This window comes from Sorex fumeus, unplaced genomic scaffold, assembly GCF_029834395.1.
Source record: "Sorex fumeus unplaced genomic scaffold, SorFum_2.1 ptg000051l, whole genome shotgun sequence".
Lineage (NCBI taxonomy): Eukaryota > Metazoa > Chordata > Mammalia > Eulipotyphla > Soricidae > Sorex > Sorex fumeus.
The window spans coordinates 29,189,104-29,309,400 of NW_026606108.1; the positions used below are offsets into that span (position 1 = coordinate 29,189,104).

Here is a 120,297-nt window from a genome sequence, read left to right on the forward strand (position 1 = left end):
CAGTAACATTGTGAGACTTGTTACTGTGTTTGCTATATTGAATACATCCTGGGTAGCTTGCCAGGCTTTGCTGTGCGGGCGAGATATTCTCGGTAGCTTGCCGGGCTCTCCGAGAGGGGCAACGACGTATTAAATAATTCTGATGCTCTGATGCAGGAGTGCTTGCCAGGACAATGGCCAATTGGACCTAATCCTGGTGCCAGGTTCATTTGACCCAAATAAGAAAGAATTAAAGCACAAGTCAGTGAAATAAAGGATAGAAAATAATTTTGAAGGAATACTAAATAGTACAACTGTAAGAGTTAGAGTGAAGTCTAGTCCAGAGAGAGTCGCACTGTCTCTATATGTTTTCAATTCATCTGGACATAGAATAGGAAATTGGAAGTTAAGTATTCATGATTTTTCAGTAAAAAAGGAACCTGGGGTGAAGATTTTCTGGATTCAAGATACCACTCAGTTTTGACCATATTTGGTCATTTCCAGAAATTGTCAGAGCAATTGTAAGCTGTCATGGCATAGGTAGGTATGGTTTTATGATGGAAATGAATTTTAGTATATGTGCTGCCAAAGCGAGCACTGCAAATGAATTTTATAGTTGGAAGTTTTTCGTTTTTCACCTAGATTGATCCCTGAGTCCTGAATTCTCTTGTTTCCGAGTATTACCCTAGTCTTGGTCCTCATCATTCTCATTTCTTAGGTGTTTAACATCTGTAGCATATTTTAATTCTTTTTACAAAACATTATGTGATTAATACACAGAATTGGTATTATTTCAAAGAAGTGGTAAAATCTGTAATGGAACATTATTTTACCAACATTTAAATTTTTTTATTTTAAATTTTTTTATTTTACCAAACTTTAAAATTTTAATTAAAATTTACATTTTAAATTTCTACCACAATTTATTTTTATTTTAAATTTAATTTTTGTATTGAGGATTTGTGATTTATAATACTATTATTGATGGTTTCTCACACACGTAATTCCAACATCACACTCATCACCAGTATATTCACCTCCCTTTCCCAAGTACCCCAAGCCCATCCCTTTCAATGTCCCTCCCCTGCAAAACAAATCCCAATTATGTGAATCAGTTCTCCCTTTGTGTTTCCTTTGGCCCTTTGTTGCTACCTTACTGTATATCTTTAGGTCCCGCATATGAATGAGATCATTTTGTATTCCTTTCTTTCTGACTGACTTCCCTCAACATGATAGCCCCTAGTACCATCCATGTTCCTGCAAATTGCATGATTTTATTTTACTTGGGGTTGCATAGTATTGCATTGTGTATATATACCACAAGTTCCTGGTCCCCTTCATTTATAGGTGGGCATTTGGGTTGCTTCCATATTTGAATATCGTACATTGTACTAGTTGTGTAAATAAACATACATGGGACACACTTATTGAATTAATGTCTTTGTATTTGAGCAATATATGCCAAGAAGTGGGATCACTAGGTTGTGTGGGAGTTCTACTCTTATTTTTTTAAGATATTGCCATATTGCTTACCACAGAAACTGAAATAGTTAAAATTTCTACCAACAGTGGATGAGGGTTCCTTTCTCATGAACACTAGCTGTTTCCAGACTTTTTGATATTTGTCACTCTCACTGATGTGAAATGATATCTCAGTGTTTTGATATGCACATCCCATCAAAAATTTTCATATGCCTGTTGCTATTCATATATCTTCTTTGGGGAAGTGTCTGCTCATCTCTTTGTCATACTTGTAAATGAAGTAATTGAATTTTTTATTGAGTTTTATTAGTACCTTATATATCTTGGATATCAGCCTTTTATCTGTGTACAGATGTTTTCTCCTATTCAGTAGGATGTATTTTTTTTATTATAATGAGGTTTTCTCCTTGAAGCAGGAGATTTTTTATTTGATGTAGTCCTATTTGTTTATTTTTGCTCTTGTTGGCTTTGACACTGTGGTCATCTCATTGAAGACTTTTCTGCGATCAGTTTACTGGAGAGTTCTGGCTATGTTTCCTCCAGTGTATTTTATGGAATTGGGTCTAATTGCAGGATCTTTAATGTACTTTTGAAAAAGGTGTGAGAAAAGATTCAAATTTCTTTTTTATTTTTGCATATGACTAGCCAGTTTTCCCAGCACCATTTGTTGAAGATTGTCTTTGCTCCATTTCACATTAAAAATTAGCTCTTTTTTTAAAAAAAAAAATAGCTCTTTTGTCATAAATTAGCTGTCCATAAATTTAAGGGCTTAACTCAGCACTCTCAATTTTGTTCACAAAATTGGTCTGAAGATTTATCTTTATTCCAATACCATGCAGTTTTGTTTATTTTATTTATTTATTTATTTATTTGCTTTTTGAGTCACACCGGCATTGCACAGGGGTTGCTCTTGGCTCATGCACTCAGGAATTACTCCTGACAGTGCTCGGGGAACCATATGGGATGCTGGGAATCAAACCTGGGTCTGCTGCATACAAGGCAAACGCCCTACCCGCTGTGCTATCGCTCCAGCCCCAGTTTTGTTTGTTATATTTTTGTAGAATAGTTCAAAGTTGGGAAATTCAGTGCCTTCCATCTTCTTTTATTTCCCTTAGAATAGTTTCAGCTATTTGATTAGTTTTATGGTTTTATATGAGTTTTAGTAGAGTTTGTTCCATGCCTTTGAAAAGTTACTGGAATTTTAATGGTAATTCCAGTTTAGGTAGAACAATCATTTTGACAATGACAATTCTTATGATTCATAAATAGGGAATATCTTTTCATTTCCTGATGTTTTCTGTTTCTCTTAGCAGTGATGTATAGTTTTCACTGTGTAAGTCTTTCATCTCTCTTGTCAAGTTGGTTCCTAGTATTTGATATTTTGGGGCACTATTTTAAAAGGAGACAGTCTTTTTTAATCCCTTTTACTTCTAATTCATTATTTATGTACAGGAATGACACAGATATGTTTTATGAATTAATTTTGTATACTGCTACCTTATTTATTGGTCTATTAAACTCTATAATTTTTTTTGTGTGTGTGTAGTCTTTAGGGCTGGAGCAATAGCACAGCGGGAAGGGCATTTGCCTTGCACACGGCCGACCCAAGTTCGATTCCTCTGTCCCTCTCAGAGAGCCCAACAAGCTACCAAGAGTATCTTGCCTGCACGGCAACACCAGGCAAGCTACCTGTGATTTATTCGATATGCCAAACACAGTAATAAGTCTCACAATTTTACTGGGCTCACTCGAGCAAATCAATGAACAATGGGAGGACAGTGACAGTGACAGTCTTTAGGGCTTTCTATGTATAGTATCATTTCATTTGCAAATAGTATAGTTTGACTTCTTTGTTTCCAGTTTAGACCCTTTTGGATTTTTTTGTCTGATTATCTATTTCTGAAGGCTTTTTTTTTAAAGTCATGAGTGGGTATTTTATCTTGTTGAAAGAGGAGACTCACGTTTTATATAGCTTTATAAGCCATGTCACCTATACATCCCACTTAACATTGGCCATTTTCCTATCTTAATTGGAGGCTAGGCTAAGGCTAAGGCTGTAAATGCAGAGTCTGAGACTTAATGTAGAAATTAAGGTGCTTGTCTTGCATCCTACCAACTCCTGTTCAAATTCCCAGTACCACATGTAGTCTTCTGAGCAATGCCAGGTCTCATGCCTGAACACAGAATCAGTAATAGCCCTGAGCACCACTGTGTAGCCCAAATTCCCTCATACTCCACCCTTCCAAAAATTATGGGGATGTGCTTTTAGTACTCATATTTGTTTATGTACAAATTAGCCTCTTAATTTGTTTAGAATCTCCCTGAAAGCAGGAATAATGGCACACTTGAATTACCTGTGTTATTCAAATATCAGCGTTCTGCAATAAAACAATCTCTATCATTAACACTGGGCTTAAATTAAAGTAAATATTTAAATAATTCTATTCTCTAGAAAGCCTATAATATTACTGACATGGGGAATTACCTGTGTGCTATGTATAAATATGAAAGTTGTTTATGACAATTCTTTTTTGTTGTTGTTAAAAAATGGAGGTTCCATTTGTATTGTCACTGAATGTTTACTTAGTGAAGACTGTGTTCTTGTTGGAACATGAATCCACAGTGGACCAAAAGAGTGTGTGAGTTTAAGAATCTATCCATCAAATTGTAATAAGGCAGGAGTACAACTGATATGAACATCTGAAATCAGAAGTACATGCAGCATGCTGTAGGACTCCAAGTAAGCAAAATTGGTGTCAGAATAGAAGTTAAAACAAAGATTTCATGGAATAGATGATAAGTTAATTAGGCAGTGTGGCAGAAACTATTAGTGGTGTACCAGATGTCCCTGATCCCTGCTTTGTTTCTTAGTCCAGAATCCAGAATTTTAATTGAATATGTTGATGTATGGAAAGTCTTTATTTTCTTGACTCATGACTTCTGGCATATAACTCAGATACAGTGGATGGAGGATAGAATCATCACATGTGACTTGAGGATAGAAACCTCGTCTTAAGCTGGTAGCTTCAAATGATAACAGTTGTGGTTTCTGATAAAAAAAAAATAGGATAGACTTCCTACCTCCAGATTTCTTTTATGTAAGAACAAAAGAAAGTGCTAATTTATGTAAGCCCATATTACTCAGTCCTATTCTAGTGTATACAGCTGAAAATGATTCTAAAACTAAACCCTTCAAGAGTTGGTGTGAAGGAAGACAGAAGTTTCGTGAACAAAGGAAATAGCACTTTGCTAAAGAATAGTATCATTTTATCCTTATTCTCATTGTAAATGTTTGTATAATACCTTTAATAATATTCCTTGTGGTCTACTTTCCTTTCAGTAATAATTCAAAATCATGAGAGGAAGTTGGGCTCATTATTACAGGTGTGGACTCTTGAATCAGACTAAATAGTTGCATCCTAACTTGGCAGCTCATGAACCATGTGCCTTTAAACAATTTAACGAGTTCCATTTCCTCGTTTTCAAAAAATAACAGTGAAAAATATCCATTCCATCAAGCTGTTGTGAAGATTAATTAGTAAAGCTTATAACAGCAGATGTTGGGAAAAGCAAGGACATCACATTCAAGAATAATTTGTTGTTGAGTGTCACTTGTATGCTTACACTATGAAGAAATGATAAAGCTATTTCTATATAACTTTACCATCTGTTCACTTATTTGGAGAAAGAGATACTTTCTCTAGTGTCTACAGGTTTCATTACAACATTCTACTAGATATAAAGGAAGATGTTACCAAATTATTAAAAAGTTTTGTTAGGTCTTTAGAAACAGAACATATTTCTATTGAAATAATATAAGTGTAGCCTACCTAACTTATGATTTGTCTAAATAGAGTTGTAATAGCATTATAGATTCCATTATGATACTTAAAGCTTTCTTTGGGGAAATCTATTATGAGATCTAGCTCGTGGTAATAACAGGAGCCATGTACCATTGTCTTTGCCCTTTATAACACTCTTAAATCACTGAGAGTGTTGACTGAGACCCAGACAGAGTTTCAGCCATCTGGGGCTTAGGTAAAGGACAGTAAGGAGAGCACAAGAAGTTTTCAGAAGTCCTTATTTCTTCATTGCCTCATAGGACCCTGTGGAAGGCCTGTTTAGTCCCAGTTTTTCAGTTCTGTTCCTTGTCCTATTCTACTGACCACAGATATCTCTTTTCTTAAGTTGCTGCTATGAAAATCTGGGTTTATTCTCCAATCCCTGGATCAAAGTATACTGTTCTTTGCACTTGTTTTTAAAATGTTGTTATCCATGATCCACAGTTTTAAAAAAGCATTTTGCATTGTAAATAAGAATATTTACCTAATTGAAGCCAAAGTTTTATTAAATAAAACTCATGATGCTATATGAAATGCACATTTCTTATTCATTCTAATCTATTAAAAAAATTAGGGCAGGGGAGTTGTTCTGGGATATAGCACTTGCCTTGCATATGTTTGATTTCCAGCACTGCAAAATAATTTTTTAAAAAGTTCTCCCATTGTTTAAAGCACTTGAGTGTTTATAAACAATAATAAAAGTTAAAAAAATAAAATTGACAAGATTAAAATTCACAAAATTTCAATTCATTTGTTAAAAATTTTATTTTATTTTTTGGTTTGGGGGCCACACCCAGTGGTGCTCAGGGCTTACTCCTGGCTCTGGAATCAGGGATCATTCCTGTCATATCTGAGGGATCAAACTCTTGTCAGCTGCGTGCAGAGCAGGCATCCAATTCTCTGCACTTTCTCAGACTCTTAGCTCGTTTTTTAAGATGTCACTCTCCTAGATATTTGATTTACTTGGCTGTCTAATTATTAAAGTTTCTTTCTATGCTCCAAAAATTCTTTACCCCATTATACCTGGGGAGCAAGTCCCATGCCTTTCTATGTAATGTCCACTGTCTTAACACCCCTCTCACTCATCCCTGGAAGTGAGGGATGCATTCAACTGTTCGGGCTCTTATTCTGCAGCAAAAATTCCCCTGGCAGCAGCTGCTATACTGCAGCAGTGCTGAGTGATCTGTGAGGCACATGCTCTCAGCAAGAAGAATTGGAGGTAGTGTGTCTCCTCACGGTGTTTCTGGCCTTTATTTGTAGTTTCTGTAGCCAGCATCCTTTTATTCTTACCTGTCTAATTTTTCAGTTTTTCTGGAAATTCCCTTTCTGTTAGAAGGTGCAAAGTATAAGTTGTTTTGTCTTGTTTGTAATCAGTTGCAACCTAAGTTTCCCTAAGGTTTAATTAGACAATAGAGGTATTAGCTTTGCTTCATTCTTATTTAAAAAAAAAAAGATTACTTTGACAATTCCTTGTAAAAATGCATTGAAAGTCCTATGAAAAGAAAAATAGGAGGTGGGGGTGAGGATTCTGAGTTAAAGTTACACTGGGAGATTAAAATAAAAGCAAGTCATTATGGCTACCCTCAAGATAGTGTTTTACACGCAAAAGTCAATTCTGAGTATACATGAGTAGAGAACCATATAAAAAGCTAAAATATGTTCACTATTCATGAGAAGTTATCTGAATTTAAATAATGTTACTAATTATTATTTTGGTCAGCAGATTGTGAGATTCACTTTAGTTCTTCTAGGCAATGTGTAGATAGCCCTGTAAATACTCTTGGTTGATTTACCTGATAGTGTCTCAATTTCGATTGAATTTCAAGTCAACTGAATTAGAACAAAGAATACCCAAGCACCAAGTCACAGATTGTCAGAAAAAAACATCAAATTCATACTATTATTGCTTTCTTCTCTGGAGCATAATGTTTTGATATTTAACCTTCCCTTTTACATAGAAGATTTCCTATTAAATTTTGGAATAAAAATTCAATGTTGATATATTGACAATTTTAAATTATCCCCAAAATTTCACAAGCCTACAATTTGGATTAGGATGAATGTACATATGTAAATATGGCAGTTTACTGCTTGCATCCAAGCTCAGTGAAGATAAATATGTAATTGTAGAAAATACGCACTTGTGAAAAAATCTACTGACACAAAGACAAAATGAATGAAAAGGCCAATGAAAAAACATGCAGCAAATAATTTCATGTAAAACCTTAACAAAAAAGTGAGCATGTAGATAAAATTAATATAACTATTGTTCTAATATCAAATTTCATATGTAAATCTTTTGAAAGATGTTTAATGGCATTGATTTCAAGAATTTTCCTTCTTTCCTTTATTTGTTTTGCTTCTTTTGGGGAAACACCTGGCATTGCCCAAAGTCCACTCTAAGCCAAGGCTTGATGCTTAGGTATTGCTCTGTGGCATACTCAGGAACCTTGTGGAGCCAAGGAGTGAATCCACATCTTCTGCACACAAAGCCTGTACTCATGTCCAATAAATGATCTCTCTACCTGATTGAGTTTTCATTTTTATCATATAGCCTTATTAGTATTTATTTCCTTTGAACTCTTCTTCATTTCATGATGATTATGATATGCACTTCTAGGGCATGGGTAATCTTCCTCTAAATTTTTATACAATAGGGATTTAATAGTATGAATAAAAGATATGACCAGAATTTGAGTCTATCCAGTTCCAGATTTCATCCTCTCACTGTAATTGTAAGATGGAAAGGGAAAGAATCTTGGGGGCATCTTCTACTTTCTTCAATAGATTGCTAATGTGTTGAACAATAATTCCTGCTCATGAACTATTTAATGCTAAAACTAACTCCTCAAAACTGTTTAATAGAGGCTGAAGCAATAGTCCAGTGGGTAGGGTGTTTGCCTTGCACACAGTCAACCCGGGTCCAATTCCCAACTTCCCATATGCTCCCCTGAATACCACCAGGAGTAATTCCTGAGTGCAGAGCCAGGAGAAACCCCTGTGCATCACCGGGTATGACCCAAAAAGAAAAAAAAACCAATAAACTTATATTAGACATATTCACATTATCAAGCATAAGAAAGGCAAATACTTGACATTTTTAGAATAAGACCAAAATGGTTTTATCTTTCACCCAAGTGATTAAAAAAATTGAAAGGATTATCACAGTAACAACAATGTGAAGATTTTAAGATATGATTGTTTAATCATAAATTCCTGAATGCTACTGTGTTTAGGCATGATATTCTCAAATTTTAAGCATATGTAGTGAGAGAGAATAATACTGAAAGAAATTCTGTTTCCACAAGACTCAGAAATTATTTCAGGAGATTATTCCTTGTGTGACTGTGGGTGATCAGCGTCTTTGGGTCTGCTTGTCCTCATCTGTGAGTCCAGAGCCAAGCAGTATCACCTTTATTACTGAAATGACTAAATAGCTGGTAGGGGATACTTTTAAAGATGGGTCCATTTTACTACCCTGCATTGCATTAGTGTGTCTCAGCGTCTCACTGTGGCAGTCTTCAGTGTTGGTGGCTAAAATAAAATAGAGAAACTAAGTAAATTTGCTACATCATTCAAAGCCCAGGTGAAAGACAGACCTTGACTTTTCTTGGTCAGAAATTAAAAATGGGCTTCCTGTTCAAAGCCCAAACTAAGGAATTTACACGATTGTATTCTTTCTAGAGGCTTTAGGAGGAAATCTGTTCCCTTGTTTTTATCTTGTCTAAAATCATTCAATTCCTTGGGTCATGGTTATTTCCTCCATAATTAAAATTTATGACATGCAGTGGCCAGATTTGCTCTGATTTTGACGCTGGTATTGCTCTGTCATTTACAAAAGAGATTGATGTGATGACATTGGGCTCACCTGTTTATTCTAAGATAAGCTCCCCATCTTAAGATCCTCACATTAATCACATCTGCAAAGTCCTTTTGTGGTTTGTTGTACACAGGTATTTCCAGTTTTTGTTGGAATTGTAAAAGTAATTTTTTCATTTTCTTAATGCTTCTATTGAGTATTTTCTAGGTCTTCAGGACTGATTTTGTTGTTTTTCTAAAGTACAGAGTCCATTTTTGTTTCATTTTGGAGTGACATCTAGTCTCCTCAGGGCTTACACCTGGCTCTGTGCTCAGGTATCACGCAGGACCAGGGGATTATACTTGGTGCTGGGGATTCAACCCAGGTTGGCTGCAAGCACGGCAAGTTCCCAACCCACTATACACTCACTTGTCTCAGAGTTAGTTCCTGTATGGCAAACTTGTACCTTGTAATTATTACTGAATTCACTTTAGCAATTTACATAAATATTTTTGTATTGTCCATTCAAGTGACTACAAAGATCACCACTTCATTAGTGAATGTATATTTAGTCCTTTCCCAATTTCGATGTCTTTGGTTTTTAACTTTAACTTTTACCTGTTGTGCAGGCAGAACCTTCCAGATAATGTTGGCTACAGTGGTGAGAGAATCTCCATGTAGCCTCTTTCTACTTCATTTCTTCTTTTTCTCCTCTTTTTTATCCTTCCTCTTCTCCTCGACCTCTTTTTGCTCCCCCTTCTTTCTTCTTCTATTCTCCCCACTTCCCTTCTCTTTGCTGCTCACATGTTTGAGTTGCTCTGTAGGTCCAAGTGTTGACCCACCCAGTGGGGCTAGTAACAGACCTTACTGCCATGCAACAGGAAATCACTGGAAGTATTGGGGATCTCAGACACCAGAGCTGCCAGGATCGTGCAGAGCACATGTGTGCACACTGGAATTTGAATTGGTGGTTGCATATTTGCAGAGCAGGTGTTCTGATCACTCAACTGCCCCTCTAGGCTCCTTTACCATTTTCTGATGTTAAGAAGATAAAGTTCAGCCTTTCACCAGTCAGTATGATGTTAACTGTAGATTTTTTTTACTGATACCCTGCAACAAGTTGAGAAAGTTCTTGTTTATCTAGTATGTCATAAATTCAGGAAGAATTGTTTGATGTTTTCAAAGGGTTTTCCCTGCATCTATTGAGATAATCATATGGCAATTTTTCTTGACTATTTTTTGATGTGAAAATCAACCTTACTTTTCTGTAATAAATCTTAGTTGGTATATATTTATTATTATTTTTATTTTTTTGGATTGAATTTATTAATATTTTTGAAGAAAACTTGAACTTTTTTTCACTCTACATATAAGCAATATTAGTTTTTATTCATATGCCCTAGTATTGTCTTTGTTTGGCATGGGTGATAGGGAAATTCCTGCTTCATAGAATGAATTAGAAGTATTATTTCCTCTTCAATTTTCTGCAAGAAAAGAACTGGTTTATTTTTCCTTAACAAGGTCTTCAGATGGAACTTGTGATTTCTTTTTGAAAAGTTATAATGACATATTCAGTGTCTTTTGTAGGTATAGACTTATTTCAATGATCTGGGGTTGTTGGGGGAGTATGTTTTGAGGACACCTCCCAAGTAGTATTCAGGGATCCCAGAGGGTGCATTCCAGGTATATGCAGTCAACTAGGCTGAGCAGTTAAGAGCCAGGGCCTTAGGATGTGGTGCTGCTCAGGCCTTGCAGTACCAAAGACCACCAGGGCCACACCCAGCAAAAGCTCGGGATATATTGTGGTGCCAGAGACTGGATGAGCCCCTGACCCCTGTGCTAGTTTCTGGTCTCTTGGTGATCATTTTTTATCTTTTCAGTTTTTAGACCACACACGACAGTGCTCTGGGGTTGTTTTCAGTGCAGTTTGGGAAACCGGATGGTGGTCTCCTGCCCCAACCTAAACCTGCTGCTTGGAAAGTATGCACTCTAGCTTGTTGAACTTTCTCAAATCCTTTTCTGTATGTTTGGGGTTTTGTTGTTGTTGTTGGTGGTGGTGGTGGTTTTTTTTTTTTTACAACTCAGCTATAGTAGTTTTTTCGGGGAGGTACTTTTTTTTTTTAATTTGTCATGGAGCGATAGCACAGCGGTAGGGCGTTTGCCTTGCATGCAGCCAACATGGTGACCCGAGTTTGATTCCTCCGCCCCTCTTGGAGAGCCCGGCAAGCTACCGAGAGTATCTCGCCCGCACGGCAGAGTCTGGCAAGCTCCCCGTGACGTATTCGATATGCCAAACACAGTAACAACAAAGTCTCCAATGGAGACGTTACTGGGCCCGCTCAAGCAAATCGATGATCAACGGGAGGGCCTTTACCTTTTTACCTTTACCTAATTTGTCATGTCATCTAATTTTGAAAAAAAAAAAATGTTGGTCTAAAGTTGTTTCTATGATTTCATTGTGAGGTAGGCATAATAATGGTCTTTAAAAGTGTTCAGGCAGCAATCTGCAAACCCTAAAGTAAGTAACTGCTGTTCTTTAAAAGATGTTATTTTGACCTGTAGAGATAATTTAGCTGGCAGGGAGCTTACTTTGCATACAGGCAACCAGGCTTCAATCCCTGGCACCCCATATGGTCCCCCAGACCTCTGGGAGGAATGATTCCTGAACACAGAGCCAGGAGTAAGCCCTGAGCACCACCAGGTGTGGTCCAAAAACAAAACAAATAATGAAACACATTCTTTTGTTGTGTTTCAGAGTTTCAGTTACACCCAGCTGTGCTCAGGAACTATTCCCAGCACTAGCCCTTTAAGCTATTCCCCCAGGCCTTAAAAGACATTCTTAAGATAAAGCTTTTTTTTTTTAATTAACAAAGATTCCAACCCAATATTTGCAAAATCCATGTCAGATCATTTTATGAAATATATAAAAAGAATTTTCTCACTCAGAGAGATGCTCAACAGGCTGCAATATGCTTTGCATGCTGGAGGCCTTGGTTTGATCCTTGGTACTGTGGCCAGTACTTAGTCCCCTCAGCACTGCCAGAAGAGACCCCTCAGGAGCACAAAGCTGGGAGTCACTCCAGAGCACTGCCAGGGTGACCGAAATCATTTTCTTTTCAAGACTCAGCAGGAAAACTAAATTGTAATACAAAAGTAGGCAAATGATTTAAATAGACACTTCACCAAGAAAGCTCTATGATGATAAAGATGCACTTAAAAAGTAGCTTATGTCATTACTTGGTAGAAGACTGGAACATAAAACTGCAATGACATTCCACTTACTGTTATTAGAACATCTTAACATCTTAAATGAAAAGGTTTTATCTTATATATTGGTAAGACCGTGTAGCAGCAGAAATGCCCAGTCACTGTTAATGAGGATTTAAAAAAATTGTCCAAGCAGTTTGGGAAACATTTTCGCAATTTCTTTGAATGTTAAACAGATTCTTACCCCGTGATCTAGCTGTTTATTCAAAGAAATTAAAAGCAAATGTCCACACAAATATGTGTACAGCAGTGTCCTTAGTAACCTTATTTGTGATGGCCTAAAGTTGGACAATGACCCAAATGTTCATTGTAAGGTAAATGGAAAACAAATTGTGGCATATCCATTCAGTGCAATGCTACATAGCTCTATAAAGAAATAAACTATACACCCAACAGTTTGGTTAATGTAAAAGTAATTATGCTGAGTTAAATAAGGCAGATTAAACAAAGAAAAGTATGTTATATGATTCTTTTACATGAAATTCTTAAAACGGCAAGCTTATCAGTAATGGTAGAAAGCCCTTTCAGAATTACCTATGGTCACGGTTCTCACGTTGTTCATCGATTTGCTCGAGTGGGCACCAGTAACATTTCCATCGTGAGACTTGTTGTTACTGTGTTTGGCATATTGAATACATCATGGGTAGCTTGCCAGGCTTTGCCGTGCGGGCAAGATACTCTTGGTAGTTTGCCGGGCTCTCCGAGAGGGGCGGAAGAATCGCACAGCCAACAGAATTACTATATTGCTGTGAATTAAAACAAACAGATTAAAACGAACACACTGTTATGATTATCTCAGAAATATGTTTCTGTATATGTGTGCATATTTTTTTTTTCTTATCCACCAAAGAACATGATTTATTTTTCCTCAAAACCTTCTGCAGTCCAGGTGTGCACAGAAGTCAAACAGTAAATGTGAGTATGCCCACAAACAAGCTACTAGCTTTGCTGAGCATACTTGAGAAGCTGATGAGGGGTGGGGGGAGGAGAGGGGGGGAGGGAGAGAGAGAGAGACTGGGGAGGTGTGAGGTGCTGGAAGGGAAACCGGGAACACTGGTGGTGGGAAATGTACACTGGTGGAGGGATGAGTTTTCTGAACATTGCATGGCTGAAACCTAATCATGAACAGCTTTGTAAATACTTGTCTCACAGTGATTCAATAATAAAATCTTAAAGAGAGAGAGAGAGAGAGAGAGAGAGAGAGAGAAGCTGATGAAACAAGTGGGATAGTAAATGGGTGGATTAGTCCTACCTAGAGCTTTAAATAAATCTTTAGGCATAAAATATAAGTATTGGGGAGTGGACGAACAGCTTTGAGTTTACAGCATATGGCTTGCATGTCACCAAGCACCACATGATTCCCCATACATCACTAAGTACAGCCCCAAAGGCCCCCAAGCACCAGTGGGTATGGCCCTTGAGACCCCCAAACACTGGTGAGATGTCTGAGATAATCCCTGTACAGCTATCCCTGCAGAGCAGCCCCCCACGCTCAGATCTTTATATTGAACTAGCCTGGCTGACCAAGAAAACCCAGGAGAGGTTCCAGGCTTCAGCTGATCATCAATTGGGAGGAACCAACTGAAAAAGTCGAACCAAGGTAAAAAGTAAAATCTGAAGATATAACAATTCCTTCTAAAATTCATGAACCAATCATGTAACACTTATATGCAGCTTCAAATACTTAAGAGACTGTCACTGTCACTGTCACTGTCCTCCCGTTCATCAGTTTTCTTGAGTGGGCCCAGTAACGTCTCCATCGTGAGACTTTGTTGTTACTGTGTTTGGCATATTGAATACGTCACGGGGAACTTGCCAGGCTTTGCCGTGCGGGCAAAATACTCTCAGTAGCTTGCCAGGCTCTCGAGAGATTTTTATAGTAAAAAGAAAAACCTCATTAAGTTTTATCTGTTCCTTCCTCATTCTAATTCTGTAATCTTTATTTATCTGTAGGTTTACTAGAGCGCTTTTCCCATTTTGGTATATGGAAATACGCAAAGTATCCTACCTAGGAAGAAACAATCTGGGCTATTCAGAGTTTCCATGTTGTTAAATGAGGTCCCTATCTCCTCCTGCATCTCTTGCCCTGAGGTCTAGATCAGTGATGACTGTCCTTTGCTTCCCCTGGTCGTGTTGCTGCCAAGTTAATTGGGTTTATGCACAATTCAGTATTTATCTCGAAACCCCTGAAGATATAAGACAAGTCTGAGGCATTGGTTGCAACAGAGAGAGTTGCTAAGGAAACATTAAAATATTAAAGAAATTTTTGATAGTTGTCACAAAGAAGTGGCTCAATAAGCACATAACTTGAACGCAGAAGGCAGGTCTCCATCCCCAATACTTCAGGGTCCCCCAAGCACTATTGGGAACAATTCCTCGTTGCAGAGCCAGGAGCAGCCCCTGAACACTGCCAAGTAGGGCCCCAAAACTGAAAGAAAAAAATCTTCAGTAGTCAACAAATTATTTGGTGAATTAAATTTTGATGAATATGTCACTCATCAATTCAGTGTTTTGCACATTGGTAAGTTAAGGATCAACCAAGCATGACTGTCAACAGGAGGTAAACCAGATGCAGAGGTGGAAAGATTGCAATATGTCAGCCTGTCCATGTCAGAGCCTGTGATATTTCTCTCATGGAGGGAAGGGGTGTTTCAAGAATTAAAGTTTTACTCCTCAGTTGGCCAGGAGGTGCTGTCTGCTAAAGGAGGTCAGACTGGGTCCCTAAGGGGTTCTGCCAATTAAATTGAGCCTATGGTCATTTAAGTACAGGATTATCATCCATTATATCCCAGTCCTTTTGCATGGAGATTGTGAAGAAACACATGCAACTAAGTAGGATCATGATGGCTGATGACATGGTTGAAGCTAGTTTTCAAGTCTTAGGACAAAGAAAAATAAATTCAGACAGAAGTTTTCTTGAGTTATTAGCTTGGGCCCTGAGCACTGACCTAGAACTTTTTTGTTAAATGAAAAGTAAAATGTAATCAAAGTAAAATGATTATAAAAACTATGATTTATGTCTACTGAGGCTTTCTAATATGAATGAACCTGAAAAGTGTAGAATTTGGGGGTATGGTGCCGCCAGCAGGTGAATCTGTACCTGTGAGGCAAGTGCATCAGCAGCCTGATGGCACCTTCAGACTTCCAGATACCCCAAAATTGCTGCTGTGCCTTTGGCCAAACCCCAAAAACTTGGAGCAAAGTTTACCAAGAAAGTAAATGGCCAAAAGTTAGGTATGTGGGAGACACACACAGACCTCCGACTCAGCTATATACTTGGAGGCATGGCCTCTCTGGTTCCTGATCAAACTGCTTAATGGCCATGATACCAGAGACTCAGAAACAAATCTCGAAACCCAATGGCTTTTGGCAGAAATGCGTCCAGTCCCTGCAGTAGGTTACTGGTGCTGGGCCACCCCAGGTGGGAAAAGGTTTTACGCCTTGGCCTGTTCCCCCTGGTGGCCCAGTGCCCGACATCCTCCAGAGGCCACTGGACAGTCAGGTTTGGACCCGCAGTGATGAGACACTCCGACCTCATGGGATGGGGGTGGAGCCAGCCATTTCCTCTGCGTCCCAACAAGACCCCGAGTTGCCGCCCACGAACAGCCTCTCTGGCTCCTGATCAAGCTTCTTAACAGCCATGATCCAAGAGACTCAGGAACAAAACTCAGAACCCAGCAGGTTTGGGCAGAAATCCCTCCAGACTTAAACTGTTGAAATTTCGGAATTTCAAAATCACGCGGCCACTACTGCAGCTGCGTGACATCATATATTATTCATAACCAGCAATAGAAAACAAATTGTCTACTGTTGCCTTTTCAGCAGATCTGAGTGTTGGGGTAAAATCCCAAATTTTAATAATGGTGGGTCTGGTGTCAAAATATAGAATGTAATCAAAGTAGAGAGAGAGTAATGTGGAAATCATATGCCTCACAGGTAGGGGGAGTGCATGGGATGGGGGTATACTGGGGGTTTTTTGGGTGGAGAATGGGCACTGGTGAAGGTACAGGTGTTTTATTGTATGTCCGAGACTTAAACCCGAAAGCTTTGTAAGTCCTCTCACAGTGATTCAATAAATAAAATTACAAAAAATGAAAAAAAAAGTAATCGGAGTTCATGCCCAATTCAATCAGCTAATCAGTGGCTGAATAAATAGTAGTACTCCTACATTAAAAAATGTAGAATTTGTTGGTTATGGTCAGAGTATGTTAATTTGGGCTTTTTTCAAAGAAATGAGTGAAACAGATATAGATATATAAATTATACATTATACAAATCTATATTATGTATATATGTATTATATAAATGTGTATTTAGATATGTGTTTATATATACACACATGTAAAATACAATTCTCCTCCAGTACTATATCACTGGAAGAGATTTGTACTAGCTTCTACATTTGCTATTTGTGTGGGAGCTGATACCAAAAAGCTGTCTATAAGTACCTGGAGTTACTGAAAAGGGTCCACCAAGAAAAGATTTGAATCAGATTCTTTAATCTTATATCTCATGATCTTGGAAGTCAGAGGACAGAAAGACCTGAATATGAGGGTCTGGTGATAATTCATATTAGGGAGGAAAATCTTGAAAAATATGAATTTGAATATCAACATGCAGGTTCACTGAGATCAGTCACCAGGGTATTTAGAAATCAGGGGCAGGTACAGAAAGTGCTTTGTTCCATGAACTGAGATGAAGATATTTTGTGGATATCATTATCCCATGTGGGTGTCACCAGATAGCACTGAAGCCCAGTTTGTGCTTTCTGTTGTTGGTCGTCTACCAGGATTCTTCCAGGGCACAATGCCAGACAGAAACTTGTCAGATGAAAGGCTACTTAACATTCCTCCTAGAGTCAAGGATAGATTGAGTTGCAGGAGGCCCTCTTGTGTCTAAGCTTAGCCCATTATGTGCCACATGATAGCATCTCAGTCTGTTGAGCTTCTACCCTCCTACCAGTGAGTCCTCAAGCCTTCTACTACAAGTCATGGTACTTACACTATGATTGTAAAGGATATAAGTCACTTTGCATATTATTTGTCTCAGTGTACTGCAGCAGAACCATAGATTCTGTTGTGGACTGCTGGAAATTCAGAACTATGCTAAGAAGCAGATCTTTCCATTTGTTTAGGTGTACCTTTCATTGAGGGCTGGAGTGATAGCACAGCGGTAGGGCGTTCGCCTTACAAGCAGCCAACATGGCCGACCCGAGTTCGATTCCTCCGCCCCTCTCGGAGAGCCCGGCAAGCTACCGAGAGTATTCGATATGCCAGACACAGTAACAACAAAGTCTCCAATGGAGACGTTACTGGGCCCGCTCGAGCAAATCAACGATCAACGGGAGGGCCTTTACCTTTACCTTTTACCTTTCATTGAGAAAAGAATTTATTCTCAAATTTTCGGCTCAATTCTTGGAGTTTTCACATTGGGAAATGTCCAGATTAGACCTTTTGAAGTTTCTCTAGGTTTCAAAAGTAATTTTTTAAAAAGTCTACCATTTTTTTTTCTTGTTGGCAGATGTCAGAAAATCCTTGTCTGTAAATTTAGGTTTCTATTTGCTACTATATTATGCAGCTCATGGATACGATTACTTAAACACAAGCCAAAGTGTGTGTGTATCTCCTCTAACAAATCAGAACAAACATTTTATAATTATTTAGAAAACAACATCTCTTTGAAGTGTGTGGTCCAAATTTTGAGGCCACATTGCTGCCATGTTTCTCTCTGAAAAGATCTGTCAATTTAGTTTAGCTTTTGTTTTGACTTTTTAAAAAAGTTTACTATAGAATATAGTAAATGTGATACTGCACAAATCATAACAACATGTGGAGTGATATAGCTTCATATAAAATAAAGGAAAAATTAACATTCAAATAGGCATAAAACACTTCAAAAGTGGTGTTGGAACACCAGAATCAAAATATTTACTCTATATAACATGAATGAATTTTTACATATTTGTGGTAATTTCATGAAAACAGTCTTACTAGAAATTTCTTTTGAAATTCCCTATTACTTCTTGCATTGATGGTGGGTATGACATTGATACTACTGGTGTGGAAGGGAAATTGACACTATCCAGAAAAATCATGGATATGTTTAGTCTTAGACCCAATGATCCCATTTATAAGAAGCTTAAAATTATACTTGCTACAGTGTGCCAGCTGTTCAGAAAATATAGTTTTTCTCAGTGTACTGAGATTACCAGGATTCAGTAGGTGATGCAAAGCACATCAATTATACACAGAACACTACATTTTACCAATCTTTATGAGCCTTCAAGTTCACATCTACATGTTGTGTTTGTCTTTATCTAATACAACTTAAAGTTCACTTTATCTTTGAAGTATACTAGCCAAAAATACTTTAATTGAATCTCATCAAGAGTTTTTTTCCCAATTACCAGCTAGGCATTACACCCACCAACTGCCCCCGGCACTGTGTTATCCCATCAACGGCCAAGACCTGGGGACTATAAAACCCAAGTCCCAAAAGAGAACAGTGTAGAGTCTCCTGCCCCTGTGTCTGGCTGTCCTCACCGGGGCCCCTTGGAGGGGGGTGGGTTGAGTTTCCCTCCTCACCCTGAGCAGAGCCCTGGCAGCAGAAGACCTCCAGAACCAGCCACAGTCATGCTTGCGACCACTCTCCACATGTTCGGATGAGCATGATCAAGCATGAAGGAACTGGCAGAGGAACCCAGGTGTGCGGGATCCAGGGCTGAGATTTCCAAGCCTGCTCAGATTGGGACTGGGCCTCCTCCACCCAGATCCCCCATCTTCCAGTAGCTAGGCATTACACCCACCAACTGCCCCCAGGGTTGTGTTATCCCATCAACAGCCAAGACCCAGGAACTATAAAACCCAGCTCCAAGGAAGCGTGTGGCCACATTTGCAGCCATGCGACCTCTTATTGTCTAATTCTCACTCTTGGAGAACCTGACAGGCTTCCAAGTGTGTCCTGCCCACACAGCAGAGTCTGGAAAGCTCCTTGTGGCGTATTTGATATGCCAAAACCCAGTAACAATGATGGGTCTCATTCCCCTGACCCTGAAGGAGCCCCCAATGTGGCACCTGCTAAAAATCTCAGGGCTAGGACGAATGGAGATGTTAATGGTGCCTGCTTGAGGAAATAGATGAACAACAGGATGACAGTGATGCAGTGATACAGTGATACCAGCTATGGGAACTATAAAGATATCAAAGGAACATAGTAAAGGATGATATGATAAATCTATGGGCTGCAGAGCAGCAGGTGAAAAGTCTATTAGGCACTGGCCTATTGCCTCAGAAAGACCTTGGAAAAGAGAAAGGGGTTGCGATAAAAAAAAAAAAAACCTATTCTAACTTAGGGCTGGAGAGAGTACAATGTATAGGTCTTTGCCTGGCACACAGCCAACCCAGATTTGATCTCCCTAAGCCCATCAGGAATGATCCCTGAGTCCAAAGCCAGGAATAAACCCTGAGCATCTCTTGGTTTGTCCATACTCACCAAAAAAAAACAAAATAACAAGAACTATTCAGTTGTTTTAAAAAATATTAGGCTTTCATGCTTGAATTGATTATTTACCATCCAACTCCCAAAGACATATTGCAAGGAATTTTATATGGACTAAGTAGTTTGTATGAACTAAGTAGTTGAGGAAACTCTAAGATTAGCTCTAATTTTGCTAGCCATGATCACGATGAAATAGAGAACTATTCTTTTTTCAAAGTCACACCGAGAAGTATTTAGGGTAAAACTGCCATGTTGTCAGGAATAAAAATATTTTATAAAAAGATCATTCAAACAGATTGGTAGAATGTTAACAATCATGAAATCTAGATGCTGTAAATACAATGAGAGTGTTGTTATTATTGTACTATTTGTCATTTTGTAGGCTTGAGACTTTTCATTTGATGAAAAACTAAATAAATAAGTACAACACCAACATTGTTAACAGGACTGGCTGTGGGGAAGAGCTGGAGAGGCTGCCTTAATTCTCTTCATGGAAGCCACGAGTTGAAGGTGAATAATTCCACCTGTAAAACCCACTTCCTCACACTAGGCCACTTGTCTACCCCAGCAGAAATGATTGCTATAATTAAGTTCTTAGGATGAAGAATTTTAATTGTAGTAAGTTTGCAGGATATGTGGAGAAATGAGTCATGTACTCTTAACTGCAGATATGCCTCTTCTCCCTCTCACAGATTTGATCTTAAAAGACTTGTTCTCATGGGAACCCACAGAACAACCTAACAATTCATTAATATTTTGGAACATTGTTCATTTCTAAAATAAATTGCAAAAAAAAAAAGAATCTCTTTGATTTATTTCACTAATGATCAAATGACCTGGCCCCATATAGGTGGCCTTACAAAATAGAAATCAAGCTGCCCTGAGGTTGTAAAATCAGCAATAAAACTTTACGTCAATGTTTATTCCAAATCAAATACTGCGCCAACACTGAGGAAATTAACATAGAAGTTTCTGGGTACAAGAAAACTAGTCTTAAAAACTGACTTGAAATTCATGTGTAAAGTATTGCCTTGGCAAGAACCTGACTGGCACACATTTCTTTCTAGGCATCGTTTGTAGTCTGTGGCAAAAATGATAGTTAAATATTTAATGGGTTTGGGAATTGTTCTCAGGACTATTATTAGAAGATCACTTGTTTGGTGCTATAAAAATTTTACATTTCAGGAAGTGTTTGATGTGTCCAGGACATGTAGTAATGTTCATGCCTCCCAACTCTGTAAGAGCACGCCTCATCTTTAATGTCAAGTTTGTTTCATGAGTCCCAGTGAGGAATAATACTTTGGGCAATGATTGTTCATTGATATAAACAAACAGATTGTAGGAAGAGTAAACTTCCCACTAAAAACAAAGCTATGATCAGAGACTAAAGCAGTAATTAAGAACCCGAGAGCAGGATCCTACTCCTGTACAGAATTAGAAAATGGATGTGTCTTAACATTTCAGCATTCTCACCCTCAACTCTGGGCCATTCTAACACCCAAACATTTCCCACTCCAGCCTGTTTCTCTCCTCAAGCTCTAGCTGCAGTCTATGTACAGAGCTCTTTGCCTCTTTGGGAACAGTTGTAGGTATCAACATAGCATCATTTGGGTTATTTTTTTATGATAGACAAAAATGGTCTTTATTGGCTGCCACACTCGGTGTGAGGGGCGAGGCTGAGGGTGGGGGTGGAACACATAGGACAGCTTCCACTCCTGGGGCCATGCAGCCACTCCCAAAAGTGGGGACCTCTCTGAACTTTCTCTTCTTCCCCCACTCCAAACTTCCCATAATCCAAAATACTATTGCTATAGAATTTCATCCAAAGACTTCTAGAAACATGTACCTTAAATGCATAGTCAGAATTCTATGTTACAGCCCTAAACTCCTATGGGTGTAAGATAGATATCAGGATGCAAATCACAGTACTATTTGCTCACGTTTAATTTGCTCTAAACACAGTTCATCTGCACTAGAACTAGGTATGCATAGGAGCTTGGGAGTGGGTCAGACAGGAAAGTAAAATCAAAATTTAAAAAGGGGTAGAGAAGCACACAGAATATAAAGCAAGATTTTTGCCTCTTGAGTTACAGTTGGTTGAAATATCTATGTTCAAATGGCATTGAAGAAAGAATTGAAATCTTCTTTTCTGATGGGAAACCTAAAAAATTTTGCATTGACCTTGAACAAAAGTAATGTTAACAGAGACGTCTAATTTGTTTGCATATTTATTTCTCCTTATTTCAGCTAAATGATTAATTTTTCTGATTTGCAACTACCTCTTACTGTCTTTGCTCCATTTTTTAAGCAGTTGTATTGATGATTATACCTATTTACATAGCACTCTTCAGCACTATTTGAAGACAGTGCACAATTTCTGGGGAAAAATAGGAGTAGAGGCATAGGTTGTTAGTTATGCTTATGATACTGCTAGCTACCTCAAGATTGCTTGTCTTTGATTCCTTCTTTCAGAGTGAGGTTTCAGACACAAACTTGGTCATGATCAATATCAATTTTGGCAAAATATGCTTTGACAAAATATGTAGTTCTCTAAAGAAATCAAACTCTCACATTTTTGATGCTAAATATATTCTCAAATCACCTGTATCAGTAACTTAAAAATTAGATTTACTCCATGAGATATATTAGCAGGTTTGCATAAGAAAAGCAACACAGTGAGTTTTTCATGGTTAATTCTATTTATTTTGCAAAAACTGTTCTTTATCATTAATATTCCCTTCCTCCTTTTTTGTTGTTGAAATAAATCCTCCTTGTGAAATAACAGTGGAAAAATAGATAGTAATTGAGTGTGTATTCCATGTTTTTAACTTAACAAAATTAGCAGGTGTCAAGCTTCTGTTTCTTTACATTTTTTCCACTAAAAAGAAGGCAGATTCTACTTGCTATGGAAATCCAAAAGTTGAAGACCATTTAGACTGTATTGTAATCTCTGCTTCAAATGCTGTTTTCTACAAGGTGGCTGAATGCTCTGAGTCTAGACCTAGGAAGAGAAAGAACAGAATTTTACAGATACTTTTCAAGCTGTAAACTGATTTTTGAATTTGTAAACTGCTTGTTATTAATACTTTTTTCTTAACTGAAAAGTTGTCCCTGGATTAAAATTTCTGAATTTGCTTCCGATTTTTCATAATCTCCGCTAAAGAATTTTTAGAAGCCTGTTTTGCTTCTGGTCTCTTCACTGTGACTTCAGAGTAATCGTTGGCACATTGATAAACCAAAGTGTGTCTTGGGAGTTATCAACTTGTCCTTTATTAGGAAATCTGAGGTTAGCTAGAACTCAGCTATAGAACAGAAGAGAGAAAGATGAGGAAAGCTTGAGGCTCTGAGGCAATGCTTAATGGGTTCAGTGTGTGCTCCTAGCTCTTCAAACCATTTCAAATGGCAGAGTCCTGAGTCCTGGTGTCTGCAAGAGAAACAAAATGAAATTCAATATTCCTCAGTTTATCTTCAATGTCTAAATTCTATAACATTTTATTGGTGTTCTTTGAAGTTAGTTATTTCTTATCCTCTTTCTCCTTTTGCATTATAATTCTTAGCCGAAGTCCTGATCACTCATTAAATGACCTAACTAGGGGAAAAAACTGTTTACATTTAGAGTAAATAAACATTTACTAGTAAATAAATTTATCTACTTACTATTTATGTATTATTTACTAGTAAATAACTATTTTCTAGTAATTAAAACATTCACTCGCAAATAAATAAACATCTAGTATATAAATATTTACTACTGAGCCACATCCCCAGCCCTAGCATCTTTTTAAAAAAATGTTAGATAGGGACTTAATCTCACATATTTTGGCGTAACTTTGTAAAAACGGGCCTAGGCACTCCAGAGACTGAAATTCAACATAAAATTTCGATGCCAACCCATTTCAATTTTCAAAAATGTTTTTTAAGTTATGCAACGAACCCATTTTTGTGATGTTTTGTGAAGAGTTCGACTGTTTCTTAATCTGTTTGCAAACAACCAATGTTCTGTTCTCTTCTCCCTCCCTCCCTAACCCCACACCCAAAGGGGTGGTTGTTCTTTTTATCTTTTTTTCCCCAATCTGGAATCCTCCTCTGTCCACTCCCTATATTCACTCCCTTTATGTGTTTATGACAGTCATCAATGAACCCACCCCAGCACCTCGTTCCCCGCGCGCCGAGATCCCTACAACTCTCTCCTGGGTACTGTCCCTGCGCATACCAGGGGCCCCGACGTGGCGCACCTGCCAAGCCCCGCCGCTGGGTGGTGGGTCTGCGAGGAGGGTTAGGGCGGCAAGTGCGGATCAGACTGTTCCCGGGCGGCGCGGTCGGGAGCCGGGCTTGGCGCGTAGCCTGGAGGAGGGCGGAGGCGGACTGCACCTCGGCGGGGCTGATGTGAAGGCGATAGCCGGTCGCGGGGACACAGTGAGAGGAGCTTGGGCAGCAGGAGGCTGCTGCCTCGAGTCCGCGTGGAGGCGCCTCGGGAGCCCTGCGCCGAGACCCGTGAGTTCCAGGGGGATCCGGGACGCGGGGCTGGGGTACTGCGGGCGGCGTTCGGGGGCCGGGAGCTCCTCGGCTTTGGGGGATACTAGGAGGAGCCGCAAAGTGGCCCCGAGACCCCGCAAGGGTCGAGATGCGAAACGGCCGCGTTTCTCTACCACCCAACCTTTCCCCAGCTGGCATGCAGCTTGAATTTTGCAGCGGCTGCTGAGACTAGCCCGAGGACCCGCGCAGCTGGCTCCAGACCTACTATGTGCCCCCAAGGGGATCGGTGGGGTGAGGGTGCCTGGGGCCCCGGAGGTGCAGGGACTGACCCCAGCCTGCCGGGAGAGGTCTGGAGCGCGCCGGAGAGACGCCGACGGGGCGCGCCTTCGGGGCTTCCGAGACGCGGCGAGGCTCCTAGATGCCGCGCTCCCTGGGACGCTGAGTGGATTTCGCGTAGGATCCCGTCACTCATCAACCGCCAGGGGTCCCAGCCTATGACCCCGCCAGGTGTCTTAGTCCCAAACCCCCCGGCCGCCTTGGGAGACCTTCTCCGTGCAGACTTTGGATTGTCTTTTACAGGATCACCCTCAGGCTCGGGAAAGGTCGGCACGAACTGCAGGCGCCAGCCCTGGGCACCGAGCCACTCCGCTTCCCCGCCGCCAAGCACCGCGCCTAGGAGACCAGGCTAGGGCCGGGGTCAGAGCGCCTCTGACCCAGCGGCACCCATGTCTCTCTCATGGCTCGCAGGACTTGGCGCTGGAATGGTCTTTCTGCACTTTGTGCAAAAACTCGTCTTCCCTTACTTCTGGGAAGACTTCTGTTACCTGCTGAAGGTGGTTCGCTATGGGATTCGACTGCAAGTGTACAGCTACAAAGGGGAGCTGTTTACCGTCTTGGATAAATTCCTGAGCCACGCCAAGAAGCAACCCCAGAAACCGTTTATCATCTACGAGGGAGACATCTACACCTATCAGGACGTGGACAAAAGAAGTAGCAGGGTGGCTCACGCCTTGCTTAACCATTCCACGCTGAAAAAGGGGGACACGGTGGCCCTACTGATGAGTAATGAACCCGACTTCCTCCATGTGTGGTTCGGCTTGGCGAAGCTGGGCTGCGTGGTGGCCTTCCTCAACTCCAACATTCGCTCCAACTCTCTGCTGCATTGCATACGCTGCTGTGAGCCCAGGGCCGTCGTTGTGGGCGCAGGTAGAGTATAGGGTGTGGTCTGCTTGTGCAGAGGGGCATCTGTCTGTCCTCCCCCAACCCCCCAAACCCCCCCAATCCCCCAACCTCCGCAACTTTTCATTTGAAAACTATTCTGTGTATAAGAAATACTCTGGGTGTTGGATGTTGTATCGTGAGGGTACAAAAACCGTTTTACAGTTCTGCGAATGGTGGTTGACATCGGCCTCCAGTGCTCCTCACTATTATATTCACTTAATCACTCGGCGCAGGGCCGAGTGGCGCATCTCATTGAGTGGACGGGCTGGAGCAAGCCCAGCGACTCCCCGGTTGCCCTGGAGTCGGCCTTTTCCTTCTACTCGGACCTGAGCGAGGGGGAGCAGGAGGCTCGCTTTGCGGCAGGGGTAGCTGAGCAATTTGCCATCGCAGAAGCCAAGCTCCGGGCCTGGTCTTCGGTGGATGGTGAGGACTCCACCGACGAGTCCTACGATTATATTATAGATTAGTAATTATCAAAACTTTGCACAAGTATGGGGGTGGAGTTTTACTATCTTTGTCACCGTTTGGGGGGGCACTTAGGATTTGGGGGCTATTCCAAATTCTGTCACCATTTGGGGGGCACCTAGCAGTGCTTGGGGGCTATTCTAAATTCTATGCTCAGGGATCACTCCTGCCATGTCCCTCAAACCCTGCACGATCTCTCTATCTCTGATGTTGATACCGTTAGTAAATGAATGGAACATAAAGTGCTAGAAATTGCTTGGTCCTAAACTGAGTCCGATCTGACAAAAATATTTGATTGGTAGGAGTATTACTTTGACCTGATTACAGAATGTGTATCTGCAGCTCTGATAGTTAACATTATCAAGACTGACAAGATTGGCAAAGCACATGCTTACTCTGAAGTGCATGCACAGATTTTGTTCTTCATTTGTACACTTTTCTACACTGCCAGCGAGTTAGGATTTGCCTGGTGAGATTGGCTGCAACCTGTGGTCCCCAGAGAAGCTCTGACATGCTCCAGGCCCCTTTCTCTCTCTTGCTTCACATCTTCTATGAGTATCATTTTTCTCTAGTAAGTTCTAGGCTGCTTCATCCTCCTGCTGGAGTGTCTTAGGGTGCGCATGTTGACACTGAATTAAGAAAAAAAATACTTTTAAGTGCCTAATTAACAGAGAACATAAGAAGATGGGTTGTTTAACAAAATGGAATTAAAGTATGAAAATATGATGCTTATTTGGCTTGACCCAAGTGATTTGTGCACATTCATCTTGCATGGGAGTTGAAAGAGAGAGAGTGAGGAGGTGCCACAGCAAATACCTTCATGAAAACAGAAGCATTTTGGATGACTAGATATGTACTAATATCTCATGTGGTGCTTTCAGGTTCACAGGCCATAATGAAACACAAAGTATACAGGAGGATTTCTAAGAACTTTTCACGTTAACATCTATTGTATATTTAAATTATATAATTAATTTAATTTAATTAAAATATAAATTAAGCTAGATAATATTTTATTTATTTATTTATTTATTTTTTGCTTCACACCCGGCGATGCCCAGGGGTTACTCCTGGCTCTTCACTCAGGAATTACTTCTGGCAGCACTCCGGGAACCATATGGGATGCTGGGAATCGAACCCGGGTTGGCTGCGTGCAAGGCAAACGCCCTACCCGCTGTGCTATTGCTCCGGCTCCTAGATAATATTAAAAAAAAAAAAGGTTAGTCATTAAAGACTTTTCACTTTGCTCCTCCAGTTGTCCTTCCAGCTCATGTTGTGTGACCTGGTAACGTAGGAAAATATTTATGCTCAAACACTGATATTCTCTTGTTTAAGCTGCAGGAGCGGAGACAGAAAGCCTCTCATGTTTTTTTGGTTCATTTTTCACTCAGTAATCCTGGCTCACAAGATTGAGATTTGCCTCCTCATTTTAGAAAGAAATTAAATCATGTGCTTTTTTTTTGAAAATGCCTCTCTAGACCATAGCACTGTAGTACCGTAACACTGTCTTCCCATTGTTCATCGATTTGCTCGAGCAGGCACCAGTAATGTCTCACAACAAATTGTGAGACTTGTTGTTACTGTTTTTGGCATATTGAATACGTCACTGGGAGCTTGCCAGGCTTTGCATGCGGGTAAGATACTCAGAAGCTTGCCAGGCTCTCAGAGAGAGGCGGAGGAATTGAACCTGGATTGGCCATGTGCAAGGCAAAGGCCCTACCCGCTGTGCTATTGCTCCAGCCCCTAGACTATAGCAATAGTAGAATAAGTGAATCTCAGAAGTTTGATAACATGGTGAACGCTATTTACCAGATTTGTGCTGGGATCATAGCAATGTGATGTAGCAAGAAAAAAATATTGCTGTTCAGCAAAGGATACACTCTAACATTTCATTATACTCCCCATCTTACTGCTCCATCTGGTTTCAATAGGAGCTTCTAAAGCAAATCTGAAATTGTGCTTATGAATTGATAAAGACAGATTTAGAAGAACAAACTGAGAGCCGCACAGTATCCCTGAAAAGATGTCTGTGAGCACAATGCTGAGGCCAATTGGATGGAGAAGCACCCGGTGGCGGGTCTCCTGAGGTCGTCTTCTTCTAGTGCACAGGGCTGGTTACCTCTCAAAATAGAGTGTTTTAGCTTAGCTGTTGACTGAGTTGTTGCTTAATTAGGTCCAATTAATTTTGCGGCTTTATTTGTGCCAACTTTCGCTGTGCTTGCCAATAACTAATTGCATTGTTCCCTTGTTTTTGTTTTCAACAACTGCAGTCAGGTTTTGTATATAAAAGTCACTTTGGGATGCTGGACTTCAAAACCATTTCATGGCAATCTTAAACCTGACCAATATTTTTTGTTAGTATTCCTCCAAAATATATGGTACATGTGTTTTCAAAAATGCTTGTTATCTTGAGTCTATCAAGTAAATACAATTTCCATTTAATTTTTAGAACTTTAATATCATCAGTCTTAGACTCTCACTTAATGTTTCTGAAGGAGATATATTATTAAATCATTATATCTCCAAGGAGAGTGCATTTGGGTGAAAGACCTAAAGTTAGAAAGAACTACAGAGATAGCACAGAGTAAGACACAAATCTTGCCTGCAGCTGATCCTGGTTTGATCCCTGGAACTATAGTCTCCTGAGCCCTGAGCATTCAACCACTGAACTATTGGTCTGAGAATCATCAGAGGACTTGGGGTGGGCCTGGATCTCCTGAGCACAACTTGGGAATCTCTTCCCCTCAAAAAAAAAAAAAAAAAGCAGGCATAGGCCTTCAGTTAGGCTTAACAGTATCTTCTCTCTGTAACTGAAGATCCTGGTTGTCTTGAGTTTTACTTTATTCAGTTGTTAAGTGGTGATAATACCATCTACTTCACAGTGCATTCTGAGGATTAAATGACCTAACTTTTGTAAAGTGGCTAGCTAAGTGTCTGGTATGTACTAACTAGATCCTTGGTGAATAGAAATAATTGCTTTTATTATAGAGTCATCTGAGACTTTTAATAAGGGGTCTCCTTTGGATTTTGCTGCAGTAGCCTAATTTGGCATGAGCGCTAAAAAAGACTAGTCAATAGTTTGTTTGCAGTGGACATTGCACACTTTTCTCTGGATGATTTACTACTTTATTTTGCAGGCTGTACCTAGAACCTACACCAGAAAGTCCTTCAAAAATTCCCCTGAAAATTTTCAGCACTTAAAAGATGAGTGTTAGATGAAACCTGATCTCCCCCCCACTCCCCAGCGGGTAGTTGTGCCTCTAGCTTAGATGATTATTTATATATACTTTTTTGTTCTTAAACCAAATAGAAAGAGCTTGGGACACTAATTTAATTTTTTAAATTTATTTAATTTTATAAAATTGTTCACAATAATTTATTAATTCAATATTCCAACACCAATCTTACCACAATTATACCACCACCGTTATACCTTACTCTCCACCATTATTTTGAATTTTCCCCATCACCATTCTAGCCTGCCCCAATGACAGACCCTAAATAATTTATTTGTGTTGCTTGTTATGAATAATTCACTAAAAATGATCAAAAAAGGTTTTCTTAGAAGAAAGTGTGTGAAGATTCTTATATCATCCTGGAGCCATTGAGCCCTTGTATAAGTGATTACTAATATGTTGTTACAGGTTGAGCCTTGTTTGCTAATATTTTTTTTCAATTGAGATCGATTGCCTTCTACCTTACATCCTATCCAATGTGTGCTACTCCTGGTAATCAGTGGTATAAAATTTGTGATGTCACATAGCCGCAAATGCGATTGTGTGCTCCAGGAATTCTAAAATTTTAAGTGAGATGGAGTTAAATGGGATACTTATAATTTAGATCACTGTATGCAACTATGGCCTTTGACATATTTAGTAATATTAAAAGTAATGATAATGTTAATCACAACTCATTTGAATTCCTTTCAAAGCCTTTTACCATAAGCACCTTTCACCTCCTAACCTATCCTGATTGAGGGTAGATGCTGTGTGGTTTGTTTTTGTTTTTGTTTTTGTTTTTAATTTTTATTAGTGAAACACCATGAGGTACAGTTGTAGACTTACAAATTTTTGTGCTTGGGTTTCAGTTATACAATGATCGAGTACCCATCCCTCCACCAGTGCCAATTCTCCACCACCACTGATCCCGTATCCCTCCCACCCCCATCCCTCCACCCCACCCTGCCTCTGTGGCAGGGCATTCCCTTTTGTTCTCTCTCTCCTTTTGGGTGGTGTGCTTTGCAAAAGAGGCATTGAGTGGCAATCATGTTCGGTCTATAGTCTACTTTCAGCATGCATCTCCCATCCTGGGAGGATCCTCCCAACACCCTTTATTTGGTGCTCCCTTCTCTATCTGAGCTGCCTTTTACCCCGATGCTGTGTGTTTTTGAGGTCAAGAACCTATAGCCCCTGGGTCGAAAAACTTTATTTTATGTTTACTACTAAATACTCAGAACTTTGCACAGGGGGAAGATTCAATAAATATTTCCAGGATGAATGAGTGAATAGCTAATGAAAAATGAGGAGTTATTAGAATCCAGTAATTCCGAACATTTATATTTTTAAAATATTGTCACTGTCACTGTCCTCCCGTTGTTTTAGTAATATTAAAAGTAATGATAATGTTAATCACAACTCACTTGATTTCCTTTCAAAGCCTTTTACCATAAGCACTTTTCACCTCCTAACCTATCCTGATTGAGGGTAGATGCTGTGTGGTTTGTTTTTGTTTTTATTTTTTTTAATTTTTATTAATGAAATACCATGAGGTACAGTTGTAGATATTGATTTGCTCAAGCAGGCACCAGTAACGTCTCCATTGTGAGACTTGTTACTGTGTTTGGCATATCAAATACGTCACAGGTAGTTTGCCAGGCTTTGCCATGCGATCGAGATACAGATACTCTCAGTAGGTTGCCGGGCTCTCCGAGAGGGATGGAGGAATCGAAACTGGGTCAGCCAGGTCGGCTCCATGCAAGGCAAATGCCCTACCTGCATATTATTCAAAAAAAGTCTATTTTCCTTTCCCTCCCTATTGTTTTGTGATGAACTCAGAGACACTTGATTGTCAGGTTAGCAGTGGTGCACACTTTGTCTAAATATATGCACACATTTTCTGAGGTGTTCCAGAAATGGCACACTTGTTGTGGCACGCAGGATCCCAAACAGCAGTTCCTGGAATCACATTCAGCATGCGGGGTGGTGCCAGGCATACGATCTTGGAAGTACTTTTTGCTTCTGAGCTGTTCCAGATCCCTCAGTAATTTAATTTTTTGTTTGCTTATTATGGCCAATAAATTGTCCCTAAAGTGTTTTCCATTTCTGAGTGGTGACATCAGCAGAATTTCTTTGTTTTGTTATTTTTGTATCTGTGTTGCTAAGTTAAAATCACAATTCTTCAGAAGAACAGTTACTTACATACACTAAGCATTCACTAGGCTTCACACATTCACTTGCAGAAATACATTTTTTACTCTTCTTTTCACATATAAATTGTTATGGCTAATGAATTTTATGTACATAAAACAAATTTTATGTACATAGTTTTGTTTATATGCACACGTGTGTTGTGTGTGTTACACACTCATTCATCTTTTCCTGAATTGTCTTACTTTAGATTCGATGGTATTTCATGTCTTAACATATATGAAAGAGTCTTGTGTTTCTAGTCATGAGAAGTAAACATCCTGTGTCGACTCTGTAAACTCACAACAATGCCACAACCTTGTCCTGTGCATTTTTCATGAACTGCTTCATTCAGATGGGGCCTATGAATGCTTCAGTTAACAATTGTGCCATTGTCGTTCTTCAAATGACTTTCAGCTATCAAGGCAACAGCTTTTTAAAGATCAAGAGAGTTAGATAAAAAATAAAGACCTTCTAAGTCATATAGAAAGTGATGTGTATTCACAAAGATGAGACACAGGGCTTCTGGCAACTGTATTTTCTCCATGTACTGGGATACCATTCTATTACAGCTGTTTTATTTTATTTTATTAACTTTTTATCGAATCATTGTGAGATAGACCCTTATAAATATTACAGCTGTTTTAATTGTTAGGTCATTTCTATATTTTGTAGTAAGTAGAAATAATGGTTGCTTGGATTTTTAATTTTTTTCTCCATTTTAGACCTAATCATATCAAGAATTACCTCAATTCCAAAAGAAAGGAATTGATTTTGGTAGCAGTTTAAGTGGTTGGGTGACTCACTCACCAGAAAAGGTTTCTTCTTCAGTGGTCGTAGAGATTCTGGCCTGAGGTTTCAAATTGTAGGATATGATGAATGTTCACCATAAGGCAATAAATATGGCAGGAACAAGCACAGTATTTATTGGGTGGCTGAGCCGGGGCAGGTGGGCATTGCCCCTCCTCAGAAAAGTGGGGTTTCTGAATGGAAGAAAGACTATCTCAGGATCAGGCAGATGACTAGAATCCTAACACTACCATTCACTGGCATCTAACACAGCTGGTAGTGAATGTCAGGGTGTGGGGGAGGAGGCAGGATGTGAATTAAAGGTAAGGATGAACAGAGTGCTGGAGCAGGGTATCTATATAGACCACAAATGGTTATATATAAGCCCCTGTTACTCATTACTTTTAATATAAGGTGGTAGATACATACCCGCAGAGTAAGATCAGTCTTTGTAGAAGTCTCTCTGGGGTTCACAGTGGTCATGGGATTATATGAAGGAAGATCCACTTGCGTCAGTTCTTGTGGTAACTGGTTTCAACCAACTGTCCTTCCTGCCTAAGAGCAGGGCTGTGCTCTCTGCTTCCAAACACTCAAGGACCAGACCTGGAACTCTGTCACACAGGACCTAGATGGTTCCCTCTAGATGGATTGTGCAGTTTCTGCATGTGGTGTACCTTGCTTCCATCTCTGGCCCCACATGGTCCCTTGAATACCAGGTGTGGCCCCGGAGGTCCTCCATGCACCTCTTGGGTTGTAGGGACAACCCAGCACTGCTGGTCCCAAGCAGCACCACATCCTTGGCCCAATCACTGATGATCCCTTATTGGCTAATTGGCTGAGAATTGCTGGAGGTGACATCTGGGCCCCTTGAGAACAGCTTAACATGCCCCCCCACCCCAAGTAAGTGTGTGTGTGTGTGTGTGTGTGTGTGTGTGTGTGTTTGTAATACTCACCTGAATTCCCATCAGGCTTTAAAAAATTACCTATTTACAAATAAATCCTGCCATATTTTGCAGCCCCATCTTTCCAACCCATCTCCCACCCTCCAGGTTACCTTAATTCTGTTGTCATTTGGGTTTTTAAAATTTAATTTTGTCCATAAAATTTATATCCTGCACATGGATGAGATTATCTAATATTTGTCTGTTACATTTGTTTTGTTTTGTTTTGTTTTGGGGGATTACACTAGCTGTACTGGCCGTACTCAGGGCTTTCTCATGACTCTGCACTCAACGATCACTCCTGGTAGTGCTCAGGGGATCATATGGTGCCAGGGATTGAACTGAGTCAGCTGCATGCAAGGCAGCCACCATACGCACTATATTATTTATCCAGCCCCATTTTGTTTTATTCCTTTTGACTGACCTCTCTTTCCATTGGCCCCTTGATATCATTCCATTTTACTATAAATGGCAATTTTAAATCATTTTTATAGCTGAATAGTATTCTATTGTATAAATATACCCATCTTCTTTTTTCATTGCCAGAGATCAAACCTATTTCTCATATACATGAATACCTGGTTTTATTAAAATATCTGCTAATTTTTTTTTGGTTTTCGCTGGTTCTTCATTCCAGGATCACTTCTGGTGGACTTGGGGGACCACTTGGAGTGCCAAGTATGGAACCCTGGGCATCCATATGCAAGGCATGAGCCTTATCCACTATGCTATCTCTCTGGCCCCTTTTCACTACTTTGTGAGAAATAGTAAGTCAGTGCATTATACCACTGTTTTCATATGTGAGCAATAATTATTAGTTATCAACAGGTAATGTGTTGGAAATAACATAAAATGTAGTTCTATAGTATTATCTTTCACATTTTTCCAAACTATGACATATGCCTGCTCTCCCAAAAATAATGCTGAGAGAGAACAAATGAAGATCCTGAGAAACTTATGTGGGGATACTGAAGGCAGTTAGCAAGATGACTTCAGGAAGAATATGTTTCTCCAATTCAAAGACTTTTACGCCAACACTGTTTCTTGTTCCTTTAGAATTTCTAGGCGTGAGCATTCACAGTTTTGACTGATTGTAAGTTTTATCTTGAAGTAGGGAGGAAATTTTTGAAGACCCTGATAGATAAGGGATGAAGCACATGATTGCGTGCATGATGCATGAACTCCACTCCCTAGCTCTGCATGGCCCCCAGCATGAGGGCCCCCAAGAACTTCCAGTTGTTTTGGGGAGGGTCCTTATGTTGTATATAGGCAGTAAAATTCTGTGGTCTGATTCTGGTGCATGCATGATGGGGCACACAGACGTCACCACAAACTGGCTGTCTGCAGCCCTTCTTCCTTTGTTGTTGCTCACCATTGATGTTATAAATATCCAAAAGGCCCTTGGCAGAAATTATGTTGCTCACCCCTGCTTTAGACCTTTGAAAATCAACTGAGAATCAGACTTCCAAATGAATGCCTCCCCTTGTATTTTTATTAAACAGCAGCCATGGTCTGGTTTGGAAACAGTATAGTGAGACTCCCTCCCCAGATGCACCTTACCCACAGAGGAGTGTGGAAACCAAATCTCTTCTTCTCACAAGGCTTCACCTACCCTCCTTTGTTGGTGTTCTCTTCATTTCAGGCCTCAGCTCTCTATTTAATACAATTGAAATGGTACTTGATCATCAGGATCATAATCCCAACAGCAGTCATAGTTGCAATGCAAAACACCCAAAGAGTTACCATTTGCCATGGATTAGTTCTGTGCCCCGGAATCATCAAGAATAGTTCACAGATACCATTTGTTTGACCCTGCAACTGGAAGAACTGAATGAAGTCATTTTTCAGTTGAGGAAGTAGTGGCTCAGAAAAATGAAAGGACTTGCCTTTAAGTCTCTCACTTAGCAAATCGCAGTTTGTGAATCTAGATCCTTTTGGTTGAAAGATCTGTAAGAAATTAACCTGGAATGTAATATTTTGCTGACATTTGATGTTTATTTTTATTTGGGGGGAGGGGTCATACCGAGCAATGCTCAGGGCTTACACCTGGTTCTGCTCTCAGAGATCACTCCTAGTGGGGTTTAGGGGACAATACAGGATACCAGGGTCAGCCGCTTGCAAGGTAAGCACCTTATTTACCATATGCTGGCTCATGTGGTCTGATGTTTTTAAAAGACACGGGGCTGGAGCCCCAGGAGGCAGGTTGAATCTCATTCTTGGTATTTCCCCGATATGAACTTTTTCTAATCTTTAGTTCCTTCTCATAGACTTCAGCTCCCACTTGTATAATCAGGAGGAACAAATCAAATCTCCTAATTTCCCAAGTGTATCAGAACAGTGCATTTCATGGGGCTGAGGATAGGGACCATTCTTGGTGGCTTTGGGGTCCCTTAGAGTTCTAGAGACTAATCCCTCCCTCCTGCATAGAAAGCATGTGCTCCAGCCCGTTGAGCTCTATCCCCAGACCAGTAATACAGTTATTGACTGATTGTAAGTTTTATCTCAGAGGGGGAATTAACAAGAATTTTTGAAGACCCTGATAAATAACTGAAAGGGATAAAGCACATGACTTATATGCATGATTCCTGAAGTCCAGTCCCCAGCCCTGCATGACCCCAGCATGAAAGCCCCCAAGAACTGCCAGTTGTTTTCTGGGGATCCTCAGCACCTCAGGGCACACCTCTTCAGAATAAGGAACACTAAAATTATGAGGCCTAACTACAGAGCCAATTATCATCAGGAGTGGCTCTCAGGCTCCCAAGAACTGCTGAGAAGACCCCCCTCAGACACAGAGATAAAGTTAAAATGAGGGAATTTTTGAAATAATATTTTTAAAGCAAGGGGTAAGAGAACGAAACAAGACAAAATTGAGAGGTACATATGACACATCCTACTGATGGAAAAGGGAAGAAATTTGTTTTAATTATATTAATCACCAATTTTGAAAATAACGCTAATGATTCACAATATACTACAGGCCTTAAATTTTAGAAAGCATATTTGGGGACCCAGGGCATCTGCCTTTTATGCTCAATTTCCTTAAAATAGAAAATAATATTTATACCACTAGCTATTCCATGAATACTAGTACTAATGCTTTCATGAGAAATGACCTGATATGAATTGTTAGTGTCACTTTCATATTATGAATCACTTTCAGACATTACATAAGCATTAGTTTTCTTAGAAACCATTGCCTAACCTGAACATGCATTTTATGAAAAACTAATTGAGCTGACCTAAAGTAAATTTTATTAATTTTTTTTAGAAATATTTAGAAAGCACATGCTTTCTTAGCATGTGGTAAGGTCTATAATCCCATTTGGATTCTGTGTCAGTATTGCTTTGCTGTATGAAAATTTCATCATTTATTTGAATTTCATAATTTACTTGAATTTCACATTAGGTGTGCTCATGCATACAATTTTAAAGCTCTAGTGTGTACAAGTATATTACAAGCTACAAGGTACTTTTGAAAGTATTCATTTGTTTTATGTAAAATAGAGGTAAAATAAAGCTGTGTGTGCATGCTAGGGAATCAAACCCAGGGACTCTTGTGTAGGAGGCATGTGCTAAGCCACTAAGGACATGTCTGCCCCCTTTGAGCATCTCTGTGGCTGTCTGAATTGCATATTCCCTCTAACTGGGTCTTGGAGCCTGTCCCTGCTGATGGATGAGCAGCTCTCAGCAGTGCTCTCGGCTGCCTTGTCATACTCTCCCCTGCACTCTGAAGCTTATTGCCTCTACCACACATATTTTCTTCCTCCTTATGTTGTTTTTTGTTGTGGTTTTCTTTGGGGGCCACACCTGGAGGTGCTCAGGGCTTACACTTGACTCTGTGTCAGGGATCACTCCTGGCATGATTAGGGAGGTGCCATATGGTGCCAGGGATCAGGCCCAGGTCAACCACATGCAAGGTAAGCAAGCACCCTACCTACTCTACGACCTCTCTTGTCCTGCTTTTAGAGACTTTTCACCTTTAATTTTCCTGAGCCAGAGTAAAAGACATCTCAATCTCCTCACTTCACTTTTAGGTCTGACATCATTTGTAATCTTGATCACACCAGGTCTGGAGAGTCTCCCTTGCATTATAGTAGAACTATGCAGGAACTGAAACAGGTGGCTCTCTGAAATAATGGGCTACCAAGTTCTATTTCAAAGAAAATGTTAAGTGCAGAACCTTGAAACAATGTTTAAAACAGAACATAAAAATAGAGTTGCAAAGGCCAGTGAGATAGTACAATGGCTAAGGCACTTGCCTTGCATTTGATTGACCTGTATTCAGTCATATGTTACTCCATATGATCGGTCCCCTGAGCTCTGCCAGAAATGATCCCCGAGCAGAGAAGAGCCAGGAGTAAGCCCTGAGCACTGCCAGGTATGGCCCAAGTTCCTCTCCTCCAGAGTTTCATTTTAAAATTGGAAACATGGTGACATTTCCAGAATTCCATCTTAATCGGCTCATTTGTATTAATTTAATCAGATAATAGCCAGATTTGCCTTTAAATTGATCCTGTAGGTGCAGAATCCTGACTTAACTGTGATGCTGCTCTCCAATTTAAAAAGGAAATCAACAATGTGTTTACTTTTCATCCTTGTTCCAACGCACACACACAAAAATTATAAAAAAAAAAGGTTTGGAGTTTTGCTTTTGTTTCTCTATTCATAAACTTTATTTTTCAGATCTGCTTGGAACTATAGAGGAAATCCTTCCAGACATCCCAGAAGGAATCAGTGTCTGGGCAATGAAAGATTTGGTCCCGAAAGGAGTAATTTCACTCAAAGAAAAACTGAGCACTGCATCTGACAAGCCCGTACCACGCAGCCACCATGTGACTTCAAGCCTCAAGTCCCCTTGCCTGTACATCTTTACCTCAGGAACCACGGGTATGGTCCATTTTCTCTTAAAACTTAAAAAGAAAATAATGAGGTTGCAAAGCATCTTCTGTCTTGTGTGGTCCTCAAACTGCTAAGAAAGAATGCCTCCAAAAGCACCATTGTTTTTCCTCCAATTTTAGAACTCTCAGGCATGGATGAAAGAGCTAATTGCTTTACCTTTAACTTGTCAAGCTCACGTGTTCACTCAGTTGTTGTCAAAGTTGTTTGAAATATGGTAGTACAAGGGACACTTGAGTGTCAGAAGATTTTGACCTAGCACATTGGAAATAGTGAAACATGTCCAGTCTCTTTGGTCAGATCTTTGCTAGTGATATCTGTCCCTTAGATTCCAAATACATAAAATGAATAGACCAAATATTTATTATTGTTCTTTGGGATTATGAGACTGATGTGGGTAGGGCGCTTGCCTTACATGCAGCTGGCTTGGGCCGACCCCGATTCTATTCCTCCACCCCTCTCAGAGAGCCCAGCAAGCTACCGAGAGTGTAGCGCCCACACGGCAAAGCCTGACAAGCTAACCATGACGTATTCGATATGCCAAAAACAGTAACAAGTCTCACGATGGAGATGTTACTGGTGCCCGCTAGAGCAAATTGATGAACTATGGGAGGACAGTGCTACAGTGACTAATATTGTAAGCCAAGTTACAGTATTGTATTAGTAGATATTTATTACTGTTTTCTTCTTATTTTTTTTTCCTTTCTGCTATGTGAAGCCTGGTGATGCTCTGTTTAAAAGTGGAGAGTAGACTGTATTTTTGACCATGTTAAGAACAAGAGATTGTTCTTAATAAATTGCCTGGAAAAATACTAATATGTCAGCAAATTACCAGCATAAATTCAGTCTAGTCTTGGTCTCTGTCAGAGAGTATATGGTTTTGGAATTGAATTGCTCTGCTTTGAAATCTTCCTGCTAAGGTTCTTAAGCATTTGTCTTTATAGTTGTTTTCTTATGAAAAGTGACACTGGGCTGTAAAACTGCCCTTCTTCTTCCACTCTCCTTTTCACCTTAAAGAAAACGACAGTGGACTGGCCATGACATGCTGTGAAAAGCTTTTGTTGCTCACAATAAAACCAAAGTGTTCTATAAAAATGCACAACATGAGAACAAATCCAGTATCCAGGACCGGCTTTTTCCCTATTTGTTACCTATTTGTGTTAGTGCTGTGTGGCATAGAGATAAACAAATTTAAGAGCTTTAGAAATTTTAGAGAAAAGTATCATATTCATGCCCCTGTTTTTCCATCCCTAGACCAACAACATTCAATATTTTTATATCTGTGTAATCTTCTCCATATCTCTAAATAGAATGGGTTTTCTTAATGCCTAATTGATATTGGACCTGAGGGAAAATTCCCCCAAATTCTCCCTTCCCAGGCTTCTGAAGCAAACAAATCAAGGTCACATAGATTAGTAGGACAGAAAGACCAAATCCAGTGATGCAGCTAAGGAAAATTTACTTGGCTGTAAATTCTAGAGAAAGTGAGTCCGGGTTCTGTAATCTGAGGTAAGGGGTGAGACGGGGCCTGGTGCATCAGTGTGAAAGGAGGGGACCTCAAAGTTTAAGGAGAGGGTGACAATATAACAAAATCCTGCCTTTGTCATAACCTTTTTCAGAGGTTTCTTCTCGGAAAAGCCTCAAAAAAATCTTCTTGGATGAAAAATGAAATTTCTAGACACGACCCCCAATCTGAATCATCTTCATTCTTAAATGCGAGGTGAAATTTATTCTTAAAACTCAGCATGCTGAAAGTAGACTATAGACCAAACATGATTGCCACTCAATGCCTTTTTTTGCAAACCACAACACCCAAAAGGAGAGAGAGAACAAAAGGGAATGCCCTGCCACAGAGGCAGGGTGGGTGGGAGGGATACTGGGATCCATGGTGGTGGGAAATGGGCACGGATGGAGGGATGGGTATTTGATCATTGTATAATTGAAACCCAAGCACAAAATTTGTAAGTCTACAACTGTACTTCATGGTGTCTCACTAATAAAAATTAAACAAAACAAAACAAAACAAAAACACCTCAGAGATCACAGTTGCTGTTACTGCCACACACCAGAATGGTGGCTGGTGCTGAGAGAAGGCTGTCTCATTCCCGGGAGGCTTGTCCTCCATGAAGCTCTTCCTGAAAAGCATCATTGCTTTATATCTGTACACAGGGAGTTCATCTTCTTGTCTTTTTTCAGCTCCAGTTTTTCCTCCTCCTCCTCCTCCTCCTCCTCCTCCTCCTCCTCCTCCTCCTCCTCCTCCTCCTCCTCCTCCTTCTCTCTCTCTCTCTCTCTGTCTCTCTCTCTCTCTTTGTCTCTCTCTCTTCCCCTCTCTCTCTCGCCCTCTCTTCCCCATAATGTTTCATCAGGAATTTCAGCTTGATGGGGATGAACAGCATCACTTAATAAATGCCCTGCCCGGCCGAGCCCTGGTATGATAGAATGATGTTTCTTTCCTTTCATGTAAAACTCTCCCCAGTGTGAAACTGGTCATTGTTTTAATTACTTCGTTTGCTGGTTTGTCTATCCATCTGCAGCTGGGGGGTCATCCTTAACCCCTTGTCAAATGGAAGCCCACTTGTAGATAATTCAATGAGTCTGTTTTCTTGTTTTTTTTCTTTCTCTCGCTCTCTCTCTCTTTTTTTTGTGGGTTGTGTGGTCTTCCTCCCAAATAGTACTCAGGGGCCCGACTGCAATACACTGCTGCAATACACTGTTAACTGAGCCTGAGGGTTTATACCGGGGTCCAGAGATGTGGTGCTGCTCAACTTCTGTTGCATTTCATAGGGTCTGATAACTCATGCCTTCATTTTTATTTGTCTAGAGATGTTTTCAAATTTCATCTTTTGATTTTCTCCTTGCCCCAATCGTTATCCAATACCATGATGTTTATTTTCTAAATATTTGTGTTTTTCCTTTCTTTTGGTTAAATTATAGTTTCATACCATTGTTATCTTGAAAGATGTTTGATATGTTTTATATCCGTTTTCATGACTTTATTGAGAGTTTATTTTTGTCCTGATATATAGTATTCTTGAGAACATTTCATTTGCACTTGAGGAGATTATGTACTCTGTTTTATTGGAGTGCTCTGTAGGTACCTGTCATGTCTGTCCCGTATGATTTGATTCTAAGCCCTTTATTTCCTTCATGACTTTCTGTCTGTCATCAATATAAGTGGAATATAAGTGTCTTATTATTAACATGTTGCTTACAAGTGCTCTCTGTAAGTCTAATAACATATGTTTTAGTATTTTGGTCCTTCTATATTGGATGCATATATATTAGTGTTATATCTTCCTGTTAAACTGATCTCTATCATATAATGTTCATCTTTGTCTCTAGTTGAAATTTTTATCTGTAAATTGTTTTATCTGATAAAAATATAGTGGGTCCTAGTTTTGAAAATTTTTTAATTTGTTTGTGATATCATTTATCTATCTCTTCACTCTGTTTAGCTCAATAGTTTAAGTGAGTTACACAATTGAATTTGATGCAGGAGAGACTGTGGTGGGTTAGACCCCCATCTGGGGGTGCTTAGGAGCTACTCCTGGTTCTTTACTCTGGGGTCACTCCTGGTCATATTCAGGGTCCCACGTAGTGCCAGCAAACAAATAGAAAAAGCATGCACTCTGCTCTTTCAGCTCTCTCTCCAACCCCTGGGTTTTGGTTTCTTATTTTTATCTAGCCCCTCTGTGCCTTTCGGGTTGGTTAGTTCAGTTAATTTTTATTCTGATTATTATTGATCTCTGAGGGCTTGCTCTGACATTTTGTCTTTGGATTTTATTCTTTTAATTGCTTTGGTCAACATTTTGTGACCTTTCTTTGGTTTTATTTAGATAGACAAGAACCTTTTCAACGTTTCTTAGAAGAGAGATCTTGGGGTGGTGAACTCCTTCACTTTTATTTATTTGCTAAGGAAAAGCTGTCATTTATTCCTCTTCTGAACAAGAGCTTTGCCAAAGATTGTATTCCTTGCTGGCTGTTTTCATCTTTGAGTATCGTGAAATGTCAGTTGATTGCTAACTTTGCTAGCTGCGTGATGGAAATAGCACCTGCTTTTTAGAACTGCTGCTTTTCCCCCTAGTCACCTTTAATATTCTTGGGGGGTTTTAATTTGCATATTTTTATTGAAACAACATTGCATTTTAACTTTATATAAGTTTCAGATGTATAAAAAAAATCAATGTACTACATAAAGTTTGCAAGTAGAAGTCTGATTTTGTCCTTTGCTGTGCACTTGACCCCTAAATTCATGACCCTTTTCCCTCTTTGCATCTGAAGTCTTGGTCTTTTTCTTTGTCTTTGTCAAAGAAAAAGTCACTGTCTTTTTCTTTGCCAGCAGGTGCTTTAATAATAATAATAAATTTTCATTTTTATTTATATTGTATTAATAAAGTGTAGCACTGTAGCACTGTCCTCCCATTGTTCATAGATTTGCTCGGAGTGGGCACCAGTAACATCTCCATTGTGAGACTTGTTGTTACTGTTTTTGGCATATCAAATACACCATGGGGAGCTTGCCAGGCTCTGCTGTGTGGGTGGGATACTCTCAGTAGCTTGCCAGGCTCTCAGAGAGGGACAGAGAAATCAAACCTGGGTTGGCCAAGTGCAATAAAATGTAAATAATAAAAATAAAACTTTTTTTATTATTTATCCCACTGCTGTCTGCATTGGGGATGTAGGGATGAACAGGGCAGTGGGTAACCTCTGTGCTCTTGAGGTGAAAGGGAGTGTGGATGACTGTCATTGTCACAAACATGCTATTCTGCCATCCCAGTCCCTCCTAGATTGGCACCTAGAAATGTCTTTCTCTACCCATTTTCCATTGCACAGATGGATGAATTTTTCAGTTTCCCTTCTAATGCAATCTATGGTGGTCCCAGAGGGGAATGAAGTGCTATAGCCTTACCCTCAGGCTGTAGGATTCTGTCATCATTATTCCATTCCTAAATTGTTGGTGATAGTTATCAGTGAGCAAGTAAAACACAAACAATAGCCTAGTAATCATCTTGTTGACATCATTTCTGGGAACTTTGGGATGTCATTAAATAAATCTGTCCACCTGGAGAAAACAGTGATCCCTGATTCTGAGTAAGACTGAAGCCCGGTTGACTATTTAAGCACAAGCTATTCTGTCTACGACAGATCACAGGATATATAATTAAATCAAAGCATGTGTGCTAGAACTGAGATTTTGTATGAGTGAACAGACAGAGAAATTGTCTGAGATATATATTGGAAGAGAGAAAGAGTGGCAAGGGCAAGTCAAATGTCAGGTGGAGTAGCCTGTCAAGGAAGTCGAACAGTAGCAGTTAAACACTCCATGACAAGGGCATCTGGGAAATAGCAACAACAGGGAACTGGCTGGGATCAGTGTATATTCAAAAAAGCATGTAGTAGGCAGTAGGAAACTTTGACTAAAAGAAATTGGGAAATCAGATGTAGGAGTGTGCTTTAATCTTAGACTCTAGTTTTCCATTATAATAATGACAATAATAAGGAGTTACCCTAGTCTGAGAAGGTAAAGGTAAAGGTAAAGGCCCTCCCGTTGATCGTCGATTTGCTCGAGCGGGCCCAGTAACGTCTCCATTGGAGACTTTGTTGTTACTGTGTCTGGCTGAACACATTATTATCTTCAGAATGAAATTTCTAGAATTTTGAGGTCAAGTCCAATCAGATATAGCAACAAGTGTGTGCAGAGCCACTGATGTTCGTAACTCATCCATCCTTTGGTGAAGGACCAGTGGAACTATTCCCATATTTAGGGTAGAGCGAAAGTGCAGTCAGTTCTCTGCCCTCCAGTCTTCATTCTGGTCCCACCATTGGCTTCTCTGCCACCGTGTTCCACTGGCCTCTGAGACATCTCATGGCATTGCTTTGCACCACAGTTTTATCTGAAGTTTGACTCTTTATTGATGAAGTATCTTGCAATGGAGTAATTCTCTGCATCCAGATACCATAAAACTATTAGGACTCTTTGAACTGACAGAGAGAAAAAGACCATAAGATTGTTTAAACTATCAGGTTCACGCAAGATGATAGCCATTGTTGTGAAAACTCATATTCTTTAGTAAGGAAATATAGGTTAAAACGAAACTACTTATATTTATCCATAAACATGGTGATTTTATGTTAATTGTGTATTAACTAGATAAATGATAGATTTATTAAATACCATATCAACATGGAATATATTTAGGCTAAATGTACAAAGTAATAAAAATAATATGCAAAACCTTTTTCTTTTTACTTTTATTGTTGTTTTTGCTTGTAGGGTTTACCCAGTGGTGATCAAGGGTTACTACCAATCAGCTCAGTACTGGGGGTCATTTCTAACAGTGCTCAGACAGCCATGTAGTGCCATGGGGGATGGAACCTCCTGCATACAGAGCATGTATGCCAACCTACTGAGCTGTCTTTCTTGCCTACAAAATTAATAGCACAGCGGGTAGGGCGTTTGCCTTGCAAGCGGCCAACATGGCCGACCCGAGTTCAATTCCTCCGCCCCTCTCGGAGAGCCTGGCAAGCTACCGAGAGTATTCAATATGCCAGACACAGTAACAACAAAGTCTCCAATGGAGACGTTACTGGGCCCGCTCGAGCAAATCGACGATCAACGGGAGGGCCTTTACCTTTTACCTTACCATAAATTTTATAGGAATTGATAGTAAATGGAAGTCTGGAAGAAAAGGAAAATCTGATATTTTATAATAAGCATTTGACAGAATATATGATACATGACAAAATGAATGATATCAGGCTAAAAGGAAGTAATAGCTCTATATATAATTAAATGACTTGTCAAGAATCATGTGGACAAAGAGGAACTCACAAGTTGAGGCTGTATCATTCACAATGTCTTGATTAGGCTTAAACATACTGGGTTAGATAAGATATTTTTATTTTCTGACTTTCTTTGCGTGCATCAAAAGTATTGAGACCCCCACAGTACTTAAATGTAGTTATAGCTATTAATAGGCATTAAAATAGAACTTTTAATAAATACATTTAGCATATTTATATATCACGGTCTTCCCGTCGTTCATCGATTTGGTCGAGCGGGCCCAGTAATGTCTCCATTTTGAGACTTGTTGTTACTGTGTCTGGCATATCGAATATGTCACGGGGAGCTTGCCAGGCTTTGCTGTGTGGGCGAGATACTCTCGGTAGCTTGCCGGGCTCTCCGAGAGGGGCGGAGGAATCGAACTCAGGTCGGCCATGTTGGCTGTGTGCAAGGCAGACGCCCTACCGAAGTAATTCCTTTATATATTTATATAGTCATATTTTTAATTCTATACAACATAATTTTTTCAAAAATACAACTGTCTTCCCATTGTTCATCGATTTGCTAGACTGGGCCCAGTAACATCTCCGTTTTGAGACTTGTTGTTACTGTGTTTGGCATATTGAATACGTCACAGGTAGCTTGCCAGGCTTTGCCGTGTGGGCGAGATACTCTCGGTAGCTTGCCGGGCTCTCCGAGAGGAGCGGAGGAATCGAACCTGGCTTGGCCGGGCAGGCTGCACGAAGACAAATGCCCTACCACTGAAAAATGAAATTCTTTTACAACTCTAATGACTCCTGTAAAAGTATTCAATTTCCTGTAGTAATAATGATACTTTAATCTCTGAAAAACAAGCCTACACTTGTAAAATAGTACAAATTTAAAAACTTAATATTAGCATGAGAGACAGGGACGAATGGAGATGCTACTGGTGCCCACTCGAGCAAATCGATGAATAACGGGATGTCAAGTGATCAAGTGATCAATATTAGCATAAAATGAATGACTTATGATTTAGACAGAATCACATTTAGAATTGGAGCTATTCATTAGGAAAAAATTTTTACTTTAAATATAATTTAGTTGGGATGTGACTCAGTGATGGAGCATTTGACTTGCATGTGTGAGACCCCGGGTTTGAGTCTCAGCAATGAGTTTCCTTGCAAAATAAAGGCTAACAAGTGCTTCATGCCTGTGAGAAAGCTCAAAGGGCTAGAGCACATGTTCTTTACATAAGAACCCCAAGTTTGGGGTTGGAACGATAGCACAGCAGGTAGGACGTTTGCCTTGCACTCAACTGACCCGGTTTCGGTCCCCCAGGCACCACCAGGAGAAATTCCTGAGCACGAAGCCAGGAGTAACCCCTGTGCATTGCCAGGTGTGATGCAAAAAGAAAAAAAAAAAGAGGCCCAAGTTTGGGCCCCAGAAATACCTGATTCCCTCAGCACTGAGTCAGGATTAGCACCTGACCACCACTGGGTGTGACTCATCCAAAAATAAATAAATATAAGCAAAAAAAAAATAGAGAAAATGTAGAATTATGTTTTAGCTTTGTTTAAAATTTACACTTTAAGATTGTGATCATTTTTGGCATTTTTACAGTAAGCATGACTCTTTGAAGCTTATGGTATCTCAAATTCTTTGTAATTTTATCACCTTGACCCTTTTGATCTACCTAATATTTTAGAAACTAATTACAAGAGTAACTTAAATTTCCACACCCTTCTTTTTAGGACTTGCCTTTTAAAATACAGAATTTGAAGTTGCCCTTTGTCTCCTTTTCAAATAGAAATTTGGTGCATTCTATTTCTTGTAACTACTGGAGTTAATGCCAGCATAACCTTGCTTTCTATTATGTATTTTTTTTCTTTTTTTCTAGGTCTACCAAAAGCAGCTGTAATTACTCAGCTGCAGGTTTTAAAAGGCTCTGCTGGACTATGGGCTTTTGGTTGCTCTCCCGATGATATCATTTATATAACTTTGCCTTTGTATCACAGTTCAGGTTCTCTTCTGGGAATTGGTGGATGTATTGAATTAGGTAAGATTTGGTTTTTGTTCGATACATTATGAGGTTTGGGGGTTTTCTGGGAGATGTACATGGGTGGGGGCGGTGGGTCGCCACATTCAGCACCACACTCAGCAGTGCTCATAACTGGTTCTAGCTCTGCAGTCAGGGATCACTCTTGGCTGTGCTCAGGGGACCAAATGTGGTGCCGATTGATGATCAAGCCAGGGCTGGCTGCGTGCAAAGCTAGCACCTTAACCACTCCCTCTCTGGCTCTGTGTGCTAGGTCTTTTAAATGCCTGATGATTGAAACTTATGTTTGAAACTATAGCAGTAGAATTCAGAGTGGTTGTGTATGTTTGCTTAATTAGAATATTTTCTAAGAGAACATAATTTCATGACCTGTTCAGTGTATTTCTGAAGTAGAAAGAGCAGTGCCCTGGGAATTTGGTCCTAGGGTGGGATCTCACTGCTGACTGGGCTTCCCTCTGCATGGTCTCATTCTTCTGTGCCCTTCCCCCATCCCTGCCTCTGCTCTCTAGATGGTGGCAGGAGCCTTTCTGGGGCTGGGTGGAGGGACTGGAAGTGGCCTAGAAAAACCTGGACCGGCTGTGTGTCAGGCCAGCGCCCTGCCTGCCCTACTCTCTGTCTGGCCCTTCGTGAAGTTTCTTGTTGGTGTTCTCTCACTCAATATACCTTACTCTCACCCTCAAGATATATTGAAGCTGCTCCAAAGTTTCGAAAATAAACAATCTGTGTATATTCAAGTCAAAATAAATAAGTATTTCCGATCTTTGTGAGGAAGGAAGGCCCTTTGCAGTGGTCGTGCTCTGAGACTTGTGAGTCTTCTACTTCTTTGACTACTTCTTTCATTCTACATGCTGCAGAGGGGATATGTGCAGTGCAAATACAAAATTTCAGTGTGGATCCTTTCTAAAGCATTGTCGGACTACAAGGTTAATGTTTTCAAATGAATCTGAGAAAAATGGATAGTGATAGATTATAAAAAGACTCAGAAAGTGAGCAGAAGTACTTTAGAGTCCCTTGTGCTTTACATTGATTCTGCCCTGGATTTACCACGCCCCGCCTCCCTGCCCCGAGTGCCTCTGTTGAATTTTTTTTTTCTCACAGGAGCTACTTGTGTGTTAAAGAAGAAGTTTTCAGCAAGCCAATTTTGGAATGATTGCAAGAAGTATAATGTGACCGTGTTTCAGTATATTGGAGAACTCTGCCGCTACCTTTGCAAACAACCTAAGGTAAAAGTTACTGTTACTAGAGAGAAGTTATTTCAGATAGAAAAAGTAATGTTTATGGCTTTTTATTAAGCGTGTGTTCTCTTTTGAAGATATATTTCTCCTTTTCTCTTTGTGGCTTTTCCCACTCTGGAGATGTCTGTGTCCTCTCTTGACACATAATGCTTTCTCTTTCTCTGTCTCTTACAATAGAAATTATTTTGCTTCACTATTAAAAAAATTTTTTAAAGTAATGTTTGTGGGTATCTCACTTTCTGCAGAAATCAGTTTAGCTAACTTAAATAAAATAAAATAAATGTGAAACAAAGCAGAGAAAATATAAAGAACAACCTAAGAAGGTGCTTGGGGACTTTCTCTGGTGAGGGTAGAACAGACCCACACTCCCATCCATTTCAAACTTGAACTGATTAAAATTTCTGTAAACATAAAATGAATCTTATTATTAAGTTTGATGCAAGCTATTTTTACGAAACGAGTCATTCCAAAATCTAGGTAGCAATTTTTTTCTGCTTTTTGGGTCACATCCAGCATTGTTTAGGGGTTACTCCTGGCTCTGCACACAGGAATTATTCCTGCTGGGACTTGAACCAGGGTCATCCACATGCAAGGAAAACTCCCTACCCACTGTACTATCGTTCCAGCCCCTAGATCACTGTCACTATCACTCCCATTCATTGATTTGCTCAAGCGGGCCCAGTAACATTGTGAGACTTGTTACTGTGTTTTGCACTGTAGCAAGGTAGCACTGTCCTCCCATTGTTCATCAATCTGCTCAAGCGGGCCCAGTAACGTCTCCATTGTGAGACTTGTTGTTACTGTGTTTGGCATATTGAATACATCACGGGGAGCTTGCCAGGCTTTGCTGTGCGGGCGAGATACTCTCAGTAGCTTGCCGGGCTCTCTGAGAGGGGTGAAGAAATCGAACCCAACTCAGCTAGCCGGCTTTGCACAAGCTACCTACCGGCTGTGCTATCGCTCCAGCCCTACTGTGTTTTTGGCATATCTAATATATCACAGGTAGCTTGCCAGGCTTTGCCATGCGGACAAGATACTCTCAGTAGCTTGCTGGGCTCTCTGAGAGGGGCGAAAGAATCGAAGGCGGAATCAAGCTCCAGTCAGCCAGGTAGGCCAAATACAAGGCAAGCGCCCTACCCACTGTTTTATTGCTCCAGCCCAGCCCCTAGATAACATTTTTAAGTGTTATAAAAAAGCTTGTCTTTTTTTTTAAGCACTGTGATTCATATGGTTGTTTACAATAGATTTTCAAGCATATAATGTCCCACCTCCATTTCTCTAGTCCTTTTCCCCATTCTTCTGCTGTGTGTCACAGTTTCCCTCCCACCCCACAATCTCACTTCTTGATTGTTACTTTTTTAAGTGTAACTATAGTTCAGGTTCCATTCTTATAATAGTGTTGGATGTCGTTGGATATATACAGATACATCACAGAGGGGACCAAGGCCAGTGCCCCTCATCCCTATGTTAAAGGTAAAGGTAAAGGCCCTCCCGTTGATCGTCGATTTGCTCGAGCGGGCCCAGTAACGTCTCCATTGGAGACTTTGTTGTTACTGTGTCTGGCATATCGGATACTCTCGGTAGCTTGCCGGGCTCTCCGAGAGGGGCGGAGGAATCGAACTCGGGTCGGTCATGTTGGCTGCGTGCAAGGCAAACGCCCTACCGCTGTGCTATCGCTCTAGCCCCTATGTTACTCCCTATGTTACTTCCAACTAAATAACATGACCATTCTTCCCTTTTTCCCTTTAAGGAATTACATTAGAATATCTTTTTGTTTGGTTTTGCTTTAAGTGTGAAAGATAAGTTTTGCTTCCAGTTGCACTCATCTCGCCTTCTAGCCCTGTTTTTTTCACATGCTTTTGAACCAGTCTTTTCCATCTGCAAATAAATAGCAGAAAGAGTTTCGGTGGCTGAAGTTTGTCTATTCCTTTGTTTGCTTTTCTGCACTTCAGAAGTTATTTTCCTTTTCCCGGTCTCACTTATGCTTTAAAAATTGCTAATTTTCTCAACATTCTTGAAGCTCCATAGAAATGTCTCATCCTACACTCAAATCAACACCAACCCTTACAGAATGGTGAGAGTGGCTGCCTTATCCGCTGGGGTAGGAGCAAACCCCCGACCTGCCTTTGGCCTTGGTGAAGCACTCAGAGGTCCTTACTCAGCAGCCCCGCTGGCACCCCACCATCTGAAGGCGGACATGGTGTATTGGGATTCTGCTCTGTGACTTCTGGTTACCATTTGGACACAGAATTCCTTCTGTGCTTACCCGCAGCACGGCTGATCCCACTGTAGGCACTGAAACAAGACTATTCTAATGATTGAAGATTGCACAGGGGAGATCACACATAAAAGGCTGTGAAACTTAATCATTTGATTTGCAATATGCTTTTATTCACTTTTGGTTTGAGTTGCCCAAGGAGGAGAGCCCTCCTGAACTTTCTCCCTGTGGCAGGACTCATCCTCTTGTTCCTTGTTGGGAGAATATCCACAGCCATAAATGCCCACGCTTCATCACTAAGACAGAAAATTCCTTTTATTTCTGTTTTTTTTTAAAAATATAGTGTTTCATTCTGCTTTGGGTAACATGGTTACAATAGTATTAGTCACTCCTTCCTTGCTCCCCACGCCTCCTCTCCACTGCTTGGTGCTGAGCTTTGTCATTCAAGGCCAAAGGTTTGTCATTGTTCAATAATCTTTTTCTTTGAGGAGACTGCTAGTATCCGGCTTGGAGTCTTACCCGAAAAGCCCTGAAAAAACAGTGATAATGCCAAAAGCTTATTGTTTGTCCCCCCTAGTTTGATTGTATTTTTTGGTGATGTAATGATCAGAACTAGGGTACCTTAAGGAATTATTGCCCTCCACTGACATACAAGCCACTTTCAATAAAAGACACCAAAGGTTGTACCCAGGACACTTTTTCATGGCCTTTCTGAATCAGGCTTCCCACCATTTCTGTTGTTCTGGGAGAGCAGTATTAGCTCTGAAAAGCTTATTTTCTCATTTCTGAAGTTCTGCTAGCTGAGATCAAGCTGCAATTAGTGTCTTCAGATATTTTAGCATGTGTAGGGTCACACAGAAGTGAAGTTGGTGGAAGGATGTTGGATAGTTTTGTAATTTTTAAAAGTGTCCTAGATTGGTGTTCAAAGTGATTGGCATGATTTTGAATCTCATCAAGGATGTGGGGTATGCTTATTTGAGACTTACCTGCATTGCGGGGTATGAAAAATAGTGTAGACTTTCACTTGTACTTCCAGGATAACAGGACACTCCTTCCAGCCCCTCAAAAGTCCCTTAAGATGAATAATAGGGAAAATAGGCCAATATTTATATTATTCCCCTTTAAACACGGTGCTTAAAATCCAAATTTTTCTTCTTTCTTTTCAAATAAGTTTTATCTAATTTTGTATGCAATTGTAGCACTGTAGCACTGTCCTCCCGTTGTTCATCGATTTGCTCGAGCATACCCAGTAATGTCTCCCTCCTGTTACTTATTGTTACTGTGTTTGGCATATCGAGTACATCACGGGTAGCTCGCTAGGGTTTGCCGTGCAGGCGAGATACTCTCAGTAGCTTGTCGGGCTCTCCGAGAGGAGCAGAGGAATCAAACCGAGGTCGGTGGCATGCAAGGCAAATGCCCTACCCGCTGTGCTATCTCTCTAGCCCATAAGATATGTGTGAGGCAATACACTTGCCTTGGATTAAATGTGTTTTTCATTAGATATCCATTTTTAGCTTGCTGGGCTTTCTCAGAGGGGTGGAGGAATCGAACCCGGCTTGGCTGGGCTGGCTGTGTGTAAGGCAAATGCCCTACCGCTGTGCTATCGCTCCAGCATGTATGCAATTAATTTTTAAAATTTTCATTTACCACTGTGATTTTTTTAAATTACTGTTAATAGTAACTTTCAGGTGTACACTATTGCTACATCCTACCTACTGGCATAGTGTCAGCCACCATCCACCACTATCTCTTGGTCTGTCCACCCCTCCACTTAGCAAGGAGTTTTGTAGGTAAGCTCTCAAGATTGTTTTTTTTTTTTTGACCAGTGTCTGTTCCCCTTGCTGAGTTTCCTTACGCTCCACTCATGAGAGAATGTTCCATTCAGCATTTGTCCTTCTATTTTTGTTACACTTTTCCAGTAATACCCCCCAGTTCCATCCATAAAGCAGCAAAAATTTCATCTTAACTTATAGCCAAATAGTATTCCATTGTGCTTATCAGTCACAGTTTTTTTTATCCACTTGTCTGTTCTTCAGCACACAGGTTGTTTCCAGATGTTGGCTATTGTGAGTAATGCTGCAATGAACATGGAAATGAATTATCTTTTTGAATAATTGTTTTCATACTTTGAGTGTAGTATTTTGAGTGTACTTTGACAAGAAGTTGAATCCATGATCTTCATAATAATACTTTGCTTGATCAATGAATACACGTGTTTTGAAATGGGAAAATATATAAATTTTTTTTGCAATTTTGTAGACTAGAAACAAGCATTTTTGCTTCCAAAACTTTTGTTTCTCATTTAAAATGTCTCTTCTGAATATTTTATGCATTTATTTATTTGACACATGCTTTTATCTATTTCAACTTTTATTTCACCTAATGAAGATATTAATAATTTGTTATATTTACTACAAGGTGTGTTCCTTTACATTTTTTAAAAATTTTTAAATTTTTTTAATCTTTTAACTTTTGAATAGAAGAAAAGCATCATAGCTACAGAGTATTTGAGAGAACCAAAAATTGACAATGGAATTCCTGACTACTCTTAGTTTAAGTAAATATTTTAATTTTTAATAAAATTTCTTTGAATATAAGATTTTTTTGTGAAAAGAAAAATCACTAAACATTTACCTGAATGTAAACTGAAGAGGAGAGAAACAAGCAGAGCTCTCCCCCAAGGAGAACAATAATTATTGAAAGCAGAGATGCATCACATTGCCTAATCCCCTTCACTGATTTTGTAGAAAACAGTACAAGCAGTTCTTGACATTACAAATTAAAAGAAAAGAAAAAAAAGAAAAAGATGACTCTGATTTAGCATCTGACTCTTTTTAAGGAGACAGAGGTTTCCCTTCCTTCCATTATCTCTACATTTGCCCCTGAAAAGATGGGCAGCAACATAGCCGTCGTCAGGAGGGCAATACAGTGAGCAGGTCCTCTCCCTTTGAAAAGTTAAATATGTGACTCTGAGGCTTTGGCTGGGAGTCCTATAGGCACTTACTTAAAATAAATCCTCATGTGAAAGAAAATAAAACCACATGCTCACTAAATCAATCCAGACCTGTTTTCAATATTAGGGCAAGAATTTATTCCAGAGGATCTCTAAAGGCAGAAGTCTGCGTGTTTATGGAGCATTGCATGAAACTCCCAGGGGTGCCTTCAGGAGTGTTCAACACTTACCCACACCGTAACACACCCAACCTCACCCTTATTTTTCTTTTCAAAGCCTCAGTTACAAATGCTCCTTTATTGTTTTTTTTTTTTTATCTTGAGTGATAGTAGTTACAAAGTTGTTCATGATTGGGTTTCAGTCATCCAATGCTTCAACACCTGTTCCTTCACTAGTGTACAACAAATGTTCCTTTGGTACAAACATTGGGTAAGCCTCTTTAAAATGATGGAGCAGAGCCAGAGAGATAGCACAGTGGGTAAGGCGCTTAACTGTGGACTCAGGTTCAATCCGCAGCATTGCAGATAGTCCCCTGAGCTTTGGCAGAAGTGATCCCTGAGCAGAGTCAGGGATAAATCTTGAACACAGCCAAGTATAGCCTAAAAAAAAACAAAAAAAAATTTAAATAATAATTAATAATTTAAAAATAAAAAACAAGGAAACGGTTAATATCATGAAATTGAGTTATCATTCTCTAGTCTTGAGATGAAAATATAGCTCATCCCCACCTCCAGTTTTCCAGCTTTTCATTACTGAAGCACCAACATCGTACAAACTGCATCTACAGGTTCTAGTTTTTTATGATTTTTAATATCAATGTCTCATTTATAATTGATAAGAATTCAGAGGCATCTGTGAGTCTCTAGAGGACCCCTACTTTAGATTCATCTTATATCAGGAACTTGACAGACCAACTGGCAATTAACCGTATTAGGGATTGATTTGGTTTCTCGGGGTAGAATCATATGTTTCTCTCACCCATTCACACGCACACACACACATACACACACACACATACACACACACACACATTACTCACTCACCCACTCATTCTCTCATTCATTTATGCAAGTAATGCTGTAGAATGGAACATACAGGGACACACAATGTGGGTATGGGACCCTCTTTCTCATGGCATTTACACATTAGTATGTGGAGAGAGAAAACCAAATCAACAGATACATGACGAACAACTTGGACAATGATAAGATTCTGAGGAAACAAAGTAGGGTAGGGTAAGGTGATGGGAAGGAGGGCAGTGAATTGGGGTATGCTCCTTTCATTGGGTAGTCAGGAACCCCAGAAATGAGAAAGATTCAGTAGACCAGAAGGAAGGTCCCACCTGGGGTTATGGGGGGAGGGGCAAAACGGTGCCTACTTCATCTTGATCTTTGTAACTTGCAAATTGGATTGCTTTACCAATTATGCACTGAAAGAGTATAAAGACAGTTGCAGACCGAATGTTTACATTGTCCCTGGTTAAGTGCTTAGTTCTTTATTGTTTTTTTTTCTTTCCTGTTGAAAACAAATGTATTAAAGTAATAGTTCTTTTACCATGTTCTCACTTTTTTAGCTTCTTCCTAATTCCCAGTGTTTTATCACCATGTTTCCTTCCACTTCACATCTTGTAAAAGGTGTCATTATTAAAACATTTGGCTTTGGAAACTTCTCTTCACACATAGTAATCTGCAAAGAATGAAATTTTCAAAGCAATGTAGACTTGGTTGTTGAAGTATCTGATTTGTTTCACAACTAGCTTCCCTCTCTGTGGCCCTCAAAATAATGTTCTTTCCAAAAACCTAATGGTTTTTAAGATATTTAAAAACTTTAAGTTATTTTTTCCGGTATTTTAAGTGTATTTATTATGTTAGAGAAAATAACCTTGCCTTTAAAAACATGTTTTCCAGAGTTTCTTCAACCAGTCATCTGTTCTCGGGCACTCAGGTTTTTTCCAGATTCTGGCAGTATCATGTTAAGCGAAATGACTCAGAAAGAAAGGGATAGACATAGAAAGATTGCATTCATCTGGGGAACATAAAGTAACAAAATAGGAAACTAACACCCAAGTATGGCAGAGATTAGTACCAGGAATTTTACTCAATGACCCGGAGGACAACCACACATGTTAGGGGAAGGGGGAGCTCAGAAAGACAAGGGAACACCAAATAAAGGGTGTTGGGAGGATCCGCCCATGATGGGAGAGCATGCTGAGGGTAGACTGTCGACCAAGCATGATTGCCACTCAATGCCTCTTTTGCCGACCATGGCACTCAAAAGGAGAGAGAGGGAAATGCCCTGCCACAGAGGCAGGGTGGGATAGGGGCTGGGGGGGAGGGGATGCTGGGATCCGAGGTGGTGGGAAATGCACACTGGTGGAGGGATGGGTGTTTGATCATTGTATAATCGAAACCCAAGCACAAAAATGTGTAAGTCTACAACTGTACCTCATGGTGCCTCACTATTAAAAAATAAATAAATAAATAAATAAATAAATAAAAAATAAAAACATGTTTTCCTTAAATCAGAGATGAATTAAATATTTTTAGACTTCATATGAAAGCACTTAGAAAAGTTAGCAAAGTGGCAGAACCTTCTTTTCTGCTTAGAAACTACAAATATAGAAATATGGAAAATGATAAAAAGAAGCCAATTAGCAGCCTAAATTCTAGTGAAATTAGAAGGTAATTCATTAATTTTGTGAAATGTTCTTAAACTGTATATTAAATATTAAAATTAGCCTTTTATTATTGCTAATTTTAATATTTAATTATTCATATTTTATAGGTAGTGGCACATACAAAACATGAATGTATTTGACTATTTTTAGTTAATTAATTTTTTGCTTTGAAGCCATACCCAGTGGTACTCAGGGACTACTCTTATTTCACTTTTCAGAAATCGCTCCAGGAGGTGCTCAGGGAACCATGCAGTGCCAGGGATCAAACCCACTTCTTTTGCACATAAAACATACACTCTGTTCTGATGAGTTATCTCTCCTGTGCCTTCCTGTCAGCTTTTATAATCATGCCATCATTTCCGCTCAGAATACATATCTTCCGAATTTAGCCTTATGTAGAAAGTCAGCAGCCAGAGCATGATTGGGGAATTAAGACACAGATTCAATTTTAGGGTGCCTTTCTTTCTTTCTTTCTTTCTTTCTTTCTTTCTTTCTTTCTTTCTTCCTTCCTTCCTTCCTTCCTTCCTTCCTTCCTTCCTTTCTCGCTCACTTTCTTTTTTCTTTCTTTTCTTTCTTTCCCTCTCTCCCTACTTCCCTCCTTCTCTCTCTCTCTCTCTCTCTCTCTCTCTCTCTCTCTCTCTCTCTCTCTCTCTTTCTTCTCTGGGCCACACCCAGCAGTGCTCAGGGGTCACTCCTGGCTCTGCATTCAAGAATCGCTCCTGGCAGTGCTCAAGGGACCAAATGAGATGCTAAGGATCAAATCTGGGTCAGCTGCCTACCAGGCAAGTGCCTTACCTCTGGCCCCTCAGGGCTATCTTAATTCCACAGCCCTTTCATTTGTCATTTCCTCTTCTTTTTCCTAGTTTGCTCTAAGTATAGAATACATGATGCACATAAAATTTAAAATGTGTGTTTTTTTATGTCATTGTCAAGTCTTCTGATACACTATTTGTAGTTAAATTTGGAAGGAGTCATTTTTTAAACTTGTTTGTTTTGTGGGATACACTCTGTACTCAGGAATCACTTAAGGTGGTGCTTGAAAGATCTTATGTGCTCCTAGGGATAGAACCCAGGTTGGCTGCATGCAAAGCAGGTGTTTTACCCGCTGTACTATCTCTCAGGGTCCTGTGGAGTCAAGAGTCTTTATACACAGATTTTCAGCTCTACTGGCTTGGTGCCCAGCCCGGTGCTGTTCAAGGGCAACTGTATTTCTCAGTCTTTTCTACAAAGTGGGTCCCCACTAACCTTACTGCTCCCTCTCTCCACTACCACCACATCTTTTCTGCCCTAGTACAGAAAAGTCAGCTTATCTCTGCCTGCCTTTCTATCCTAGGCTGCTCTTATCTGTGGGCTTCTAAATTCCCCCTTGGCTGTGGCCTACATTCTTCTGCTGTTGAATGCTGAGCATCTGTGAAGGAAGCCAACTGTTGAAATGTATGTGACTCTGAGTTTTACCTAAGGTGTGTTGGTGTGAAGTAGAGAAGTAGATTTTCAGCAGTGTTTAGGAACAGGCCCTATGTTAAATAAAATCAGAATGGAAGAAGTTGTTTTCCTCAGATAGGTGATTCCATACTTAGGTACCTCATAAGGATTTAGACAGTACTTTTGTTTTATACATTAAGCAATGGCCAGGCTGAGGCAAAAGTGATTGACCCCCTGTTCTCGGTGTGAATTTATGTTTCTTTTCTGTTTCTCACTTTATCAACAGATATTCTTTGTTTCCTGAGTAATCAAGGTTGATACAAAATTACCTGCACTTAAACTTGAGACCCAGAGGTTGGCTTTTCATTGCCATGTAAAGAGGCTATTCAGTCCCGGATGTTAGGGATTTTCTGAGTAGGATTAAGCACTTTTTCTGGAAGAATGAGACTTTGTTTCTGAGAGCATTGTTAGAAGCCTGTGTTTCATCTGAGAACAAATAAATCTGTGACCTGAGAGGAGGTAACTATAGTTCAACCACTGACTTTGTCACCAGTGCTGGGAAACAACCCCAGAGAAGGTTCTGTGGAAAGAAACTTGGTTCAAATTGCAGCCACTCTTTTATTACTCTTATGACACTTTGATGCCTCTTGCTTGAAAGCGATTTCTAGTGAAACTCAAGACCCTGGACTCTAGATTAAAAGCTATGTCCTGTTAAGCAAATACTCTTTTACATTTTGAATGGGATTCTAAATTAATGGATACACAAATATTTAAGCCACCAGGCCTGAATTAGAAACTTGATTTGGATTGTTTATTGTTGAATTCATGGGATAAGTCTTGACAAAGTGAAACATAGGTTTGGAGACCTGCAGGGTTGGGTGAGGCACACACTCGGTGATGCTCTGGAGCTATTTCTGACTCAGGAGTGACCTCTGGGGGTACTCAGGAGACCATACAGGGTGTGAGGGATCAAACCATGCCCAGCTGTGTGCAAGGAAGTTGACTTAGCCACTGTACTTTCTCTCTAGCCTGGGTATAGGCACCTTTCAAAATCTGGTTTTCTCCCTTCTCCCCTTCTTTTCTCTCCCTCTCTCTCCTATCTTCCTCAACTTGCCTTCCCTCTCTCTCCCTTCCTTCCACAGGAAGGGTGTGAACCTGTTTTACACTCCTGGCATTGTCCTGGGAAATGAGGGACAGCAGAGGACCCAACAGGTAACAATCCCTACACACATGGTCCTTACCTTTCCATGAATTCAGATTCTCTCTTGTCAGTTGGCATATGACCTTTGACCTGAACTTTAAATGTGCTAAATGTAGAGAATGCTTTTGATTTACAAGATTATATTTTTTTTTCTTTTTGGTCACACCCAGCATTGCGCAGGGGTTATTCTTGGCACATATACTCAGGAAGTACTCCTGGCAGTGCTTGGGGGACCATATGGGACTTTGGGAATCGAACCTGGATCAGCCGCATGCAAGCCAAATGCCCTACCCACTGTGTTATTGCTCTAGTCCCTGATTTTACAAAATTATCATGACTAGAATGTAATAATACAATAGATGTGGTGACCAAACATATTCACTCACTTCTTCTGACTGGACTGAGGATCTCACTGTTGTTGAACTGCACTGTCCTTTCAGGTATTGCCAACTTTCTCACCTCCTCACTACTTCAGAATCTGCATAGCTCCCTGTGAGTCTCTCAAAGTTTCAGTGTCTTCTACTCCTCCTTTGTGTGGCTCTATGTGGTGCCACTTCCTCATAGCTTGCAGTAAGTTTCTCTGTCTTTCCTATTTGCTATACCTCATGCATACCCTATGATTACATCTCTTTGTCATGATTTGTATCTTAGTCACTGGCATTCTCTCTCTCTCTTTCTTTCTTTCTTTCTTTCTTTCTTTCTTTCTTTCTTTCTTTCTTTCACTCTCATATGTGAGTAATCTCTTTGCCCATCTGCATGATTTTTTTTCTTACTTGTGTCATTCTACTCGTCCTCCCTTTCAATGCTCCCTTTTACTTAAAAAGAGGAGTCATCATTTTATCTTTTTTAAAATCTGTTCTTTCCAATTTTCTATGGTATGCATGAAGTTTCAGAACAAATACACATTCTCTGTTTCCATGACAGCAGTAAATAATGACTCCTTTCATCTTTCTTTATAAACCTCGTTGCAGAGTCTTCTGGGTTTTCTTTCAAAGGAGAGTAAAATAGAATAAAGCTATTTTGAGTGTTAAATAAGTGAATTTGGTTTTTCTTATCCTGATTATGATCATTTGCTTATCTATGTTAATTGAATTTTTGGGTGATTAGTTCTTGTTCTTATTTAGTAATTTATCCACACAGGCTAAAGCCCTTGGAATTTGACATAAACCATTTTCTTACTGGTTTCCAGAGTATGCCAACATGTTTTATAAACAATGGTCCTTACTAAAATTAATTTCTGACCTGAGAAGTGTTTGAATTATGCCACATAAAAGATAGTTGATGTTCAGTGCTACTGTTTTATGCAGGAAAAGAGAGGTGGAAATTTGAGAGCTAGTTCCTTGCCAGATAAGCAATATCTGACATCCTCATAAGAGGTGAGAACCAGGACAGAACAACTCAAGATTCTAGTGAGTGGTAGAGAAGGTTCATGTGGCTTGGAAATTGCTCTGAGTGAGTTCTCTCTCTGCAGAATATTTACCTTTATCAGCTGATGTAGGCTTAGGAAACTGGAAGACTAGATAGATATACACTGTATCCTCAACCTTGACTGTCTCATGTTATATTTTTAAATTTAATTTTGATTTCATCAAATTAGTACTCTCATGGTTGAAAACAGCAGCAGCAAAAAAGTCCCTGTAGGAGAAACAGTAAGCCCTTTTGCCATGCTCAGTCTCTAGACTGTTGTCTACTTATTTTAATATATTTTTCTTAACTCTCCTTTTTCATCATAAGGTATGTTATATAACTATTTCCTGACTTTTTTCTTCATTTTTAACTATTATCTGACTACCTTGTAGTTTATCATTTATTTGTCTTCCTACTCACATCACACACACACACACACACAAACATACACACACACACACACACACACCAATGCCAATATACTTATGACAGTGTTAAATATTGATATGGGGATGGAGAAATAGTACAGCAGATAAGGCATTTGCCTGGCAAATGCCCAACTGAGGTTTGACACTGGCTCCACATATCGTCCCCTTAGCATTTCCAGGACTGATTCCTGAGTACAGAGGAGCCAGGAGTAATCTGAGCTCTACTAGCCATGACCCCTTAAGCCCCAAATATATATGTGCTTGTGTGTATTGCTAACCAGTTTTTTAAATTATTATAGATGACAACATATTATTGCCACTTATAATAATTGCCTCATTCATTTTTGTTTAGACTTGTAAAAACCTGTCACTAATTCATCTTAAGCTGTGCATCATACATTTAACAATGCTCCAAGTTTGTTTGTTGTCTTTAAATTTTTTCTGTGTTTAAGAACCAATCATTTTCCTTCTAAATGTGAGCCATGTTCTGGTGTCACTGTAGATGCTTCTTCTGGGATCAAAATAGAAATGTTTTGTGAGCTCCTGGAGTGTGCAGAATTTCATCAGACATTGCTCTTCTCACAACATTCCTCAACCCAAAACATTGTCTATTTAATTTGACTCTTCCCAAGAGTGAGCTTCTGGGACTTAGCTATTGAGTTGCTAGGACAGACTCAAAGATGTACTGTCGAGGTTTCTAAGAGTGTGACTTTGTAAGAAAATCCCTCTAAATCTAAGTGTGAAACTGCTTCTTTTTAAAAAAATTTTTATTAGTGAATCACCATGAGGTACAATTACAGAGTTTCGTGCTTGCATTCTAGTCATACAATGATCGAGAACCCATCCTTCCACCAGTGCCCCTTCTCCACCACCAATGATCCCAGTATCCTCCCCTCCCTGCCCCGTCCCACCGCCCCTCTGTGGCGGGGTATTCCCTTTTGTTCTCTCTCTCCTTTTGGGTATTGTGGCCTCGCATCTTGGGGGAAAAGCCAGTTCAGATAGAGAAGGGAACACCAAGTAAAGGGTGTTTGGAGGACCTGCTCAGAATGGGAGACGTATGCTGAAAGTAGACTGTAGACCAAACACAGTGAAACTGCTTCTTAAGCAAGTTTCCAGCTAAGCCTTCTGCCTTCTGCATCCAGATGCTTTCAGGAGCAAGTTCTTACCTGCAGACTTAGAATTCAGCCTTCTCCACTCCATATCAGCCCCCTGCCTCTTGCCTTTTCACTTTTAAGTTTCCAAAGCTATGCTTTATTCTTTTTTTAAAATTTTGTATATTAATTCTAAGATAACGTGGTTTACATTATTGTTACTGTTTGTGCTTTGGGTGTACAGAAATACAGCAGCACCATCAGCAAAGTGCCAAAAAACCTTCACTTCTGTCCCTAGGTCCCTTCTAGTCCATCCCCAACTCACTCAGGGACTTGAGCTAAATTCTTTGCCAGTGGTGATTAGATATGAGGTTAGTTAGAGAAGAGCAATTGGTTCCAATTTGTATCATTATAATCCTTTGAACAATTTTTCTTTGTTTTCTGTGATTTCCAATACTGTTAACATAGTTTCAGTCATGCAATGTTCCAACATCACACATGCCACTAGAGTATCAGCGCCCCTCCACCAATGTCAACAGATTCCCTCTCACCATCACCCCCAACCACCATCACCACCACCACTCTGCTTAACAAGCTGAATTCTGTAGGCTACTCTCAGAACCTGTTAACATTGCAATGGTTGTTTGTTTTTCTGTTTATATTTTTATATGCCTTTATATTTCACAAATGAGAGAGCTCATTCTAATAGTTGCCCTTTCCCTCAGACAAACTTCACTTAGTATGATACCCTCTAGTTCCATCTTAGCATAAGCAAATTCCAATTTCTTTATCTACTCATCTGTCTTCGGGCAGTTGGTTGTTGCTAAATCTTGGCTAGGGTGAATAGTGCTGCTATGAACATAGTTGAAACATATTTTTCATACAGCATTTGGGGGCTCTTGGGGTAGATGCCAAGAAGTAGAATTTCTGGATCCTATGGAAGCTCAGTTCTTAATTTTTTGAGAAATGTCCATACTGTTTTCCATAAAGGCTGAGCCAGATCACATTCCCACCAACTGTAAATTAGGGTGTCTCTCCCCCAACCCCCATCAACACTGATTGTTTTACTGATTTTGATGTAGGCAGTTCTCACTGGTGTTAGAAGACATCTCATTGGTGTTTTGATTTGCATTTCCTGGGTGATGAGTGACAAAGAGGATTTCTCATATACCCATTGACTATCGGTCTTCTTTGAGCAAGTTCCCAAAATTACTTTTTTTTTCTTAAGAGTTAGTAGATTATGGGAGCTGGAGTGATAGCACAGCTGGTAGAGTGTTTGCCTTGCATGTAGCCGACCCGGGTTTGGATTCCCAGCATCCCATATGGTCCCTTGAGCACCGCCAAGAGTAATTCCTGAGTGCATGAGCCAGGAGTGACCCCTGTGCATCGTCGGGTGTGACCCAAAAAGCAAAAAGAAAAAAAAAAGAGAGTAGATTAAAAGCTTTCCTTTAAAACTGAGAAGGAATTGAGGTAAAAAAATGTGAGTGACCATTTTTATTGTGGCAGGGGCATTTATTTCTCTATTTTGTTGGTTATTAATTTATTATTAGTTTTGTTACTTTGTATTACTTTCGGTGAAGTGAAGATGGTGGTAACTTAAAACCATAGATGTACTGTGAGTACATAGATTTACTGTTAAGTGAGTACACTGATAAAATGTTCTTTAATTTTTATCAGTGTATTTTTATCAGGTTAATTAGGGTTCATAGGACAAACTAGAGTTTTATTTTTTCTTTGATTTTAAAATAGGAACTAGAGTGAAAATAGGGAAATATTCCACATACAAAAAATAGGTAATCAGTAGTTGTGATTATATTTGTAAAGCCAAATATCACAGTGACTAACTTCAATTCAATGCTTACTACATGCATAGTAAACAGTACACTGGGTATTTATTATGTATTGCAGCATATATGTGAGTAGCAGTGTAGCACCGTAGCACTGTCCTCCCGTTGTTCATCGATTTGCTCGAGCAGGCACCAGTAATGTCTCCATTGTGAGACTTGTTTTTACTGTTTTGGGCATATTGAATACACGACGGGTAGCTTACCAGGCTCTGCCATGGGGGCAGAATACTCTCAGTAGCTTGCCGGGTTCTCTGAGAGGGATGGAGAAACCGAACCTACATCGGCTGCATGCAAGGCAAACATTGTACCCGCTGTGCTATCGCTTAGCTATAATGTGAGTAGTTATTATTAATTTTGGGCAGAAGAATAAATTAAGAATCAAATGGGACTCAATTGCTGGTTTAAAGTTACATAAATAATAAATAACAGACTTGAGAATACAAAATCCCATCATTTCTTTAGCTGCATGACATGGTTCTGTAACTTACTTGTTTTTGTTTTTTGTCTTAGTTTATTTTCTTACTGTAAACAGGCAGTCTGGATATTTGCCATTTAGTTGATAATAATGAATTAAAGAACTAGAACCTGGAATTAAATAAATTGCAAATAAGATCTTTTCTTCCAACAGAGAGAAGGAGAAAAGGATCACAAGGTACGTTTGGCAGTTGGAAATGGTGTGCGGAGAGATGTATGGAAAGAATTCTTAGACAGATTTGGAAATATCAAGATGTGTGAATTTTATGGAGCTACTGAAGGAAACATTTGTTTCATGAATCACACTGGAACAATTGGATCCGTTGGGAGAACCAATTTCTTTTATAAAGTAAGTACAGCATTTTCCTTACCAAAGAAAGTGTTGGCATTGATGAACTATGGTGCTACAGGCAATGAAAATCTCAGGCTTTTCCCAGATTTCCCTCTGTTAAAGTGAACAATTACACCTAACTCCTTTGTTGTTTTTCCAATTTAATGATATAATATATAAACTAATAACAAAGGACTATGGTAGACAGGTAGATAGATAGGCAGACAGACTATAGACTAGGCTGACTCTATTTTTTGTTGTTTTACTTTTATAGTTTAGGTAACATGGTTATAAATCAATAGTATTAAAGTTTAGGGTACTGATGTACATACTTACTATTCCCCCCCACCAGAGTACTCTCACAACGCTCCACCACTGTCCTATGTCACTGCTAATTCACTTCTCTTGAGAATTGTTGGACCACTATTTCTGCTCACCTTTTAGGGGGAGTGGGGAGGGGAAACCATACCTGGTGATGCTCAAGAACTGGTTCCTGGCTCTGAACTTAGGGATCTCTCCTGGCTGTACAGATGGACCATGTGGGATATCGGGGATTGAACCTAGGTCCATGACATGGAAGGAAAATGCCCCACCTGCTATACTAACACTTCCACCCAATCTTTATTTTTATATCACTAAAAGATTGTAAATAGGCTTATAATATAGGATTTCCATTAAGACAATATCAAGATGCCATGAAAATCTTAAAAACAATTTAAACATATTTTTATTGATTTAATTTTTTTTTATTAGTGAATCACCACGAGGTACAGTTTTAGACTTACAAATTTTTGTGCTTGTTCTTAGTGTTTCAATGCCTTGTTTTACATTTTAAGTTTGGACAAGCAACAGTGACAGAATGTTTTCACACTGAGCTGAGATGGGAAAAAGAAAGGAAAGAAAGAAAAAGTGACTGCTGGTAAACAGCTGCACTTTCCAAGAAGTGTAGGGATCAGGCCAGAATTTTAAGCTTGTGTTGTTTATTTTACCAGTATCTTGAAGTATAACTAATGCCCCAATAATTGTCATAATGTTAAAAAGCACGGTAGTGGTATAGTCTTTTGACACCTTCACTTTGTGCCTGAATTAGTCAAAATTAATGTTAAGAAAAAGACAATATTTATTACTCAAATATAAATGTAGCCCCTTAAAAACTTAGTCTAAATAGAAAAAGAACTCTTTTCTTTTCTTTTTTTAAAAAATTTTATTGACTCACCATGAGATAGTTATAAGCTTTCATGTTTGGGTTACAATCACACAATGATCAAACACCCACCCCGCCACCAGTGCACATTCCCCACCACCACCAAAAAAATCACTTTTGTAGGAGCAAAAGATAGATAGAAAATGACTAAATAGCACATGTGGAAGGTGGAAGGTGGTAGCCAGATGTCTTCAGCTAGCTTGAAAGACATAATCACTAGGAAAAAATTTATATTCAACAATGCTTTTATTTATTTATTTATTTATTTATTGCTTTTTGGGCCACACCCGGTGATGCACAGGGGTTACTCCTGGCTCTGCACTCAGGAGTTACCCCTGGCAGTGCTCAGGGGACCATATGGGATGCTGGGAATCAAACCCGGGTTGGCCGCATGCAAGGCAAACGCCCTACCTGCTGTGCTATTGCTCCAGCCCTCAACAATGCTTTTAGAGAATAAAAGTGATTGGTGTTGGAGAAAGTACTGTAAATTTGTACATCAAAACCATTTTGATGTACAGAATAAGCACTATTGTGACCATGTTTCTGAAACAATAATAAAAGTAAATTTTTTTAAAAAAGTGAAAAAAGGTTCTCAAACTGTATATAACCCTCAAGAGAGTTATAGATATATTAAAAAAAATCCAGAATCATAGTAGGACATTTTATCATTTGATAAAAATCTTCAATGATGTAGAATATTTAAATGATGAATTAAAATGCTTGAATTACAGGGACAGATATAGGATGCTGTATCTGAAAACTGCAGAGTGGTTATTCTTCTCAGTGATTTATGAGGCATTCATAATTCATTAAAAATAATTGGGGCACTTTGGGAATTCCAGCAAATGTCATTGGGTTGAATATAGATGTATGTATTTATATGGATTATGTTCTCTGACAACAGTTTAATTAAGAAAGATAATTCTAGAGGATGGATCATTCAGCTCAATTGGCTGAGGACACGCCTTGCAGGCCTGAGGCCTTAGGTTCATTTCCTGACACTGCATCATCCCCCACTGCATAGATGCATGTGGTCCCTGAGTACCACCTAACATCACCACCACTACCACCACTCAAAGTAAATCATATGCTTTATATTTGAAAACAAGTGATCTCCAAATATCTATGAATAACAAAAAACTTCAATAGAAATTTGAGAATAATTTGAGCTGAATCATAAAGAAAATTGTTACTCTTTCAAATGTGTGGACATATTTAAGCACAGCTAAAACTAGATGCGCTGAATATCCATTTCTGTAAATAGAATTAAACGCTTTAAAACAACTGAAATAAATTCAGAAACCAAAATGGAAAAAATGACAGAGAAGGAATTACTGAAGTAGAAAGGGCGTATTATAATGATATAATAATGAAAGTGTTATATTGCACCAAGCCACTAGTAGTCTACCAGGTACCACTGGGTGTGGCCTGTACAAACAAAACAAGCTACTTGGTGAATTGAGCCATTTCAGAGTACTCCTCCAACAAGGGTAACAATGTAAATAGGTGTTTCTGTCACTGGTTTGACTTTACTATCATTTTATAATGTTTGATATTCTCAATAAAACTGATAAGGATAATGCAGAGTGATGCTTGTCATTTATTTATTTAGAAAAGTTCTGATTTTCAACTCATCTTAGCTATTTTTCTGATTCACTGTATCACTGTATCACTGTCATCCCTTTGCTCATCCATTTACTTGAGTGAGCACCAGTAACATCTCTATTCATCCCAAATATTCATCTGAGATTTTAGCAGCCTCTCCTTTCTGGTATTTCCCAATGATTGGAGGCTATTTCAGGGTCAGAGGAATGAGACCTGTTATAGTTACTGGTTTTGACATATTGAATACACCACGGGTAGCTTGCCAGGCTCTGCCCATGCAGGCGGTATAGTCTTGGTCGCTTGCTGGACTCTCCGAGTGTATATACATGTTGCATGTATATATATATGTGTATATGTATATATATATATTTTTTTAATTAGAAATGAAAAATTTTAAATTTCATTTATAAATCCCAACCTGTGGGGGTTTTTTTGTCATTAATATATTATTTTTTATATGGCAGGTGATCACAAGATATTAAAACAATAACTAACTCATAATTGCATGGAGATATTTAATAATTTCATCTTTCAAAACTTGAGGCCTAATAAGAACAAATTTATGGCTTAAGAGAGGAATCAGACTGTAAACAAAGATGAGATATAAAAAGTGAAGGAACAAGATGAGGCAGAAATATAACTTCTCTGACCTAAATGTCCTTGTTGCTGTACTTACTGTATAAATGCAAGAGACTAAAAGAATATATTTTCCACATATGCTGCTATGGAAAACACTATAAAAACTTTGGTGACGTTGCATTTGAGATAGGCTCTCAAGTAAAAGTTATGATCTGCCTTTTTCTTTTTGACACTTCAGGTTAATAATTGGAAGGAACAAATATGAAATCCATAGAGCAAATAGAACTTGGTAAAAGGAAGAAAATAAATCCAAATAAAAAGCAGCTAAGAAATATAGATGTACATGAAAATGATAAGTCCTTCAAAATGGCCTAGAAATGTTTAGAAAAGCAATGCCCTATAGCTAGGAAAATTGCAATAGTATTCTCTTTGAAAATAATAGCTCAGAGAAGAGAAAAATGCTCAAGGAGAACATAAACCAACATTGAAATTAAAACTAGCCTGCTCATCTCAAAGTACAAAATAGAAGGAAAAATGAAAACTTACACATATGAATGTTACATTAAAGACCTTCTAAATAATTGGACAATAAATTGTTAAAACGTAAGATGATAAAATTGATGAGTCTTACAAATATAAAAATAGCAAAAGCAAATAAAAACATAAAAATAATTGTAAAAGATTAGGTTTGAAAATATATACAATGATCTATTTAACTAGTGCTCCCACAGGGGGAAAGAAATAGAGGATTTTTTTTTCTGAAATCTAATAATGAAATATTTTTCTGAAACCTAATAATAAATACCAAATTTTTATTTCCTGAAATCTAATAATGAAAGAAAGCTTTCTCAAAGACTTGAATCGTTGGCGAAAGAGAACATTGTATGCCAAAAGATAAAGAAATATGGTACAGAATTGTCATCATAAAAATATACCCGGGTTGGATAACTATAAAGCATGTACGAAGTGTGGGGAAGATCTCTGGCATCTCTCTGAAACAAATTTCAAAGTGAAAAAAAGTAAAGTAACATTTTCATTAAGGAATTTTGTTATGAAATCAGTGTCTCAGTGACAGAAACACCTATCTTGGGACTAAAGGCAGATGTGACTCATTGGTTTTACAGAAGGATACCAGGTCACATTTTAAATTTGAAATGTAAGAAACCTTGTGGTCAATTCAAAAAAGAATCAATGGCTAGTGCAGAGGTGGTTTTGGTCTCACAAATGGCTGGTGTCAAGTACCAGATGGTGATGGAGGTACAGAGTTGAGTACATGTTCTAAGCAGAAGATCAAGTGTATCTATTTTCTCTTTAGTGTGATCTGACTGTTAAAGGTGTAGTACATTATTTATGATATATTATTTTTGGGTTGAGATTTGGAGCAATGCTATTTGTTTTTTATTTTGTCTGTTTTGCTTTGCTGGTTTTTAAACAATGTATTTTAGTGCAGTTAGCTCTGAGAAATATTCAGAACTCTGCGGTTGCAGAACTTTCTTCTAAAATGCTCAAAATAGCCAAAGGATATAAAATGTCATGTGAATTGTTATATGAATCATATTTATCATGTACCTGTGTGTTAGGGCTTTTGTTTAAAAGAAGAGAAATTGATCTAGACCTTTGGAACCAGTAAGTTGAGGCTCTGCTGCCCAGGTTGCAGTGCTGGGCTGCAACGCAGGGGCCATTGCCTGAATTGGAATCACCACACCCTGGGCTCTAGTCCAGTGCTAGCCTTACATATAAATCAGGGAAATTATTTTTTTTCTACTTTTTAACTTTCTCAACATACAAATCTGAATACAGAATGTCAAACTTTTCTGTGTAGGGACTGTCGGGGCCAGCGGACACAGACACAAAGGCTGCACTTGATCTGTTCTGGGCCCTCTATTTACCCAAACTTTTAGAAACGGGTCCCCCTGCAGCTGTGCTCTGAACACACTACATCTGTACACACATGTGTGTATCCCTGTACAATTAAGAGAGATTAAAGTGATACCTGTGCAGGAGAGATTGTACCATGGGTAAGGCACTTAATCCTTATGCTCAATCCCCAGTACCACATGTGATCTCCTGAAGCCTGCCAGTGATCCCTGAGCACAGAGCCAAGTGTAAACCCTGAGCACTGTTAGGCATGCCCCCCAAAACATATAAAGTGTAGCATATGCCTTTTTTATTTATGTTATTATAATGTAACTTTTTTTGTGATCTCTTGGTATCACTTGAAAGGGAAGAAGAGTGATAATCATACTCCCTCACCCATTTTTTAGTCAAAATTTATGACATGATCTAGTCTACTTCTAGCAGATATGTGGTCTTGCAAAATTTAACTTGAATTTTTAAATTATAGAGTCTCTCTCCATCATGTCCCCTGCTTCTGATAATATTCACAGTGAATGATTATATGGTATAGACTAAATAAACCCTTACATATGGCTGCTAAACTCATTTAGGTAACTTAACACTAAAGTTGATATCACCTAGTACTGGGAATTTTTCCCCCTAAACTACAGCATGTTGAAACAGGAGTGAAAAAAATGGGTAATAATCAGAGCTCTGTTCTTGTTTGGCCAAAATGATAAAGGCAGTTCCAGAACTATTGCAATCTTTTTCTTTTTTTAAGTTGTTTGACTAGTGAGCAATATCCTGTTATCCCAGCTATTGACAAAATCAAGACACCAGCTTGTATTTTTATCTATTTCTCTATTTATTTTGGATCTGGGGCCACACTCAGATGTTATCAGGAATTACTACCGCTCTGCACTCAGGGGTCACTCCTGGCAATGCTTAGAGGACCATATAGGGTGCCAAGGATTTAATCTTTGTCGACAGCTTGTAAGGCAAGTACACTATCCACTGTGCTATCTCTCCAGCACCTTCCAGCACCTTCTTTTTGTTTTGTTTGTTTTGGGGTCATACTCAGCAATGCTCAGGGGACATTTGTGGCTATGCACTCAGGAATCACTCCTGGCGGTGCCTGAAGTCCATGAGGGATGCCAGGTGTTTGACTGACCATGTGAAAGGCAAGTGGCCTACTTGTTGTACTGTCACTCCAGCCCCACCTTCATTTATATTTTAAGTTAAATAATGAAAGATGGTTTTAGTTACATAGACTTTATGGAGATTACAATCTCCGTAAAGTCTAGATTTTTTTAAATTTTATTTTTATAAAGTTGCCCACAATAATTTATTACATTTAAGATTCCAGCACCAGTCCAAACACCATTACACCCTCCCACCACCTTTACACCTTCCACCACCATATTTTGAATGTTTCTACTCGGCCCCCAAAGTCTGCCCCCAGAGCAGGACCTAAATAATTTAATTCGTATTGCTTGTTATGAATAATCCACTTAAATTGATCCAAATATGTTTCCTTAGAGGAAAGTGTGTAAAGATTGTTGCATTTCATCCTGGAGCCATTAAGCTATTAAGCCCTTGTATAAGAGATTACTAACATGTTGTTAAAGGTTGAGACTTATATGTTAATAAATATATTTACCAATAACCCCCGAGATTGGTTGCTTTCTACTTTACACCCCTTACAAATGTGGTGTGCTACTCTTGGTACATCACTGCTCACTGCTATAGAGTATGAGATATCATGCGGCCGCCTTCACTCCAGGAATTCTAAAATCTTAATACACTAACACAGATAAGGTTAATTAATTTGTTTTTAACTGGATGGTGACTTTGGGGTCTGGAGGCATCTCTGTGGCATGTTGCTCTTGTGTTGCTCTCTTCCAAGATATTTAAAATCCAAAGACTTATGTTTAATTTTTCTCTATAACTAATGCTCATTTGTTTCATTAATCTTATTTATTTTTTTACTTGTTCTGTTTACTTCTCTTTTCTCTTTTCTCTCATCTCTCCCTTTATTTCTTTCTCTCTCTAATATGTTCCTCCTTACTACTCTTCTCAGTTTGCTTCATTATCTGTTTTTGATTTGCTACTTACCATTTTAGCAAATAAAATTGCTTATTTAGTTGATCAGGGGGCTGGAGCCATAGCACAGTGGGTAGGGCATTTGCCTTCAAAGCGGCTAACATGGCTGACCCGAGTTTGATTCCTCTGCTCCTCTCGGAGAGCCCAGCAAGCTGCCGAGAGTATCTCACCCATATGGCAAAGCGTGGCAAGCTACCCATGATGTATTCAATATGCCAAACACAGTAACAATTGTCACAATGGAGATGTTACTGGGCCCACTCAAGCAAATCGATGAACAACAGGAGGACAGTAACAGTGACAGTTGATCAGGAAAACCTCAATATTCTTGTATGTAAAGTTAGGAGAGTTGGAATGAATTTATTTGTTTGTCTCTCCAAGGTCAGATTTCACTAAAGTTGTGAATCTGCCTGATACGATCATATGGACATTTTATAGGAGTAGAGGAACTGAAGTACTTGAAAAAAAGGAAATTGCCCAATTAGTGGTTTTAAATACAATAAAGGTATTCAAGCACAGTTTCCATCTCTTTCTTCATATTTACTGCACAGAAATCCTCAGAGCTATTTTGGGACATTAAGAATCAAGACCCTGGATAGAAAAGATCCAATTTCAAATAATTCCTTGGTAGGCATTTGTTCCTTTCTCTTGGGTCTATAAGGGAAGGAAGTAACCAACAGATCCTTGCATTTTCAGAGTTTCCATTCAGTTCTAGTAAAATATTCCATTTCAAGCAGTGTTTTAATGATTTTAAAAAAGAAAAAGGCAAGAAAGTGGTCCCCTGACCAAGATCTAGTAGACTGTATTGAAAATTTAGGATAAACTTAGTAACTATTTGCTAAGGAGATGTGCAATAATAGAAAAGAAATGAAATTCACTGTTGGTAAATGAGAGCGGTTATCTTCAGTTCTGATTTTCAGCTATTTATCTGCACAGTTTTCTCATTTTATAACTCCACATTCTAATTCTTTAACTAAGCATAAATTCTGCTACCAGTAAATGTCACTGCATGAATACATAACTAAAATCTTGATTTTTGATTTTGATTTTGCAGCTATTTTTCAATTTTGACTTAATAAAATATGACTTTAAGAAAGATGAACCCATTCGGAATGCTGAGGGCTGGTGTAGCCGCGTGAAGAAAGGTAAGAATCTTGTATTTGAAGAGGTCTCTAGCAGGCTCTCTGAACTTGTGCTTAATTACTACAGAAATGATAAAAAGAAAACATCACAATTTCAAATATGAAATGTGACTTATTTTGAATTTCAAGGCCAGTCCGATGGTCTCATCATTAAATGTGAGGAGCCTGGAGTAGGTTGCTCAGATGCTAAGTTGTTAAAAATTAAAAGTGGTGGCTCATATTTTCCCTAACCTATCACTTCGATCTCGTTTGTAGAAATTACATATGAGTGCTCTTCTGTGTCACATAATGGAACATGAAAGGGAAGGACAGGACTAGGGCTGTGACACATAGGCTGCACTTGATCTGTTCTGGGCCCTCTATTTATCCAGACTTTCAGAAACGAGATCTGCTGCAGCTGTGCTCTGGACATACCACATCTGCACACACATGTGTGTAGCCCTGTACAATTAAGAGAAATTAAAGTGTGATACCTGTACAGGAGAGATTGTACCATGAGTAAGGCATTTAATCTTCATGCTCAATCCCCAGCACCACTTGGAACTCCAGCCCTGAAAAGGCTAGAAGGAGGACGGCAGCATTTCATTTGTTGTACAGTGCAAAGGCAGACAGGCAGGGCTTTGAATATGAATTCTGACACTGAAAAACTGTACAATTAGGGGCTGAACTTATTTTCTTTGTCTGTAAAATAGAGGAGAGAGTTCTTATTCCACAGGATGAGTTTTGATGAAAGAAGTAGGGAATATAGCAGGTGGAGACCGCAGAGGAGTTCCTTCCTGTCCTTGTCTTCTCCCTCTCCTTCCTGCTTCACTGCAAACGAAGTCTCATCAGTTTGGATTACAAATTTTAATGAAAGCAAACACTTCAATGAGCTTGCAACTGCCTGTAATTTAAATCTTTAAATGTGGAGAGGTGCCCTTAGAAGTTGTTAGGAATCTAGTCTGAATAAATCAAAATTAATTTTTATACTGTCGTTAATACAGATGGTTGCCTTTATTTTTCCCCTTTTATCCTTTTATTTAATGAGATTTTATTTTTTCTTTTTTATTTAAACACCATGGTTTACAAAGTTTTTCATCATATTTTTGTTACAGGCTTTTGATGTTCCAACACCAGTCCCTCCACTTGAGAAACCTTCCTTCCAACACTATCCCCATTTAAATTTTTTAGATTTGCAAGAATGCTTTTGACGATAATTTAAAGGGGTGCTTCTATTACATATGTCTGTATACATCATACCTGCTTCATTTTTCTCAGTTTTTTATTATTTATGTAGTAACTTTTTATTGTGCTATTATAGTTTACAGTGCCTTTAAAGTTATTGTTCTCTAAGTTGGATTGGTCATGTTTTGAGAAGTTTCCAAGCTATTTTCCAAAGAGGCTGAACCCCGCTGTAGTCCACCAACAGTGAAGAGACTTTCCTTTTCACCAACACCCTTCCACCAGCTCATTTTCACTCACTGCTGTAAGTCTTTTTCATGTCAGCAGTGCCAAGTGATGGACATGATTGTCTTCTAAAATCTTTGCTGTAAAAATGAGCAGAACAATTCAGCCCCAGATTTTCAGAGCTGACAAAGATTTTGAGTTGAGATTAGTGAAGGTCCAGAAGACTATAATCCTGCTGCCCACCCCAGCAAAGACCCTCAAAGTTTCTTCTCCACTAAATCATCAAGTCTATATAGGATAAATTAACCCTAGGAAGAATTGATAAGAAATGCACTATGAATTTTTCAAGTACTTTGAATCATTAATCAGGGAAGAATTTGTCACCCATGTTATAAAGGAGAAGAAAAAAATCAATTTCAAAAGAAATATAAGAGCCTTAGAAAGATTATTTATTTCAATAGGAAATATAGACTAATATGATATGTGAGCAAGGAGAGAAATAGAGTCAGATAGACCTGGTTCAAAACAACAAAACTCCTCAATTTCCAACACCTGGCCACTGTATGACCTTAGGAAAATTACTTTTTCCTCCTCGGTTTCTTGACCTATAAAAATGAAAGTTCAGGCTTTTAATGAATAATAAATGGGATAAAAACCTAAAGCACTCAGAAGAGTGCCTGTGTCCCAGAAAATGAAGTGTAATAATGGCAACAATTATAGTGGTGGTGCTGATGATGATGGTGATGATGGTGATAATGATGGTGATGATAGTTGTGGTGGTGGTGATGACAGTAGTGATAATTGTGATAATGGTGGTGGTGCTGATGATAGTGGAGACGATGTTGTTGGTGATTGAAGAGCTTTTGCTCTGATAGATCATATTTTGCTTTGTGGGTTTATATTTATTTATTTATTTTGGCTTTTTGAGTCACACCCAGCAATGCTCAGGGCTTGCTCCTGGTTCTGCACTCAGAAATGACTCCTGGTGGTACTCAGGGGACCAAAAGAGATGTCAGGGATTAAATTTGGGTTAGTCACATGCAAGGCAAATGCCCTACCTTCTATTACATCGCTACAGCCCCTAGATCAGAACTTTTTGGCCAGTGACATTAGTCTCTTGGAAGCCAAAATATCTACTAATAGAAACAATCAAAGTTGCATGAAGAGAGTGGAAATTACATAAATTGCTTTGGTTTTTGTTTTTTCATTTGGAGTCCACACCCAGCTCTGCTCAGGACCTGCTTCTGACTCTGAACTCAGGGACCACTTAGGGTAGGACAAGGGACCTTATGTGGTGCAATGGATTGATCCTAGGTTGACAACAAACAAAGCAGATTCCTACCCACTGCATAGTCTCTCTGGTCTGATATTAGTTATTTTGTAGTTTTCTGGAATTCAACCCCATTTAATGTTGTCTTTTCACAGAGGGCAAAGAAAAACAAATCAGCAATACCTTTAAAAACCCTCCTGAACAGAAATTGCTGCTGCTCTTGTCGTCTCAATTTCTCTTAAACGATGCTTTTTATGTTGAAGTTTGCTGAGCAAAATCTGGATTAACTTGGATAAGTTAAATAAAAAATTACTCCAGATTATGTCTCTAATTATGTGTAAAATTAATATATTTCATGCCTAATTTCTAATTAACTATCTAATTATGCATCATTGGGTTACATATAATATACAGAAACCTTGTTGCAAAGTTCTAGACATCTAATTTCAGTTCTAGCTGCATTTCTTTCTCTTTGATTTTGGCAATTCACTTCATCATTTGAGCCTTAATTTTTTTGCTGTGATATAGCAATTATAATGTTAATATAAAAATTTCATAAAGAATATATAGAATGATATTTCAGTGGAATCTGTCACCATCACTGTCCTCCCATTATTCATCGATTTTCTCGAGCGACCCCAGTAACATATCCATTGTGAGACTTTTGTTGTTACTGTGTTTGGCATATCAAATACGTCATGGGTAGCTTGCCACGCTTTGCCATGAGGGCGAGATACTCTCGGTAGCTTGCCGGGCTCTCCGAGAGGGGCAGAGGAATCGAACTCGGGTTGGCCATGTTGACTGCGTGCAAGGCAAACACCTACCCACTGTGCTATCGCTACAGCCCTTCAGCGGGATCATTGTGATTAATATATAGAAAGTTCCCCCAAAATATTGTAACTATCATTTTAATGCTATTCTTTTTTTTTTCGTTTTGGGTCACACCGGCGATGCACAGGGGTTACTCCTGGATCATGCACTCAGGAATTACTTCTGGCAGTGCTTGGGGGACTATATGGGATGCTGTGAATCGAACCCATGTCGGCCACATGCAAGACAAACACCCTACCTGCTGTGCTCCAGCCCCATTAATGCTATTCTTATAGTGGATGTTATTTATATGATTTTCATTATTGTCAAACAAAAAAAAACCTGTCCTCCCTTTGTTCATCGATTTGCTCAAGCGGGCCCAGTAATGTCTCCATTGTGAGACTTCTTGTCACTGTGTTTGGCATACTGAATACTCTGGGTAGCTTGCCAGGCTCTCTGAGAGAGGCAGAGGAATCCAACTTGGCTCAGCCCTGGCTGGCTGCGTGCAAGGCAAACGCCCTACCGCTGTGCTATTGTCAGTGTTAATATGTTTGTAATCCAAAACTAATCACTGATTTATCCAACCAGGTCATAAGATAAATTTAGGATGCTTTTCTTTAAATTCAAATTTCTTCTGTGACTAGAGTAAACTGTGTTTGTGGCAATTTGTGAAAGGCCCTGATAGATGTAGGCAAAAAGAGTTAGTGATGTCACATATAATAAAGTTAAGATTCAGAGGAAGTTAGAATGAACAGCACTGTTTATGTCAGTCCATTGTGATTCAGATGCATGCATGGTATATGTGGTATGGTTTCAAATACAACACTGAAAATGCCTCTCTTCTCTCCAAGGAGAACCAGGACTTCTCATTTCTAGAGTTAATGCCAAGAATCCCTTCTTTGGTTATGCTGGGAATAAGAAGCATACAGAAAAGAAGTTGCTTTGTGATGTGTTCAAGAAGGGAGATGTTTACTTTAACACAGGAGATTTAATGGTTGAAGATCAGAGTTTCCTCTATTTTTGGGACCGTATAGGTGATACTTTCAGGTATGGAATCTCTTGGGTGGCATTATAATTCTGGGCTGTGAGTGAATCTTACGAAGATCAAGACTCTATGAAAACCCTATAGTACAGGGTTTTGTCAGTTTTCAAAACAATGACTTTTATCTCCATAAAGGCACCTTATTAAAAATAATTCATTAGGCAGCATGTGGTATGCCAACTGAGACTTGGGTTCAATCCCTGGTGCCGCAAATAAATAAAAAGACAGACTTACAGAAAAGGCAGAGCTAATAAACCATTAATTATCTGTTGCTATATTGAAACATATAGGTTAAACATGATGGGAAATTTACAATAACTTAATGAAGTCATTTGGGCAAACCAGTGAGCATTTTTTAAATAAAATCTAAGCTAGCAGACATTAAGTATCAATAGTAGTTTAAAACATAAAATCACTCAAATGAAGGGTGTTGTGAGGACCCTCCCAGGGTGGAGAAGTATGCTAAAAGTAGTCGATAGACCAGACATGATTGCCACTCAATGCCTCTCTTGCAAAACACAGTACCCAAAAGAAGAGAGAGAGAACAAGGGGGAATACCCTGCCACAGAGGCAGGATGGGATGGGGGGGGGAATGAGGGGTGGGGGGGATGCTGGGACCCGTGGTGATGGATGACGGGCACTGATGGAGGGATGGGCACTTGATCATTGTATAACTGAAACCCAAGCACAAAATTTGTAAGCCTATAACTGTACCTCATGGTGTTTCACTAATAAAAAAAGAAAAAAGAAAAAAAAAGAAGTTAGATTGAACAGAAAATTAAAAAAAAGAAACATAAAATCACTGAGGCCAAATAATTGTCTGATTCTTGACCTAATGGAAAACATAACGAAATAGCAAAAATTTCCTTCTCATATTTCCTTTCCTAATTCCTTAAGATTACTTCAGGCCAATGAAATTACTCTGCAGGACTAGTTACTCACTATAGAACAAGGCAGGTCAGAGAGACACTTACAAAATGCTATAATAAATACAAGATTGTGCATGCTACTACTTTGCTTTCTCGTACCTTTTTTGTAAAATTATTTTAATTACATGAAATATTCATTTATAGTCATCAAAGGAGACAAAGGGGTTATGCACACTAAGAGACAGCTTTAGCTCTTTTTTCATTTTCATATTATTATCATAAGAGGCAAGGGATGTTTTGTTGTTAACTATTATTGTATTAACCCATAAAGTTAAATTTATCATGAATTTATTTTATGACATCTTATTAAAATTTTATAGTAAGCAGTTATATCAGTGAGGCACAGATAAAGTAATTTAAACTAACTACAGATGTTGATGTATTTGTTAATGAAATGTGCCTTTGAAAATTCTTTCATTTTGAAACTGTTATTCTTCTTGCTTAGGAGGGCCTGGCTCAGAGGCAAATGTGAGGCAGTGAAATGAAAACAGGTGCCTAGTTCTTCAGCTAAAGGTGCGCTGACTAGAGCTTGTTTGTTTGTATTTAGATGGAAAGGGGAGAATGTTGCAACCACAGAGGTCGCTGATGTTATTGGCAACTTGGATTTTATAGAGGAAACTAATGTCTATGGAGTGGCAGTGCCAGGTATGACTATATTTCTGCTTCTGGAAGGATTCCCTGAATGAAGCGTGCTACTGTTTTTGAGTTTTGCTATGATTGACTAATTTAACATTTCGTTTATATTTGAAACAAGTAGCTTAGTTTTGTCCAGGCAAGTTATGCCCTAAATCAAGCTAACAACTGTTCCAGTTTCATCAGGGAGGACACACCCATTAAATTTCAATGTATATTTGTATTTTTTTTTATTTTGTTTTGTTTTTGTTTTTGAACCACACCCAGCAGTGCTCAGGTTTTTATTCCTGGCTCTGTGCTCTGAGATCAACCCTGATCTGGCACCATATGCAGTAGCAGGGATTCAACCTGCTATTCAACCTGGTTGGCCACATGCAAGGCAAGCACCCTACCCACTGTCTTTTTGGCCCATATGTATTAAACCACATTAGAAAATTCTGGAAAGTGATTAACTGGTTGAAAATAGTTACAGCTTTTTAAGCATCTATTTAAATTTTCTCTCTATGACTAGACTGTATTCACCGGTAGATGAGAATGTGTTCTAGTAAAAATGTTTAATAACACTGAGTTGTGGTGAAGTGGAATTTTTAAAATATTTAAGACCTGTGGAGGCTTCATTAGTCTTTATAAATATGCACATGATGATTGCTTCATAATGATGAAAATATAAAGTGACCACCTGGGGTGGAAGTGAAGGGACAGCTGTGCCCATCCCATTGATTTTTTTTTAATGAATGATACTTTCTAACTAATGAACTAATGAAATTCTTATTTCAGGGCACCCTGCATGTGGGAATGTTTGCTAAGACACCATTTCTTAAAATTTCTTCACAACCCCTTTTCACTCAGGAAATTTTTATGTTATCCCAAGTATGATTACAAGTCAAGTGCTTACTGGTATTAAATAGTAAATAAATATATTGTGAAACAATTTTTTTCTGGTTTGGGGCTATACCTGATAGTGCTCAGGGAATCATTCCTGGTGGGGTTCAGGGAACCTTTTGGGGTGCCAAGAACCCAACCCAGGACAGCCACCTTCAAAGCAAGTGCCTTAACCACAGTACCTTTGCTATAACCCTATAACCCCTACAACAATTCTCAAAGATTTTTTTTTAGGTACCCATCTCCCCCAATCATTACATTTAAGAAACAAGTTGCTAGGAGAGCAAAGGGATGTTTATTCTAACAGACAGTAGCTGAGTGCCAAGAAATGCTACCAGAGATCCTAATCCCTGGGCAAAAAATATCTATAAGTGCATGATAAGCAGGTATCATGAATCTGCTGAATTAGGTATGGATATATCAGTTCCTAGTTTTCCACATAAAAATATGTGCCTTAGGGGCTGGAGTGATACCACAGTGGGTAGGGCATTTGCCTTTCACGGGCCGACCCGAGTTCGATTCCTAGCATCCCATATGGTCTCCTGAGCACCACCAGGAGTAATACCTGAGTGCAGAGCCAGGAGAAACCCCTGTGTATTGCCGGTGTGCCACCCTAAAAAAGAAAATAGTGCTTTATTTTGCATATCTGTACATCGATGGGCATTTCTCTGGAGTATATTTGCTTTAATTATTTTTTAATATTTTACACTAATGGTAGCAAGATACAAGTTATGGGTCATTTACCATGTTTTTCATTTCATCTACTTCATTTCTGTAGTATAGACATTCATTTCAGTTCCTAACTTGTTTTTAGGGAGTAAAGCATATATGCAGGGGAAAGATCAATCATCTATGATAAGGGTATGCTGCTATTGTTATAATAAAATATATGTTCTTACAGTTATTGCTATTGCAACAATACATAAATGGATGATGTTTAAAACTCCTATAGTATTTGTAAAATTGACTCTTTTCAAACTTTCCTCCCAGATTATGAAGGAAAAGCAGGAATGGCTTCTATTATCTTAAAACCAAATAAGTCATTAGACTTGGAGAAACTTTATGAACAGGTTGTGACTTTCCTGCCAGCGTATGCCTGCCCTCGATTTTTAAGAATTCAGGTAATTTTCTTCTGAACTAGATTTATAATGAAGCTAAAGTAGTTCCACTTCCCTGGCTGTGCACCTGACACATGACTGCTTGCGTTCATTAGTGCTGGGGCCACCATGGCCATGCGTGGAGGTGCTTGCAGATCCTGCAGAATCAGGGATCAAACTCAGACCCCCAGACATGTTGAGCCATTTCACCAGCCCATATCTCTTTTATTTTAAGAGTTTTGATATATGTTGTCTCAGGTTATATTTGAAATAATCCTTGGAAATATTGAAGGAAAATAAATATGAAACAAATCACATTTTAATTGAAAGGTTTTTTGAGATGATTGTAGATTTGTATATGGTGATATGAAATAGTACAGATATCCTGTGTACATTTACTCAGTTTCCCCAAGGGGTGGTATTTTATGAAACTGTAACAACCAGGGTATGGTATTGCTACAATTGATGCTTTTATTTAAGCAATGCCATACCCTGGTATTGCTTAAATAAAATCTTATTTAAGATTTACGGTTTATTTAACTCATATTTATGCATATTATTTTATAGACATTGTACTACAAATGCAGCTTAATGCTCCAATACAGGATATGAACAATTCCAGCACAAGGATCTGTCAGATTTCCTCTTATCACCACTCCCAGATCCACCTTGCCCAGAAACAAATGCATTTTGATAAAGGGGAGAGTTGATGAATTATATTTAATTGTATTTTTAACATTTCCCCCTGGAACAACTTAAAATTCTCTTTCAACAAACACAGGCTGATCTCATTTCTCTGTGGCATGTAGGATACTGGATGAGGAAAGGTATTATAATAAGAGGGGGATGCCCATATTACTCATCACCCCATTGCAAAGAGAGAAGGACAGAGGACAGACATTGAGGAGGGAAGAATGGGAAGCCATGGGTGAACAGGCATCAGGGCATAAGTTATCCTGGTGATATGGGTGAGTGGTAGAGCCATTTATCCAAAACAAAGACTCAGCAACATCAGAGTTTTCAGAAACAAGAGATCTAATCTGCAACCCCTGAAATTTTGTAATGTGCCTGTCAAGTTGACAAGAAGGAATGGAGTGGAGACTGGAGGTAGGGAGGTAATATGGGAACACTGGTGGAGGGAAGTTGACACCGGTGGTGGGATTGGTGTTGAAATATTATAAGCCTAAAACTCAACTATCCATAAGTTTGTAAATTACAGTCTTCAATTAAAAAAAATTCTCTTTCAACAAGAAAGGAAATATTTTGGCAAAAGATACATATTTAGATCTAGCAAATCAGTTATTTGTATAAATAATGCATAGAAAAATAAAAGAAAAAATAATTTTCCATGAATTTAATCAACCTATTAAAATAGACAAACCAAGAAAAATAAAATAAAATAATCTAAATAACTTCAAGTACCAAGTATTAAGTTGGGCATTTGCAATACTTCAAATCTTGGAATTAGATTGGACTAGACAAGATCCTATTGATTTAGGCCGTCCTGGCTTACTTTCTTAATTCCTCCTTTATTTTCCCTTTATTGTAGTTTGCCACCGACTGTACACATGGTTGTGACACTGGGGACTCCGTGAAGCAGTGCCACTAGGATGGTCAGGGATGAGCCTCCCAGCCTCACTAATACCCTCACAAGGCAGGCACTCTTACTGCTCTGCTGCTGAGCTATTCCCAGCCTCATCTGCATGCTTTTATTACAGCAGACTTAAAATCCTGATTGTATATGCAACTGTGAACCTCTGAACAGTGTGTATCAGAAACCAACATAGGAGTTTTCCATGGTGACTAACAGGTGTCACATGGTTTGCCTAAGTGTTTTAAGTATCCCATGAGAACCATTAAAATTCAGAGATGCTACAGGGCATCTCAATAGAAACCCAAGTTCAAGCTCTCTTTAAACCTTTTGGTTCTTATAGAGTTGTGCTCTATGGAATAGATTGCCATCTTGCATGACTTTTATTTGGGTCTTTAGCAGCAGTATAGCACTGGTATTCAAGTGAAGAGGTAAGTCTATGCATTATGGACTTCTCTACTCATTAACTATATTTATAGTTCACATATTGAAAAGAGTTCACTGGTAAATCATATTAAATAGTGAAGTTCTCTAGAGGGCATTTATTTTCGAAAGTTAAATTCTTTTAGTAAATATAGGTGTTTCTTGTACACAAAATATTATAGCTAAATATTTCAGTCTATTGTTATATTATTTTTATATTATATAATATTAAATTATTCCACTAATCCTAATAATTGATTTACAGGAAAAGATGGAAATGACAGGGACATTCAAACTGCAGAAATTTAACGTGGTGGAAGAAGGATTTAACCCACTGAAGATTTCTGATCCACTTTACTTTATGGATAACTTGAAAAAATCTTATGTTCCATTGACTAAAGAACTTTATGATCAAATAATAATTGGGGAGATGAAACTTTAAGATTTTTTAATATGTGGGATTTTTGTAAGTCTTTCTTAGGAGGTGTGAGAGTGTAATTTCTTGTGTGTTGATTTTCCCATATTTTTCAATAGCTTTTCTTTACACAAAAACTTATATTTGTTTGAATTAATAACAGCATTTAGTTGAGTATTTTTTAATTCTTGAAAATTCAATGAACAACTAAATATTTGCCTTAGTCTTAAGGATTTTAAGTTATGTGTGGCTAACATTTTTTCACACATACTAAAAATGTTCCTTATAATGTTTAAAATTTCTCATTTTGAATAAATATTTAAATTTTGGTCAAATATTTGATTTTTATGTACCTTTACCTATAACGCAATAAAACCATCTTTATTAACATGTCTTGAGTTTCTATTCTGATGTTTCTAATTGTAGATTTCCAGTCAATATTAGCTTGCACTCATAGTTTCCTTAAGTTTAACTCATAATAAGATAGAAAATGCAAAATTAAGGCACAACAAAGAAGAAAACCTGATCAACACAAAACATTCTGGAATTTTTGTATGATAAATAAATGAGATTAAATGGATGATAAAATCCAGCTGTACTTTAGAGACTACTAATTATATGGGAAAAGAATAAAATATTTTGGTATTGTTGCCAAGATCAGAGACAAAAGAGATTTTGAGTTTGAACAAGTTTATGAGTACTTAACAAGAAAATATATAGCAAGAAGGGTATGATAAAAACATGGACTTATCTCAAGCTTCAAGCACCAGGCTCTAGTGTTTCCTTCAGGCTAGAACTACAAATAACTTTCTTCATCGTGTGAATCTCTCCAAAAGGGGGAATTGGAACTGGACCAGGAATGGATTAATACCCAGCAGAAAACTTCTTTGGCCATAAGCCTAGGTCCCTGTATAACCAGACTCCAAACAGCCCATTCAAGATTTAATTGTTTTATCCACAATTTGAGTTGGATCACAAGAGAATAAATTAACATGTTTTGATAACTACTACTTTAATTGTCTGCTGAAACAAAATTTTTAAAATCAGTGCTCTTCAGAAGACTGAGATATTTGCTGTGGTCAAGATAGTCTTCAAAAGTAACAGCTAGGTTAAAGAAACTTTGGTACATCTACACAATGGAGTACTATGCAGCTGTTAGAAAAGATGAAGTCATGAAATTCATATACAAGTGATACTACATGGAAAGTATCATGCTAAGCGAAATGAGTCAGAAAGAGAGGGATAGACATAGATTCCATTCATCTGGGGAACATAAAGTAACAAAATAGGAGACTAACACCCAAGATTAGTCGAGATAAGTACCAGGAGGATTACTTCAAAGCTTTGAGGCCAGCCGCACACGCTAGGGGAGAAGAAAGCTCAGATAGAGAAGGGAACACCAAATAAAGGGTGTTGGGAAGTTCCTCTCATGATGGGAGATGCGTGATGAGAGTAGACTATAGACCGAACATGATTGCCACTCAGTGTCTCTTTTGCAAACTACAGCACTCAAAAGGAGAGAGATAACAAAAGGAATTGCCCTGCCACAGAGGTAGGGGGGGATGGGGGGATGGGGGTGTGAGAGATACTGGGATCAGTGGTGGTGGAAAATGGACACTGGTGGAGAGATGGGTACTTGATCATTGTATAACTGAAACCCAAGCACAAAAATTTGTAAGTCTACAACTGTACCTCATGGTGTTTTACTAATAAAAATTTAAGGGGAAAAAAAAGTACCAGCTAGGCAAGCAAAAATTTTATTGTTAAGAAAAAGTCGAAGTATGGAGATGAAATGGCCCAGATAATGGAGTAAGCAGAAAAGGATTTTTTAAAGTATTTATTTTTGATAATAATTGAAAGATAAGAAATATTCAGAGGAATAATTGCAAAGGATAATGAATTTCTAGACTGAAAAATACAATATCAGAAAAATTTTGTTCTAGCCAGGAGAACGGAATGACAGAGGATAGATAGAGAGACAAAGAATTTCAAGATAGGACTCTGAAAATATTCCATCTAAAACAAGATTTGTAAAAATAAGTCAAATTGACATAATGTTATGTATCTGTGAAGAAATAAGATTATGACATTGGACTTCAGAAGGAAGCAATAAAAGAGGATGGGGAAGAAACTGTATTGGAAGAAACAACATTCAACAGTTCCCAGACCCTAGAGGAGAAAAATGCCGTCATTTATGTGAAAGTTTATTCAGTTCAGGGCAGTGTTTTCAATTAAAGACAACATAGAAAAATAATTTAATAACTTTTGGTGAAATTTATGTTTGGTAGCACAGCGGGTAGGGCGTTCGCCTTACAAGCGGCCAACATGGCCGACCCGAGTTCGATTCCTCCGCCCCTCTCGGAGAGCCCGGCAAGCTACCAAGAGTATTCGATATGCCAAACACAGTAACAACAAAGTCTCCAATGGAGATGTTACTGGGCCCGCTCGAGCAACTCGACGATCAACGGGAGGGCCTTTACCTTTACCTTTATGCTTGGCAACAATTACAAAGAATGACTTAGGATCAATATACATTTTTTATTTTCAGCATGCAAGAAGTACAACAAACTTCAAACTGGAAAAATGTAAAATCAAATCTAGGCAAATTGTGACCACACTTCTGAAAACAAATGATAATGATACATTCTTAACACCTCTTGGAGAAAAATAATTCAGAATGGAGCAATAGCACAGCAGTAGGGTGTTTGCCTTGCACGCAGCCAACATGGCCAACTCGAGTTCGATTCCTCCACCCCTCTCGGAGAGCCCGACAAGCTACCGAGAATATCTCGCCTGCACAGCAGAGCCTGGCAAGCTACCCGTGACGTACTCGATATTCCAAACACAGTAACAACATGTCTCATGATGGAGACGTTACTGGGCCCGCTCGAGCAAATTGATGAACAACGGGAGGACTGTGACCGTGACTTTTTAAAAATTCAATGGTTTGAATTATGGCTTCTCATCCAACTATGAAAGTCAAAAGAAAATAAATATCTTTTAAAAAGTAAACAGTTTGACATATAGCAAAAATATCCTTTAAGAATGAAGGTGAAATAAAGGCAGTTTTAGATTAAATTAAATAATTCATAGCCAGAAATTCTGTACGGCAGAGCCTGGCAAGCTACCCGTGAAGTATTCGATATGCCAAACACAGTAACAACAAGTCTCATGATGGAGATGTTACTGGGCCCGCTTGAGCAAATTGATGAATAATGGGAGGACCGTGACAGTGACCATGACCAGAAATTCTATATTAGGAGAAATAATAAAAGGAAAAATAATACTAGACAGAAACTCCAACATTAAAAAGAAAGAAAGAAATTCTAATCTTCAGGAATAAACGAAGAGAAAATGGAAAATACACGAGCAAAAATAAAATTTTCTTCCTCTTAAAAATGTTTATAACTGTTTAAAGCAAAATTTATAATATTGTTTTGTCGATTCTAAATGGAAATACAGTTCAGATAACAAATGCAGCAAAGGATGAAAAATCCAATGGAAAAAATTATAGCTATTTAGTAAGCATTGGGGGAAATTTGTTTAAATTTGGGGGTCGAAGGGCATAGAATTTATGCCACACCCAGCGATGCTCAGGGCTTACTCCTGACTCTACTCAGGGTCATTCTTCACTCCTCTGGAGACTTTCTGTGGTTCTGGGGATGGTGGTGGGGTCAGCTACATGCAAGGCAAGTGCCTCACAAGTACTCTCCAGTCCTGGGTGGGGGGGAGTTTAAAAAAATACACATTTACCAATTAGAAAACTATAACTTATATTGAGGACAAGGTTATTTAAACATTAAAAAGATTGGACTTAGAGTTGTCAGCTTGTGAGAGATGGAACAGTAATGGGCAAAATTGGTGGAAATATAAAAGAGTGCATCTTTCTGGAGGACAATACCTATCAGAATTCAAAATGTATAAAAGTTTGACTGGGAATCTTTTTTATAGAAAAGAATTACAATTGATATTGGGTAAAGATTTATGTCAATGTTTTCAGCTCCTGATAGCTTTATTAATTCTTGAAGAAACATAATATAAAATAGCTAAAAATTGATGAAATTGTCTTTTATGCTCTGCACTAATTATAAAATGTGACTGACAGATTAATATTGTTCTTTGTCAGAATTATTAAGTAGAAGGAGGTTGTAGGACACATTGTCATTTATTTGGTAAAAAAAAATTAAGAATTATAAATATTTTCAAGGACATTCTAAGTTTTAAATAGTTAATTAATTCATAAGTGTGGAGTTATATAGAGAGTGAGTGAATGATTTTACTTTTTACTCTTGTCATTTGAGCTGATGTTACTAGGATTATTATATTGTACACTGCTTGTGTATGCTTTGAAGACAATTTTAAAAAAACAAAATACAAAAGCAGAACTGTAAAAAAATGAAGCATATAATTAATCAGATGTCATTGTAGAAATAAATTTAAGATACTAAATCATCCTCTAGACATGTATTTGAGATGGACACTGTCTCCATATACCTTCCATGTAGATTGCACTTCCTGTGATGTTTAAATGGAGTTATCTTAAAACCACTGAAGAAACGAACTTTAACATCTAGTATTCCTACTAATTCCTCATATGAATGTTAACTTTTTTTTTTTTGCTTTCTGGATCACAGCGAGTGATGCACAGGGGTTACTCCTGGCTCTGCACTCAGGAATCACTCCTGGCAGTGCTCAGGGTATCATATGATATGCTGGGAATCAAACCTGGGTCGGCTGCGTGCAAGGCAAACGTCCTACCCACTGTGCTATCTCTCCAGCCAGAATGTTAACTTTTTGAGAAAAAACATTCTGCCCAAATTATGTTGATGTATCAGTATACATGTAAGTAAAAAAATACTAAAGCAACAAAAGCAAAGTTTGAACCACACACATGCCAATTTGTCTTTATTTCAAGTGTCTGTAGCTTTTTTTTTTACTTTTTTTTTTTTTTTAGCTTTTTGGGTCACACCTGGCAATGCTCAGGAATTACTTCTGGCTCTGAATTCAGGAATCACTGCTGGCAGTGCTCGGGGGAAACATATGGGATGCCAGGAACCAAACCTGAGTTTTCCACTTGCAAGACAAATGCCCTACCTGCTGTACTATCATTTGAGCCCCAGTTCTTTCTTTCTTTCTGGCAATATTTTGGTTTCTTGATTTAATCAAACTGACATTTAGTCTATGTAAACTATTTTAATCTAACCCCTCCGGAAATGACTATATAAACTGTGTTGTCAGAGATACATTTCTATAGTAAGGTGAAAAGGTTCAAAGGTGTGAATGAATTCTGAGTCAACACACCTCACTCCCTTGAGGTCCAAGGCTCATTCTCTCCCATTAAATTACTGATAGAAGTGTTCTCCCCCTTAACCCCAGATCCCAATAAGAGACAAATTTTCAAAGCCAGACTATAGAGCCATAATTTGTGCAGCTTTTAATGTGCACATACCCAAGTGATGCATAACTCTATTGAATCAGAAACTTTCAAGATAAATCTCTGAAGAGTTGCATTTTTATCAGTTTTTGCTAGTATTCTAAATTCTGACTTTGCATCATATAATGCTTCTTAATTCTTATTCTCTTACCTTATTCTTTTTTCCCATCTTAACTTGAGGGAGTTGGTCTTTTTTCATAGCACTGTCCTCCCGTTGTTCATCGATTTGCTCGAGCGGGCACCAATAACGTCTCAGAACAAATTGTGAGACTTGTTGTTACTGTTTTTGGAGTATCAAATACGTCACGGGTAGCTTGCCAGGCTTTGCCATGGGGGATGAGATACTCTTGGTAGCTTGCCAGGCTCTCTGAGAGGGATGGAGGGATCGAACCCAGAGTCTTAAAAAATATCAGAATAATGGTTCTGCAACTTGTGAGTATACTCATTTCTATACTACATTCTAGAATGTAGTATATAGAATAAAAGAAGGGAGAGCAAGTCACAAAAGGTGGGATCCCCAGATTACACTGGAATTTTGACTACAGAAGTGTAGACAAGGGGAAGAAAGAAACTGAATGAGGGGAAAAGCAAGAACAGATGGTTAGAGGCACGAGGGGCAGAGCCCCAGACAGACGGAGGTAAAGAAGATGCAACTAAGGGCTGGAGAGATAGCACAGTGGGTAGGGCGTTTGCCTTGTACGAGGCCAACCCGGGTTCAATTCCCAGCATCACATATAGTCCCCTGAACACCGCCAGGAGTAATTCCTGAGTGCAGAGCCAGGAGTAACCCCTGTGCATCGCTGGGTGTGACCCAAAAAGAAAAAAAAGAGAGAGAAGAAGAAGAAGAAGAAGAAGAAGAAGAAGAAGAGGAAGAAGAAGAAGAAGAAGAAGAAGAAGAAGAAGAAGAAGAAGAAGAAGAAGAAGAAGAAGAAGAAGAAGAAGAAGAAGAAGAAGAAGAAGAAGAAGAAGAAGAAGGGGAAGGGGAAGGGGAAGGGGAAGGGGAAGGGGAAGGGGAAGGGGAAGGGGAAGGGGAAGGGGAAGGGGAAGGGGAAGGGGAAGGGGAAGGGGAAAGGGAAGGGGAAAGGGAAGGGGAAAGGGAAGGGGAAGGGAAAGGGGAAGGGGAAGAAAGAAGAAGAAGAAGAAGAAGAAGAAGAAGAAGAAGAAGAAGAAGAAGAAGAAGAAGAAGAAGAAGAAGAAGAAGAAGAAGAAGAAGAAGAAGAAGAAGAAGCAGCTATATAACCACTAAACCAACAAAACTGTAAGCATGAGATTCATACTACAATAACCAAACCTAAAAATTCCTGTCAAGGAGAGAAACTGAAGAGATGGGGGAAGATTATTGGAGTGAAGTTCACACTGATGATGGGACTGCACTATGAATAACTTTGTAAATCGTGGAACCTAAATTTTGTAAATTAATTGAAAAGCATGGAGTAAATGACCATCCATAGCATGCATCTTTGAACCTGTAGAACTGCTGTGAAATGAACTTGAGCCAATTCAGAATGCTATTAACCTCAATTCTAAGGTATTAAGCATGATTTACTGTTGGGATTCAGTATTTAATAGCAGTATTAATTTATTCAACACTTTTGGAAAGGTTTGGGTATTCTTTTTTCATAGCATATGATTACTTGAGAAAATGGGCCATAAGTCACTAAAAGGAGTGTGAAATTATTACTGTATATAATTGCCTGAGTATTATAGGCTCCTTTTATATGGAGACTCTTATCTAGTCCCAAGGAAGATAGAGAGCAATTCTTCAAAGTAGGTGGAAACAGAAAGTGCCAGTTGGCCTCCCCAAGTAATCTTTAACAGTGAAAAAGTTACAGAAAAGGATCATAAGGGAGAGAAAAGGAGTGGGATAAGTGGAATTCCTACCAAGACTTGTTTTGAATTTCATTTGAGCAAAATCAAGAAAAGAAAGAATTTCTGAACTGCATTTCTAAGATATATAAGCCCTGAGAAGATTGTAAAGAGGGATTTGAGAAAAGGAGAGCTTCTCTCTTCTGTCTCTAAGAAGAGGAGAAGGGGAATGATAGAAATTCAGAGAATAGAAAGGTCAGGTGAGAAGAATCGAGAATTTCAGAAACAGTACAGTTTTAGCAGGAAGTTAGTAAGGAATCTTTTGACCTCAAGAAACCTCGTAGCTGGGACTAAGAGAAATCTTATCTGCTGTTTTGTAACTTTGGATCCTGACCATAAAGCAGTAAAAAAAATAAAAGTTCATTGTTTAATGACTGATTCAGAGAACACTGCTTGCCAGTAACCCTGCCGCCCCAAAGAACTTAAGATACAGTGTTGAGGCAAATAGTAGGCAGAAGAGAAGGCAAAATTGTCTGCAAGAATGACAAATTCTGGCTAGAACTGACATTTAAAATTCCAAATTTCTGATTGTTAATAGAAAACAAAAATTTTAAAAAAAGAAAGGAAGGAAGGAAGGAAGGAAGAAAAAAGGAAAGAAGGGAGAGATGAAGGGAAAAGAGGGAGAGGAAGGAGAAAGGATTTCTATCTACAGATAGATGAAAAATTATTCCTCAATTGTGCTTCTTGGGAATCTTGCAATATGATTCATGACACAGATCTCTTGGGAGTCATGGACTTTGTGCCTCTATCTCATTATGTATTAATTAGGACTGGCATAATAAAAACAGCAAAAATATTACTTTATGGATGATAACAGGGGGCTCTACCAATAAGGAATGTATCCCATGCAATCAGATTGGGAAATGGAACAAGTCAGGTTATTTATTTGTTATTTTTTCACCTGAGCCCTATTTTTGTAAGTGGATATATGCCAGTTAAAAAAATAACATTTTCTAGAAATTATCTACCATAGAGGCAGGGGGTAGTGGGGAGGATACTGGGAACATTGGTGGTAGAAAATGTACACTAGTGGAGAGATGGGTGTTTGATCATTTTATGACTGAAACTCAGTCATAAAGCTTTTTCATTGTATCTCATGGTGATTCAATAAAAATAAAATAAAATATCATTTTCTATAGAGATATTATTTGTTTTTGTTTTGTTTTGGTTTGGTTTGTTTTTTTTGTTGTTGTTTGGGGACCACATCCATGATGCTAAGAGATTACTCATGTCTCTGCACTCAGGAATCACTTCTGATGATGCTTGGGTAACCAGATGAGATGCTGGAGATTATACCCAAGTCAGCTACATTCAAGGCAAGAGCCCTACCTGCTGTACCCGTGTCTTTCAGCCCCCATGGAGATATGTTTCATAAAATGTAAATGGCATAATATAAAATGTAAAAAAAAGTTCCATTTAAGCATTGCACTATTGAGGGGTTGGAGTCCCCAAACAAACAAAAAAATCCTTCTCCAATAAGTCAATAGATACACTGCATATACATTCTTGGATTAGCTTGCTGATTTTTATAGTCTTCCTTACTTGATTTCTATGGCAACATCATGAAATAATTGCTTTTTTGTTGTTTTTGTTAACGTCAGTATGACAGAAATTGTTCATAATTTCATTGCTTGTTGGCCTAGCTTTGGTGTATCATCTTCAATATTTTTATCTTGTTTTCATGAGAATATATTGTCTGATCTCAAGTATCTCAATGATGCAACTCTTTATTTGAAGGCAGCACGATTGGGGTCACACCTGGCTATTCTCAAAACTTACTCCTCACTTTGCACTCAGGGATCACACTTGGCGAGCTCAGGGGACTAGATGGGGTACTATGGATCAAACCTGGCTTGACTGTGTGCAAGGCAAGACCCTTCCCTGTTTTATTATCTCTCTAGCTTCTCCCCTTCCTTACTTTAAATGAAGGCCAATGGAAAGCCAGCTGTGAATTGGGAAGCAGGTTTCCCTGTTAGCAGCTTCTGTGTTAAAATTATTGAGGGGTCAAATTAATTTAACCTCTGACATATTCAGAAACATAGAGTTGAGATTTGTAGTGAAAAGGAGAAAAATCCCCCATTGGTCCATTCCTGCAATTTCTTCTTCTTTACAAGATCTTCATCCTGCAGTGAAGGCACTATAGTTTGAGGAGAGTTCCTTTTACTGTCACTAAAAAATATCCTGATGAACTTACTCAAACAGAAACCCCAGGGGGAATGAGCAGGAAAGCAGCCAAGTCAAGTTCATATGTAAGTCATGCAGTATGCTGGATAGAAGAGCAGCTGCACTCAGCAGAAGCAGGAGGGGAAAGGAGAGTAAACTCAAAGTGGCCATTATTATGAAGAAATTATTTATAAGAACAAATCATGCCACATATTATAAAACTGGCACTTTCCGGGAGGAATTAAAGACTTTCAAATGGCATGATGGATGACGTGGGAAAGAACAATCTATTGCCATTGACTAATCTCATCTGCAGACCAGATGGGCTTGTGGGAAAGCTCAGTTCCCTGCATATGCAAGGCGTGCACCCACCTTTGAGGTAGTCCTGGCACTAGTTTGTGATGTTCTAAGCCAGGGTGAGGGAGGAAGGCTGGAGGAAAGCCAGATAGTATGTCAGGTCTATAGAAGCCCACCTGACTCTTTCTGAACCGTCTTAGAAGTAGCCCTTCATGTCTCAGGACTCTGAGACCATTGGTTCCCCGCAAAAGACCAACCAGCCAGAAGGACCTTGAGCAAGAGGTTCTGAGTTTGGAGAAGGGCGCCCTCTAGTGTTGCCCCAACAAACTGTCTGCGTTACCTCGGTGAAGTGTGTTTACCTAGCTTTCCTTAGTTTCTGAAAGCAAATTCAGGCTGGAGAGATAGATAGTATAGGGTTGTTAAGGACTTGCATGTGGCCAATCCCAGTTGAATCCCTGACACCACATCATTGACAGAACCAGGAGCAGCACTGGGAGAATCCCAAAACCAAATAGCAAAGTAAAAGAGATACTAAAAAAAGATTTCATTAAACCAATACTTTCCAGTTTGTTTAGTTTTATTAAGCAACTGGTAAAGAATTATGTTCTAAACCAGGGTAAGCCAAAGTTAGTTAGCATTAAACTTTTAGTCATATAAAGAAATTAAAGAGACAGATGTTTCTATGACAAACAAATAAGAAGAAGGGTGCTGATATACACTGTTGAAACTGGAGGCTCAGTTCCAGGTTGTAAACTAGTGCTGTTTGATGTGATAACAATGGATTTTTTTGTTTATGCCCTTCATCAGGCCCCAGTAGGCATTATGATATGATTAGAAGACTTTGTGCTTGTGATGAGCCATTTTTAAACATATTCTTATGAATATGGGCTTCTCACGATTCTCACCAGAGCCTCAAGTGTTAGTCTCTTGAGGCATCTGATAACTTAGGTCAATGGTTCAGGCCTTAGCTAATTTCCTGTGGTCTCAGCAGCTCGGCTTATAATATCAAGCTATATTACATAAGATTAAAGCAAAATGTTTTGGTTGGAAGTGGCCTGTACTAATGAGCACTGCATTCTGACTTTAGACTTTCTTAGTTTTTCTACCGTGACATATCCACACAACTCCGGCATGATCTCTGTTTTGTTCTGTTTCCCCTTCCCTTCCCTTTGTTGTTACTGTGGCTGAGCACCGTGCACACGTGATTGGCTGAGTGTTCACTGGGAGTCATCTATTTTTTGTTGTGACATTTGCACACATGCTCTTGGGCAGAAGGAATCATATGGGTCTTACACTTTTGTTGTGGTTCACCAGAGATAACATGCTGCTTTGGGCCTGGGGGTCAATTAGCAGAGCTACTGGGTCCAAGCTAAAACCAGGTGTCAAACTTGCAGCTTCCTCCTTCCAGTTGAAGTACTTTTTTTTTCCCACTGAGCTATTCCCAGACCCTGTGATTTTTTTTTTTTTGGGGGGGGGGGGGGGATTTACACTCGGCGATACACAGGGATTACTCCTGGCTCATGCACTCAGGAATTACTCCTGGCAGTGCTCAGGGGACCATATGGGATGCCGGGAATCGAACTGGGGTCTGCTGCTTGCAGACAAACACCCTATCTGCTGTGCTATCATTCCAGCCTCCTGCCCCCTGCCCCCTCTGATCCTTTAACTCTTAAGTTTTACCATGTATCCCTAGATCTAGGCTCAATGCATGATAGAAGCTAAAACAGAAAAGGAGGTCTTTGGGTATAAACCAGCAATCAAGCTTGTGCGATATTTAAATGTCAAAGTCTGATTTAGAAGATTACTAAGCCAATTACTAGGTGCAATGAATTATGAATACCTCCAAAATTCTTTTCTCAGTTCTTTTTATCATATTTTCAGACATGTCTTTCTCTTTGACTTCTGCCTTTCTAAATAAATGTTCACCAGATCCTGATCACTGACTTTTATTTATTTATTTATGCATAGATTGACTGGATGTCTTGGCTTACAGCTGATAATATAGACTTTGTGGAACATTGGCTATGCCCTTCCATCCCATAATTAAAATTCAAGCTCAGTCTTGCATGCAAGGTTCTTTTATTATAATCTTCTTATTGGATTTGTTCACAATATAATTATCTTAGTGCCTTCAGTATGTGAATGACTATTAGAGAGTCTTATTTTTCTTAATTATAACATTTGTATTAAATATCAACTTCAACTGGGTTTCCAGAGAACAGTTTAATTAATGGATCTTGCATGGTTTAGGTTCTGATCGTATGTCACTTACATAGCTAACCTTCTAGAAGCATATCCACAGCTATATTCATTAAGCAACTTTGCCTATCCTCAGATGCTTTATGGCTAATCCCTTCCCACTGCTTACAAACAAAACTCCTCTTTTGCACCTGAATCCTTTCCACGAAGTGAGCATCTTTTCCTCTATGTCCTACTAGTTCTGAACTTTGCTTGGTCTGTTTTCTTCTCAAAAAGAGAGAGAAAAAGAAGCTTCTCTCAACCTTGCTTCCCTGTGGCCACCATCCTCCCAGTTCATAGCGAGGACTTGAAAGTCTACCATACTCTTTCATTTCTACTTTCCAACTTCCTTTCCATCTTAATGCCCTGAAATACCATATTTGATGCTATAATGATACAGCCATGCTCTCTGGCTGTCCTTAGTGGCCAAGCTATTCAAGTTTCTTCTCAAAACTTTCAGATGTATTGACTTTTAGGATAGTACTTTCTTTAGGTTCTCCTCTATATAATCTCGGCATCCTCTGTTTCTAACTGACAAAATATGTTGTCTCTTAGGATTTCACCCTACTGTATTTATGATCACAGTAAACTGCAGCATTCTCCCTCTGCCTAGCTACACAGGTTGGAAATTCCTGTCTGTTAAAGTGAGAAATTGCTTTTTTTGCTTTTCTAAAGGTAATATTATATATATATATATATATATATATATATATATATAATCACTGTATCACTGTAATCCTGTTGTTCTATTTACTCGAGCAGGTTCCAGTAATGTCTCTACTCATCCCAGCCCTGAGATTTTAGCAGTCTCTCCTTACTCATCTTTCCCAACATATTGGAGGCTCTTTCAGGGTCAGGGGAATGAGAACCGTTATTATTACTGTTTTTGGCATATCAAGTATGCCACGGGTAGTTTGCCAGGCTCTGCCGTGTGGGCGGGATACTCTCAGTAGCTTGCTGGGCTCTCTCAGATGCTCAAATATTTATATGTATATATATATATTTCTCTATCATATATGGTGTGGTAATTATGGAAAATGGGTAGGGAGTGTCTTCTGATATGTCCAGGAATATGTTCACTCATATGTGAGACTTGGCCCGAGAATGTGAAAAACAACCTGGAGCGTGATGGCGGTTGGGTAGTGGAGGTCGGCTGCAGGGGCTGGGTCCCTTGGAGTGGGGAGGGCTCTCACCTGCCCCCCTCTGGGGTGCCCTGAGTGAAAACAGCCTGGCGCGGAGTCCCCTATATATAATATCATATATAACATAATCATATACTATATATAATATATTTCTCTACATTGGTTACCCTTGCCCACACCCTTCTCTCAACTGCCAGTTATGCCCATTACTCAAAAGTGCTTCAGGATGTCAACAGTATGAGGGTGTCTTCTGTCTTCTGTGAGAAGTTTCTGAATAGAACAGCATTAAACAAAGTTGAGTATATTCAAATTCACTAACTGAGTCCATCCTTCTCAATAGACTATGCATTTCTTATTTACATTTAAAATTAAAGAAAAGTGACCTAGAGCCTTTGACTGCATTTTAGACTTAACTCCTATTTACGTTCCATTCTTGAAACTTTCCTCAGATACTTTTTTTCCCTAGAGTCTGTAAACTGATTGTCCTGTGGTCTTGTTTTCATTTTCAGCAACAACCAAGCTTAGTATAAAGACAAGGAGCTCCCAATTCAACATATTTTTATCCTAACACAACTGCCAAATTTTCTCAGTTCCAGAGACTCATAGCATATTCTAGGAAAACTGAATAAGTAGAAAAACAAAAAAAGTAGAATTTGTTTTCTATTTATTTCTCTTTTCTTTTTACCTTATACTTCTTTTTCTCTCTTATATCTTCAGTTTTTAACTATGTGAAGTCCCTTTGCCCCATTTCCTTAATGTTACATCTATTTCCACGTTTTCCTTTGAGTTAACTAAGCTTAAGTAGTTGGTTTTATGCTTACATAAAACGTTTGCCCATTTTGAAAATTGACAGAGTTGGGTCCTGGAGCAATGCATACAATTAATCTATTCTTATTAATACATTCCATACTTGCAGGTAAATATGTTAATGATTAAATTCATTAAGTCTCTGACTTTCATTGTGATTTTATGCTGTTTTATTAAAACTGTATTTTTTGACATCTTAAAATTGGGAAGCCACTTTAACTAGATTAGAAGAAGTGCAGTGATAGTCTGAACACTTGTATGGAAATAATAAAGGGGGAAATACTTAACAGAAGTGACACACCAACATATAAGCACCACTCTTCCCACTACGGAAGGTGGCTCTGTGGCGCAATGGATAGCGCATTGGACTTCTAACCCTACATAAAATATGTTATATTTTTTTCTGAAATAATCAGGATGTTAGCAATTAATTACTAGATCAAAAAATAATGCAGAGCACTGAGTCAGCCTTTGGGCAAGTTACTGAGAGTATCTCGCCTGCACGGCAAAGCCTGGCAAGCTACCCGTGACATATTCAATATGCCAAACACAATAACAACAAGTCTCAGGATGGAGGTGTTACTGGGCCCCCTCGAGCAAATCGATGAATAACGGGAGGAACCCGACCGCCCTCAGTTATTGAAAAGAGTAACGTGAAACAGTTGAAAACAATTTTCCTTTGGCTTTTCCATTTATGTTAAATATAATCCCTTTCTTGTTCTAGATCTATCTTTTGTAAAGGAAAGACTCAGTTAGGAACAAACTAAATGCTGGAAGTACAGATCTGAGATTTTGGTTTCAATGAGCTCAGGTGCCGCCGACCACATAGGGAGGATGAAATGAGGTGGAAATACAAAAGAGAGGTGTTGGCTGAAGGAGTTCTGGAGTTTAAATTTAGTCAGCCCACAGGGGTATTTAATTCTGCAGATCTAAAACTGACAGACAGGTCTGGGATAAAAGCAAAGGATATCCTGGGCGCCAGAGCGGCAGCATAGGGCTAGGGCCCTTGCCTTGCACTTGGCTGACCCTGGTTTTATCCGTAGTACAGATGTGATCATTTTACACACACACACACACACACACACACATACACACACACACACACAAATACACACACTCCTCAGGAGTGATCCCTGAGCACAGAGCAAGGGGTAATCTGAGCATCACTGGGTGTGGTCCAGCCCCTTTCCAAAGAATGATAATAAAGTATATCCTATCCTAGTACCTATCCATTTTTATGTAGCAATCAGTTTTTGCTTGAGTAAATTAATTTAGCCAAGTACTGACTAGTGGACCACTACTACTCAGTACTTGGCTAAATTAATATGCTGAGTAGTGGTGCGCTGGAGTGATAGCACAGCAGGTAGGGCATTTGCCTTGCATGCGGCCGACCTGAGTTCGATTCCTCCATCCTTCTCAGAGAGCCCGTCAAACTACCAAGAGTATCCCGCCCGCACAGCAGAGCCTGGAAAGCTCCCAGTGGAGTATTTGATATGCCAAAAACAGTAATAACAAGTCTCACAATAGAGATGTTACTGGTGCCCGCTCGAGAAAATCAATGAACAATGGGAGGACAGTGCTACAGTGCTACTGAGCAGTGAAAGTTCCGCATCTGTCTTTCCCAGATGTCACTCAAAGCCTTGTTTAGACAGAATAAAATGACCTGTGACTTTCTGGTCCTGCACCTGAGTAAGATTCACAAAATATGTCACAAAACTGGCAACCTCTCTCCACAGTGAACTTCCCAAACTTGTCTCCTTATCTCTTACTGTTTGCAGCCTTATCTTGGTTACTTCTTTCTGTTGCCTTAATATGCTGTATGTGTGTTTGTGTGTGTTGCAAGTTAATCCTCAAATACTTGATAATCCTCCATTTCAAAAGTTACCCAAATCCAAATTAATGGGGAGTGTAATGAATAGGCCAAGCCAACAAGCTTAATACTATGAATGAACGGGATTTGGGGTTGTCTTCCTTGGGTATATGATTTCTTTTTTTTTTCTTTTTGGGTCACACCCAGCGATGCTCAGGAGTTCCTATTGGCTCTGCACTCAGGAATCACTCCTGGCGGTGCTCGAGGACCCATATGGGATGCTGGGAATCGAACCCGGATTGGTTGCATGTAAGGCAAATGCTCTACCCGCTGTACTATCACTCCAGCTCCAAGTGGCTGATTTCTGATTATAGAGAGTATACTCATTAAAACATTGGGTAATTGGGAGAAGTATTTTGTGGTCATTCTGTGGTTTATTGAATATTTCCTACTCAAATACTTGCAGAAATACCCCAGAAAGCACATTAGTTCCTGTTATAGGTATAGGTGGCCATAGGGAGTGGACAACAGGAAATTTCTCTCCTGCTCAGGTTTAAACTGAGACTCAGTGCAAGAGCGTAGGCTTCACGTGTTTGAGGCCCTGAGTTCAATTCTCAGTACTGCCAAAAAAAGAACAGAATAGAAATAGTCTCTGAGTAGTTATTTGATCTGAGTCTTCAGATATCCTCGATGAACATGGAATTTAAGCAAGAAAAATACTATTGGGTTAAACCATCATTATTCTTTATGTAGCCCCAGATGGTAGCTCTTCTGACATATGTAGGTAGATTTACTCTGTCTTTACTAACTCGGTTTCTTCTTCTTCTCCCTTTTTTCCTGTACCTTCCTCAAGTTCTAATGCTACTTTTAGTCTGTACCTTATGATGCATGATGGGCTGCCAATTTTTCTCAGAGTCTCTCAATAGTCAGCACATATGGGACTTCAGCATCTATTTTTAAGGTAAACCTGGTGAATGCCATATCACTCACAGGGGATTCTTACTGATGATATAAACCGTTTGTCTTATTATCTGGAAATGACTCACACTAGCTAATGACTGGCCTTCCCAGGACTGGCCATATGTTTCTGTTGTAAGTGCTATTAACTAATGGACTGCAGCCAATCTCTGAATTAGTAGATATTTAATCCTGGAGGAGTGGTATGAAAATCCCTGACAATTGGCATCTCGGTTTGATTCTCTTGTCTTGAACTGCAGGAGAAGTGAAGTGGAAGAGACTGACTAACTCTTTCTTTCTTAGGTTTGTGTAGAATATACATTTGACCTCAGAAATTCCTTTCTTGAACCACATGCATTAATTACAACCCATACAACTCCAGAAGAATTGTAATTTCCCAATCACCACATATTACTTTATGACCACATATTTGTCAAGTAATAGAGCAGGCTACCAATGAAGCAATGACATTTGGAGTCCTTATATTTCGTTCTGAATGGTTTTCATGTTTTGATTTCTAATCCGTGTTTCTCATGAGCATGCAGCTAGAGGGGGTGGGTGGACTGAGAGGGAGGACAGAGGACAGACTGTTTAGGACCAGATGTGCTCAGGAGTTTGACAAGACATGGGCCCGCTGTTTGGGCTAAAGGGCTCCAGCCTTTCTCTATCTGGATGGTTTGGCCTTCCAGAACGTGCCGTTTCCAGCATCTGCTGTGAACTTGCTTATATTCAGCTTTCTCCTATTTGTTTTCTTAGGCCATCAGTATTTTATTGTATAGCAAGGATTGGAAGGTGTCCCATGCAGCTGGGAAGTGAGTAGGAAGGTGCTACCCTATAGCTCCATCTGCCTCTCTCAGCTTGCTTGGGGCTCCCAGGAGCCCCACTGATCATTTAGGACAATGGGGGACCCAGAAGGTGGGGTCCTTTACCATCAGTCCACCTATCTAGATACTGGGATGTCGCTCTCCTGTCTCCAGCCTTCAGCCCCTAGGAATCACAAACCTCCTCCTCTGTGGGTGGGGCAGGCAGAGGCTGACAGTTAGTAGGTGGGTTAGTAGGACCTCACTGGTTCGCAGCTCCTCCTTCCTTCTCCTTCCCGCATCTCTCCTTTCCACATCCCCCAGGAGTAAGAAAGTCAAATCATTTCAGATGCGCCTCACAAACAAAAGTGACCTGGAGTAAAGCACAGCAAAAATGCCTCATCACTCCCTCAGGAATAAGTGCAGGGAGGGATCAAGCAAAGGCCAAGTAGGGTGAGGGAAGAAGGAGTTGTCCCTGTCCACAGGTCGTGTGTGTGGAGCAGCCTAGAGAAGCAGATGGCTGGCATGGGCTGAAGGAAGGCAGGAGAGGGGACAGGTGTTTTGTGCGAAGAACAGAGGCCAGCCAGTGCAGAGGCCTGTGGGCTATCTGAGAGGTTCAGGGCCAGGGAGCAGTGAAATCCCTGCCCTGAGTGACTCTGCAGAGTAACAGGGTGATTTTAAACAGGAAGATTCAAAGACATTATTTGACTTTGATCTGAATAGGAGAGATGTGTATGTATCATATACTTCTCCATATAATTATTCATTTCTCTTACAGGGGCCACACCTGGCTGAACTCAGCTTCCACAGCCATTGGTGTTTCAGACTGGCATGCTGAGGCACCCAGGGCCAGGCCTGGAAATGCTGGGCAGGAGCACAAGGTACTAAGACTGGAATTCAAAGCCTTGATGTGCTTAGCCTGGGAGCCATCAGCTGAGCTGTCTCCCCAGCCCCAGATCTTGAGTCTAGATTGATAGATATGAAAACCCTTACATGAAAAAGTAAAAATAGAAATGTATACAGTCATATGATAAAATCTAAATGTCTAATAAAATTATGAAATGATATTCAAGCTTCTAATACCTATGAAAGAAAAGTCAAAGTGATAGAGAAGTTTATCATTAACCACAGCAAGATGGGGGATGGGGAAAGTGAAGCCTGAAAGAATTGGCAAGAAGTTATGGAAAAGTAAACCTCCATGTTCCTAAGAGAATATAAACTTAGAGTGCTCCCAGAGTATAGAGCCAGGAGAAAACCCTGAATACTTCCTGGTGTGCGCCCTCCCCAAAACAAAACAAAACAAAATAAATGATGATTGTCCATTTTGACCATATTTAACTGAAGAATCAATCATAGGCTATGACCCATAAATTCTACTTCTACCAATTAGCTCAGATTTCTTTTTTGGTTTTTTTATTTTATAAAGTGAACTCGAGCGATAGCACAGCAGGTAGGGCATTTGCCTTGCATGTGACCCATGGCGGCTGACCCGAGTTTGATTCCTCCACCCCTCTCAGAGAGCCTGGGAAGCTACCAAGAGTATCTCGCCCACACATCATTATGTATTCGATATGCCAAACAGTAACAATAAGTCTCACAGTGGAGACGTTACTGGGTCTGCTCTAGCAAATCGATGAACAATGGGAGGATAGTGCTACAGTGCTATTTTATAAAGTGGCTCACAATATTTGATTACATTTAATATTCTAACACCAGTCCCACCACCTTTATACCTTCCTACAACCATATTTCAGATGTTTCCATCCAGAACCTCAATCCCTGCCCCAAAGCAGAACTGAAATAATATATTTTGCATTGTTTGTTATGAAAATCTGCTAAGAATGCTAGAAAAAAAAGTATCCTTAGAGGAAAGAGTGTGGAGATTGTTGTATTTTACCCAGGAGCTATTAAACCCTTCTATAAGAGATCACTAACATGTTATTAAAGATTGAACCTTGTGTGTTTTATATATATGATATATATTATATATCTATGAAAAAATATGTATTTCCCTCTAAGATTGGTCGCCTCCTATTTTGAACCCTGTCAAATGTGATGCAATAATCCTGGAATATGGGTAGAGTATGTGGTTTGAAGTATTGCAAGGCTGCATTTGTGGCTGCATGGTCCAGGAATAGATGTAATTGTGGGCGACGCTTGGCCTGAGTGTGTGGAGAGTGTCTGTGAGCATAGTGGTGGCTGAGTTGTGGAAGTGTTTTGCTGCTAAGACTGGGTTCCTTGGGATGGGGAAGGGTCTCACCTGCCTCCCTTCTGGGGTACCTTGAGTGAAACAGCCTGGCACTGGGTCTGGAGGCATGGTTATGGCATAAACTCAGATTTCTAAACTGTAGGAATCCCTAAATATACAACAGTAGTAAATGAATAAATGGGTTGCAATGGGCTGGGGATGTGTTTCAGTAGTAAAGCACAAGACTTACATTGAGGCCCTGGAAGCATGAAATAAAAGAAACAAGATTGCATTATATTTATTCAATTAAAATCTCTGAAACTTTTACAATAAATGAACTAGATTTATAAAGTAGATATGAATGTATCATACACATAATATTGCATAAAAATATTTATAACACATACTTTCAGAAAGTCTATGTAATCCTTTGCAATGTATAACTAGAATAAAATACTACACAGGCTCTACAGAAACTACAAAGAAAACAACAAGAAAAGATTTGAGTCAAAAATGGCTTAGCAGTAGGGCACCAGCCTTGCCTGTATGAGACTCTTGGCTTCAACCACCAGCATTGAGAAAGAAATTGAATTTTCCCTTCTGCAATGGAAGGGGAGCATCAGAAGGAATGTTAAGACCAAAATATAGCTGTAATATTTTATTACTGAAAAGTAAGTTTTATGATAAGAAATGGTAAAAAAAAAAAAAGAAAAGGAAAACAATAAAATGGTCTCTAAGTTACTACAGCAACAAAAAAATCCAGTTGGGACTATCACATGAGAAATAAACATCTCTAATTCTTTCTTTTCTGCTTTTTTAGGAATTCAGGAATTTTTTTGATTATTTACTGTTTCCACCTCAATAGAGCTGATTGCTGTAATTTCTGGGGGTTGCCCATGTGTTCCTGGGCTACCATGTGTTATAGCACTGATGATCTCATACATGCCATGTCACAGACTTTGGCACTTGGGATGTGGGGTGGTGCCCATCTTATGCCTACCAACTTATATGCACTGTCTCACAGAGCTATTCCAGGCCTACATACTATATTCACATCAATTTATGTACTTGTATCTATCAGTTACAGTGCCTTAACATATATTGATTTTTACAATAATATTCACCAATCGATACTTATTAATATTTCCAAAGTTATTTATACTTGATATCAAATTGTTTTCTAAAAGCTTGTCCTCAGGAGCTAGAGGGATAGCCCAATAGGCTAAGTACATGCTTTGAACTTTGTTTGCAGGAGGCCTGAGTTCCATCCCCTGTACTACACGGTTCCCTGAGTACTACCTGAGTACCAATGAGAGTACTCAGGTACCCTCCTGAGTACCTTCCCCCTCACACACACCAGCACAGAGCTGGGATAATCCCCTAGCACTCTTAGATTTGGCTCCCCAAAACCAAAGCAAATAAAAATAGATTTTCTTCATTTACCTATTCATCAGAAATATGTAATGAACCCTGTTATTACACCTACCAACATTTGATATGTTTGAAACTTTCCTTTATTATTTTGTGTGGTGTTTTTGCTTGACTACATTTTCCAGTATTTTGGTAGACAGCAATACCTGTGGTGTCCCAACCCTGCTACAAAAGATTAAGACTATCAGGGTGTAGGTGACCTTTTGTGCTAATTTGGTCCGTGGAGGATAAGACTCTTACAAAAGATGTGCCCCTTAGGAAACAGTGTCACTTGATCCTACACTGAAAATAAACTGATTTTCTGGAAGAAAGGAATAAAAACTGAATTGGTTCAAAGGATGCTGCAACAAATGCAGCCCTGGAAAGATGCAAACCAGAGCTGTCAGGCAGAGACCCTGGGGTATGCAGGCAGAAATGTGCCACTTGGTTACAACAGTCTGACCTGAACAATTAGCAGAGAAGAGCAGATGAAAGATTTTCCTTTATGGCGCCCTAGCCCAAGGCTATGAGATTGTCTGTAAAGAATTTGACATGTTTGGTATGGAAGGATGTTTCAGTAAAAATACCTTTTCCTGGAAGTTTGGGTATGCTGGAGAAAATTTAACTCTGCTGGTATACAGCAGAGTAGAGGGATCAAGCAAGGTGTTGTAGACATTTTTTTTAAGAACTGAAAAATGATAGGTGGTATCTTTTTGTTTACAGTGTGCTGTCATCTGAGAGATGTGCTCCTTTGATGGATGAGCTAAAGGTCCATGTGTTCGGCAAGCACCCTCACTGTATCCAGCTTTATCCAGCATACTTTTCTCACATTATTCCAAAAGTGGTGCACTTAAAGTAATTGTGTATGTATAAAATGATAAAGCACATGGTGGAACAAGAAGTGCTGCCAAAGATGAGAAAATGGAGAAATTCCACTACCAATGGGAACTGCCTTTAAAGGCAGAAGAAGAGGGCTCAGCCTCCTTTTCCTTGTCTTCCCTCACAGAACACTGAATTTGGGGAAGTCTGTACAAATTCCTTGTTCATTTCCTTATAGCAGCAACTAGTTTTCACATGTTACAAGCTTCCTAGGTTCAAATCCAAACACTGCGACTTACAGTTTGACCTTGGATAACTTGCATGACCCATTTCCCTCAGTCCCCCCCTTTATAAATGGGAAACTTCACCTTACTTAAATCCTTCTGGCTGCATCAGTCATTAAGTCATAGTGGAAAATGCAGTACAAGTCTGAACCCTGCCTCCAAGTTACCTAGTTCTAATGTTTGGAGTTTTTAAATGTTACCTTGTGTGAACAGAAGAGTCTTTGCTAATGGGGTTAGTATCATCCCAGCCCCTCCCCATACACACACACACACACACACACACACTCACACACACAAAACACCATCTTGAAATCGGGAGGTTATCCAGGTCCGCCCTAAAATGAAGTCCCATGCATCCATCTAAGGAAATAGAGGGGCTGGAGAGAGGGTTCAAGGAGAAGAACATCTGCTTAGCCTGGGCTCAATCCCCAGCACCACATGCCCCCTCCAACCACCACCAGGGAAGTGGAAGATCTGAACATAGACAAGTGGAAAGGGCTGGAGCAATAGCACGGGTAGGGTATTTGCCTTGCACAAGGCTGACCTAGGTTCAATTCCCAGCATTTCCATATGGTCCCCTGAGCACCGGCAAGAGTAATTCCTGAGTGCATGAATCAGGAGTAACCCCTGTGCATAACTGGGTGTGACCCAAAAGAAAAAAAAAGATGTGGAAGGTGATCTGAACAATATGACAACAAACTTACACTGTGCACAGCCACCAGAAGCCTGAGTCAAGGAACAGTTTTCACTCCAGTCTCTGGAGAGTGCAACAGTCCCATGGGCATCTTCATTTCACCCCATGATATTGATGCGGGACTTCTGAGCTGTCAGTCTGTGAGAAAAGAAACTCTATCCCATTAAGACACTGTGAATTTGTCTTACAACAGACACAGGAATACTGAACCCATAGATCCATGCTAGGAACATACTAAGCAGTGTAAATGCATTTGCTGTTAGTGTTCATGGAAAATAGCCAGAAGTTCACATCCTGACATACTAAGAACTGGACAATGCAAGTACTATTACCATGTATTTTCAGGGAATTAGTTTGTGTCTGTGTACTAAAGAACCCCAGACAGCTTATTTTGACAGACAAACATGGAGATATGAGATCATATGGCATGTTCCATCTGCCAGCGGAGGCAAAAGCGGAGGATCCCATGCGGCCTTCTGGGAGATCTGTGACTATACACCAAAGCAACACCTGCTTGTTCAATAAGACATCCTTTATAGATTCCAAGCATAAAAGTCTTCCGGAAGAGGATATGAGCTTTCTATCAAAACCCCAGAGCTAAAATTTGCTAAAGACCAACAAAACATCCATTCAAGAAAAGATGGCCAACCGTGATGACTAAGGATCTTTATAGTCAGATAAACCAACTCCTGCCTAGCCCCTAACTCCCTTTGTTGCAGCTGAAATTTACTGGAGGTTAAGCATTGCCATGGCATCTTTTTGTGTCTATTTTTCTAGTAAACTATGTGTACACGTGCATATGAGTGTGAGGGGCGAATATATACAGGGGATGTGTACCATATACCTCACTGGGTTATTGTATGAATAGAGTCATTAGAGTACTTAGACCAGGTAAAAAGTAAATACTAAATAAATAGTTCCCAAAAATAGTGGGGCCAAAACTCTTAATTTGTTCAGAATTAAACTTGGTTGATTATGCAGAAATTGATTTTGAGAAGGCTAAGGGAAGTTTTTCAAATATGTGCCCCAGAATTCCCTATTAGAGTTTTGTTTGTCCATTTCACCCCCAAATGTTTTCCTTACTCCCTAGTCCTTTTATTTCCTAGAGCATCTTATTTGGAGGTAACAAGTTGAGGATTCATGACATTGTTACTGAAAAGAAAAGTAATAGGGAAAAGAGTAAAAGAAGAGTAATGGGAGATCAATATTCTAACAAAATGAAGTTGTAGAACAACTCTGCCAAAGAGAGCAGATGCTGGCATCAAACCAATATTAGTGATAGAAAACCTAGTTTTGCCAAGTTTTGGGCTCCAGAAAGGAGATTATGAGAAATCACTTAGACCTTTCACTGGTGTATTTTAAAATTTAATGAAAGTGAGAGCATCAATAATGTAAAGTGGCCATAGGGGCCACCTAGAAAAGCCAGGGATATGTTCCCTAAGTAGAAGCACGAGGCCTCCACTGGAGGAAGCTCAAGATTTCAAGTGGAGCAGAAGAGGAGAAACTGGGTGATCACTGTCTCTTGCTGACTTCCCTGAGACCAGCAATGGGGAAGCAGAGTCAGGCTAGCCTGGTGAGAATGGATTGTTCTCCCCAAAGCCATTCCTTCCTTCTTCCTTCACAGCAAAATACTACTTTTAAGTCTCAGCAGTGGGTATTTGATCCCTGTTCTGGCCACAAACATGGACATGCTGGGAAATTTGCCCAGCAGTTCTGGAAAAGTGTTCCTTTTCTTTCTTCAGTAATGGCAAGGGAAGCAAAGAACTTTCCTCATTCTTGTGTTCTCCTTCCTTCCAGCCCCTGTATAGAGTTGTGCAAGGCTTAGAAACAGAGCTTCTGTTGATGATGCTGTTGTGAACCTGGTCATAAGTAGACAGGAAAGAGAGAGATGCCAGCATTCAGCAGTCGCATGTTTGAGTGGCTGATGCCACTCAGTCACAACCCCCCGTCTGACTGTGGGAGGACATGCAGAATAGCAGCTCCTAATTGTCTAGCACTCTATTTCTTGTATACTCTGGTGTTTGTCACTGTGACCTATGTGTAAACTAATTCAGAGTTTCTATAATTGTGGCTCAGGGACTGTGGAACATGCTGAGACATAACTGGAGGCATTATAGTCTCTCTGGGGAGAAGGCGGGAAATGAATCCCAAACTTAAGGTAGAAATAACAAATAATACCAAGGACAAAAACAATCAATTAAATTTAAATATTCCTGGATGTGTTCAAGTATTTGCTGGATCTGTGTTGTCTGGCAGACTATTTTCTTGTGCCCCTGGAAATTCTTAGATGAATCCCTACCTTTTGGTTGTGTGTACATTTCATCAATAAGCATAAAAAATGTGATCATAGAATGATAAAAGCTAGGAGAAGAAGTAAGACAGGCCTAAGACAGCAGGAAGTAGGCTTGCTTGAAGGAAAATTTTGAGAAACAATCTTACAAGCAGAACAAGCACAGGGCTGGGGACCAAGGTTTCTTACATGATTTGATGTGGCTGGAGTTGTGTGAATAAAGAGTGAAGGATGTGGAGATAAGGTGGGGAAAGAGGCAGAGAATAAGGCATGACTTAGAAGAATGGAAGCCTGGGGGAAGGATTTTTGTTTCCCTGAAAATATTGTTGGAAACTAATAAGGGGTTTTAAGCAGAGAAGTGAGGTGCCTTTCTATATTTCAAACAGTTGGCTCTGTCTGCTGCATGGAATGTAGTCCATAGACAACAACTACCTTAGTGGAAACCATTGAACCATGTTCCAGGTAGGCAGGAATATGCTTCCACTTGGCTAGGTTGCAGAGATGTGGAGAGAAATCAATTGAAGGGAACTTGTTGATAGAAGCAAGGTCTTTGCTCGGAAAATGAATTTGTGGTAAAGCAAGGAGTAAGTCAAGAATGACTCACAGGTTTCTAGGTTAATCACTGGTCCCTCTTCTTAAGATGGAGAAAAGCATTAAAGAAAAAGATTTATGGGAAGAAAATCAAGAATTCTGCTTTGACAATGAATGTTTGAGAAGACACTAGGTAGAGAAAAAGATTTATAGGAAAGCAATTGGACAAGCTTAGATTCTGACAGAACTGAAGATACAAAGGATTGGGGGGGTGTCCGGTGTGCTGTGGTGAAGGGTTATTGGTATTTTGGTGATGGGGCTGGTGTGGTCCCACACATTTGAAAAGGGAGGTGTATAATCTATAATCCTAAAATATATGCAGCATTGTGTACAAACACGGACTCAGAAAAAAGTTGATAGTTTGCCATATGAGTCTGAAGCTCAGGTTAGTTGGAGATGTGAATTTAGAGATTGAAGTGTGTAGATAATGTGAAAATTATGGAAATATAATATATTGAGAAAGTGTTACAGGGAAAGAAGAGAAGACAAGATTGAGATTCTTTAGAAGTCAGAAGTTTAATGGTGGTTGGTGATAGCATTTAGTGAGAATAATATAAAATAATGGGCAAAATAGCAACTAGATTTTTAAAAGCAGAGACTGATAAAAGGTAAATGAAATATATTTTATAAATATAGTTAGAAAAAATAAATATATTTAGTTTGGAGCATAGACATGGTCCATAGCTCTAATATGAACATGAGATTTGGCAGCAAAGTGATCCTAGAGATCTGATGAGCAGTTTCAATGGGCTGGAGAAGGCAAAAATTCCATTGAAGATTATGTGTCTGTCTGTCAGTCTATCTATTTATCTATCATGCAAAGTCTTTGTATTCTTTCCTCTGATTCTCTTACCATATAATATGACATATTGGTTTTACATTAGTAATAAAGTTTCATTAATTTTGCATCATAGGATTTAGGTTATGGCTTATAAAAGTGAACATTTAACATCACTCAAGCACTCCACCTCCTCTTTGAAAGGATGAGTCTATTTCGATTGTACATGATAGTATTGAGCTATCTAGAATATGGCCTTGTTTTTATTCGGAGTTTCAGTATGACTTAAGAACTTGAGTATCAGTGCCATGTGAAGCAGTAGTAGATTTACGAGATAGATACGATGTGAATGGTCTAAGGAGTGTCCAGAGAACTTGGCAGTCACACCCACAAATTTCCCCTGGCTCCCTATAATATCATCAATGGCCATGATCCAGAGACTCAAAAATGAAGCTCCTGGAAGAGAACAACATAGGCCTTACCCATGAGTGAATCTGCTCTATAATCATATTCTAAATTTTAGAATTCCTAGAGCATGACCTCTTATACTCTATACCACTGATGTACTAAGAGTAGCACACACATTTTATTACTTTAACAAATATGTTAGTAATCTCTTTTACAAGGGTTTAATGGATCCAGGATGAAATACAACAATCTTCAAACAACACTCTATGGAAACTTTATTGCACCCTTTTTAGTGGATTATTCATAACAAGCAATACAAAATTAATGGTTTTGGTTTTGCTTTGGGGGGAACATTTTGGGATTTGGGGTGGAAACATTTGAAATATGGTGGTGAGAAGGTGCAATGGTGGTGGGATTGGTGTTTGAATATTAAACGTAATAAATTATTGTGAACAGATTTATTAAATTAAATTTAAAAAACAACATTTCTGGGTGATGTGGAAAGGTGTCTCTGGAAAAGATGGCCATTTGAGTTTTTAACCTGGGTCAATAGAGTGGCTATAAAACCCCTCAATAAGAACCACAACTAATGTGGAGACCCTTGGCAAGCACCAAAAGAAAAGATATATGAGCACTACTGCTGGAAGTACAGCAACAGCTCCCTGCCCTCAGGACGAGCACCTTAGTGTGAGCACCTTAGTCACCCCCAGTGAGCACCACTAGTGAGTGCGACCATGTGCAAGCACCAAATTAAAATGTGTAAACCCCAGACAAGAACCACAACCAAGTGTCTGTGACCCTGATCATTGCAACATTAGTACAAAGAAAGATAAGAAGGGGGGAGTACATCATGTTTGATGAAGAAACATGCAGTGAATAAGGAAGAACAGTTCTTGTGGAAGAGGGCTGGAGAGAACTGCCCAACAGAAGAACCTATGGAAGGCTCTAGAGCCCAGTGTCATTGTTGCGAGAAGCGTGTATCCTTCAGCATCTCCACAGGGGAGATATGGATGTAAGATATGCTAACATGAAAATCTCTGCTGAATTTTTCCTAACTTCTTGATGTACTTTAACTGACTCGTCTACAAATGGCAAATTAGAAAAGAATACTGGCAAGGCAGACATGCCTCAGAAGCAGGGCAGAGAGGACAAACTAACAGCGTGACTTGAAGAATCCACACCAGCCGGAACTCAGCACAGTGGTCTTAAAGCAGGCTCATGGTGATGAGTGAGTGTTGCTGACTATTTGAGGTTGTGTTGTTTTAAGTCTTAAAATAAATTGTGGAAGCAAAGGGAAGCCTGGGTTTGGGAAATAGTTTATACTTTTCCTTCCTCCACCTCCTTTATTGCAATCCAGGAATCTTCTGAATAAAAAATGAACCAAATGCAGCATTGGGCCAGAAACTTCCTGAAAAGATACTTGGAAATTCTGAAGTACAAAATATAATAAATTATAAAAAATATTCTGTGTTTAAAGGATGGTCATGGGAAGTGAATGTATTAAAAGAGAGATATGGCTTGAGAAGTATTTTTTTTCCCAAAAGAGAATAAGGCAATATTAAGAATGTCAGACCAGACTGGGAAGAGAGCTCAGTGGGCTGGAGCATTTGCTTTACACTGAGGAGGCCTCAGTTCAATCCCCAGCACCTCAAATTTCCCTTGAGCACTGCCAGGAGTCACCCCTAATCATGGAGCCAGGAATAGTCCCTGAGCACTGTCAGGCATGATCCCCAAATGAACAAACTGAAAAAACACCAAATTAGGTCCAATTTATGATAGTAATAGATATCTAAATTAACTGACCTCCATTAAGGATAAATGGTATTTAAGAGTAGTATATATTGGGGGCCGGAGTGATAGTACAGTGGGTAGGTCATTTGCCTTGCACATGGCTGACAGGGTTCGATTTCCAACATCCCATATGGTTCCCTGAGCACCAATAGGAGTAACTCCTGAGTGCAGAGCCAGGACTAACCCCTGAGCAATGCTGAGTGTGACCCAAAAAGCCAAAAAGAAGTAGTATATAAAAAATGAATTGTTACATATAACAGAATATAGTTAGACAACTTCCTTGTTTTCTTTTTTTATTGATAAGATATGCCAAACACAGTAACAAGAAGTCTCACAATGGAGACGTTACTGGGCCCACTCCAGCAAATGATGAACAATGGGAGGGCAGTTTGTTTGTTTTATTTGTTGTTTGATAAGAGAGATTTATTTGCCACATCACCATCAACATAAACTGTTCCAACTATTTTTATATGTTCCTTTATCACTGGTTTGAGATATTTTATTGTATTCTTCATTTGACTTTTATAATGATAAATGATGATGAGCAATTTTGCAAGCACTTTATATATACTGAATATCAACCTTTTATCTGATTTGTTGACCGTAATAAATTTTCCCAATCAATTATCTCTTTTTGAATTTTAGCCTGTGTTTCTTTTGCCATGCCTAAACTCTTTAACTTGATGTAGGCCCACTAGTTTATTTTTGATTCATTTGCATTTGCTAGTGGTATGCAAATAATTAAAGATAACTTTAGTATCCAAATCATTTCATATTCTACCTATATTTTCCTCAATGTCATTTATAGTATCATGTCATATCTCAAGATCTTTAATCCATTTGATTTGACATTGTTAGGTAGTGAGGTACGGACCTTGGTTTATAGTTTACTTGTGGTTATCCAGTTTTCCAAGAAAAACTTGTTGACTGGGCTATTTTCTACTCTATTTCATGTTTTCAACTTCTTTATTGAAAGTTTTTTTAAATTTTTTTATTTTTTATGAATTATCGTGAGATACAGTTACAGACTTATAAACTTTCGTGCTTACATTTCAGTCATACAATGATCGAGTAACCATCCCTCTTCCAGTGCCCATTCTCCACCACCAATGTTCCCAGTAACCCTCCTACCACCACTACCCCATATCCCCTGCTTCTGTGGCAGGCAGATTCCCTTTCTCTCTCTCTCTCTCTCTCTCTCTCTCTCTCTCTCTCTCTCTCTCTCTCTCTCTCTCGTTTAGGGTGTTGTAGTTTGCAATAGAGGTATTGAGTGGTCATAGTGTTCTATAGTCTATTTTTGGCATGCATATCGCATCCCGAGAGGGTCCTCCAAATATCCTTTACTTGGTGTCCCCTTCTCTATCTGAGCTGCCTTTTCCCCCAGCATTTGCTGCCTGCTTCCAAGCCATAGAACAGACCTCCAAGTACTTATCTCAACTATTCTTGGGTGTTCGACTTGCATTCAGTTACTTTAAATTTCACAAATGAGTGCAGTCTTCCTATGTCTGTCCCTGTCTTTCTGGCTCACTTCACTTAGCATGATACTTTCCATGTAGAACCAGTTATATGTAAACTTCATTACTTCATCTTTTCTAACAGCTGCATAGTATTCCATTATGTAGATGTACCAAAGTTTCTTTAGTCAGTCATCTGTTCTCGGGAACTTGGTTTTTCGAGATTCTGTCTATTTAAACAGTGCTGCAATGAGCAAACAAGTGCAGATGATGTCATTTCTACTATACTTTTTTGCATCTCCAGGGTATATTCCCAGTAGTGGTATTGCTGGGTCAAATGGGAGCTCAGTTTCTAATTTTTTGAGATCATACTGTTTTCCAAAAGGGCTGAACCAGTCAGCATTCCCACCAGCAGTGAAGGAGAGTCCCTTTCTCCCCACATCCATGCCAGCACCGGTTCCTTTTGTTCTTTTCGATGTGGACCAGTCTCTGTGTTGTGAGTTGATATCTCATTGTTGTTTTGATCAGCATCTTCCTGATGATTAGTTGTATGATCTCTAGAAGGGCAGCCAGGGAAAGGGCAGCTGAGGCTTAGGTGAGAGAACAGATGCCCAGGAAGAAAATATCACTGAGAGTCACATAACAAAAGCATAGCATACACTGTCATCTTGTGTCCACACAAAAAGGACAGTGCTCTGAATAAACTATGCAAAGAACTTAAGGAGAAGAGAAAAACAATATTTACAAGTCAACAGAGCACAAAGAAAGAAGTTGCAATTAAACACAGAGGAATAGGAGTACTGTGATTGGAGCAATCCAATATACCAAAACTACCTGAGGCTATTCAGGAAGGACAAAACAGTGTTATCCTACATCTCCCCGTTTTCCTTTGTACAAAAATACAAAATTTGAAACAGAGGAACAATTCCAAATACAAAACAGTCTCCTTAGTTGTAGTAAGATTTCAGTCCGACCCTGGACCCAGAGCAGTGCTTGTAGTAAAGCGTCCATTTCTCCTGCACTGTCCAGGGGTGATGAGAGTCACAATGATGAGAGTCATTTAATCCCATTCTGAAGAAATGAGGTGTCTGGATCAAAACTGAAGAGTTGTTCCTGTAACAGCATCAGTAGTGGTTGCAGCAATGAGTCCCGGGGCAGTAGCTATGAGGAGTCCAATAAATTTCAGGAAGCACTGGATCAGTCGGGGAGCATCACAACTTCTGGCAGGAGTACTTCAGCAGGGAAATGTACCCATTCTCTGGTCAGGTTCATCGGCAATCACAGATGTGCAACCTTTAGTTGGTAGCTCATGATAGCTCCAGGAATGCCAGCTGTATAAAATTTTTGAGGGAGGCCAGGGGGAAGCCCCAGAGACTTTTCCCCTAGCCACCTGCGTTCAGGGTGGCCCCGGGCTGCTCCCCCAGCCGGGGCAGCCTGGGCCATGGGGCAGACGGTGGACAAAACAAGGGTCAAGCTGGTTGATTGGTCAGATACCATTTATTCCATTCTCCCCACGTGCCTGCCCCCGTCTCCCTGAGCCTCCCATTCTAGTCTAACACTGCTCCTCATTCTTGTCTCCTCCTGTCTCTCCCGCTCATCTCTCCGGGCTCCATCCACAGCTTGGGCTGTCTCTCTCCACATGCTTGTTCCTGTATTCTTCTACATTCTTCTCTCTCTGTCCCCCTTGCTAGCCTCTCTGCTGTCCAGACCGCCCTGCTCCCTCCTACTCTCTCCAGCTCTCATCTGTCCAACTCCAACTTCCTTGTTTTCTTAAATTTATTTTTAATAAGGAAATCCTGGTTTAGAAGAGTGTAAATATTCGTATGTTACAGTGTTACAGGGGTACAATATTCCATCTCACACCCACAACATAGTGCCAGTATCCTTCCACCACCATAGGAAATTCCCATCTTCCCCTCTGCCTGACTAGTACCCTCAGCTTTATGTTCAGTCTAAAATTTGTTTTCACTGGACACTGTCTATTTCTTGCTTTGCGTCTTTATATCGCATCTGTGGGAAGTCACCAAATAATTGTCTGCTTATCTGATATATGCTGATTTATCTCAGCATAATACTCTGTTTCATCTATATTGAAGCAAAAAGCATTTTCATCTTTTCCCATGGCTGTACTCTCTCATTTTCCTATTCTAAGATGTTAAACTTCCAGTATGCTTACCTCTAAGGCTCTGCCTTTCCTTGTCAATAGAGCAAGAGTCCTTGAGCTCAATACTCAATTCTGTATGGTGATCTGGTTTCCATCCTTGTCAGGACTGGACTCTTCAGTGATCCTTTAAAACCATGCACAATTGATTTCTGCCTTTCACCAGTGTAAACAGCAATCCAATATTTCTAGCATCGTTCTGTCTTTAAAGAAATTTTCTAAACCTCAGACCCTTTTTTTAAAATTTATTTTTAATTTTTTAATTGAATCACCATGAGCTACAGTTATAAAACTTTTATGTTTGAGTTTCGGTCATACAATGATTGAATACCTATCCCTCCACCAGTGTACATTTCTGCCACCAGTGTCCTCAGTATCCTTCCCCCCCCCAGCTTCCCCCCCTCCCCCGCCTCTATGGCAGGCAATTTCCCTCTTACTCTCGCCCTCTACTTATGGGCATTATGGTTTGCAATACAGATAGTGAAAGACCATCATGTTTGGTCCTTTATCTATTTTCAGCACACATTTCCCATCCTGAGACCTCAGTACCTCTTAATCTGAAGAACTGATTGACTCATTTCTCTGTGCCAGTTTTGTTTGAACTCAGTAGAAGCAGGAGTTGATTTTCCATGTTCTACTGGAATTGCTTCTGGAAAAGTCCCAGAAGTCTTGGTACCACCATGTTCTTTCTGCTCGTTTTCATCACATTTGGCACATCAACAGTATTTGACATAGTTGGCCACTTTTTCTTTCTTTTTAATGCAGTAGATGAAATATAGACAAAACTCTCAATTGCCTAAAGTAATTTAAAGCAATTTTTTTGTCTGGTGAAATGGTAATACTTTTCATTTCTTCACTGCCATAATTGCAGTGTTCAGGGTTGATTTGCTTTTATATTTTTAAATCTCAGTGTCTGTTTACTAATCTCATTTCTCCTTTGCTCAACATTAAGTGTTTCTTTCTATTTATATAATGAGCTTCCTCTCTGGGAGGTCCAGAATCACATATTCAATTATGTATTCACTGTCCACTTTTGATTGATACCTAATAAGCACCTGGCACTCAGTGTGGTCAAAATAGGATTCTTGGTTTGACCTCATCATCTGATCTCTTTCTTCATCTCAGTAATGGCATCATGGCATTGAGAAATAGTCAAGAAGGAAAAACAAGGAGTGATTCTGGATTTCTGCCTTTTTTCCTTTCTTCTCCATTTGATGTATGGAAAGGCCTCTTTCTTTCACTCTAAAAGAATAGCGTGGATATTCATTCATTTCCCTGCCCAGTTGTTGGTAACATTTAAGTCTCAGTCTGTTTTTAATGTAGATTCTGTCCTGTGTATCACCCACCTAAACATCGAACAGTTTGGCCTCTCTGTCTGACCTGGGACCCCAGGAATGTCCCAGTTTCCAAGTTTGAGACCAAAAACATCTTCTGGCTTTGTGCTTGGTCACAGTTGCCCCTGGCTGAGAATTCTACTCTGGAGCAGCCACACCCCCGCCCTCTCGCCTTTTTCCTGATGACTGGATAAAATGAATAAGCAGGTCCCCCTGCTTCTGCTTTCCTATGTGTTTTCTCACATAGAAGTAAATATCACTTTGCAGCATAAATTGGTTCATGTTATTTCTCTCACTGAAATATTTATATTGGTATATAACCAAGGTCATAAAAATAATCAAAATGGTTTTAGCCACAGCTTTATCTCGCATCTCATCTCATGCCACACCTACCAACCAAATATTCCTCAAATATACTAGACTCTTAGAGCTTTTGTGTTCTTCCCACTCTCTTGAGTACTCTTCCCCTAGCACTCAGATTGCAGTCTAATGGATTTTTTCTTAGGAGAACAGATCATACACAATTTATTTCAATGATCTGCTTCTGTCCAGGGAGAGTTCAATGGACTGGAGAGCATACAGGAATCCCAGACTCGATTCCCAGCACCCCAGGACTGCTGAGAGCAGCCCCTCAGCATCAGTGGCTCTAAACTGAAAAGAAAAATTAAAAAGAATACTAATAAAATATCCTGTATCCTATCACTCTCAACTGAACATCATTTCTTATTTTATCTCTATCTTTTATTCTTCAGAGTAGTTCTCAGGGGTCCAGCAGCCACTCCGAGTGATCTCCGTCATTGGGCCAGATGGTTCCCTGGTTGGACCAGGCAATGCCTCACTGCTTGGGTTCCATGAAGCTGGAGGCCGGGCCACATCAGGTGATGCTCTGATAACTCTGCAGTTCTGGGATCAGACCCAGGTCTCATGCACTCAAGGCTTGTGTTCTAGCCCTCTTAGTTATCTCCATGGCTCCTGATACATTTTTTTTCTCAGTCTTTCATTGATTAGAATTTTCTCTTTTTCATATTGCTTAAAGTTTGTGTAGCCCCAGCAGATGTTTTTGGTACCATAAGAGTTAGGGGTTCCATAAGAAAGTCAAGGCTTGGGCTGGAGCAATAGTACAACAAATAGAGCACTTACCTCACATGCGGCCAACAAAGGTTCGATCCCCGACATCCCATATGGTCCCCTGAACATTGCCAAGAGTAATTCTTGAGTGCAGAGCCAGGAGTAACCCCTGAGCCTCACTAGGTGTGACCCAAAAATCCAAAAAAAAAAAATTGAAAAAGAATGTCAAGGCTTCATGTGTGCCTCAAATACCTAGGGTACACTTGTTCATTGAATAATTATGAGGAAAATTCAAAAAGTTAACTTTTACATTAATGCGAGTTTGAATAATCTTGTTTGTGAGATTCACAGCTGGATATGCTATAATCAGCCATAAGAGAGTTGGTGGCATTATGATAAAAAGATAATAATAAATGCTAATACTAATTTTCTGCTAGAGGTCTCTATTAGATGATCTTTGCTGTCTCTTCTGATTCAAAAATGTATCTGCAAGTTCTTCAGATCATTTGATTGCTCGACATTTCATCTGTATATGAAATCATGTCTTGATGCCCCCCTTTTCCCCTTTTCAGAAAATTATCAGAATTCCAAAAGGGTATTCCATGCTGTTTTGAGCAGATTAAGCAATAGTACAATGGATAAGATGCTTGCATGGCTTATGGCTGACATGGGTTCAGTTCCCAGCACCCAATAAGTCCCCTGAGTTCCACCAGGAGTGATCCCTGAACACAGGAAGGAGTAAGCCCTGAACATCACTGGGTGTGGCCAAAAAAATCTGTTCTGATACTTGTGTTTTTTTAAAATTTAGTATAACGGAATTTTCAGAAAACACAGAAGGTGATAGTCTAATTTAGAAGCTGTTTGAAAGGAAAGCAGTAATCCTGTAAACAGCTCTCTGGGGATTGATTTACAATGTAGACAAACCACTCAATTACTTTAACAATGACCTTGATTAAATACTTTTGTTTTTTGGGTGCCTACCAATGTTAAGGGGTTGCTGGATCACTCCCAGTAACCTTTGGCCAGTGTGTTCTGAAGGATAAAACAAAACAGATCTGGAAATGGGTGTAGACAGTGACCACATTAAGTCATTTTTAGATAACACAGTAGGAGTGCACCTCTGATTTGAGGCCCATAGATGAATAAAGACATAAGAGTATGTAGAGGCAGGGAAAGCAAAACCTATTTATTTGTCCATCAAAAACTACCTCTTTATCTGGCCCAGTCTTTCTTTCTTTCTTTCTTTCTTTCTTTCTTTCTTTCTTTCTTTCTTTCTTTCTTTCCTTCCTTCCTTCCTTCCTTCCTTCCTTCCTTCCTTCCTTCCTTCTTTCTTTCTTTTTTTCTTTCTTTGTGGCCTGATAGCATAGTGGGTTGGGCGTTTGCTTTGCAAGTGGCTGACCTGAGTTTGATTCCTCCATCCCTCTCAAAGAGCCCAGCAAACTATGGAGAGTATCCCGCCCACACAGCCTGGCAAGATCCCCTGTGGTGTATTCAATATGCCAAAAACAGTAACAACAAGTCTCATTATGGAGACTTTACTGGTGCCTGCTCAAGCAAATTCATGAACAATGGGAGGACAGTGCTATATGCTACAGTGAAGCAAGGTAGTTTTTATTGAAGCTTTTCTAGAAAGATGTGAAGGGAAAGAGAGAAGTATATTTTTAAGAAGAGAACATAGGCTTCACCAGAGCGGAAATTAGGCTAGCAAAGGAGCAAACAGATAAGCAAGTGAGAAGCATGCTCAAGGGAGAATGTGGGCTTGAAGAACAAGCCTGGAAGGGTCATTTTCTGGCAAAGAGTAGATGCAAAGGATGAGGACTGACAAGGGGTCTTGAGGCAGAAGCAGAGTGAGTGGCAGAAAATAGGATAAGAGAGATATTAAAGACACTGTTCTTTTTATCTTAAACAATTAAAAGCTAAATTTTTTTATGTAGCAAACCACACAAATACTAAGTGGATAATGAAGATGTAATGTTTCCACAACCTCAGAAAATTCTCCATTAATCCCTTCAAATTACTACAGACCTCCCCCAAGTCACACACACACACCCACCACAGGCAGCCATTGTTTTGATTTCTATCCACAGAGATCCTTTTTGTCTGTTTTGAGGATGAAGTAATGCAAAACACATCTTTCTTTGTGTATCTGTAGTTTTATTGTTTTATAAAGATCCATCCATGCTAAGTGTATCAGGGATTCTTTTTCATTATTGTGTAATATTCCACAGCATAAACACATTGCCATCTGTTTATCAAATTTCAAGGATATTTGTTAGTTATAGTTTGGGCATATTGTGAGTGGAGTTGCCATGAACATCTGTATAGAGTCAGAGTCTTTGTGGACCAAAATTTTAGGATTATAATCTTCTGGTTAAAAGGCAGATACAGGGGCTGGAGCAAT

At 39.3% G+C, this 120,297-nt stretch overlaps 1 protein-coding gene across 1 annotated transcript; it reads left to right on the plus strand.

The window, feature by feature from the left end:
- Positions 1–24,968: 24,968 nt before the first annotated feature.
- On the plus strand, positions 24,969–83,350 carry SLC27A6 (solute carrier family 27 member 6). Its single transcript, XM_056124611.1, has 10 exons — positions 24,969–25,548; positions 37,847–38,050; positions 46,723–46,881; positions 47,980–48,104; positions 63,989–64,183; positions 72,547–72,637; positions 76,952–77,147; positions 78,619–78,716; positions 80,577–80,707; positions 82,963–83,350. The coding sequence occupies exons 1-10, from the start codon at positions 25,068–25,070 to the stop codon at positions 83,137–83,139; spliced, it is 1,857 nt and encodes a 618-aa protein (XP_055980586.1). The 5' UTR covers positions 24,969–25,067; the 3' UTR covers positions 83,140–83,350.
- The last annotated feature ends 36,947 nt before the right edge of the window (positions 83,351–120,297 follow it).

What these genes read in the sequence shown, in the direction of transcription:
- SLC27A6 (XM_056124611.1), top strand. Translation starts at nt 25,068, where the DNA reads ATGTCTCTCTCATGGCTCGCAGGACTTGGCGCTGGAATGGTCTTTCTG. An exon ending in GGCCGTCGTTGTGGGCGCAG is followed by an intron (nt 25,549 to 37,846) that starts GTAGAGTATAGG and finishes TTTATTTTTCAG; the next exon opens with ATCTGCTTGGAACTATAGAG. An exon ending in GAACCAATTTCTTTTATAAA is followed by an intron (nt 64,184 to 72,546) that starts GTAAGTACAGCA and finishes TTGATTTTGCAG; the next exon opens with CTATTTTTCAATTTTGACTT.